The sequence below is a fragment of the Neofelis nebulosa genome, chromosome 5 (genome assembly GCF_028018385.1).
Source record: "Neofelis nebulosa isolate mNeoNeb1 chromosome 5, mNeoNeb1.pri, whole genome shotgun sequence".
In the NCBI taxonomy this organism is placed as follows: domain Eukaryota; kingdom Metazoa; phylum Chordata; class Mammalia; order Carnivora; family Felidae; genus Neofelis; species Neofelis nebulosa.
The window spans coordinates 48,089,613-48,233,791 of record NC_080786.1 but is presented as its reverse complement, the minus strand read 5'-3'; positions in this window follow the sequence as shown (position 1 = coordinate 48,233,791).

The window sequence follows — 144,179 nt, the reverse complement described above, 5'->3', positions numbered from 1 at the left end:
ACGAGCGTGCTCTTTCTCTCTTTTTCTCTCAAAGTAAAAAACCTACATAAAGGATAAACAAGTAACACTTGTCTATGGCTTAATGATAATACTAAGTGGACCCATCTGTGCATCCACCACCCATATGGAGATCCGGAGCACTACAAACACCCTAAAAATATCACCAAAGGTAATTGTTCTGATTTCTGTCACCAGAGGTTTGATTTGTCTGTTTGGGGCCTTTGTGTAATTGAAATTCTGCACGTCCTTGTGTTTACTTCTTTAGCTCAACATTTTATCTGTGACATGTAACCATGTTTTTCAATACTACATAGTGCTCCATTGGAGGAGTATACCAGAAACTTAGGTGTCCCATCTATTGATAGACTTGTGGGTGGTTTCTAATTTGTTGCCATAATGCTAATGTTGCTATAAATAGTCCTGTATGTGTCTTTTTTTTCCCTTTTCTTTTTTTCTATCTTTTTTTTTTTTTTTTTTTTAACTTGAGAGACCCACAGCGTGAGCAGGGGAGGGGCAGAGAGTGAAGAAGAGAGTGAATCCCAAGCAGGGTCAAAGCTGTCAGTGCAGAGCCTAATGTGGGGCTCGATCCCTCAACTGTGAGATCATGACCTGAGATGAAATTAAGAGTCAGATGCTTAACCGACTGAGCCACCCAGGCACCCCTTGTATGGGTCTTTTGATGTCCATATATACTCACTTCTGTTGGGTGTATGCCCGGAAGTGGAATCCTGAGCCATAAGATAGATATATTTTTATGTTTTTAAGATACTAACAAATACTTTCCAGAGGGGTTTTCCTAATTTACACTCACACCAACAATGTGTGCATTTCACTAATGAAGTCAGGAGAAAATATGTGTATGGCAACCAGAGTCAATCCTATGTTTTACCAAAGTAAATATGATAAAATGGAGGTTTGTATTGGGGCTGGAGATGTGGATTTGGGACATGTATGCTCTATGGATGGCACTGCGGGGTGGCGGTGGTGGGCGAACCTAAGAGCTTTAGGAAGTGCCTAAATTTAGGTGAAAGTGGGGAAGGGCCATGAGAAACAAATGTCAGACTTAGAGAAAAGAAATCTCAATGTTAAAGCCAACTGGAGAGGAAGATACGCAGGTAAAGGGAGGAGCCTACTTTATTATAGTATACAGAAAAGTGTTTGAAATGAAGGAATTGCTATTGGATTTGGAAATCTGGGTTGACCTTGAGGGAAACCCTTGGAGAGGGGGGAAGAGTGGATAAAAGTGCATTTGCAGTGGAATAAAGAGAAGGGGAAAGGAACTGGTGAATGTAGAGAGCTTTCCCAAGTTGTCGGTGCTAGAAAGATGGAGAGAATAAGGGGCTGGGCAGAAGGCACTGCATAACTAAAAATGATTAAATAGAAGGTATTTTAAGGAGTAGTCTAAGAGACTGGCTTGAAAAACTACAAGTTCGTTTTGGAGAGACTGGATTGGCTGATCAGTCTATTTTCCTTTGGGCTAGGGGAATCTTGATGGGGTAGGATAAAGGAAGAAATCTGACTCTTGGGAGAGTTTAATGTCTTTTTTTTTTTTTTTCTTTTTTTCCTGTTGGAGTATTTCGAAATACTGTGGGGGGAAAACTAACATTTGAAATTCAATGAAAATGTGGATTGGTTAGTGAGGAGGCAAAATGATTCAAATATTCCAAAGTCTTCCCTTTTTCAGAAGCCTAATTTTCTAATGTTTTTCACATTCTGTTATCTTAAGCCAGGGTTTCATAATAGTATTGACATTTTGGGATAGAATTCACTGTACAGAAGGGCTATCCTGCATATTGTGGGGTGTTTGGCAATGTCTCAGGCTCCTACCTGTAAGATGTCGGTGGCCCTCTCTACCCTCTGCCAAGACAACCAAAGGTCTCTCTGGACTGTGAAATGTCCCCTGGAGCAAAATTGTCCCCCTCATCCCTCCTAGGGAACCACTGGTATGGATCCTACTGTCCAGTGAGATGATTACACATTCTTCAAGTAAGTATTGGGGAGAGCAAGTAATCAGTCTCAGACAGTTGATAATGTGTAATACGCAGTGCCAAAGGAAGTATTTGAAAGGAAGAACACTGTTTATCCCACCTAACAGAATTTATTTCTTGCTGCAGTAGAGCTGTGGTTCTTCATTTCTGAGCAAAGCAAAGATAGGAACTTGTATAGTGTTTGTGAAACCATGTAGTTGCATAACTGGTAAATTTTGGAAGTTGAAAATATTCAAGGGTAAGTTGCTCCCAGCCAGCAATGTTGATGGACTTTTTTCAGAGGGGTGGTTGCTGAAGTATGTCACATTGACAGCTTGGGACTGGTTTGGAACTGGTTCAGGTGGTTACTTCTATAAAGTCCTTTCCAAGTAGGGTAGGCATTGCTTATGTTAAGCAGTATAATGTTCTAAAGTTTATGAAAAAACTTCGAAGTATGGAACAAATGTTTTATTTTTTGCGGCCACCAGGCTTTGGAAGACCATATTTAGGTAGCCTGATTAAATAGTGCCTCCCAAAGTTGTGTTTTTTATTTTAAGTGAGTATAAAAGTTTCATATTGGTGACCTTACTAAACTGTTGATTGGGTTACACACTATATAAAAATACTATAGAATGACGATTTCTAAAATAAGCATTTCCCCTTATTTTCTAGCCCAGCTCACCTAGTCTCGTCTGTTGGGGTGTGCGTCAGGGGGCAGGGCAGGTTAAGATTATTTTATAACAATATCCTTACTTGTTTCCACCTGCATGTCTTTTATTCCTATGCTTCCATATTTACCAAGAATCCTGCATTGCCCTCTGCTACCACTCCTCTACTTTCTCCCAATCTTTGGTGGAAGCTCAGCATACAGGATCCCATTTCGGTAAGGAAACCAAGTCTAACAAACGTAATTAAAGCAAAGGCCTAAGCCTAATTATTGGCCCACTGGGCAAGGGAAAATGGTTAGGAAGCAGCCTAGTGGACACCAAGGATGAGGCCCCTTCTGGCAGATACAAGTTCTAAAAGCAGTGAATCTCCTGTGGCTCCTGCTGACTGGTGAGACCGAGGCATGGTCAGGATGGAACTGGGACCAGCAGAGACCAAGCCTATAGGGTGAGGACACCTGTGAGTCCAGTTGACAACTGGAAAGGCCTACAAGGATCAGATCCAGTCTCAAATTCTCCAAAATCCATTCCTTAGTCACCCTGACTTTCACTGCTTTTGACCAAAGCATATTAAACTTGACAATTAGGACTTAGTGTCCTGCTGTGTTTTCTTAGATTGTCATTAGCTCAAGGTGCTCTAACAAAATACTAGAGAGACCTGATAAATTAAAAGAAATTTTGTTCTGGAGGCTGAGAAATCTAAGTCCAAGTACTATGTGGTTTGATTTCCAGTGAGGATTCTTTCTGGCTTGTGGATGGCCGCTGTTTATGTCCTTACATGGCCCAGAGTCAGAGTGAGTAGGCATGTAAGCTCTTTAGTGTCCTTGTTTAAAGGCACTAATCCCCTCATGAGGGCCCCACCTTCATGAACTCCTCTAAACTAATTTCTTCCCAAAGGCCTCCCCTTCAAGACTATCCTATTGGAGGTTAGTGCTTCAATATAGGCATTTTGGGGGATATAGTTTGTCCCATAGCAGACATTTTAAGATAGTTTTTAAATATATATATCCTTACTAAACATTTTGCTATAGTAAGCACAGTAGGTAAATTTTTCTGGTTAATTGATCTCTACATCCTATTTATATTAGGGATTTAAGATTTTAGAAGTGTGCTTTTCTATAATTTTGGGCATACTGCCTCAAATTTCTGCTAGATCAGACATGTCAGGTAATTCATGGTGTCCAAGTTAGCCTTTGGAGGGCGGAAGAAGGCAAGAAACAGTACCACTGAAAGCAGCCTTGTTCAAATGGCCAGGGGTGTAGCAAGGTTACCTTGAAGATTTGCTTGCAAATCAGTAATTAAAAGCAGATCCAGGGGTGCTGATTTTTAACTTAAAAGTCTTCTTTACTCAGGATCTAGCTCTATTCCTGGGAATGGATTCAAAAGCTGAAATAGGTAAAGAAAAACATCTACCAAACATCATTGTACTGGATTCATCCTGCTACATGGATAGCCAGCTGGAATTACTTCTTTCAGAAAACCCAGTTAAAATTTCCATTTGATTAGAAGGCAGGTAAACAGGGGGGTTATTTTGGACCTATAGACCAAAACATACCCTAAGGAAAGAAACCAAGCTCTGCCAAGACCCCTTTCTCTAATTTAAAAGACCATAAGTTTCCCTTTCTACCTGCTTGTCTGTTTCAGGATAAAAATACAAATTATCTTGTTTTACAGTGTGCACACTTCCTCCTGTAACAGGGCTCTGCTTTCCCTTTAAATGTGAACTATGGATTCTTGAACAAAAATCATAAAAATTCCATCAGATTAATACATAATTTCAGATTTTTCCCAAGGGCTTTTGCCTAACTTATTTTTATCAGCATGAAAACCTCCTGAGAATGTGGTGAGCTCTTTCTTCATGGAGATATAACAGCTGGGAGTCTGGAAGCATTTCCACTATCTACCACCCACAGAGCCTGATTTTTAAGTTGTTTTCCTCAATAGAACGAAACCAGCGATTTTCTTTTTCTTTCTGAGACCAGTGATTTCTAACCACAGTCACATCCAAGCTTCTTCAGGAGTTGTCAGCTATGTATCTAAATGTTCTGTTCCTGATGTTTCTTTTAAAAAATGCTGGAGTGTATTGTGCTAAGCAAAATAAGTCAGGCAGAGAAAGACCGATATCTTATAACTTGACTCACATGTGGAATTTAAGAAGCACAACAGATGAACCCAGGGGAAGGAAAAGAAAAATAAGACAAAAACAGGGAGACAAACCAGAAGAGACTCCTAAATAAAGAGAACAAACTGAGGGTTGCTAGACGGGTGGTGGAGGTGGGTGATGGGCATTGAGGGCACTTGTTGGGATTAGCCCTGGGTGTTGGTGTAAGTGATGAATCACTGAGTTCTACTGAAATCAATGCTAAACTGTATGTTAACCTGAATTTAAAATAAAAACCAAGTTACATTTTGAAACTTAGATCTATGGAAGTGTTGTGAAGAAAAGTAATGTTTCTATGTATGCTTCACTCAGCTTTCTGTAATGTTAACCATGGTACATCTATTAAAGCTACAAAAATAACCTTGATATAGTACTGCTAACTATGCCTCGTGTTTGGGTTGGCCTTCCCAGTTTTTCCACTGATAGGTTTTTATCTGTTCTGGGATCAAATCCAGGATGCTATCTTGCATTTAATCAGCCATCTCCTTAGTCTCCTTCAATCTGTAACAATTTCTCAATCTGTTTTTGACCTTGACACTTTGTTTTAAGCTCTTACCAAATGTACCTTTTCACACATGTGAGATATCTTATAACCGTTGGCTAGAATACTTTATCACACATATTTAAAAATGTTGCCTTTTTTGATATTCAAAAGAACCTTGACGGGTAGGAGCAAAATACTTGAATGAAAACATGAATTCCCAAGGAAGACTTGACATGTTGGTATAAATGCCTTTTTATTGGCTTTCCTACTTGTAATATCACAATAACCCAATCCAATGAAGGCTTCTCAAGCATTCTTAAACATTCAGAATAATCTGCTTAATGTGTGAGCTTCTTGTGTGATAATTGTATTGCATGTTCCACGAATGCATAAATGTTCTTAAGCATGACATTATAAGGTCTTTCATGGTCTGGCTCTCATTCATCCTTGAGATTTCCTGTCAAGTTCTGTGTTGAAGGCATCTTCTGAGATACCTCCTAATAACCCCCCTCTTTTTTATGTGTGTCCCTGTGTAATCCCTCTCGTTGAGTATAGGCTGAATTTATTGACCAGTTTCTAAGGAACAGCATATGAGAGAAGTAAAGATTGTTGTAAGAAAGGACTTTGTGGCTTCTGTCTTGAGAGCATTCTCATTCTCCTCTTTGAGAGAAGCCAGTCACCATTTGTGAGCGCCCCTAATGAGAGGCCTACCTGAGGAGGAGTTGATGTCTCTGGCCAAAAGCCAATGAGGACCTGAGCCAGGCCAATAGCCATGTGAGTTAGGTCTGGAACGGATCCTTCCCCAGCAAAGTCTGGAGGTGACTGCTGCCCTGGCCCACTGTTTGATCACAGTTTTAGAAGACCCTGTGCCAAAGGACCATGGTTGAGTCCTGCCTGAATTCCTAACTCCTGGACATCATGAGTTAATAAATTACTGTTTAAGCCACTGAGTTGTGGGGGTGATTTTTAATATACAACTAACACGTTCTATCCAATTACCTCATATCCTGGTGCCTACATGTTTAGTCAGTTATTTTGAGACCTGATGGTGACTAAGTCCATACTCAATGCAGCCAAACTGTATGCTAGGTGCCCAAATCAAAGACCCCAAAATGCAGTTGAAGGACTCTGCATTTAAGTAGAAAAAAATGTTGGCTACTAGTAAGTGCTGTAATTGAGGAATGAATGAATTTCTGTGAATTTAGAAGAGTAGCTCTATTTGACTTGAGAAGCAAATGAGTACGAAGAAATTTTTGAACTAGAGTTTGAAAGTAAGCAGGGTTTCATCGAATAGAAAAGACAGAGGAAAGAATGTGAACAAAAGTGTAGGTATACATACTGTTTAGGGGAAATGGCAAGTATGATCATGATTGGGGATAGAGGCATGTAGGATGAGCTCTGTAGTGAAAGACTGTTTTCCGTTTTCCTCCCTGCCTGTTGTGATACTCTTGTTCATCCCTCAAGACCAAGTTCAAATTTCCTTGTTTTCTTGAAACCATCTGACTATCCCTGTCTTAGTGATGTTTGCCCATTCAATTACTGCTGTCTCCTATTGTTCTTAAAGTGCTATGCTAGCAAACTCTTGGGAATGGTAAATAGTATCTTTTCTTATGTGTATCCAGAACATTGCTGAGCACATAAAATTTTGGTAAACCCTTATTGATTATTAAAGATGGTGTTTAACTTCTGTGTTCAAGTTAAAATGCTTAATCCAAATATACATACACAGGCAACAACTCGAAAGCATCGCTGAAATACATGCCTGCTGAGATGCTGAGAACGCAAATACAGGGAAATAATTAGTGAAATGTATACTGATATGTAGAAGCACAGACTCGAGGTCAGTAGGCAAATAGAGACTTGGGCATGGACAAAGCACAAGAAAATGTACAGACAAGGCCGAGTGCTGTGTAGATGGAAGGTGTAGCCTAACTGGAATAGAGTTTTGTTCAAGGAAGCTGTGTGAGAGGTGACTGGGTGGCATAGGTTAGCCTAACTGAGATGTAAGCCCTGCTCTGTGAAGCATAAACCAGTTTGATATTGGCCTAGGTGGACTGCCTCATATGTTGCAGAGAAGGGATTTATAGAATTGTGGCACCAAGGGTCCTTTATCCCTAACCAAAGTGTAAAATCTGAGGGATACATATCACTGTAACCTACTTGTGAACTCTACTTTTTTTAAAAAAATTTTTTAATGTTTTTTTTTAATATATGAAATTTTTTGTCAAATTGGTTTTCATACAACACCCAGTGCTCATCCCAAAAGGTGCCCTCCTCAATACCCATCACCCACCCTCCCCTCCCTCCCACCCCCCATCAACCCTCAGTTTGTTCTCAGTTTTTAACAGTCTCTTATGCTTTGGCTCTCTCCCACTCTAACCTTTTTTTTTTTTTTTTCTTCCCCTCCCCCATGGGTTTCTGTTAAGTTTCTCCGGATCCACATAAGAAAGAAACCATAATGTTTTTATTTATTTATTTATTTATTTATTTATTTATTTATTTATCTATTTTTAAAAAAATTTTTTTAACGCTTATTTTTAAGATAGAGAGACAGAGCATGAACAGGGGAGGGGCAGAGAGAGAGGGAGACACAGAATCTGAAACACGCTCCAGGCTCTGAGCTCTCAGCACAGAGCCTGACGCGGGGCTCGAACTCATAGATCTGGAGATCATGACCTGAGCCGAAGTCAGATGCTGAACCGACCAAGCCACCCAGGCGCCCCTGTTTTTATTTATTTTTGAGACAGAGCATGAGCGGGGCAGGGGCAGAGAGAGAGAGAGGGGGACAAAGAATCCAAAGCAGTCTCCAGACTCTGAGCTGTCAGCACAGAGTCTTACGAGGGTTTCGAATTTACTCACCAACTGCGAGCTTAAGACCTGAGCCGAAGTCGGATGCTTAACCGACTGCGCCACCCAGGTGCCCCTTGTGAACTCTATTAATACAGGGTTATAAACCCCTGCATGTCCCACAGAGTGGAGATTTCAAGGAATCATAAGATGTTCTACCTGAACTCCTAAATTAGTCTTAACAGGTACCTTGTGGCATCCATGTTTGTATTGCTTTCTTTCTTTCCCCGTGCCATTCACCTCCTCCCTAGAATGGAACCACCACACCTTCTCGCCCCGACCAGCCTGCTGTTGTACCACCCCTTCCATAGAGCATCAAGAAGGTTTCTGCTGGGAAAACTCTCCCTGCAATCTCTGATGGATGGAGCTCAACGCATTGGAGCTTCTGGCCATCTTTGTCATTATAATCCTAAGAGTCCTGTTCCCTGTGTCATAGATATGTGATGCCCTTGTGTTAAACGAAAAGAAAATAAGTACCTTCAATTCAACTTGTAGCTTTATACCCTACTTGCCCTTCCTGCCTCCCAGGGCTTGATCATGCATCCAACCAGGAGTAAGCAGATCAGGGAAGGGTGCTAGACCCCAAGAAAAATCTTAATGATAAACATGATGTTCCCTTTAGATTTTTCAATTCACTACCAAGGATGCATTACTTTATCAAGTGTATTGTGTCTGAACCTTTGCTTATTCAGGGACTCCATACTCCCTCATATATAGACTACTGGTGGGTTGACAAGATATTCTCAGGCATTTCTAAGATGGTGGGCATAACAGCTGGAGCTTAAGCCAGGACCACACCTATACCATACTTTTGTCTGAACAAGGGGTGGGAGAGTGGATAGAGTCAAGACAGGGACAGGATCAGGGAAAATAGGAGGGAGACTGTGTTGGGATGGAGAAGGGGAGAGACTATCTGAATGGATCTTTGTAGACATGGGTTTGTTGATTTTGTTTGGCATCATTTTGTTCACTCTTGGCATGTAGCTGTATAGATAGGACCATTCAAAAGTGGGAGTCAAGCAAGGGACAAAAATTGTTAAAATGTGGGTGTATAACTATGTTATGCAGTATGACTTAGACTAAGACAAACAGGAAGGTCATCTTGGAAATTATTGCTCGTCACTCCATGCCTGGATTATAGCCTGTTTTCTACTTGGCTGCTAAGAAACTGAGTAAGTTCTGTGCTATTAGGAGCTGTCATTCATCCTGCTTTAGAATGATTACCTTTCATCTTCGTTTCAAATGCTATATGTGCCTCTTCGGTCTTGGTGGTCTTCAGGTTTTATCTTACTTGAAATTTTTTCCTTCTACGTTGTACCTTTAGAAGTAGTCTATAAATAATAAAAATAAGTTAATGAAGAAATGTGTTGGCATTAATGGAAAGAAGAGGATGCATGATACTTGAAGCCTCTATAATGAGCTAGGAATTTTACAAGCACTGGGTTAAGAGATGTCACTGGCACCTTCATGCTGCTGGTAGTGGTGTGACTGGAAGTTGGAGAACAAGGTGAAGATGATACAGTAACTCTCAAACTTCAAATGGTGAGAACTGGGGCTAGGGCTCAGAGACTGCTGTTGAACTCTAAGGATGTGCCGTGTCTCCACACCCACTTTAAAGATCAATGACCAAAACTGGATAATGGGCTGAGTAATAAAGGGTCTAGTAAGGGTCTGTTGTTGTTAAAAGTTTTGGCAGATAGAGGAACAGGAAGAATAGTGTAATCAGAGGTACCCGACAGTACACGTGGCATGGATGTCTTTGTCATTAGCACAGAGTAGCAACTACATGTGCTAGGCGTTAGAACTTATTAGCGAGGGCTCTTGATGTTCAAAAACTTTCAAATAGCAAACAGGCATACTTAGGAAATTCTAGAGTGTGTAGCATAAAACTTAGAAAACCCAAATGCCTATAGGGTCCAGGAAATAACTCTAAATGAGTGAGGTGGACAAGGTATAATACAAAGGTCAGGGTTGGGGGGTGATCATGGCAACCTGCAAAGGATTTGATCCACCAAAGAAGGCAGCTTCTGTCAGCCCCAACTTAACATACTCTTATTACTCAAGATAAGCTAGAAGATCAGACTTTTAGTTAAAAAAGTGGGGGGGGGGGACTAATGAAATGTTGGCTTACAGTTGCAATACAACACATAGACCAAATGAAACACGTGTGTGACTGCATTAAATGTGTAGGCCATTGTTTTGTGGTCTTTGGAAGAAGATTGAGTCCTATCTCTCCAGGGATATGGAACACATACTGTTACTTACACAGAGTAGTCTGGTTGGGAAAATTGAAGAGGAAAGATGGCACTTGGTTAAGTAAGTACCTAACCATCTCTGGCTGAGATGAGATGAGAGTAAAATCTAATTTCTGGTAGGTTTAGAAGGGTGTTGTGGGGTTTTCTGAAGTAGACCCCTTCATCCTATGTGAATACAGAACCTCTAATAAAAAGATTTTTAGCAGAGGCCACTCCTCAGTCAATGCAGAACTGAGGCTATTGGTTGGTGTTGAGGAGTCTGGATTTACTGTAAAGGCATGAGTAAGCCTTTTGGTATAAGGCTAAAAAATGTGGCTTCTAAAGCTTTATTATGACAGCTAATCCCAAAGTGGATGAAATGTTCAGTAAAATACACATTATTTAATATTAACTGTATGTGAGAATGAAACATCTAAAAACCTTCCAAGCTTCCAAAGATTTACACATGAAATGTAAAGTTGGTTTGGGGTTTCAATCCTAGTTTTATTTTATGACCACAGTAAGAATACTTAGATGGTTACTATATACTTAAGGCATGCAGAAAATCCTCTGTACTTTTTATTTCAATTCTCTAAAATCCCTGAAACAGTTTTTTTTTTTTTTGGGGGGGGGGTGAATGGGTATTCTTATTATCCTATAGTTGATACTTCATTGATACTTCAGGATACTAGTAACTTGCTCAAGGTCACATACGTAAGTGGTATTGTCAGGTCCTAGAGCCCAACTGGTCTGATATTGGAGTGTGAGCTCCACTATGTAAACTTTGTCCATTTGATTTGACTATAACAACAGGTTTCTAATTTCCCCTGAGCTGTGAAAAAATGTGATATGTTACACATTTTTTATAAACTGTAAGACTATTGATGACTTAGTTGACATTTACCCAGCACCTGCTAGTTTCCTTGAAAGTTGCTAGGTGATTTTACTTTTGATGGCTGTAATCATTATTTAAAACTTTTTTAACATTTATTTATGTTTGAGAGACTGAGGTAGAGCACGGGTGGGGGAGGGGGCAGAGAGAGAGGGAGTCCAAGAATCCAAACTGGGCTCCAGGCTCGGAGTTGTCAGCACAGAGCCTGACACATGAACTGTGATTTCATGACTTGAACCAAGGTCAGATGCTTAACCGACTAAGTCACCCAGGCACCCCTATTTCTTTTTTAAATTATTCCTCCTATGAAATCCTACCTGTTAACTTGTTCCCACTGCCCTCATTCAAAAGGGAAGACCCCTTGCCCTATTCATTTTGTTCTAGTACAGTTTACATTTTTATGTGTGCCCACTTTAACCTAATTATATGGTTTCCCTCTGGGACTGGCTAGAGATAAAGATGAAAAGAGATGCAGCCCACCTGAGGCTCCTGTTCACTGAAGGATTATATTCCCCCTGTGCCATGAGCCCAAAGCTGGAGAACTTTGCTTCTAAACGGTGAAAACTTTTTTTCCTTTTAAAATAAAAATCATGGCCCACTGCTGAGCATATATCCAGAAACACTTAGTTAGTGAAAACCACAGGAAGAACTATTGTAGAATGTGAAAACTTTGTCCTAACAGAATTTCATCTGAAATGTTACATTCTTTGACTCTCCAGGGAGAGAAAGAAAGGAAACAGAAACAAATGAGAGAATAGGAATGGATATGAGGAGGAGTCCAACCAAGCAGTAGGTTGCCATACAGAAACACAGAGAATGGTTTCTACAAGTCCCATAAAAGCCTATCATAGGACCAGGAATCAGAGGAGCTGGACCTGAAGACAAGTACATCACATAATTTAAAAAAAAAAAAAAAGGATCAGTTTAAGAGAAAAGTAGGACAGCTGTTCTTCTCCCTTTCTAAATGGCTTGATACCTATGTTGGTCTGGCAAAGAAAATTGCTTCTTAGTATTGGTCAGTATACTGATAGCAGGTCACCAGAAAGCAAACTCCCCTCCCCTTCATCTTTCTCCTATCTTGAGGAAGGAAAATAGATACTAGAGAAAGGGTGGTGGTGGGGGGACAGGAATCAGCTGTAGCAGAAAAGAGCTATTTATTTTGAGCATTATTTTATGCTAGACTATCAAGTTATTGAGAAATGACTTTGGAAGATTTTTACTTGACTGGGAATAGTTCAGGGCATCAGACCCAGGAATCACTGGTCCATGATTACATCTCATAATTAATAAAAAGCGTTCAGCAAAATTTTAAACATGGTAGGTACTTGTTTATTGCTACGCTTTGAAGTTGAAGGACATCTTGGATGTGAAATGTATAGAAATCAAATAGGATATTCTGCTTGTCAAAGCTTACTTAGACATGAGGCACAGTGCTGGTACTAGAACTTAGATTATGTCTGTTCTTTAAAATATCTCAGTCTCTTACCATTGAACATAGAATTAAATCCAAACTCTTAGGACGACGATGCCCATGGCCCCATGTGATCTGGCCTCTACACTTCTCCAATTTCATCTCTATGGCTCTGCCTACTACTAGCTGCTTTCCAGCTGCCCTGACCTTCTTCAGGTGTTGTAAACACTCCAAGCCCTTTTCCACTTGAGGTTTTTTTCTACTCTGTTCATTTTGCCTGGACTATCTGTGTGGGGGGGACAGGGAGAGGGAGGGGGACAGGGAGGGATAGGTGGCTCCTTTATACCCTTGAAATATCAGCTTTATATCCTATTCTTGAAAGATCTTCCTTGATTCCCCTTCTTAAAATAGACTTGGCATCCACGCCTCAAATCTTGCTCTCATTGCTTTGCAACATCCTCCTTTTACTGCTTTCATAGAACTTGTCAGTCTATGTTCTCGTTTACCTTTCTTCTTTAGCTATATTCCAGGCTTCATGAGGGCAGAGACTTAGTCATTGTTAATTTTTTTTTAAATTTTTTTTTCAACGTTTTTTATTTATTTTTGGGACAGAGAGAGACAAAGCATGAACGGGGGAGGGGCAGAGAGAGAGAGGGAGACACAGAATCGGAAACAGGCTCCAGGCTCCAAGCCATCAGCCCAGAGCCTGACGCGGGGCTCGAACTCACGGACCGCGAGATCGTGACCTGGCTGAAGTCGGACGCTTAACCGACTGCGCCACCCAGGCGCCCCAGTCATTGTTAATTTTTATTCTTTGAAAGTTTGTTTGTTTATTAAGAGAGAAAGAGAGGAGAGAACCCCAAGCACTGACAGTGTGGAGCCTGATGTGGGACTTGAAGTCACGAATCATGAGATCATGACCTGAGCTGAAACCAAGAGTAAGACCCTTAACTGACTGAGCCACCCAGGCTCCCCTCTCAATTTCTATTAGATCCTCAAATGATTGGTACACTAGACATAGAATAACTTGCTAAGTGAATGAATGTGGGGAATGGAACCTCATTTTATGTCAAACATTGTGCTCAGTGTGATCTATATTTACGTAGTTAATGTGATAGTATATTTCCATCTCCCTAATAGAAAAAAGTGGGAACTTAGATCTTGTGTTGCAGAGGTCCTTAAAGAATGCCTAATCATTAGAGGGTGAGCTCATTGTATAATGGATCCCTGTTTTGTGTTCTTCCACTATGACCTGTTGAAATCTATAGCAGACTGAATTAGCCCTGTTCTTCATGCTTCCAGTGAATTGTACGTGTGTGTATGAATATATCTTTATAAAATAAACGTCTTTGGGAGCACAGACATGCTCTCTAGTCTCCATAGAAGTAAGAAATGCCCATTATGTCAACATTTGTAATCTTTTAATTATAGTTCCTTACATTAATATAGCCATTTCAGAAGGAGTTTTCAGGCATGTTAGCTCCTTACATTGCTTCTGGTCTCCAGTAGGCAAGCAGGGCAGGTGTTGTCGTTATTTTCCTGCCACAGATGCTGCTGCTCAGGTTATGTGCTATTAAATGGCTCGTCCAAGGTCTCCTGGCTGGGAGGTGATAAAGCGTCCTATTGGCCTCCATCTTTTATCTCAGAGCAGAATTCTGTTGTCCAAGAGCTCTGAAATAACTTCTCCTTGTTCTGCTTCTCCTTCTCCCCACCCCAATCATCTTTTTCTCTTCTTTGAGGATTTCCTGAAAGTCAGTGTTGTGACATAGAGTTTAAACAGAGGTGACAATGAAGGGGTTCTTGGTAAGGAAAACAAATGAGCAAACAGATTTATCCTCCTGCTTTCCATCTCTCTCCAATGTCCCCCTGCTACTATCCCCCCAAGACAGGGAGATGGTCTCCATGGAGCCCTTACTTCAGAGTACTGCTCCATAATAATTTAATGGTAACAGTGAAGAAAATATCCTTTTGATCATTTGACTAGATATGCTAATGAAGCACATCTCCAATTCTCTTTGAAATAAGTCCTTCATCTCTATCCCCACTAGCCCTAATTTCAGTTATTATCTTTTTTTTCTATTTTCCTGACTTGTCTGCTTCAGCCTAGCCCCTGTCCCTTCCATTCTATACTGCGAATAGCTTCCATTCTAGAGCACAGATGTAATTATAGTGATTTTACATGTGAGGAGAATGAGTGGCTCCTATATGATTATATCCTAACTCCACACACTGCAGTGTCATCTAAAGCTCTTGACAATGGATTACCTTGCTGTTCCAGCCTCCCCTCCTGCTATGTACTGTACTCTGATTTTTACAAGACTGGTCTGTGCTTGCCATGCAGTCTCCTACCTTTGGGCTTTTTTTGTGTTGTTCCTGCCTCCCGAAACTTCCTGTAGTCACTTTTGTATAAAGTTCAGCTCAACAATAACTTCACATTTGATGGTTGCCTGGACTCTCCTTTATTACTCCTATTTCCAAAAACATTTTTTCTTCTAGCCTTGCCTCCATGGCAGTTTGCTTAGACATCTATTAGAGCTACAGTTACAGAGCTGTTTTTAATATTGTGGGCATGGTCTGTGAACAGAATAGAAAGTTTAAGTAATAATGCTAGCTACTTGTCATTATATTCAGCATCTTTGCTTCACAGATGGGGTTTCATGGAGAGCAGGGACTATTTTCTTCCTCTTTGTGGCACTAGAACCTAGTATAGCACATGGCATGCATTCTATTATTAGATTAATGTTGGACTTCAGGGATTCTTCTAGGCACTTTATATAACATTTTTTTTTTTTTTTTTTACTGTAGTTCTCTGAGGTGACCATGCTGCTGCCATTTTGCAGGTGAGAAAACTGAGGTTCAAAGGAATGTTTTCATAGGGGCAGTATTTGAACTGATGTATGTGTCTGACTCCTAAACTGTCTTCTTCGTTATGAGATATCCTTCTATAAATTGATAAAATATGAAATATCCTCTACCTTTCAATATGTAAAAATAATCCACCTTGTATTCTATGAAAGTTATTAAAAGTGAGTGGGAATTAAAGTGACTGAACATCAAAGCCAGGAAAAGGAGACAGGAAAGAACTTTTGGGGGACTCATGGAATTAGGTGACGGATTATGTGGGACAAATCAGAATTTCATGTAGGCAAAATAAAGTCCATGATTTACTAAGATTGCTTTCTGCCACCCAAGTGAAAACTTCTCCTGAATAAGACTAATTGCTTAAAAATGGAAAAGATTGCAGTTGATAAAAGTATAAAATACTTTACAAATGCTCTAAGATGTAACCTGAGTCCTAATCTCCTTATAAGACTGGCAGAAAAGGCTAACTTCCCAGGCCTGACCTACTGTCTGTGGTTTTTATTCTTTACAACCCTCAAACCATGCAGTATTTGGCACATTGAACAGAGAAATCACGTAATCACAGCATTTTCCACTGAACATCTGCAGCACCCTTACTTGGCAATAGGAAGTGCCAGAAAATTGTTGTGGGGCCTTGGATGAGAGGTCATAAAAACCCCTAATAAATTCTCTTACATAGTGACATAGTTAGAGGGTTATTGCTATACTTCCAGGTTGGTTTAGAGACTTTCAGAATTTTTGATATTTTTAAAAGGAACAATACATTTCCTTTTTGCAAGAAGGACCTTTCCGACCAAGGAAGCTGCAGTGACAAACTTTTCCGGAGATGAGAGAATAGTGGGCACACACATGTTCACCAGTAATTTTAGAAAAATGAACGAGATGTTGGGGCAAATGCTATGTTCTCTACTTGAGAATGGTCATAAAGGGAACGGAAAAGGACTAGGTCTTTAAAGGAAGCAAATTAGTTGCAGGCAGCCTCAGACAAGTTGAAGAAACATCTGGAAAGTCTGATAATAGATTGACTTCCTGAAATGTGGATTGACTATGATGACTTCAGACAGGAAGCCTAAGTTTCTTATCGTAACATTGGAAAAAGACCTAAAATTATAAAGTAAAACTGTTTAACTGCATATAGAATTGTAATTCTCTAAAAGTGTTTTATAAAGTCATAGAGGTTTAAAATGCTTTCAGTATGCTCAACAGCTATCAAACATTTCCATGTCCTCTCCTTCAGAGGGAATATTTAAAGAAAAATATATGTACTTGTGTCTATTAAGTTCTACTATTATGATCTCTTCAAATTACCATATCTTGGAGGCAGTTTTAATAGCAATAACATTTCATTCCTCCAAACCTGAATTTTGATAGGGAAGTTTTGACTATGATAAAGTTGAAAGCACTGACAAGGAGAAATTAAGAACTAAGAAAGAAATGAACCATGTTTTTCCAGTGAATATGGCTATTGGCTTTCCAGGGCCTTAATGTAGGGCTATAAGAATAATTCTGAGGGATTAAAAAATGTATGTACATTTTTTTTCTTAGAGATTACATACACATGACAGTACTACATGTGACATGTGAGTATATATTATTTAGGGCATTCTCTCAGGAGATTAAGAAAAAGACTTTAGTACCATATTTGGTGATACTCTTAATTCCCTCATAGTTAATGAATTGCAGGGCCCTCGTATTTTAAATGACACCTCACATACTTAGCAAAGTATCTTCTTTGATTGAAGGATATTTTTAAGTGCCTAAATGTGAATATTTCTTGGGGCTTGATGTTTGCTATCTCTATACACGAAAGTTTAGCTGCTTTACAATTTCATGTTAAAAGAGTAAGAGTTACCCATTGCCTTTTCTTATTGGGCAGGGACACAGAGTCTGGCCCTTTGACCACAAGTTGCATATAATTAGGAAAAAGCCACCATTCTTTCACAGGAATTGAGTAACGAAGGATGCTTTTCTGTGAATGCAGAATATCCAATGTCCTTTCACATATGGCTTGTAAATACATGCCTTTGAATCTTGGAAAAAGTTGACACATTAATGTCTTACCAGCTACACTTTTACATAAAAATGAAACCTTCAGTTATTAATCACATGCAGATTTTCTTCTACATTTGTTCGATACATCTATTGTCCCATTTGTACTCTACCCGAACAAATTGGCCAGTCTTCCCTGATGGCCTCTACTTCCTGCTGTATGTGTCTGGACTCTGCTTCCTCTCCCTGTAGCATGCTTTCTCATTCTTGGGCTTCTCAGAGTCTTTCCCCTCTTTATAGGAGTGACCAGCTCTAATGTAACCTCCCACTTAACGCTATATTTATCCCCCATGCAATAATTTTTTGCCCTTTGAGTTAGCCTTTCTTTAGTACACTTAATTCAGAAAGTAAATTCTTTAGATTTTTAAAATTTAGAGAGAGAGAGTGCGCGAGCATGAGCAGGGGAGGGCAGAGAAGGAGAGAGAATCCCAAGTAGGTTCTGCACTGTCCACACAGAACCTGACACAGGGCTCGAACTAACAAATTGTGAGATCATGACCTGAGCAAATTTTATGAAGTGGTGTAGATTTCATGGCATTGATACTTTAGCCCATGAGGGGACTTATTTATCTGTTTAGGTACCAATATGTTTACAACATGTCCTTTGTTACTTGAAAACATAACAACTGTTTATTGTAAAATGTTTTAAATAATGCAGAAGCTTCTGGTGTAAAAAGGTGAAAGTTCATTCCTACTGGTACTCTTCATGGCTTACCACGTAAACAGTTGGGTTTTTTTTTCGTTTTTTTTTTTTTTTTTACCTGCTAGAGGGATATACAAAGTACTAGTATATATGTATGGATATTTCAAAGTAGCAGACCTGAGGTTTGAATTTAGGTGGTCTGGCTCCAAAGTCCATGCTCTTAGCAGCCACCTCTTTATATAGTTGTCTTTAAATTTGCTCCTGAATGTCTAGGTAGTTTTCATTCAAGTTTTAGTACCATTGTTCCAGAAACCCTCTGGTCCTCTCAATAAAATCCTGAAATGCTTTATCCAAAAAACTATTTGTCTTTTAGAGAATTCCACATTGTTTACCCAAGTTGTATAGTACATTTAAAAACTGTCTTGGGGCACCTGGGTGGCTCAGTTGGTTAAGCGGCCGACTTCAGCTCAGGTCATGATCTCATGGTCCGTGAGTTCGAGTCCCCCGTCAGGCTCTGTGCTGACAGCTCGGAGCCTGGAGCCTGTTTTGGATTCTGTGTCTCCCTCTCTATCTGACCTTCCCCCATTCATGCTCTGTCTCTCTCTGTCTCAAAAATGAATAAACATTAAAAATTTAAAAAACAAAACAAAAAAAACTGTCTTTAAGGAGAAAGAAATGTCTGTCTACAACCTGGGCCTTTCCCATGACCCCTGTACCCCGCCCCCACCCCCCTGCTACACCCCTTGCTGCCACATGAATCTCAGTCTTAATGCTGGAATTGCCACATTTGATATACTCCCCACCTCTGAGTCCCTTTTCCCCTCTAACTCCAGAGATAGAGTAAGGAGAGATGGGCTTGATTTACCATTGAATCCTTCAAGTGCACAAACTAAACTATGTGCATCTTCCTCTCCCTTCAGAGGGAGCAGAAGGTGGCAGAGCCCCACCAGCGGGGGCTTTTATTGGCATTGAGGACCCTCCCCCAAGGCAAACTTTGCTCTACAGGGCGTCTAATACCCTAAAACCCTAATGCATCTACAACCCTATGGTTACAAGATTGTAGTTTCAAGTGCATTTTGGGCACTTGTCGGCCAACCAGAGGACATTACAACTACCGAAAACAGTATTTCTGTGATAAGTGTTTTTGAGTCCAAATAACTGATCTTTGCGCAGAGCTTTGGAAATCGCCTATATCTGGAATACATATATAAATTACACGTACAAATTAGATGCCCAACTTCATTTTGTGAAAATTTTCATAGTTGAGGTAATGCCAGTGAACATGGAGCTTCATTTTCAAATAACCCAAACAGTATTTGTAGAGTAAATTCTTGAATACTGACTGATTTGTAGAAGGAACTGGAGGAAAGAGCTTTGCAGTCCAACAGTTCTAGAGAATACCAAATGATTCGGCTAGTAAAATAACTATATCCTAAGCAGCTGATGTCATGTCTGTTTCTCCATTTATAAAATGGAAACAATAGTAGTATTTGCCTCGTAGGATTCGTGAATGATTAAAGGAGTCAGTGTATAAGAACCAGTTAAGAGTGCCAAGCAAATATTAAACATGGTGATACTGATCATCATTAGCACTGACTGGTAATCCCCTAACCCTTATGATGGACAAATACACTCTATAGGATACTGAGACACCAGAGAGCAATCTCAGGCTACCCTAAAAGTGCATTAGGCAGCTAGGTCTAAACAACTAAATAATCTATAACCTTTTTTTAAGGGAATAAAGAAAACTGCCAAGTCTGCTCTTCTTGACTGCTACTGGGTATGGGGTTTCTTTTTTAAGGGTGGAAAAAATGTCCTAAAACTAGATTGTGGGGATGATTGCTGGTGATGTACTAAAACCATTGAATTGACACTTTAGGTGAGTGAGTTATATGGCACATAAACTATATCTCAGACTTTTAAAATCTGACATTTAAATTCCAATATCTAGAAAGAATTTTCCCTGTTAAAAAAGGCAAATCAGAATAACACAGAGGCTTTTCAAAAGTAATTTTCAGGGGCGCCTGGGTGGCGCAGTCGGTTAAGCGTCCGACTTCAGCCAGGTCACGATCTCGCGGTCCGTGAGTTCGAGCCCCGCGTCAGGCTCTGGGCTGATGGCTCGGAGCCTGGAGCCTGTTTCTGATTCTGTGTCTCCCTCTCTCTCTGCCCCTCCCCCGTTCATGCTCTGTCTCTCTCTGTCCCAAAAATAAAAATAAAAAAAAAAAAGTAATTTTCATTATTTGTGAAAACTTACATGCAAGACATAAGGTCCGGGCATAAAATTCTGGTACCAGTTTTCTGAATCAATTAAGCAACATGTGTCTGAATAATTGTAATATTACAGAGTTGACCAAGAAGCTCTCACCTTTGTGTTTCTAGTGGTCACAAGGTTAGGTTTCTCACCCAAGCACCAAGTTACATAGAAACTCCTTACCAGTCCTATCAGTCCTATTCTGAAGGAATAAAACAGTAAAATTGGATTCTTACCTGTAAGACCTTATTTACCAAGAAGTTTTGTCACATTTTTAAATACAGAATTTCCTCTACATCTTGTAAAAACTCCGTGAGAAGGTCTCCTCAACCCACAGTCAGGGAGATGAAACCAGGGATAATAAGCTGTTTTAGATCTGTTACTATGCCCCTATCTGAAGATACAATCCCTCCATAGTGGCTACAGGAAAAGCCCAACTTTATTTTTCTTATCAACGTATTTAGCTGGTAATGATTGGTGTTGACATAAGCCCAACTGAAAAGCTTAAGACGGATGACCTTCTTTTCACACTGGCTTCTCTGCAACTATGATCGCCGAAGCTCTATCTACTGCAACGAGATACTGTATGGGTTCTGTTTTCCACTTGGTGAGCTTGGTCTTCTGATGACAAAACTGTGGGAAAGCATACTACAAACTATCTATTTCCTGTTTTTAATCTTACATTTTTAGTGATTCTTCAGTTTCAAAGTATTCCAGAAACACATCACTTCCTGTTCTAAAAACAAAACCAAAAACAAAACAAAAAAACCCTATTGGAACATTAAAGTCAAGGATAATGGGGCCTAACAAAATAGTGAAAGAGTCCAATAGTGGCCCATTAAATTCAGTAAATAATTTCAGAATATCTCAAGTTATATAGCTAATGAGAAACAGGTTCAGTGTATGGCTATAAATGAAAATAACTGGATATATAAATAATACTATCCAGCCTTTTTAAATCAATGTAACGGTCTGATTTCCTTTCCTCCCCACTCCTCCCTTTCTGACATACCCTCCTCCAACAGATGAATTGAATCAAACAGTTTTGGGTCTGGACTTCTGCTCAGATCTTAATCTTGATTTCTTATTATCATAAGAGATGGGAGGCCAGTGCCAGCTAAAGAGACTCTTTCTAGGAAGAGAAAATGATCATGGTCACCAGGGCATTTTGGGTTGCTCATTTGGTTATTGATCCCCTTCCTTCAGCCATGGCTGCTGGTACTATGACTTCTGTTACCCTTTCCAAACAAGTCTACTTGAGACTAACACAGCCACTGTTGGGGAAAAGAAGCATGACTTTCCAGGTTCATTCCATGGGAAAACCACTTTTATTTTTTGAAATCCATACTTAATGTACATTATTATGGATTTTTAAATATTATTCATGGCCAACCCATGGCTCTGATTGCTGTGGTAATTCTTTGTCCAGTTTTCTTTTTATCCCCTAGAATTAATACTTACTGCTGATTTTGGTTGGTGGTTTAGCTTTCTTCTTACCTATACTCAAATCTTAATTTTCTATTAGTACTAAAAATTTGGTTCTACAAGATTCAGACACCAAGTAATCTTGTGTGTTCTTTATCTTATTCTAAAGTTGTCTGTTTCTGTCTTCCAATGAGGATTGATTGATCTGTAGACCTCCTGTCCACTAGAGATCTCTGTCTACCATCATCCTGTGAGTTCCCTCATCTCTCGGTTAGATTTCAGGTTTCCTGAATCTACTTTTACTTGGCTCTATTATTTTGATCTATCCTCTAGCTGCTTCCTAAAAAGGAAGATAAATTTTGACATAGTATGTCTGGAGTAATTCTCCTAATTGATCTTTTGTCTAGATACAGAATTCTATATTGGAAACATGACCTTCAGAGTTCTGAAGGCATTGCCCCATTTTCTTCTAAGTTCCATATTTAAGAACTCTGATGTTATTCTTAAACTTACTATATTGCATGTAACTTTTTTTTTCTTTGATCTATTATAGAAACTCCTAAGATCTTTCAGTTATCCCTGATACTTAAATAATTTTAAAAGTCACTTAAAAAATTGTTTTCTTTTTTTAAACTGGTAATTCACATCCTTTGGGTAGGGGGATGGAGGGAATTGTGTAATCTGAATTAATCTTACTGGTTTTATTTTGTTCACAGCCTCACTTAGTTGTTGTTCCTGTTGCCAGAACTGTGTTCCCATTTCTCACCTGTTGTGATCTTGTCTCCCCGTTCTGTTTGACCTTGCAGATCTATATATTTTAAAAATTCTTATATGTTATCATGGAGTTTTGGAAGAACATGGAAATAAATGCATGTGTCCAAACTACCATAGTTAATTCTACTGAATATAATCTTGAGGGTTCTAGCCTTAGTCTAGCTTTTCAAGATCTTCCAGACCATAGTACTGTCCTTTATCACACTGTTGGTATCACCAAGGTCTGTGGTATCTGCAAGTACAACTTCTTGGGAGTCCAGTATGACTATAGGTATTTAATGCATTTTCTAAGGTTCTTATCACAGCAGGTCATCAGCTCTGCTTTCCTAATTTGGCTGGCCTTTGTAAAACTCTGCCTAGTCAGTATACATGGCCTTTTGTCAGTTAGGACCAAAGATTCTGAGAAGTTTATCAAGATACTTAAAGCAAATGTGCACGTCCCTCCCCCCCCCCCCACTGTGTTTGTGTGTGTGTCCATAACAAAGAGTAGTTAATCATCTATCTATAACCGAAAGCATCTTCACTTATGGATTTTGAATAACAGTTTTGAGGCTAGGACCTTAACTGGTATGGCTAATCACAGTGTCAGTAGCTGATAACTTTGAATAGTCTATCATTGCCTCACACTTTTTAGAACCTTGCATTATCCATGCTGATAGTATCTACTTACTAGGGATTGCTGGTGACCCACAATGTGTACACAGGGTTCTGTATGGACCTTAGGTTTAACGGGAAGGAGGGTTAAATTAAATCAATTGGCTGGAAAATGTCAATATCCTGGAAAGAAAAAGGCTTCCTCACAAATTCAAAAAAGGCAAGATTGAAGGAGAATAATGCTTTGAATGTGATCACATTCTATTTAATTCAAATATCAAAAATTAAATTATATAAAAAGAGCTGTAAGTTAACATCTCTAGAAATTGTGTGTTTGCTACTTTCAAAGTCAAATATTTGAGTTTTAGTTTCTTTACCATAGTTTGACTTGATCCCAACCCTCATCTGTTACAAGGTTGATAATTGCAAGGTTTTTTTTTTTTTTTAAATCATCATTGTATATGCCATATCTCTGTCTACACTGTTAAGTGAAACTGTTTACAGGAAGGCACAACACCTAAAAATGGAATATCCTAACCGGTCACGCTTTTCATCTTTCACTTTCAAGTTACAAAGACACATAACCAAATTATATATTAAAAAGATGTAACAATTACTGTTTTTAAAAAATCTTTTAACATTTACTTACCCTTGAGAGACAGGGGGAGAGGCAGAGAAAGGGAGACACAGAATCTGAAGCAGCCTCCAGGATGTCAGCACAGAGATTGACGAACTCCCAAAACCATGAGATCATGACCTGAGTGGAGGTCGGATGCTTAACCAAATGAGCCACCCAGGCACCTCACAATTACCTTTTTTGAATACTCTACCCCATGACAAAAACTTAAGCCCCATCGAAGGTAGTTTGATTTTTAAATAACCATTTTGTGTTTTTGCTTTCATTCAAGAATTTGTTAAAAGTGACAAAGTTGATCTGGTTAAAGTAAAAGATGGAAGAATATTAGGAAAGGTTGATAATAGTCTTGCAGTAGTTAATAATGGTGCTTGGAGGTAAATTGTTTTACATCAACTCCAACACTAAATAGCTGTGAGTTTAATTACAACAATGCATAGTGCTCCTTTAGACTTGCTTAGTTTTGATATTCTTTGCTAAAATAGAGTCCCAGGAGATGGGCATGCCCACCAGCCAACTGCCATGCTGTCAGTTCCTAGGACAGCAGTTTGCCCTGCTGAGAATTAGTAGTTTCTCAGAGCAGAAACTCTGCCTTGGCTCATTACTTATCTTGATTTAAAACAGAAGACTGGACTCTCAGAAGCAGGTGTTGGTGTGTCTAAAGTCCAGTGCAGGGAAAACAAGAGACTCCTCAGTGTTTGCCCTGTGATCGTGATACGGCCATCACTGCTTTTATTTTAAGGATTTTCCTCCCCATTTTTTAATTTTTTATGTTTATTTTTGAGAGAGAGAGGGAAGGAGAAGGAGGAGGAGGAGGAGGAGGAAGAGGAAGAGGAAGAGGAGGAAGCAGCAAAAGAGAAAGAATGAGCTGGAGAGGGGCAGAGAGAGAAGGTGACAGACTCCAAAGCAGGCTCCAGTCTCTGAGCTGTCAGCACAGAGCCCAGTGTGGGGCTGGAACTCATAAACCATGAGATCATGATCTGGGCTGAAGTCAGAGGCTTAACCAACTGAGCCACCCAGGTGTACCCCCCCCCCCCCCATTTCTTAATAGTAGTGGTTCTTGAAAGAAAGGAAGAAATACTACACTTTTATGTAACCTCAAGAGAAGCATTAGGTACTTGGGCACGTGGAAGCATTATTAAAACAAAATGGTTCTAATTGTATAGCAACCTGTAATTACATGTTACAGTTAGGCCAAGGCAGTTCCAGTGTGATTCATTATTTCACTAATGCTGCTGCTTTTTTTTTTTTTTTTCCACCCCTCCTCTCTCCTCTCCCCCTGGGGAGATGGAGGGAAAAGAAATCCCAGCCAATTTTTCTTCTGAAACAATTGAAAAACGTTAAAAACTGTTAGAGCAAAAGCTTAAAGTGAGTTCTATTAACACTAGATTGGGCTAATATGAGCAGAAGTATTTGTGTAGCCTATATAATTATTACCGGCACTATAACTAATAACAGACATTCCCGTTAGCAATCAGAATGAGACAAATACGTACTTAATGCTGAAAGATCATGTAAACATAGATGCATTAAATGATCTGTCCCTCCAAAATTGTGTGCTATAATAACTGGCTTATGTTGGAAGGGCACAAGTGCCAGAAATAGCCCCAAGTTTCCAGAAATAGCCCCCCACCGCCCATTGGCTTTATACTTGTAAAAGCCCAAAGGCAGAGAATAAAGAGGTTTGGTTGATAAAGATTTGAGATATAATTCTGTCTTGGGAGAATGAGAAGGAGTGGAAGGGCATCAAGATTGTTGCCGGAGGGAGAAAAATGTAAACTGTTTTCAATTACATAAAACTGAAGGGGGCATATGACAGAGCTTAGCTTTGGAAAGGAATGTGATAGATGGAAAGCCTTATGAATACTAAAACAGTTGAATTCTTGCGTCCTCATCCTTTGAATGCAACGTGTTCAATAGTACACTTGGGTCACGTCTGCACTGACTGGGGTAAATCTTCGTGTGGTGTTATCTGACTGCTATTAAAATTTCCTACACAAAAATTTGCCGTAGGAACAGAGAAACTTCTACAGGGGTTTCAATGGCAGTTCATACAGTTGGAAAACATTGTGAAACATTCTTGTTTTTTTTCTTTTATGTCCTATAATTATTGCCTGTGTTTCCCAAAAGAAATTCTTAAAAGTCACAGATGAAGGAGCATTTCTGTCGGATGAAACTCCTAATACCAGAAATTTTTAAAAAAGGAATCAACATTCCTCGTATAGTAAAACTTCTTCTTTAACTTTTCCAAGTAGATGCAAAAACTGAAATATGAAGGTTTATAAAGACAGGGACAATTAGTTTAACCTTTTTAACATCTGCTATAAAATTCCCACCCAGTCACTGAATTACATATTTATTTATTTTGGGATACCTGATCACTTGACCGGTTATATTTAATCACAAAATTAAGATATCTAGTATATAGGGCATGAGGTGAAAGGTGAAAAGTGATTGCCATAAAGTGTACCATGGGAGGTGTGGGTTTTGCACTGCAGGTAGGAGAGATTCCTCACTATAAGTAATGGTGCTTGAGAAGCTGGGTTATATGAAAGAAGAAGATAGGCCAAGATTTAGTCAGCTGGATAGGATGCCAGAACCAAAGAGGACAGTCATCCTTATGTGACCATGTGATGTGGATTTGTGTTGAACCTTCAGGGTGTTGCCTCCTGTCTTACTAGATATTTCCAGCTGAATCTCAAAGCACTTGGCACTATTCAGTCACTGATGGTTTTTATATACAGTTAGATACTTCAATTAAAGAATGATCATCAAAATATTTAAAATTTAGTGTTTAATTTTTATTTGGAGAGCATGCACATGAGAGGGGGATAGGGGAAGAGGGAAGGGGGGAGGGAGGGAGAGAAAAAGAAGGAAGAGAGGGGAAGGGAGGGAATGGGAGGGGAAGAGGGGAGGAGGGGGAGGAGGAAGGGAGGGTGAAAGAAGGAAACTTAAGCAGCTTCCATGCCCAATGCAGAGGGCAACGTAGAGCACCTGCTGGGATCATGACCTGAGCTGAAATCAAGAGTTGAATGTTCAACTGACTAAGCCACCAAGGTACCCCCCCCAAAGCATTTATAACTTAGGTCTTAATATTGCTTACCAAATTCTTGTCAAGCTGTAATAGAGAATTCCCCAAAGAAAGGGGAACATCTGTGAAGACCTTATTAAGTCAACTAACATATGCTTATATGCTTTGGGTTCTTGTGATCCTTGTTTTCTGAAATCTACTCATTTCTGTAGCTGTTTATAGTAGAAAAGAAGAACTGGAAAAGGAGGTAGAGAAATATGAAAGCAGAGGAGAATCGAAAGGATGTGATATGAAATATTTAAAATATTAACAAAAAGTCAGCTTTCCTTTTTTATGGGAGATCCCACATTGGCCTTTCCACTCCTTAGTTCCAGAGCCCCCTCTCTAATCAGAGGTGCTTTTCTTGTGTACTCCTTTGCCACAGAAATCACTTTATATTTTGGAGATGTTCAAACCCAGTGTATTTTCTGTATCTGATTAAGGTGTGGTTTTAGATACTTCCTCCCAGGGGCTTTAGTGTTCTAGACTTGCAGCTTCAGTGGCTTGGGGTTCTGAGGACTTCAGTGAGTTTTAAGGATACAGCATGGCATGAAGCACCTTATGCTTGTCACTTGAGATTGCAATAACCTTTTATTGGCTTTACATCCTTACCTGTTGACAGGTTGGTGTATGAAAACCCATAACCCGAAGTCTCTATGCTCCCCCCAACCCAGAAGTAATAGTTTCTACTTTTTTCCTTGAAAATTTTATTATGACCTTAAAAAAAGAAAATGGCACTATTAAAAGCCTACATATGATATATGTAACCTTTGCTTTCCTAGGCTATTTATTGCTATATGGACTGTCATTCTCCTGTTACTTTTTTCAAGTTTTCCTACGGCAAGGTTTATAGATCTGCATGTGATTTGACAAGGAGGACAAGATTCTTTTTGGTTTTACTAGGTGGCAAGAAGTTTCTTAGGGTTAGGGTCCTGTTCTGTTCTTCTTCGTTGTCTTTTGGACCCTAACATGGAGCCTCACATCCAATGGTGCTCTACTGATGAATTTGAAATTGAAGTGTGAATGCATTTAACTAAAATTATACATAAACCTTGTAGATTATTGCCCACCTAGACCCTTTAGACATTTCATACCAATTTCTTCATTGTCTTGGGGCAGGATTAGTCTCTGGTGTGTGTGTGTGTGTGTGTGTGTGTGTGTGTGTGTGTGTGTCGCAGTCTTCTTGCAATATTGGTTAGTATTGAACTCGAACTGTGGTCACTACTCAAATACCTCATGTCTCCATTACAAAGGAGTTTTATCAGTTCGCCAACATGGAGAATGTCATCTAGTCTAGTTGGCCTACTTATTAAGAAGTCTCTTACACTTAGACTAGTTAGTCCAGATATTTTATCTTGGTTTTGCTTTAGAGGAAACCCAATTTGTATAATACTTGAGGTAACTTAAACGACTAGAACAGATGGTACTCAAACAGTGATCTTAACAAGTGAATACTTCAATGATACTTGGAGATTGTGGATAAGCTTCCCTGCATGCAAGACCCAATGAAGTATCATTTTATCACCTTACATGCTTCAGTTAGTATTCCCCAATTCAAATTTATCCTACAACATTGACAACAAGGATAATAAAGTTGAAAAATTAGTATTGTCTCTACTTTTTTCTTTCAGCCTCTCAACACCTTTAGAACTATCCATGTTGAGATACTATCTGCGAGTGGACAAGGAAGGCCTTTATAGTTAGATCTAGACTTGAAACTGAACCCATAACTTGTCTACCCAGGGAGACTTGGGAATCTGATTCACTTCTCTTAGATAATCCTCACCTGTAAAACAGAGACAATACCTAATTATAGGGCCATAGATATATAAAACTTGAGGTTTCCAGCACAGTGACTCTCAAGGTAAGTTCATTGAGGGCAATAGATTACCCCCTCCTCAAATATACATGGTTTTGATCTTAAGCGTTTAAAATTAATGCATGGGGGGAGAAAATGTAAAATCACTTCATATGATGATTATCTTTTTGAATTGACCAAAATGTTAAGCATAAGAGGTGATTTAGAGAAGTGTAAAGTAAAATGAAAATGAGAATTTTTTTTCATGGAAGATGATAAACCAATGGGGAAAAATCTCTGGGAATCAGAAGAGGTATCCGCCAGTTCTATTTCTGCCCCAAATGCAATATATCAAGCATGAAATTTCTCTCCTTGCCTTTTAACATTGTTCGTCATGCTAGCTCTTCCTGTGAGGCATTCTCAAAGTCATCTGTATTAGACACTATCGTTGCTTTCCTCTTCCTCCCTGTGTCTGAGTCATCAGTTTTTCTGCTTCCTGATTCATGGCTTTGTCATCTATTTCTTCCTTTTTATTCTTACTGCTAGACTCTAATCTGACCCTTAGGTTCTTTGCAAACAATTGCAATAGTAGCCTAACTCAGCTTCCTGTTCCATACCACCTCCCCCCAAAAAAACCACTCCAAATTTGTGCCTAGATTATTGAAATTAAGTATCTTTATTAATATCTGCAAAATTTTCTCTTACCTGATTAGGGTGGCCACATTATACAGTTCAAGAATATACCATGGACTACAATATAACTGGAAATGCATGGAGTTGTGCACTGTATAACCTATGTGGCCTTGTACTGAGGTCCATTACATAATATGTACAAATCCTTTCAACAATTCATGGACACTGATTCTCCCTGTTCATACAATAGGGTCCAGAGAATAAGAAAAGCCTAGGATTCAACATCCTTCATAAATTAGGTCAGACCTGCCTTCCCATCCCTATGTCCCAGTATTTTCTGGTAAGAATCTGCTGTGTCATCCAGAGTGGTTTTGCATGACTGTTACTCACAACAGACTACAGGGTACCTATGTAGTACCACTTGCAAAAGTAGGTCATGGGACTTCTTTCTAGGTATTCTTCCAGGTTGGGTTTTTCCCTAATGGAGAATTCTTAAATATTAGAGAGGTCCAAGAGAAAAAAAAATGTATGAATATTTAACTTTTACCTATAAAGAATTTGAATTGTAATAAACATTTATATCTAGGTATATAAAATCCAGGTATAAACCCATGTATTCACTAATCATTTTGTACTATGTTAAAACACTACTACATAGTGTCTTTGGTATGTCTTTTTAGGTTTCAAAATCTTTGAATAGAGTATATTGCTTTTCATATTGGCTGTATATATCTAGGAGTGCAAAAGCATAGCGAATATAACATTTGAGGATGTAAAATCTCACTGAAGATCATTATATGAAAAGTGAAAAAGCAAAATCGAAAAAGCAAAACAAAAATGATTAAAACTGATATGGATATCAAGTATTCATGGCATTTTATTCATTCAACAAATATTCAGTGTCTGCTACCTATTGGGAGCTTCTCTAGACACTGGCCATTGGGGGAAAGACCATTACTTTTTATTATCCAATTACTAATTATTGAGAAATAATTTTGCTGGAGGAGAGGAAAAAACACAGAAAATGGTTAAATACTTGCCATTTTAGGGAGGATTAAGAAAGATTTCTCAAAGTCCCTGGAAGTGATGGCTTCAATCCAGGAAGTAGAGCATTTTAGACAAAACAGCATGTACAAAGGCCTTAGGCAGGTGACACTCAAGGAAAGGGAGTGGGGGAACAAGTTACAAATTGGCCTTGGAGACCAGTCAAAATCCTTGAACTTTTTCTGACAAGGAAGGAACTAATGGGAATTCTGAAGAGAATAATGACCTTATGTGACCAGGATGTCATGATAGTTCCCAGAAGAGGGTGGTGGTGGTAACAAATACAGTAGCAATCAAGGTGGTGAGAAGTGGTCAGATTCTTAATACACTGTGGATGTCAAGTTGTTTGCTGCTGGATGTGGGAGGAGGAAGAGAAGTCAAGGAGTCATTCGGGCTTTTTGATAAGAGCAACTGGGAGAATGAAATTGCTATCGAATGAGATGAGAAGAGTTGTAGAAAGAGCATCTTGATGTGGAGGCAGAAAATCTTAAGTTCACTTGGGTGCATGACCTAGATAACCAAGTGGAAATAAGGGATAGGCAGCTGAATATATGGGTCTGAAAATCAATGGAGAGATTCAGTAAGGGATATGAACTTGGCAGTTGTCCTTGTGGCACTTCAACATCTAGAGATTAGGAAGTAGGAAGGAAGCAACAAAAGAAGACAAAGTGGGGCTCTAAGATTAAAATGACTAAAAATTTCATGGAGGGAGTGCTTACTATATCAAATGATCATTAAAATGAAATCAGGAATTAACCAATGACATTTGCTTCTATAGATGCTGTTTTGTCAATATAATTCTGAATCTTTCTAGATCTACTTAGCATTTTTGTTGTATGAGATTTCCTAATTTTAAATAGTAGCAAATATTAGACAACTATAATGCTAGTACTGTTCCAGGAAACCTCTGCTGATGTCTCTACTGCTATGAAGAGTTTCATGCAAAAGCACTTCGGTTGGCAGGCTGGTGACTGACGGTCTTGGAGGCAGAACGTTGTATATTTTATTGTTTTTATATTTTCCCCAGTTTTATGGAAATAGAGTTGGCATATAACATTGTATTTAAGGTGTGCAACATAAAAATACACAAAACATTGTTAACTATAGTCCCCTGCTGTACATTACATCCCAGAACTTATTAATATCACAGGTGGAAGCTTGTACCTTTTGAAATTCTTCACCCATTACCTTAATCCTTCCACCCCCTGTTTCTGGCAACCACCAATCTGTTTGGTGTCTAGAATGTTGTTTTTGTTTTCCAATTTCACATGCAAGTGAGATCCTACAGTATTTGTCTTCATCTATCAAACTTATTTTGACTTAGCATAATACCTTCATGTTGTTGGAAAGGCAGGATTGTTTTATAGTTGTATACAATTCCTATGTGTATGTATAGTCACACTTTTGTTATCCATTTATCTGTTGAAAATACTTAGGTGGTTTCCAGACCTTGGCATTCACAGGTAAGGCTGTTGGGAACCTGGGAGTACAGATTTTTTGAGATAGTGATTTTTGTTTCCTTGAGAGAAGTACCCACAAGTGGAACTACGGGAATATATGGTGGCTCTATTTTTAACCTTTTGAGGAACTGTTTTTCAGTGTTTCAAACTGATTTTGCTTAGGCTGCACAAATGTATGTCCCCACCAACAGTTCACAAGGGCTCCCTTTTCTCTCCATCCTCCTCAATAGTTGTCATTGCTTGTCTTTTTGAGAACAGCTCTTCTACTGGGTGTGAGATTGTATCTTGTGGTTTTGATGTGCATTTCCCTGATTAGTGATGTTTAACATCTTTTCACATACTTTTTGGCCATCTTTGTGTCTTGGGAAAGATGTCTATTGAGTTCTTTTGGCCGATTTTTAATTGGACCGTTTGTCTTTTTTTGCTATTTTGTGAGTTCTTTATATGTTACGTATTAACCCCTTATCAAATGACTTGTAAGTATTTTCTTGGGCTCTGTATGTTGCCTTGACTGTGCAGAAGCTTTTTAGTTTGATGTAATCCCACTCATTCATTTTTTTGTCTTGGGTTTTGTTGTCAATCCAAAAAATCTTTGCTCAAACTTAAGTTAAGGAGCTTACCCCTCTGTTTTCTTCTAGGAAATGGTTTATGGTTTTTTCAGGCCTTCATGTTCAAATTTTTCATCCTTTTTGAGTGTGTGTGTGTGTGTGTGTGTGTGTGTGTGTGTGTGTGTTTGTGTGTGTTTGGTAGAAGATAGTGGCTCAGTTTTATTTTATATTACTGTCTCTTTGATATTTTGTAAGGTTTTGACCCCTGTGCATTTTTAACTCTAGTAGGTGATAATAAACTTTTAAAAAATCAGTTCTGGGCCACAGAGCAGATCTTGGTTAAGTTTTTTTTTTTTTTAATTTTTTAATGTTTATTTTGAGTAAGAGACAGAGTGCAAGTGGGTGACGGGCAGAGGCGGGGTCGTGGGGGTGTGTGGGGAGACACAGAATTCGAGGCAGGCTCCGTGTGCTGAGCTGTCAACGAAGAGCTGGATGCGGGTCTCAAACTCACCAGCTGTGAGATCGTGATGTGAGCCGAAGTCGGACACTTAACCAACTGAGCCACCCAGGCACCCCAAAGTTTGTTACATTAATATTGTTTTTGAGGTCAGAATTCAGTGTTCTGATACCACTTTAATCCCTGACCATACTTGATTCAATCCCAATATACGTTCCTTACAATCAGAAAAAAGTAACACTAGATAATGAATTATTAATCTCTTTACTTGATTTATCCATGTAGTGCATGTCAAATTAAAAATTGTTTATTTTTGAGAGAGAGAGAGAGAGAGGGAGAGAGACAGACAGACACACACACACAGAATCTGAAGCAAGCTCCAGGCTCTGAGCTGTCAGCACAGAGCCCAACACGGGGCTTGAAACCACGAACTGTGAGATTATGACCTGAGCTGCAGATGGACGCTTGGCCGATGGAGCCACCCAGACACTCCGTATGTCAAATTTTTAATATTTTTATAGCCTTTATTCATTCATATAGTAGTATTCAGATAGTATCTTACACCCATGCAACATATGTCCTACGACAGATGGCCATATATACATTCAGGATTAATAAATGCTAACATTGCTACATGTGTTCAAGTTTTTACAGTTGATTAAAGACTGAAGATTTGGTTGGAGCTGGTCCTTATTGATCTCTCATACCTCCTTGACGCGGTGACTGCATGGTGGAAATCACTACTGTGTTTGTCTATTCATCTTGCTCAGTCTTCATACCGTACTCCAATAATGTGTCCATAGAATAGTTTTTATATATATCTTTAACTGCCCTTACTGTAACTTCTCATTCAACCTTACTTTTTAGAGTTCTGTCAATCGATGTGTAGGTTTCCTATATTCCTTTCACCTCTTATATAGTATTTAGTTGTATCATTACACTAACAATCCATGCTCCTATTAGTGACTCTTGAGGTTGTTGGTAATCTTTCCCCTGTTAAAAAGAACTGTGATCATGTAAGCATGACCACTTATAGGACCTGTATGAATATTTTCTGGGATGAGTAACTCTACATCAAATTCAATTGAAATGAACATTTAACTTGATGAAAAATTGCTTTTAAGGTAGTAAGAATTTACACTCTCCCATTAAATCATAAGTTCCTATTGTAAATTTATCATACTTGATATTGTCAGATTATTGCCAATTTGATAAATTGTGAAACGTTTTCTAATATTTTCTTAAAAATCTACCCAACAAGACAGATCTGTCATGTTTTAGTAATCTGAGTTTCTTTGTCAATGAATTGTATGTTAATCTTTGATATTTGAATTATTATCCATTTTGCTATGGTACTTCTGTTCTTGATAGCATTAATCTGTGTGTGTGTGTGTGTGTGTGTGTGTGTGTGTGTGTGTGTTTTATGCATTGCTGATATCTTTCCCCAATCTGTGGCTTATTTTTTAACTTTGTACATGGGACTTACAAATAAGATTTTAAAAATATTAAACTTTTTATATTTTTACCTCTTTATGCTTTTTGTGTCTTAAGTCCTTCATTTTACTGACAGTAAAAATATTCCATATTTATGTACACATGTGGAAAGAGAACTTTTAAAGCTTTATGCCTTGACTTGCTCCAGATTTTAAGTATGGTAAATTACTAAACTGCGTCATCCTTACCCTGTATGTATGTTGTCTCAGCATTGTAGGATATGCCAACCTTCACCCACTGGCTTATGTCAGTGCTTTCATATAGCAAATTCTATCTATATTGCTGTGAGCCTTTGGCAGTTCTCTGTTCAGTTCCATTGGTCCCCTTGTCTATTCCTGAACCAGTGGTTAACCCTGGTGTTGCAAGTCAACTCTCCTCATTCTTGTGCGTCAATATAGGCCTTGGTATTTGGGACCTTGTGTTTACTCAGTGAATTTTAGAATGAACCTATCAAGGTTCATGAAAATTACAGCTGATATATTGATATTGGATTATTGAATGTGAAAATTTTAAGAAAATTTCCATCCTTCTAGTGTCTTCTCAACATTTTATATATATGATTTTTTTTTAATCCTTTAGTAAAGTTTTATCCTTTTCTCTATGTCGATGTTATAGAGTTATTTATAGCTACTTTAGAAATGACTCTTACCCTAAAGTAGATGCATTTTTGGTTACATTTTCTATGTAACTTTTGCCAATGTATATATACTACATTGTATACAGTTTGCGTAACTAGAACATGCTTGTTAATTCTATTCAAAAATTCTATTTAAAAATTCTTTTGTCTTCCGATCTATCCATTGAAAGAGGGGTGTAAAACTTGATGATCAGAAGAGTTATCAATTTCTCTTACAAGTTCCCCCAGTTTTTGCTCTGTGAATTTTGGAGATGAACTATTCAGTACATATGTATTCAGGGTTTCTAAATAATGTCTGACTTAAACGGAAAATGACTCACTTTATACTATGAATGGGTTTGCCAAAAGATGTTCTTTTTCCTGATATGGGCCTTTGGTTTAGAATTTGGCAAGTATTTGTCATGTTTCAATTTTATCTACAAATTTGCAAAATATCAAGGCACACCAACATAAAGATTCATCAGAACATTTACCCATGCTGATGTAAAAATAAAATTGCCAATAGAGCTGAAGTCTTCTTGTGTCCACTTCTTACTGCTTCTCTCCTCTTCTCCCTGTGTGGCATTGTCCTGAATTTGTTCATATTTTCCTATTTCTCAGCACTTGCACTAGTATGTTTATATGTGCATACATAGATATACTTAAATAAAATACAAATAGAATGTGAAATATGTATGACTTCAATCATGAGGACTTGAAGAGACAAAACAGATTAACATAAGGGAAACAAAAATACAAAAACAGGGAGGGGGGCAAAACATAAGAGACTCTTAAATATGGAGAACACACAGAGGGTTTCTGGAGGGGCTGGGGAAGGGGGGATGGGTAAGAGGCATTAAGGAATCTACTCCTGAAATCATTGTTGCACTATATGCTAACTTGGATGTAAATTAAAAATTAAAAAAGTGAAATATGTATATATCTAGATGTCTGTATACCCCATCTACTTAAGTATTTATATGTAATTTATATACTATTTGCCTTCAGAAAATCCTGTACTTCCATAATGCATTTGTTTTCTTTGAACATATGTACAATATTTATAATGTTTTGTTTGGCTCCCTTCATTTTAATCTGGATAGTATCTTGGATGAATTTATCAATTTTTCTGATGCACAGGTTTCCATTTTTTTAATTGTAAACAGTGCGGTTATAAATCTATCTTCTCTGTATTCTTGTGTATATGTGAGAACATCTTTCAAGAATATATACTGAGGGAATTGCTGGGTCATAGGACTATATCAATTATATTCCTTCAAGGAGCATATAATTCCAGTTAATTCGCATCTTTGTTAACATTTGGTATTCTTAGGGTGCTTGGGCGGCTCAGTTGATTAAGCATCTAACTTGGGCTCAGGTTATGATCTCATGGTTGTCAAGTTCAAGTCCCACGTCAGGCTCTGTGCTGACAGCTCAGCCTGGAGCCTGCTTTAGATTCTGTGTCTTCCCCTCCTTATGCTCTTCGCCCGCTGTGTGCACTCGCACACGTGTGTTCTCTCTCTCTCTCTCAAATATTTTAAAAATTATATTCTCATAAAGTGAATTGGGGAAAGTCTCATTTTTCTATTCTTTGAAATTTGCATGAGTTTTTAACATATTTTTTATATATTTGTTAATACTCACCTGTAAAATCATCCAGTTTCTATTTTGGTACTTTTGATTGTTTTTAACTACTGATAGAAAGCACTTTTTTTTTTTTTTTTAAGAAAACACACTGTTCTATTTTTTCAGTTTGATTTGGGAATATAACTGCAGCAAATCTTAGATATTCTTTTCTCAGATTTATTGCCAAAGTATTTCTTTCACTCTTAGTGACTTCTAAAATTTCTACCATCTGTAGTCCTAGTACTTTAAGTTTTTATGCTTTACAGTTTCCTTAACTACTCTTTTTGGAGAATTAACTATTTTATTGTTTCAAAGAAGTAATTAGCTTTTGCAATACTAAATTTTGGGGTGTAGTTCACAGGGTTCTGCTTTTTCTTTATTGTCTTAGGATTTTTTCTGAAATTTAAACTGAAGTTATTGATATGACCATTTAGGGATACACATTTCCTACAACATGGTTCTCACTGTATTCCAAAAACTTTGTATAGGTTTATTTTTTAAAATTTTATTCCAGTATTCTTTAATTTCTCAAGGTTTTTATTCAAATTTCAGTTAACACTGCTTATAGCAGCATTACCTGCACTAGCCAAATTATGGAAACAGCCAAAGTGTCCATCAACTGAGGTGTGGATAAGGAATATGTGGTGTGTACGTGTGTGCGCACACACACACACACACACTGGAATATTACTCAGCCATGAGAAAAAATGAAATCTTGCCATTTGCAATGATGGAGCTAGACAGTATTATGCAAAGTAAAATAAGTCACAGAAAGACAAATGCCATGATTTCACTCATGCGTGGTATTTAAGAAACAAAACAAATGAGCAAAGGGGGGGAAAAGGGGCAAACCAAGATAGAGTCCTAACTATAGAGAACAAACTGATGATGACCAGAGGGGAGGTGGGTGAGGGATGAGGTAAATAGGTGATAGCAAAGAAGGGGAGGGCACTTGTGATGCGCTCTGGGTGTTTAATGGAAGTGTTGAAACACTATATTGTACGCTTGAAAAACTTTGTATAATTTTAACTCCTGTTTTATGTATGCTTTCCATTATGATTTGTGGATTCATTAGCTACTTAGAATTGTGTTGATAAAACTTAAAGTGGTCTGTCTTTATTTTGGTATGAATTTCTAACTTAATTGTGATTAGAGAATATGTTTTGTAGGTTAAAGATCAGTAAAAAGGTTTCTCTTGAGCACTATAGTCAGTTTTAGTAAAGGGTGTTCGGTGTGTTTGCAACGTATGTTTTTGTTTTTCTGTAGAGGTCTACATATATTCATGAAATCAACCTTATTAATCCTCATCAATTTTGTGTCTACTTAAGATGTCAATTTAGAGTGATATATTGAAAGATTCCACTATAATGGGGGATTTGTCAATATATCTTTATATTTTGAGGTATAAAAGATACTGAGATTATTTGTGCATACAGCATTATATTTTTAAATCAATATACATTTATAAGTTAGACATACAATGTTTAACAGGAATCAAACATTTAGTATAGTTGGTCTTATCACTCATAATTTTTGCCTTAAAGTCATTTTTGTCTCATGTAATTTTGCCAAGAGCTATTTTCATCATTGCTGTTAATAGTTGCTTGACGTATCATTTCCTATTGTATTTTCTCTTAAACATCTTTACTGAAGTATAACTGACATTCAATAAACCACACATATTTAAAGTGTGTAATTTGGTTGGTTTGACATACATAAATACTATGAAACCATCCCTGCAATCAAGACAATAAGCATATTCATTGATTCCCCAAAGTTTCCTAATGTCCTTTTTCATATTTTTTTCTCCATTGTATCTTATATTTTATTGGGGTCTCTTGTGAATGGTACAGAGTCAAGTTTTGTATTCTATACAATCTGATAAATTTCTCTTTTAATAGGCTGAGATTATTTCTCCTAAACTACTCCTTTCCCAAAGTACAGTTTCTATATTCTAGTATGTTGGTACAGATCTCCTTAAGTTTTCGTTTATATGAAATTGGAGTTACTTTGTTCTCCTTCTTGGAAGACAAGTTTGTAGGACACACAATTCTAGATTGATTATTCTTTTGTCCATTTTGAAAATGGCTTTGTTGGGGTTCCTGGGTGGCTCAGTTGGTTAAGCATCCAACTCTTGATTTTGGCTCAGGTCATGATCTCAAAGTGGTGAGATCTAGCCCCATGTCGGCCCTGAGCTGACAGTGTGGAACCGGCTTGAGATGCTCTTGCTTCCTCTCTCTGCTCCCCCCATATATGTGTGTGTGCTCTTTCCCTCTCAAAAATATACTTAGAAAAATGACTTCATTCTTTCACTGTTGCAGATGAAATGGCCAATTGTCCTCTTGTCCTTGTTCTCTTTATTTCTGCCACAGTTCCTATTTATACCAGACCTTGTTACTTGATTCTTTTACCCACTCAAATCACTAGATCTGTGGTTCAACCATTCTCCCTTCATCTATAATGTGATATTTGCTCCACACTTTTTTCCTTTGAAAAGTTCAATTTATGATTTCTAAAAGATGTTACTTTGCAAGTCTGCTTAGACATTTTTAATGTCTGCTTAGTTTTTTTATTACTCTGTCAAGTTTCATAAAGCAGGGCACCTGGGTGGCTTGGTTGGTTGAGCATCTGACTTCAGTTCACACCGTGAGATCATGGTTCGATTTGTGAGTTCGAGCCCTGCATTGGGCTCTCTGCTGTCAGCACAGAGCTTGCTTCAGATTCTCTGTGTCCCTCTTTTCTTTGCCCCTTCCCTGCTCACACTCTGTCTCTCAAAAATAAAAACATGAAGAAAAAATTTCATAAATATTTTTCATATTCAGTATCCCAAAAACTTAAATTTCCAATAGCTGAAGATGACATATGTCAATTCTTGTTTGGCTGACTTTTCCTCAGTGGCTTATTTTTCTGTAAATTAGCCGAACTTGGAATTTTTAGACTCCATTGAGAACACTTTGCTCCAATGAGGGTTTTTCTATTTGTCTTTGCAATGTTTCTTACAGCTAAAAATATATTGAAGTATCCTAAATTCATATTAATAAGTGAAGGAGGTAAATCTGAAAAGGCCACATACTTCATAATTGCAACTACATGATGATGTGGAAAAGGAAAAAATACGGAAACCACAAAAAGATGAGTGGTTACCAGAGGTTGGACAGGGATGAATGTGCAGAGTAGAGGTTTTTGAAGGCAGTGAATATACTCTGATACTATAATGGATACATGTGGTTATATATTTGTCCAAAACCCATGGAATGTAGAACCCCAACAGTGAACCCTGAGGTAAACTATGGACTTTGAGTGAGGATATGTATTAATGTAGGTTCATTGGTTTAAAAAAAATTCCGGTGAGTGATCTTGATAATGGGGGGACTATACATGTAGGCTGGCAGAGTGCATATGGGGAATTCCTGTAATTCCTCTCAATTTTGCTGTGAACCTAATACTGATCTAAAATAAAAAGTCTTAAAAAAAATCAATGACCTTTGCTCTTCCTAAGCATTTTAAAAGTGGTATTCTCTTGTATTCTAGCATTTCCTGTTGCTAATGAGTAGTCTGCTTTCAGTCTGTTTCATTCGTGGAGGTAATCTCCTTTTTCTCTTTGGTCTCTTACTTTTCTATTAGACTTTTAGAATTTTTTTTGCAATGTATCTAGACAGGAATTTTTTTGCTCTGAATTTATTGGGCTTCATTAACATGAAGCCTACTTTTTTCATAGTATTGGTAACTTCTCCATTAGTCATAGTCTTTAACTTTCTCTTTTTAAAATTCCTATTGGATGCAACTCAGACCTTTTCATTCTATCCTCTAAATATCTTAGCAACTTTCACTTTTCAACTTTATAGAACATTGTGATTGTTTCATCATATTACTCCTCCAGTCTAGGTCTCCAACAATGAAAGTAACATCAGTGCATCTACTTTTTCAAAGAAAAGGAAATACAGTTTTCCTTTATAAAGAGTACAGAGATTTATAGACTTAGAAATTTTAAGACTTACAAATCTATAGAAACACATTTTAGCATATATTTTTGTAAAACAGAATTCTCTTCATAAACATTATGACATAAAAATTGGTCCTTCATGTCATCAAGTATTTTGGGTCACTGTTAACATTTTTCAAATTAAATTTTTAGTTTTTATTTTTTGAAATAGGGTTAAAGTAAGCTCCATAAATGCAATTAGTTGATAGATCCCATAAGTCTCCATCTATACATGTCACTTTCTCTCTTTCTGATGAACTTTGGTCATTGTTTGTTCCTAAGGAGTTTCGTAAATACTTGATTTGATTGTATCTTCATGGTGTCATTTAACATGTTCCCTGTATGTCCTGTACATTGCAATTAGATTTTACATACTGTCAAATGAAAAATTCCATTATTGGAGAGGCAAGTTTATTTCACAGATGGTGATTTAGAATTTCATCAGCTAGAATGCCTGGTCTAATTTTCATAACTTTTAGTAGGTATTCAAAATCATTTCTTGATATTAGTTCACTGGAAGTTGCCAAACATTATGGTTCTAACATTCTTAATTTTTTATTGAGCAAGATATTTCTATAAAAAGAACCTTGGTTTCATCAGCTCTTTGATTACCCTGAGGTATATTTGGAATAGGAAAGGCACTTTATTATTATCTTTTAAATTGTTAGAGGGAGAGAAAGAAAGAGAAAGAGCATGAGTAGGGGTAGAGGCAAAGAGAGAAGGAGACACAGAATCCAAAACAGTCTTCAGGCTCTGAGCTGTCAGCACAGACCCTTGATGTGGGGCTTGAACTCATGAACCACGAGATAATGACCTGAGCTGAGGTTAGATGCTTAACAGACTGAGCCACCCAGGAGCCCCTAGGAAAGGGAATTTAAATGCTTGATTCTTTGCTTTAATCATTTAGAGAAATGGTAATTAAGTTTATTCCTTTTCCTCTACAGTTGACAAATGTGGTCTGTTTTTCTCTGTAGTGTTTGTTAAAGAGAATTCTTAATGCTCCAATTTTTCAGTCTTTGGCCAATAGAAGACTAGTCAAAATCAGTCTGAGAGCTTTCTTGGTCACTGCCCACCTCTATTTTGTCCCATAAGTGTAGTAGTTCTTAACCTTTCATCATGTCCTCACTTCTCTGAAATTTCAGGTTCATCTTTTAATTTTTCTTCCCAACTCTAGAATCAGCTAATTCTTCAAGAGGCTGTTTCCTTTATTTAGAGATCCCAATCTGAGTGCTAAGTATATTCAGTGTATTGTTTTGTTTTCCTTGAGCAGAGCTAGGAAGTGTGTATTCTCAAAATGCATGAAGTATTCTAGTAAGGTAAATTCAAATTAGGACCATTCATGGTTTTCACATAAACTCAGTGATCTTATGTGTCCTTCCCTTTTCTTGTAGTGAAAACCCTGATCTTCAGAACAGCTGCTTTGTTCAACTCCTGTACAACAAACATTCTTAGTCTTGATATTGCTCTTCTATCACCAACAAAGTGAGTTTTGAAAACAGTATAACTTATTTTCAGTTCTTTGGGTTCTTAGATCATATGCCTTTAGAGATACACAGATTGTGATTGAAAGTCACCTGGGGCACCTGGGTGACTCAGTTGGTTAAGTGTCCAACTTTGGCTCAGGTCATGATTTCATAGTTTGTGAGTTAAAGCCCTGCATCGGGCTCTGTGCTGACAGCTCAGAGCCTGGATCCTGCTTCGGATTGTGTGTGTCCCTCTCTCTCTGCCCCTCCCCAACTCTGACTCTGACTCTGACTCTCCCTCTCAAAAATAAACATTAAAAAATTAAAAAAACATAAAGTTACTTGAAAAGATTTTATGTATAGTTATGCTACCAGTAGGATACACGTTTATGATCAGTTATTTCATTTTACTTTTTAGAAATCCCTTTGCTACATATTTATTTTCTGGTTCTTCAAATTTTCTCATGACCACCTATTAGTAATCCTGTATATCTCCTGTTTTTTAGGTCCACCATTTGTTCTGGTATGGTCCCTTCTCAATTCCTGCTTGGATACTTATTCCATATGGGTCTTGTAGTTGTTAGTGGTTTCTTCCTGTCTTCCAGAATTTTTGTTTTGGTCTTAGGTTTTTGATTTTTTTTTTTTGAGGAAGTTATATTATTAATAGTGCTGTATGTATTTTCTGGGTTTTAGGCTTGAGTTACCTAGCTCCTGTTGGATTTTTGTTGTTCTGGCATAGGGGGAGGAGTTTGAGATGAAAAAAAAATGCCATGGGTTGGTATATATGCAGTTTCCCTAGCTCTATTGAGGCTGACAGGTCAATGACACTCAGGAATAAGGATATTGAGATCCATATCTTGGATTCTGAATGCCGTTCTCCATGTATTGGTTTGTTAGGATTTTAAACCCACTTGTTTATGAATTAAGGGAAGTTTTAAAGGTGAATTTGTTGACATTATGCGTGTTGGGAGTGTTGTCACTGACATCTGTTTTTGATAAGCACTCAGTAGCTCAACCGGTAGGGGAGCCACTGGGGACTTAGCCATAAGAACATCTAGAAGAGTGGCTATAACATAATTGATTTTAAATACCAGGAATTTGTGAGGACTTTCCGAGAATGATCAATCTAGGCACAGCTACTCCTTACTGATCTAAATAGCTTTCTGCATTTTTTTGAGATACTTGATTCTGCTGTGGCCAGGCTACTCTTGGATGGCAATGGTGTTAAACCATTCAGCAGTCTCAGGAAGAGAAACAACATCTGTTCCTTCTTTGGCAAGACCGCTTCGCATAAGCAGTGGTGCAAACCATGTCATGGTCCCTGGAATAATAACCTTCAGAGCAGCACATCTTGACTGCCAACACCAGTGCCATTGCCTGCTAGCTACATGCCTGAGCAGCGAGGGACCTAAGCCAGCAGCTGATACCAAGCTTTCAGTTGGAAGGACTAACATGATCGAGAACTAGCTCGAACAAAGGTGCACCTCAACTAAATTTGGACTCTTTCTTTTCTCCTTGGCCTGGAACAATACTGCAATTAATCCATCATTGGCTTGAAGTATATTATTTAATAGCTTATTAAGAGACCTCCTGTATGCTATTGGCTTGTGAAAGATAATTATAAATTACAATTTCCACAGTGAACCTGTATTAAATTGGCAAAGATAATCGATGTATCAGAGTGTAATTCTCCATGAATGAAATAGTCTCCAATAAAAGCAACCAGGGGTTCTGGAAGTGGTACGTTACAAGCCTGGCTTATGTGATGGAAGTCATCAAAGATGGGGGAAGAGTGCAAAAACACAGTAACCAATCTACAAGATGGCTAAATACAAAATAAAGTGAGAAATCTATATTATATCATCTATAGAATAATAAGTCTATACTGATAAATAACTGAATGAATAAATGGGAGAGGGGAATGGGCAGTTCTTCCTTGCAGAAGAATTCTAATTCATGTAGGAGGAATGGGAAGAATAGAAAGCCACCACTAGAACAAAGTAATAATCGTGGCAGAAAACCTACACAATGGATGCTAAAAGTTAATGGCTAAGAAATAGTTTGAGGAGAAGCAGTATGATGGCCTAGTCCCAAAGGATCTCCCTCAAGATATGTATTAATTAGCAAGGGAAAAGTAGTAACCTTGCAATGCATAAATGGATAAACAACAACTTGACCAATTGAAGTCAATATCTGTAATAAGATAAATTGACATCATGTACCTTTTGATCCTTTTACAAGAAAAGTATAACTTCTGTGGTACTAACAGAAGTGATTAAACTTAATATGTGAGACAACGCACAAATGAAAATTGAGAGACATTTTTTAAATTGACCAATATTAAGTAGTATCAAGGTTATAGAAAGGAAGGGCTGCAGAATGGTCACAGACTGGAGGAGAATTAGGAAATGTGAAAACTAAGTGTGAAGTGGTATCATAGACTGGATTCTGGAACAGAAGGACAGTAGTGGAAAAGGTGCAAAAAAATTGAGTAAAACCTATATTTTTGTTAATGATATTCTAATGTTAACTTGATAGTTTCTGTGACTCTACTATGGTTAGGCAATATGTAACATTAGAAGAAGCTAACTGAGGGCTTATGGGAATTCTGTGTACTCTTTTTATACCTTTTGTGGGTCCAAAATTTCTTAAGACCATTCTAGAGGCACCTGGGTGGCTTAGCTGGTTGAGTGTCCAGCTTCGGCTCAGGCCATGATCTCACAGTTCGTGGGTTCGAGCCCTGCATCAGGCTCTGTGCTGACAACTCAGAGCCTGGAGCCTGCTTAGGTCTGCGTGTCTCCCTCTCTCTCTCTGCTCCTTCCCCCACTCATGCTCTCTCTTTCTCCTTCAAAAATAAATAAAAACACTTAACAAAATTAAAAAAAAAGGCTATTCTATGCCACTGCCATAACCACAGTCAACTTGTCATAATTTGCACTTGGTATTTGGGTAAGTAGCATTTAGTACTTAATTACTAACTTTGCATTTTCCTGATTTTGTTTGGTTTTTTTTTAAGCTACCCATTGAGTTTTTAGATTTTTATCTGTTTCTGTGTCTTTTTTTGTTATTCACTATTTTATATAAAGTCCTTTTAGATACTTATTTTTAGTAATGGTGCTAATATCCTATTAAATCAGATTCTCTTTCATGGTGTTTGATCTCCTCCTATGCTTTGTAATCCCAGGGTATTTTAAGTTCACACCCCCTTCCAAATTCACGAATCAATTTTTTTCCCCAACAGTGGTGAATAGACGGACTTTGATTTTTTTTTTTTTTTTTTTTTGTCCTGGGTCCCGGAGGGTACAGTGGTCCCAGTTTAATTTCCCAGCTTCATGTTCCAGGCTCCTGACTTACACTTCTTGTGCCCCTACTTCTCTCCCGGGGTCCTTGTCCAGTGAAGTTTCATAATTCTCTCTATGGGACTGGAGGGATTTCTGTTTGAGCTCTTCCACCTTCCATGACCTGAGACCCAGTTTGATGTCTGTGCGTGGGCACTGGAAACCCAGGCCCGGGCCACCCAAGCCAAAATCAAGAACTAAAATCCCTGTGGCCGGCCATGCCTTCAGCTATAGATTCAAGTGTTCTGGCTTTAATATCTTCATTTATAGGAGTGCCTGGGTGGCTCAGTCGGTTAAGCGGCCGACTTTGTCTCAGGTCATGATCTTATGGTTTGTGAGTTCGAGCCCCGTGTCGGGCTCTGGGCTGACAGCTCCGAGCCTGGAGCCTGCTTCGGATTCTGTGTCTCTGCCTCTCTCTGCCCCTCCCCTGTTCATGCTCTGTCTCTCCCTGTCTCAAAAGTAAATAAAACGTTAAAAAATTTTTTTTCTTCATTTGTGATACTGGGGAGCAGGGGTGGGGGGGTTGGTCCTTTATTTTGAGCTTGGTACCTGCTTGCTCTTAAATAGGCTTTTTTTTTTTTTTTCAGAATTTTTGTGTTTAGAACTAAAGATAGGCTTGTCCAACCATCCTTGTCTCTTGTATTGACAGTTTTTTAGCTTATTTTTTAAAGCTGTTCACCTGTGTTCCCTGAAAAACATAAACGAATTTTAACATTCCTGCAATTTAAGAAAAAAATAATTCAATGTTTTCTTTAACTATGAAATGGTTGCTCCTTTACTTGTATGTAAGTAATAATTTATGTGAACATGTCTCTGATGCCGAAATAAAATGTAACTTTGGGGGAATTCTTCCCAATAATGAAGATTATTTTAGCAGAGTGTTTTTAATTTATTTTGTAATTTTAATTTATTTTTAATCTTTTCTTTATTTTTGAGAGAGACAGTGTGAGCAGGGGTGGGGCAGAGAGAGAGAGGGAGACACAGAATCCAAAGCAGGCTCCAGGCTCTGAGCTGTCAGCACAGAGACTGATGCGGGGCTGGAACTTAGCAACCATGAGACCATGACCTGAGCCACCCAGGCACTTCTAGCAGAGAGTTTTTAGTTGGAAGTAAGATGAATTCAAATGTTCTGTGGTCTCCATACTCTGGATGTCCCTTTATCTAACTTGGAGGCACGAGAGAATGTTGGATTCCTCTTGGTGAAAAATAAAACTTTCCCTCTAATATCATACATTCACCTTTTTTTTTTTAAAAAAAAACAATGGGACACAATCAAGCTTTTTTCTACTTCCATACAAGTCAGGAAATAGATTTACTCTGTAGCAAATCATTATAGATGACATTTATGTTTGTAAATACACTTTCATAGGGCTTTCTTCTAGTAAAATGACATGTGTATGTTGGGTTTGAATACTTAGGACAGTTAATGCACATGCAAATACCTCTGGGTGGTCATAATCTTGTTCACCACATTCTTGAGAGGAAAAACAAGCTTATAGTTTCTACTAAGTGCTCGTGAGACGCTGATGCCTTGACAAAGCTGAAAATTAGTACCAAATTCCTGGATCACCAGCTCACCATGTGAATCTGCCTGGGTGGCACCAGATAAAGAGACTTCGTGGCACATACTTGATTGGGAGGCTAATGATACCAGTTTGCTTGGTGGGCAGACCAACACGTGTGCCGGGCATAAGGGAAATGAGCAATGCATTTTCAAAACTTAACCATGATTTTTGAACATACTTGTCTTGGAAACTTTTCTTTCTTAACAATGGAAAAAGGCATGTCTGTCAGATACTTTGTGCCAAAGAAACCCAGCTTTAGAATAAAGGTAGCCAATAGAAAAAGATGGGACTATCACAGAATTCCAGTAATAGGGGCTGAAATTAGATCCTCTGTCCCATGAGAGGCTAAATAACGATCAGAGGGTTTCAGATCTGGGGAATAGGCAGGTACTTTCAGAGTTAAAAGAATACTCTAACACTTAAATAATTTAAGTTTATTTAAGAAAACCTCCTCTTATATCCAAATTAATAGGCTATCTTTACATTTGAAGCAAGTTAAAAACACAAATAGCAAAAGAAATCGAATATCTTAACTACATACGAATAATTTTGAAAAGTACCTTTATTCACTGTTAATTGAAAAAACAAATTTGAATGTAGGCTGTCTTTTCTTGGGTATTATATTATCTAAACCCCTTTTAGTTAAGTTTGGGCTCAAGGGAAGTATGCCTTGAGGATGGTAAAAAGTGAGAAATAATGTGGAATGTTCTATATGCGGAAAACCTGAATTCTTAAAATTATGTAATAAAGAAGCTACCACTGTCCTTTCCACTGTGCAGATGAGGAAACCGAGGCACAGAGAGATCTAAGTAAGTCTTGAAGTAAGTAGTAGGATCAGGATGTAGCTCCCCGGAATGAGAGTCACATTGTCAGAGTTAGGGAAGGTGTACAGGATTGATAAGGTAATAGTGACCTGGATTCCCAAGTGGTTGAAAGTAGTGGATTTTAGCCAGGGATTTTCATAGCTAATTATAAAAGTGATACCACATCAAACAAACTTTCATTCCTCCATTAGCAGGCTCCCCCTTTTCTATTTACATTTCTGGAAATTATTTAAACATTTTTTTTTTTAACATTTTTGAGACCGCACGAGCGGGGGAGGGGCAGAGAGAGAGAGAGAGAGAGAGAGAGACTCTGAAGCAGGCTCCAGGCTCTGAGCTATCAGCGCAGAGCCTCATGAGGGTCTTGAACCCCCAAACCGTGAGATCATGACCTGAGCTGAAGTTGGGCGCTTAACCAACTGAGCCACCTAGGTGCCTCAAATTTCTGGGAGTTATTTTAATAGAATGTAAACAAGGCTCACTATCTCATTACCAGCACGTAGAGTCAGTTTCTATTGTGGAAAACTGCTTTGATTTCAGAACTGGGTCATTTAAAACTGTGGCCCTTTATGGAAAATACATAGTTGTGTAATCAACTGATTCTCTATATCCCTAAACTTTCTGTACAAAGCTCTGATTGCTTTTGGTGGGGGGTAGGGGGTGGGAGGGGGAACAAAAACAACTTCTTCTGTGTAAATTTTCTTACCCTAAAAAGAACGAACATTGATTTTCTGAATTCACTACTAAATATGGTTCAATCCAAGAAACTCTGGCTAGGTATTATCTCTGTGACAAAAGCAATTACAGGGTTGTCTCTTTTTTTTTTTCTTCAGTTGCCACATTAGATAATAGCTATAGTCTAGTGTTTGATTTTAGAGGCATAGCATGGATCACCAAGTCTCATTTCCTTAATAGCTATATTTGTGTAATTGTTCATCTTTTCCTTAAATATGGAGTTGAAATCTGTTTTTCAATCACTTTTATTCCATGGAGTTTTGCTCCTAGTATCATCAGATTCAGTCTGGCCTTTTTTTAACCTGAAGGGCTATTTGGATATTCTCAATCAACTGTCAGGTAGCGTCTGCTAATTACTTGTTTTCAAGCAAAACATCCCTAGTTTCTTCAATCACTGTTAAAAATACGGTTTTCTTGCTTGTCAACTCCTTACTTGTCAATCCAGCCTACTTTGCCAATTCCTCAGTGAAGTGCTTCCCAGATAAAATAGAATTCTTCAGATTTGGTCTGACCAGCCAGAGTGCAGAGTGTTCTGGATGTTTTCTTCTTCTAATGGATTTCACTAAACTGGGAGAACCCTGAACAGACCATCTTTGTAAGAAAAACATACCAAAGAAGGGACCACATAGACTAGATGTGGATCTGACTTGTATAAAAAAGTATTTTTTTTCTACTAGTCAAGCCAATATGAAGAAAGGTATCTTCTAAGCACTATTCACATAGCTTTGCTTTTCTCTGCATGGAATGTTCTGTCTCCTGCAACTACTTGGCAAATGGCTGATCATCTTTTTAGCTCATCCTTTGTGAGGAATTCTTATCTGCCCTTGCTTAAGTGACTCTGTCCAAAACTGATGTCACAGCTGATGGGACAAAAACACCTAACTTAATGGTGTGCATGGTGTTGTCCAGCTCAAAAAGCTGAGTGGGGCCTACCAGGCATTCTCTTTGGGGGATGTGTGAAACAGACTGGACCTGTAGCTACAGGAGCAGGCAGGTCATAGCTTGTGGCTACGCTGGCCCTCTTGTTCCATGCAAGCTGAGGTCCTGGGGATGACCCTCTATAAAGAAAATAGAGCAGGTATGTAGGCATAAACAGACCCCATAAGTAAGAGACCACGCCTCTGGAGATACTGTCCAGCTTCCTGTGGCCTTCTGGTTGCTACCATTTCTAATCCATGACCACATTTCAGTAAATCCTACTTGGCTTGAGGTAAAGTGAGGGACTCATCACTGTTTAAGGCAAGAGCCCTTGCAGAAGCATTTTCCACATGGAATTACCACTTTCAGTCTGTGCTGTCCCACTATACATAGCTTTACAATAATACCTGCCACCCTTCTCCCTACTAGATGATGAAGCTTCTTGAGAACTAACATAGTCTTACCACCTATCTCTTGGTATAATAAGTCTTTACTGTGTGTATTTGTTAGTATATGAAATACTATTGGTCAGACTGTAGATGCTAGGTTATAATTTTCTACTTGAAATATAGGTTAAATTTTTGAGTGTTTTGTATTTGAATAAAGATTGTAAGTTTTTTTTCTGGAATGCAGTTAAGGTATTGGGAAAGAGTTTGATCTTCTTGGGACTTAGATTTAAAACTCATTATGTGGGACCAGAGCAATACCTAAGTGAGTGAGGGTAATTATTCTTTTTTAATAAAACAAAACAATCCGAGTCCCATTGCCCATACACCTACAGGATTTTTCCAGCATGGCTATGGTCACAGTCAGGATTTTGGCCCCTTGTAGGTACTGCTCACCGTTTCCTCTAATCCTTTCAGAGGATTCTTTTCCTGGCTTCAGTAGTTTCTTCCTATGTGTGTGCTAACAGTTCTCTATTGAATACTACAAAGGGACCCTCTGCAGATCTTGAGTTCTCAATCTGTGCTCCTCTCTCTTAAATGTCTCATCCTGCAAAGTTAAGCTGCCTTTCTCTCCTCTGACTGTGGGCACTGTCTTAGCAGGAAGAGCAGCAGGTTCTACTTGGCTTCCCCTTTGTCAACTCAGTGGCCTGGAAACTGGCTCAAGACCGTGCTGGAGCCATCTTTACTTCCTATTGCCTCCTGTGTCTCAGAGCTTACTGTCCTTCATTTCCTTAGGTCCAGTGTCTTAAACATTTTTTTAAGGTGTATTTTGTCTTGAGGTAAGATGGTAAACCACCTGTTCTATCTTGGCTGGAAATGGAAGTTTTATAACTTGTTGACTTATTTATTTGGGAAAGTTTGATAAATACTGCAGTGAGCATACTTGGTTATGTTTTGTCCAGTTGCAAGATTTTCCTTGATTAGTACCCCAAGGAGATATATATCATTCTCTTATTGTAAAGCAGATCCTTTGTGCTGTAAGCGTCTCTGACATCAGCATAACGTGTTAAATCTTTGGTTTCATTGCTGCTCAAATCAAGGCTGAAGTTAAATGCAATGAGTTAATAATGGATTAAGATGTTATCACATTTTCTGTAGAGGAAATCCATTCCAGTGAACCATTTGAGTAAAAATAGTTTCCCAAGAGGAACTTAACTCTGGAAAGATAATGATCTGTTGTAGATGCCTGTAATTTACAATTATGTTTGGTTAGCTTCTGAACTGTGAATATGGGAAGTGTTGCAAGACTTAGGATATGTTGGTTGATATGTGATTCATGCAATTCATTTCTGAAGCTCAGGGGAGCCAAACCTATTCAAGGGAGGGAGTGTGGGCCTGCATGTAAGAAAGTCCTTCAAATAGAAGCATGCATGGCTCTGTGAGCATGAAGCTACGTGAGAAATACTACTAACGTTGTCATCAGAGATGGTAACGTACTTAGATTTTCATTAAAAATAAGGGAAATGGAGAAATAATTTTACCTCTGTCTAGAAGAGCATCCTCTTATTTTCTGAAACCATGAAGGAAAATAAGGAAAGAAGTCTATCTTCTTGCCAGGTGTTTATGCCTAGAGAATAGACAGTTCCTAAAATAACGATCCCTCTGCCACCAAGTAGAGCAGAGAAGCAAATCAGAGTCTTTGGACCTTGGGGGGAGTACCTAGGATCTCTGCTATGGGAAAAGTCCCTACCACTAAACTGGCATTGTAGAGCTTCCCTGTCTTCTTGCATTCTGGACTAAAAGGTTGCTGATACTGCAGGTAGTTATGCATAAAGGGTGTGGTTTCTCCAAGCTGCCCTACAGAGGACTGATCTCAGGCCATTCAGTGAGAGAAGAGCCCGGTGATTGGCAAATGATAAATAAAAACTATTTAGGGAGGAGGTAAGCAGAACTTTTCATCACAAATTACCGAATGGCTCCTGAGGATGAGGATACAGGGTGGTTCTGTCAGTTGTCAACCTCTGCCTCCTCTCACTCTGCTGTATCCTATCCCAGATCTTTGCTCTGGGATTGGAGATGCTATGGCCTTTGTTCTAGGGATCAGTTAAAAAAAATGCATATAGTATATATGATTTCTCTCATTAGCTATAAAATTAAAAACCACCTGTTGGTTCTAAAATGCTACCGAGTTAAATGTCCTTGATTTCTGGGGCTCAGAAATGAAATTTGAACCATTTTTAATATAAACAGCAGTTACAGAAGAGTAGATTAAAGGCTCCAGCATAGCCTACAGGCAGTAATGTGTGCACTTAGATTCTGGGACCCAGGCCACCCACCCTTGGACCTGAAAAATAGCCTTTTCCATGGACTCCAGAGGCCTGAAGAATGGCAGGGGCTAAGAGTGTAAGCTACAGGGATGGCTGATGTCTAAGGGGTTTTTCTGACCAGTTTATACCTTGGGCCCAGAGAAATCTGGTTCTGGGCAGCAAAGTAAGGTGTAAGGATTACAAATTGAGGATAAGGTAGTGGGCAGACCGTTGGCTCCATCAGATTAGTGACCTTGCAAGACTGGCAATGTCTTGTATGAATATGTTTTCCTGAAGGTAGTGCTGGTCATCCCAATCTGTCTAGGAGCTCTGTATGGTGTTCACAGACTCAGGTGCACAGTGGATCGGTGGTCCATATCTTCCATCTTTTGCCTGAAGCATGGGGCATGAGTTTTGAATACAGTGGGCTCTGGGCTCTTAATGTGATGCTGGCCAACACCTTGCTATGATGCCCTGTTTTCACTGTTCAGTCTCCAGGCCTGTTGTATTTAAATCTGAACCTCTCATTGCCTGCCTGGTTGAACTTGCAACCTTGAGGTACCCACTCCAGCTCACTTTAATTCTAAACCCCAAGACACTCCTTGGGATGGCACTGTTCTCTTAACCTGAACTTACTGTCCTGCCACAGCTATCTTTTTTTTGTTGTTGTTTTTCTAAATCCACTGACAACTGTCATCTATGAATTCAGAATGTTTTATTTACACAATAATTCAGAAGGGACTAATGCTCACTTCAGCATAGGGCTGGTTTTGCTTATTTGAAGTCAGAACCAATAACCCTAATGGTTCTGATGAGCTGTGAATATTCCTCTGAACTTGGTCAGGTTAAATTGAAAATACTTGTGGAGAAAACATACTTGTATGTGAGTATGTGTGTGTATATGTAGAAAGAGATCTAGAGCAACATAGAGAAAAATACAATAAAAACTAAAACATAATAAAATACTGATGAAAATTTTCATAATGAAAGGAAAATTAATGGGCAGCACAAAATGTAGTGGGCCCATTCTGAAGAAGCAGCTGGTACTTTAATTTCATAAAGAATAATGTCCAAAATAGGAGAGGATTTTTTTCCTTGGTCCAGTCAAGGAGAACACATGATGGAGGAACCTGAATTAGAACACTTGTAATATAGGAGACTTCTTCCTTATCAGTGATGACAGAATTTGAAAGGTATTATGATGGAATTAGGTCTTTATCTCTTTTTTTTTTTTAATTTTTTTTTTCAACGTTTTTAATTTATTTTTGGGACAGAGAGAGAGACAGAGCATGAACGGGGGAGGGGCAGAGAGAGAGGGAGACACAGAATCGGAAACAGGCTCCAGGCTCCGAACCATCAGCCCAGAGCCCGACGCGGGGCTCGAACTCACGGACAGCGAGATCGCGACCTGGCTGAAGTCAGACGCTTAACCGACTGCGCCACCCAGGCGCCCCGGTCTTTATCTCTTGACACACCTACTATATTCTGTTTGTCCTAGTCTGTGTTTGATGTAAGCAAACTTTACCTATCTGTGGTGGGCTGAGTGGGTGGGTACAGTGGGTGTTACTGTTGGTTCCAAAATTTAAGGAGTGCGTGGGTGTTCTCTTCAAGTTCACTAACTTGGTCCTTCAGTATTGTTGAGAGCCTACCACATGCAAGAAGCTAGGCTGCAGCAGTCTCAACTTACTTTCTCACATAGACAGACCTTTTACTTGGAATAACCTTTCATGTACCTTCCTGAAAAGAAAACTACATTTAAAGCCTTGGTAGTAACAGGTAAACCTGGGGTGAGAATTCAGGCTGTAGCCTGGGGTCCAATAACGTACCTAATTCCCCAAATTATATCTGAAGTTGAAGACCCAGAGAAACTGAATGGTTTACCGGCTGCCACCCAATGATGGAATCCTTTGTATCCACAAAAGGAGAAATATTATAGTAACAAATGAAAACAAAAAAGACCAGCACCGTGAACTAAAGCATTTGGAATCACCATTCTAGGTAATATTTGTAGGGTATCTTCGGTCATAAGAACTATGCTGGGCCAAGACCCTACCTAAAATAAGATGTTTTCCCAGCTGGGGTGCAAGTACACTGCTATTTTGTGAAGTGTAATGGTGAATTTAAACATATTTTTAATATGTTAGATTTAAAGAAAATGGCAGGTACGGAAGAGCTGAACCAAACAACATCCGTAGTCCATGAAGTAAGCTTACACTGTCTATATTCATTGAGCTTCAATGGCAAAGCTAGCATAGCATAGTGGTTTTTTTTTTCCTGCTAAACAATAAACGTATCTACACAGATCCACCTCTGTAAGATGAAAACCCTTATCTCCTCTAATCAAATCGGTTTCCTATTGCAAAGAGAAAAGGGAACAAGAAAATAAAAATCAATAAAACTAATCCTGCCATTGTATCTGTAAACAAGTATGTTCAAATAGGAATTCTTTCAGCTATAACTGCTTGTAACTCTGATCATTTCATTGTGATCATATTCTTCTGTATCTAATACAAGTCTTATTATCTCAGCTCTTTTCCAGTCCTACCAATGGATAACCCTAAGCAAATGGATGTTCTCGTTCTAATTCTTGATCTATAACCGAAGACAGGTAGAAACACACAAAAATGTCATTTTTAAAAATCAAGATAGAGTGAACAATAAACTTATCTCATGTTGGGCTTTGACCCGTAACAGCAGAATTATTTGTTCAGGGCATTAATAATAGAATTTGAGTTGTGAAGTATTAGCATTTTATTACCTATAATCTTCCATAGGGGATAGAAACTGCTAATTTATGTGGGCTAATGAATTTTCCATTGTTACTAATAATTTAAAAATTGCATAAGAAGTATTTTCATTTGACAATATGTAACTGAAAAGAATGCTAAAGTACTATGCTGTTCATCAAAAATGCCAGGAGAAGCGTTAATTTCTATTGGACCAATTTTCAGAAACTTCCGCAGGTGTTATTACTGAGTGTTGTTGATGCTTTTGTTCCATGTGTGTTCAGGTGCTACTGCTCTCCCCCCAACAGGAAGTGATTTAATCTCCTTATGAGACATACTATAGTTGAACTTTTTTCTATTAACTCAAGAATTAATTTTTTAAAAGATTTTTTTGATGTTTATTTTGAGAGAGCACAGAGTGGGCTGGGGTGAGTGTGGGCAGAGAGAAAGGGGGAGAGATAGAATCCCAAGCAGGTTCTATGCTGTCAGTGCAGAGGCCCAATAGGGGCTCTCTCCCAAACCTTGAGATAGTGAACTGAGCGGAAATCAAGAGTCAGACCTTTAACCAACTGAGCCACCCAGTGTCTCAAGAATTAAGTTTTTACATTTAGTTGATACGGACACTTAGGCTCAGCTTTCTAAATCACAGAGTTTACAATTTTATATAGTGTTTTGGATTGTACAAATTCTGCTACCTTAGTCCTTCAGCATTGAGAACTTGGCATAGGATCCTTTGACAGAGCAATAATGTTTCATATTGTAATGTCTAAAAGTTGTATAAAATTAGACTGTTTTTGACAACATAAAGGTGTCTACCAGAAGCTTAATTCTGGCTATGGATGTCCTTGAACTCTGTGAAACTGAACAGCAGTTGTTATTTTAATGACTCTGGTGTTTGACTTCCATTTTAATATAGCCATATTTCTGAACTTGACTATAGAAAAATCTCTCCACAAATTCTGCCTCAAAGAAACCTCTCCATTGACTAATAGGTAGGATTAGGGTATTCCCCTATGAGTTTAGATACAGGAAAGATCACAGTAGGTGGAGTATTTGATTTAGCTTTGAAGGCCTAGTACAAGGTCATAGATGCATCATACCTATATAAATCATAAGGGCAATGGCCCGATTGAAACTAGCCCCTTTAAATCGTAAGGCTACATAGCCACTCCATACCAGAGACCTGTGAAAGCCCATACAAAATCTACCAATGCCAGTTAGATCATTGATACATTATGTAACGGTTACTAGACAACAAGGGAAGACTGAAACAATAAAATGGCTTTAATGGGTAATTGACTAATAAATGAACATGTAGATAATTATAATCTAAGAGGGACTGTGCTGAGTTGTCTGTGACCAAATGTGTGCAACATTTCTGTTTCTGCCTAATCATTTTGTAAATCTTATCTACAGGTTTATTCCAACTAAAAATTTGAACCGTAAGGAATATTCTATAGGCAGGATTCTTGAACCTCCATATTAATGGCATGTGGGACAGAGGACTGTTCTTTGCTGGGGAATTTTCTCAACATAGTAGGATGCTTGGCCATCCTTGGTCTCTAACTACCAGATGCCAATTGCTCCTTCCCCCTCCCTACCCAGACTGAAGTTGTAATGATGAAAAATGTGTTCAGACGTTGCTCAGTGTCACTAAGAAGTAAATTTTTCCTGGTTGAGAACCAGTGCTATAGAGCTAAGAAGTGAAAAAAAGTCCTTTCTCTCATCTCCTTCTCTTTCAGTCCTCTTGGAAGATACTATCTCATGATTACTTGGCATTCTACATAGTTACTTTAAAATGCTTCTATTAAATACAACTACATTTTACTGAGGGCTCAGGAACCAAAATTTCCCTCTTAAGACTTTTTTTTTTTTAATTAAAATATCGTCCCAACTGACTTTAGAGTATACTACCCCAATAGTGTTCTGTACAATAATGGTAATAGCAATCTGTATGGAGGGAAAATAGATGTCTGCTCAAATTAACTGGTTGAATTCAAAATAGGGACATTAGATGGGATGCATGAGTGGAAGAGGGATAAATGGAACTAAAAATTCTTTAACATCTTTTGGAATACAGTGTGAACAGCTATTCATCACTTGTTTTTTTCTTGAGCTTTTAATACATGTATAAGATAGGAATGTGTTTATTGGAGGTAACTGATAACAACTTTTGTTTAAAGTCAAAGGCAGCATCAGTTTGGGGCCAACTCCATGCAGCAGTAGTATGGAGAATCCCTGTCCCATGGCTTACCTCTGTTTTCTTGCATGCATGGTGTTGGTGTCTTTTCCTGATAGCCTTTCTCATACTTTTGAGATAACTGTAAGTTGGAGGTCTTCAGTTCTTTCAACTTTAGACCCAGGAGGGAAGAAGAGAGGGCATCTGCATCTGAGGGTGGAATCTATCTTACCCACAATTCTTGAACCATAACGGATGAGAAGGAATTAATAGTACTTAGTTGGCTGGAAGAAAGTTAAATGATTTTTGAGTACAAAAATAACATTTTCTATTCTCACTAAAAAATAAGGCCAGGGGCGCCTGGGTGGCGCAGTCGGTTAAGCGGCCGACTTCAGCCAGGTCACGATCTCGCGTCTGTGAGTTCGAGCCCCGCGTCGGGCTCTGTGCTGACAGCTCGGAGCCTGGAGCCTGTTTCCAATTCTGTGTCTCCCTCTCTCTCTGCCCTTCCCCCGTTCATGCTCTGTGTCTCTCTGTCCCAAAAATAAATAAAAAACATTGAAAAAAAATAAATAAATAATAAGGCCATTTATAGGAGAGATCATTTCTTAGACTTCATCTTACTCCCTTGAACTTCCATAAGGCTTTGTACTCAACCAACCTACAATGCAGAATTTGTAGGTTAAAAAGAGCTTAGAAATCCTATACCTTATTCTCACAAAGAGATAAAAGCATTTTTTATGTTTAAAACAAGGTGCAACTTTTAACAGAATTTCTAGGGAATAAGAGTGCCAGGGGAGAAAGAGGCTATCCTATTTTAAAGTAGTAATCATTCAAATGACTTCCCTGAGGTCGTAGATAGTAAGATGATAAAACTTCCAGTTATTCACACAATATCTTGAAGAGAAGGCAGATAGTTTGTAGGCAGGGGAAGAGAACACACCTATTACTATGGATTTCTTTCAGTAACAAAGTTGACTTTACAGATATAATAAAAACATAAAGGGAAGCTCAATGAATCTCTGGATTCTAAGATACAGAACAAAATAATCTAGGTATTTACAATCAGATTAAATAAGTTTATTTACCTCGTGTACTTGGAAATTTGTTTTGATAAGAAAATTAAGCTTAGGAAATGGGAAGTCTAATGTCATGTCTAATTAGATACATTTAGAAGCTACATTGTTTTGATAGCACCTTAGGGGGGATTTCAAAAAAACAAAACACTTCATCAACAAGAGTCATGGTTTTGATCAATACCATGCTTCATTCATCTCAAAGAAGGATAGCATGGTGACCCCATTGTGCTTTCTAATGGCACATCTCCATATGTGAGAAATGTAATTGTCATTTCACAAAACACAGAGCACATTATGTTAGATGAGGTCTTCTGTTCTTAAATCTTGGCAAAAGCAAGAGCATTTTTATTTGTACAACAAATGGGTTTAGTTTGAAAAGAATTTTTTTCTAGTGCAATGAAGACAAGATTTAAAGTAATACTGAAAGCTGTAAGTTTTTTATTTATGGAGAAATTGCGTAATTCTAAATTATGTAAATATGTTCAGATGCACTGTATGCATATATCCAAATGTGATTCATTGAAAACAATATGCTTAATTTTTTTTTTGCCAACTCACACGATGAATCTGATCTTGTAATGTTTCAAAAAGATTTCTTGTACAAGTTGGAGATGATTACATGTTTATAACTTAAAGCAGCAAATACTGATTTAGCATAAACAATTTAAAGAATAAAACCACAATCAGAAACGTTAGTAGGAAACATTATAGAAGCACCTTTGGCATACTTTAAAGAGGTCTGATTTGTTGTTGTTGTTGTTGTTGTTGTTGTTGTTGTTGGATGAAGGCTATTCAGCTATGTTTGGCAGCAGGCATTAGTTAATCATCTGGGAATCCTTGCTTACAAGATAATTGCTATGCTGAGTTTGAGTTTATATAGTTGGGTGATGTTGGTAGCCACAAAAAAAAAAAAAAAGTCACCAGTTCATTGAGCATTTACCTTTTAGAGAGAATTGTTGACTTGGAGTGTTGAGTTGTTTGGGGAAATGTTCTGGCAGTTAGCCAGACATTTGTAATTTTTTTAATGATCTTCCTGTATACGTTTTATATTTAAACAAGCCTGAATAAAGGGTAGGTTAGTTATTGAGATTTCTGATATTTAGGAACAAGTTGCAAGGTATTTGGTCTCCCTGGTCCTTGACTTTTTTTTTTTTTTAACTACAAAATAAAAACAGGAATAGATACTTACAGAATTGTTTGGGGGATTATGTGAGAGAAAGGATATGAAAGAGTTGAGCATACAGCCTGGGACCCTAGAGGCTCAATGCATGTTTGATCTTTTACATCCACAGTACTCTTGTTTTCTTAGGTGACTTCCAACTTCTGGCTCTCTCTTGTTCCTCCCCAGCCTAAACCTACAACCATGCAAAATGACCTCTTACTGGAGGTACCTGTGGTTTTGCCTTAGACCAAAGATTTCAATGAAAAGTGTTATATTTTCTGGGTAGACTTTGTAGGCATTATATTCCCAAGACAGCTGGGAATATGGGGGGGGGGGGATGGGGAGAGGATGCTGTCATTATACTGTAATATACCTAGAGCCAGAGAACAAACATCTTGTGATATGACTCTCCTGAAACCAACTTCCCTCACATACCTATCTTCTCCACTGCCTTCATAGGAATGAATATCTTTAAGTTCAGTAGATGATGTAAAGGTGAATATTTATGGTAAAGGCACCAGTAAAGTGTTAATTTAGGCTATTTCCTGAAGGAAAGTAACTCTAATTGTGCATCAGTTTCCCAAAGAAGGATGATGTGGATAAAGATTCAAAAGTATAGGGTAGGATACATAACTCTGACAATGATAATTGAATTTCTGCTAATCCTAATGTTTTGAGGGTTTTTTCAATATTTTATTTAAATTATCGGGGCATCTGGGTGGCTTATTGGTTAAGCCTCAGACTTGATCTCGGCTCAGATCATGATTTCACAGTCTGCGATCCAGCCTCCTGTTGTCCAGCTGACAACACACAGGCTGCTTGGAATTGTCTCCCTCTCTTTATGGCTCTCCCTGGCTTGCTTGCACACATGTGTGAGCTTTCCTTTCTCTCTCTGTCTCTCAAGATAAATGCACTTTAAAAAACAAATTCTAGTTAACATACAATGTGTTTTCAGAAGGAGAGTTTAGTGATTCATCATTTACATATAACCCCCAGTGCTCAATACACGTGCCCTCCTTAATACCCAACACCTATTTCGTCCATCCCCCGACCACTTCCCCCAATCAACCCTCAGTTCTATTTAAAAAAAAAAAATTATTACGTTTCTTTATTTTTGAGAGGCAGAGAGAGATGGAGCAAGAGCGGGGAAGGGGCAGAAAGAGAGGGAGACACAGAATCCGAAGCAGGCTCGTAGGCTCCAGGCTCTGAGCTGTCAGCCCAGAGCCCGACATGGGGCTCGAACCCACGAACCGCGAGATCATGACCTGAGCCGAAGTCGGACACTCAACCGACTGAGCCATCCAGGCACCCCAGTTAGTTCTATTTTTAAGAGTCTTTTATGGGCTGGAGCGCCTAGGTAGCTCCATTGGTTAAGCATCCGACTTGGGCCCAGGTCATGAGCTCGTGGTTCGTGGGTTCGAGCCCTGTGTTGGGCTCTGTGCTGACAGCTAAGAGCCTGGAGCCTATTTCAGATTCTGTGTATCCCTCTCTCTGCACCCCCCTCCCTTGCTCGTGCTCTGTTCCCCTCTGTCTCTGAACAATAAATAAATGTTAAAAAAATAAATATTAAAAAAAATCTCTTATGGGGTACCTGGGTGGCTCAGTCAGTTAAGCATCCAAATCTTGATATCTGCTCAAGTCATGACCTCTGTCATGAGACTGAGACCCATTTCAGGCTTGTGCACTGGGTGCAGAGCCTGCTTGGGATTCTCTCTACCTCTCTCTCTGCCCCTCCCCTACACTCTTTAAATAAATAAACATTAAAAAAAGTTTCCTATGGTTTGTTTCCCTCTCTTCCTCCCCCTTCCCTATGTTCACCTGTTTGGTTAAAGTCCACATATGACTGAAATTCTATAGCATTTTTCTTTCTCTGCTTGAATTACTTCACTTAGCATAATATACTCTACCTGTATCCACATCCTTGCAAAAGGCAAAGTTTCATTCTTTTTGATGGCTGAGTAATATTTGCGTGTGTGTGTGTATCTACACACACACACACACACACACACACACCATCTTTATCCACTCATCAATCAGTGGACATTTGGGCTTTTCCCATGTTGGGCTATTGTTGATAGTGCTGCTATAAACATCAAGATACATGTACCCCCTTTGAATCTGTGTTTTTGTATCCTGATAGCACAATTGTTGGATTGTAGGGTAGGTCTATCTTTATCTTTTTGAGGAACCTCCATAGTATTCTCCAGAGTGGCTGCACCGGTTTGCATTCCCACCAACAGTACAAGAGTGTCCCCCTTTCTCTTCATCCTTGCCAACCTTTGTTGTTTCCTGTGTTGTTAATTTTAGCCATTCTGATAGGTGTGAGGTATCTCACTGTGGTCTTGATTTGTATTTCCCTCATCATGAGTCATGTTGAGAGTCTTTTCACTTGTCTGTTAGCCATCCAGGTATTGTTGGAAAAATGTCTATTCATGTCTTCTGCCAATTTCTTCATTGTATTTGTTTTTTGGGGTGTTAAGTTTGATCAGCTTTTTATAGATTTCAGACACTAACACTTTATCAGACATGTCAAACAAATCCTAATGTTTTATAAATATTTTCTGTTACTAATATGGATATTTGTAGCCTTCTCTAATAGAACTACAACAGTGACCAGAACAGTGGCTAATTAAAAATTGTTTGATGGTAGGCAAGGAAAAAACCCTGCTATTTACCATTTGAAAATAACCTTTGTATGCAGATTCAAATGGAATAGTTACAGCTACTTGCCATAGTTTTAGTAAGTAAGTAATCATGAACTTTAGCAAGAAATAGTCAATAAACTAATGGCATATTGAATTTTCAGTTGTCACAGAAATCTGGAACCAAGTAGTATTAAAAACAAATTATTTAATATAATGGTATACTTTTAAGGGTTTCAAAATGGAAATATGTGAAAGTATTTGAATTCAAAGTATTTCTTAGATACAAAAGGCTATTGTTTGCAGCAAATTTAGTAACAAGCTTGATCTAATAACTAAAAGTAATTTTTCCCCCATACCATTGACAATTCCGTCTCTGTTTAGTGGATAAAGTCAATGAAAGCAAAATCAGAAATCTTACATACAACCTGACAGAAGAAAGCTCCATACATAGTGCTTCCATAAAAGGCAGAGCTAAAAAGAATCTTAAAAAAAAATCTTCCTCCTCACTTATATCTAGGACCCTGGAGGCATCAACAGAAAGAAGTTAATATTTTCCCAATTCAATGTGACCCTAGAGGCCCAAGCAGAGTTTTACTTGCGGTTATTTTTGTATTTCTAACCTTTTACGAAGAGAGAATTGGACTTCTAATAACTTAAAAGTAAACATACAGAAAACTGAAAATCTGAGGCTGTTACATAGAACTCTTTGATACAATGGACTACCAAATTAAAAATATATATATATAGAAACCAAAGGAAACAAGATATAAAGACTTAAAGTAGAACACTGGCAAACTCTAATAAGGAGAAGAAATAAGGCCACCAGAGAGACTAATATTGAAACACTATATTTTCAGATAATAGAAAGGAAGCAATGTCTCCCTCTGGGATTTCATAAAATGGGATTCTGCCCTACTGTTTGTGGGCAATGAAGGTAAAACAGAAGTGAAGGTATAAATAAATGTTCAAGGGTTTTTCTGATAGGAAGTATTCTCTCAAAAGGATAAAAAGCTATGGAAGAAAATATATAAGAAAAGTTCCCTACAGACTCTCTAAGGGGTTATTTCTAGTCCCATAGGGAAATAGGTAAGCATGGTGAATGTAAAGTTGAACATCTTGAGATTCTAGGAAGAAGAAGACTAAGACAAATAGCTAAATCCTTTCCTCCCTCATCATCTGCTGGCAGCTGTGAATGAATTGGAGGTGGGGGCAAGGCTTAAGCCTGGGATATCAGGTAAGAAACTGTTAGGACAGTCCAGACAAGAGTTAATGAACACGTTGATTGTGGTTTTGTGAATGCAGTGAAAGAAAGTGAGGGACGGATTACGTGGCTATTTAGAAAGTTAAAGCCTTTGGGGCACCTGGGTGGCTCAGTCACTTAAGCATCTGACTCTTGATTTCGAACAGCTCAGGTCATGATTTCATGGCCCAGGGCCTACTTTGGATTCTCTGTCTTGCCCTCTCTCTGTCCCTCCCCTGCTCGTGTTCGTTTGTTCATATTCATTCATTCATTCATTCATTCATTCATTCATTCATTCATTCTCTCTCTCTCTCTCTCTCTCTCTCTCTCAAAAGAAAGTTTAAAAAGGTTTGGGGCGCCTGGGTGGCGCAGTCGGTTAAGCGTCCGACTTCAGCCAGGTCACGATCTCGCGGTCGGTGAGTTCGAGCCCCGCGTCAGGCTCTGGGCTGATGGCTCGGAGCCTGTTTCCGATTCTGTGTCTCCCTCTCTCTCTGCCCCTCCCCTGTTCATGCTCTGTCTCTCTCTGTCCCAAAAATAAAAAAATAAAAAAAAAAAAAGAAAAGAAAAAAAAAAGAAAGTTTAAAAAGGTTTAAACACAAACAAAAGTTTAAAACAAAACGAAAAAAACGTTAAAGCCTTTGGATTTGGGTTTGCTAAGTAAATGGAGAGGGAAAAGGAAAAGAAAACTCCCTGGAAGAATCGAGCATGACACCCAGGTCTCTGGTTTGAAGAGGAAGAGATTCTAACTTAAGCAAAGTGACTGAATACTCAGCATTTTGTGTGCATTGTCGACCCACTCCCTTTGTGAAGTGAAAGCCAGAAATGCTGGGGATATTTTCTTAATTTCTTTGGCTTGTGTGATGCCTCCTCAGTGGATAGGGCCTTTCCTAGGGCTCACGAATGTCCACATTGTTTGAAGCAAGAGACAGGGACATCCAGGGCAAAGTGAGGGATGAATAGGTGGAACATAGGATTTTTGGAGCAGCGTAACTTCTCTGTATGATATTATAATAGTGGATACATGTTACATATTTGTCCAGACACACAGAATGTACAACCCTAACAGTGAACCCTGATGTAAAAGTGATAAGCTTGGGGTAATGATGTGACAATGCTGGTTCATCAATTTTCACAGATGTACCACTCTGAGAGAAAATGTTCATAATGGGGGAGGCTATGCATTTGTGGGGACAGGAGTCTATGAGAAATCTCTGTCTTCTCAATTTTGCTATGAACCTGAAACTACTCTAAAAAGAGTCTTTTTTTTTTTTTTTTTTTTTAAAGGCAGCAGTTAGAGTCAATACAAAGTGAATAACCACAATTTAGAACCAGGTGAGATGGTCGGGGTTGGTGCAAAGTGGAAAATAAATTGTGACCTGTGTTGACATACTACAATGATTTAGGCAGCACACAATTTTGTTTAGGGATCAGAAAAAATAGTACAGAGACATTTTAGAAAAAGAATCCCAGGGAGAAACTGACTGGCATTATTCTTGATTCTTTTTATCTCAGTATAAATACAAGATCTGCAATAGTTCCATGGAGGAAGCTCCAATTCCTGTGTCATAGAGAAACTCAAGAACACAGACACTATTATTTTGCAGGATTTTTAGGTTTTCTTTTTTCTTTAAGGCTCTTTCTTACTCCCGATAATGTATTACATATAGGCTGGAACGTCAACATGAGGAACATGTTTTCTGTTTTCAATCCCTACAGAATAATCTCTAGGAATTGAAAAATAATTCATTCCAACACATTTTTAATTGAACACCTGTTAGGTTCCAGACCCTGTTCTAGGCGGTAGGGATATACAAGTAAAGAAAAATTCCAGCTTTATGGAGTTTTCACTCTTCCTTGACTTGAATATAAATAAACCTATTTCCAGCTGAGATCACAGTACAAGGAGCTAAGAAGATTGACAAAGGAGAAGGGGCTAGAGAGGAAGGTGGCTGCTCTTTTCCACAGAGTGGTCAGGAGACTTCAGTGAATGAAGGACTCATGTGCATATTGGGAGGAAACTGGCTTCAGGCAAAGTGGCGGGGGGGGATAATTGCATGGTTGAGGAGAAGCAAGGAGGCCAGAATAGTTGACATAGGGAGGTGGGAGGTATCCGGTGGTCAGATCATTCATTCAGTACCTTGTAGGCTGTATTAGTTATCTGCTGCCATATAGAAAATCACACTAAAACCTAGTGTCTTAAAACAGTAATATTTCTGTTTTAATACAATAATAATTCTCACAATTCTGTGGGTTCACCGGGTGATTGTTCTGCTGGACTTGCTGGGGTCTCTTGTAAGTGGACATCACCTGGAAGCTTAGTTAGAGCTTAGGCTCTAGAATGTCCTCCCTCCCTTGTCTGAGGTCATGGCCATTATCTGAGGTCACTGTCATTTTCGTGTTGGCTTTCTTCACATAGTGGTAGAAGTATTCCAGGAAGACGAGAGTAGGAACTTTAGGTCTCTTGAGATCTAGGTTCAGAGTTTGCTCACCATCCCCTCTGACACATTTCAATAATCAAAGGAAGCCATAAACCCAGTCCAGATTCAGAGGGCAGGGAGAGATTTGACCCCTTGATGAGATTAGTAGTAAAGAATCTGTGAGGCCATTTAAAAACAACCTCACAGGCTGTAGGGAAGGATTAGAATTGCATGGTAAGAGTCAGAAGAAGTGATGGGAAGATTTTGAGTGGAGAAGTTATGTGCATGGATCTCTTTTTCAAAGATCAATCTGGCTTCTGTATGAAGAACAAACAAGACATCAGTTAAGAGGCTAACACCAAATGGTATCTTCTCTAGCATCCATAAAACCTATAGAACGATGTTGACAGCTTTTAATAGTGGTGATGGTCCTAATCCATGAGTTCCCTCATGGTTCAGCTTGCTGCAAAGTAGTATTAAATCTGAACAGATAATAAAACTTCCTTTCCCAGAAAAGGACCATGACCTGACATGTGCTATCTGTTCACTTTCAATTATTTTTAGTTAAATTTAGTTTTCAAATTAAAAAATCAGGAGCTTTCACCTAAATCTACATTCCTGGCTTCTCTTGAAAAATTTAAGTTGTCAAAAAACTGGATTTTTCACAGCCTTTTCCACCAAGCCTACCTCAGTCATTCCAGTCCTGCTTGAACTTTGACCCTTTATTGCAACCTCCGGGTCACACAGACTTAATGGCAGAGGTGAGGCCAGAAACTCTAATCCCTGTGTTCATTCTGGTTCATTCTTTGCCTTTGCAATTCTAGTTTTACTACTAGACCAAAAAAATAACTACTAAAATCTTGTTTGTCCAATAGGGTAAAGAAGTTTATAGATATCGCATCTTAAAAGGGTGGCAAATGGCTTTATGAAAAAAAAAACACCTATAAATCACTGGAAAGACAGGCATTTCAGAATGAGGATCATGGGGGATTATCAGATGACAATGAAAGGACAGAATTTCCTCCCCACTGAGGTACGTGGTGAGGGTGACTCCAACTGAAGACAAGCCATCAAGAATCTTTGCATCATCCTGTCTTGTGCTTTCTGACTTAAGATTCCCCCCTCCTTAGCAAGCATCACATCTTTTAACTTCTTATGAATATAGTATATAAAAAAAGACACATTATGTGTGCAGAGATGGGTTAGGCATACAGTGGAATAAGATTCCTGCTGCAAAGCAACAATTTAAAACAAAAGTTGTCCATGTAGAACCTTCCCTAGCTTCATTGTTAACTTTAAAATGTAATTTTGGGGAAACAGTCAAAATTCCAAGATATGGTTTCACATGTTATCCTTAGATATATTTACGTGGAATGCTTGCCACCTTTTTAAAACTTTATTTTGAATTAAATGTGCACCGGTGCCACTCTGCATGTCACAAGATGGTTTGTGATTAGCAATTTCATTTCTTTGAGGCTTGTGTTAAAGAATTCAGAGAGCTATGTCATGCATCATGGAAAGGGGATGTGCAAAATAGCACATCTCTTCAACTGTAACTGAGGTAATTAATTGCCTATTTCTGTACAGTAGCACAGATCCACACACCTACACACTCAGCAGAACGTCTTTAGGTTTCTCCAGAAAATCACTAATTAGCACTTGAGCTATTTAAACCATATTATTCACTAAAAAGAATAGTATCATAAGAGGTAGTCGATACTTAGTCCAACAGAAATGTTTCAGTTCCTATCCCTGTAAATGTTAGAATAAAAATACTGTCTATTTTTGATTGCCTTTCGATAAATGAAAGGACTAATAGTTTGTGACTATCTGTTTCAGGATGTCTAAGATGTCTTTGGACAATACATGCACATATATGTGTGTGTGTATGTTTGTATATGTGCGTGTGTATATATATATATATGTATGTATATATATATATATGTATATATATATATATATATATATATACATATATATATATGCATGTATGTATATGTATATATGTAAGTATATTTTTTGCCTCTTACTTGGCTTACAATCAAACCATGATGCCCTGGAGACCTTACCCATAGCTTCCCTTACCTATAGTCCTTGCCCTGCTAAATATGAAGCTTATAGTATTCTTCTGTACTCTGTTATTTGGCTGTTTTTCTAAGGTATTGGCTATTGAATCAGTTGATGTGTGATAAATAGAAACATCTCTTGACCGTAAATCCTCCGGTAACTCCCAGACTATCGCTGAGGGCATAGAAAGTGCCAAGGTGTATAAAAAGGTTAATGTGATGAAATTCCTTCAAAGGAGGATACTTGTATTTCTCTAGGTTACTAAAGCAGACTCCTCCTAACCCAGGTTTTAAAATTGGCCTCTACTTGATCTGCTCTAGCCAGACTAGTCCCCCACCAAGCATTCCTTCAGCTTTCCCTGCTTTCTTAGAGTTTGGAATTCAGGTAGTCTATCTTCTCTACTCAAATTTTACTCACCTTTTAAAACTTGGCTTCTGTCTCTCCTACCTTCTTGATAAGATCTGCCTCTGGACAATTGAGCTTATCTCTGAGGTGTCCGTTCCATGCCCTGAGCAAAGCACTGGGGCTCCAAAGAGGGCAACTCTTGGCTCCCACCCTCAGGGAGCTGGCTGTCCGGTAAGAGAGACTGTGGTCACACTGTGTGTCTAAGGCTTCGACAGACCCCTGAGGGTGATGTGCTCTCGAGGAGAGGTGCTATGACCACAAAGTTGAAGTGAACTGAGAAGATGCTGTGGATGATCCGAGGATGCCAGAGGAAGGTGGCATGTAGGGATGCTCTGGATGAGATGCAGGATGAGGCAAGGCTTTGGGTAAAATGAGAATGAGATGCCCTTGGACGAGTACAGATCCTAAAATGGGAGGAAAAAACATGGTGAGAGATACAGCCAGATTGGTGAGCAGGAAGAAAACTGTCAGGATCCCACTGTGCGATATTCAGGAGTTTGAGTTTTACCCTGAGTTACCGGAGAGCACAGAGGTGACAGAACTCAATCTCTAAGGTGTCTTCCTGCTCTGAAATTCTGTAACTTTTTTTTTTCTTTACCTCAATGCTTATACTTAAAACATTTGCTGAAAACTAACTTGTTTAGCAGAGGATTCTTCTTTATATCTAGATTATATCTTCTATAACAGACTGTATATAACAGATGATTACAAATTGCTTATGAGTATTCTTTTTTCTTTGAAAAGTTTTGTCTGGGAGCCAAAAACTGTATCTCTTTCATTCCTGCAGCACCTAGTACTATAAATACTTATTGAATGAGTGACTCAAAGCTATGGAAGGAGTCCCCAGCCTGAGTCTGTTATCTTCCTTTCAGTAGTACCAAGATTTAAGAAGCTGCGTTAAGACACATGTTGCTTCATTTTTTGCTGCACAAATACTGACTGAAAGCCTGTGAGGTACCAGTACCAAGTCCTACAACACTGAACATGACAGTTGAAGTGTCTGTACTCTTGGGTTTTATATTCTACCTTATTTCTTGCCTTTCTGCCCTTAGCTCTGTGATTAAAAAGGTTCAAGGAAATTAGAAAATACTTGTACATCGATCATTAGAAATAGTTTGAAAGGACCTGGAATTGTACTTGAGATTTAATGTCTCTTTATAGGACTTGTTCTTACTGCTGCAAAGATTTTTGGTATAGTGGAAGGAGCATGAAATGCCATGGCAGACTGTGTTTGAATTTTCATTCTGCCATTAGTAGGTATGTGGTCTTTACAGTCTACCTTTTCTAAATCAGTTCATCCATCTGAAAAACTGAGCTCAGTAGGTTAACACATGACATTTGTTGGATGTGTAGCAGGTGTTAGTTTCTCATTCTATTTTCTAGAAGTATGTTGACTTTATCCTGGAAGTGGAGTGATGAGAAGAAATTTTAGTTAGGCCAGTGGAGGCCCTCTTGGCTTCAGATGTTGAGGTGCTCCAGTAACCTACACCACACTGCAGCCCTTACACCAAACTGCACAACAATGAGAAAATGTCAGCATGATCTGTCAGAGCAAATGGATGGCAAAAATAGACATTTTCTCTTACCTGCTGTGAGTTTTAAATGCCTTATATGAGCCCTGAAAGGAAGGTATTAGTCATCTCCATTTCACAGGTGAGAAAAACTGAGGCTCAGAGAAGCTAATTTGCCACAAGTCACACCGAGGCTGAGAACTGACTCAAAGTACATTCAACATCAAAGGTCCAAAGCTTCTCCAAGAACCACAGCATATTGACACTATGAATTATGAAAAAGTAAAGTGCTGTTGTTGTTTGAGTCTACTGCTTGGTTGTAAGAGATAAAAGGCAGAGACCTCTTTCCTAAAGTCTAAGAATATTAGAAAGAAATTGTGCCCCAACAGTCCTGCTCAGAAGCACAAATCCTCACATTGTTTGTGTAGTTTAAATTCTGATGAAGAAAACTTTTTGAACATTTGGGCTGAAGGGCATTGAGCAGGACAGTGAAATGTTAGTTGGGACATTGGATATATTTCTCTAGAAACAAAAATGTAATTGACTTGTGATACTGTATGTTCCAAATATTGTCCATTTTCATGTTTTTAAATATAATACATAAAGGGTAACATATGTAGGTTCCAGCTACTGTTTTTCATAATTGTCTCTCCTGATCCCAACTGCTGATGATAAAAGCTGAGATTCACACTCTTTTTAAAAATATTTTAATGTTTATTTAGAGAGCAAGCGCGTGGGATAGGGACAGAGAAAGGAGAGAGAGAATCCCAAGCAGGCTCCCCACTGCCAGCACAGAGCCCAGTGCGGGACTTGAACTCACAAACCATGAAATGGTGACTTGAACCAAAATCAACAGACATTTAACCAACTCAGCCACCCACGTACCCCTGAGCTTCTCACTCTTTGCAAAATGTATAAGGTAAATGATACTGGAATTTAGGGTGCCGTTAGTTCTCCAAGAGTCTTGCTCATTTCCTAGTGATGCCTCTACTTTCCTTGTCCAGACCCCTACCCATATCTGAGATTCCTAGTTCTACCATATTTCTCCGTATAAATTCATGATCTCAAATCCCACTCAGGTGTCCCCTCTGCTCACAGTGCCACCTTCTGCTGTAGTCCGGTGCAGAATTGACCTGAATGAAAGTAATGTATCTTAAATTAATTCATTCTTTGAATAATAAACAGATTATTTGCAACCAAAAGAGAAAAAATACCATGGAAGAGTGAGAACTGGTGCATCAGGCATACTATGAGAGTCAGGTATGATTAAAAGTAAAAGTATGTTTGAGTGGGTAGTGAGATATTCTATGAGAAAATTCTGTATTAAAAAGAGATGAGGTAAAAACTATTGAGTTAGTTTTACTAGCTTTGTGTGTGAGGAAGGAGAGGTGAATAAAATAGATTTGAAAGGATCTGCAAAGTGTGCATCAGTAATCTTGTTTTCAAATCTAAAATATACATTGTTTAATGTTTATTTATTTTGAGAGAGAGAGAGAATACGAGCAGCAGAGGGGCAGAGAGAGGGACACACAAAATCTGAAACAGGCTCCAAGCTCCAAGCTGTCAGCACAGAGCCTGATGCGGGCTCGAACTCACAAACCAGGAGACCATGACCTGAGCCAGAGTCAATAGTCAGATGCTTAACCAACTGAGCCACCCAGGTGCCCCTGAAATATACATTTTTAATAGCTGTTAAATGTAAAACTTTCTGTAATATCAATATTATCTTGACTGTAAAATGTGAAACTTCTCACATGTTCCAGGTGACTTCTGTCTCCTAGGTAGCATGGAGAAGTATGCAGATCCCACAGCAGATCACCTTCTACATATCGGCCCGCTGCCCCATTTCTCCTTACCCCAGTACCTCTGACAGATAGAATTTTGCATATTACAAACTTTAGTTACATCCAGATATCACTGTCCTCTTGTCTCCTAACTGCCTACATCACCTGGTTAGTTGGGGCCCCATTACTACAGAGTGTTCAGTAGATTCCAGAGAGTAAGAAACATGATCTTGAAGTCATCACCAGAACTCCAGGGCAATTTTATAGAGGTGGTAGCAGCCTTAAATGCCACAAAAAATGCTTTGCCACAGCTGTGCTGGAAGCCAGGAAAATAACTGAGCCATCACTCTGTTAACATAGGAAAGGCATCACTGTTCATGGGCTCACCCAACTCTGCCTTTCACTTAAGATTTCTATGAGTTCAAATACTTAAGAATGTAGGAAAAAATAAAAGAAAACCCCAGAAAACTAAACACGTTGCTAGTGTTCTAGAGTCTTCTAAACTGCATAGCATACAAGGCACACTGTCTCCAGTGCACTTTTCTGTTCATCGCTGCCTCCAATTCTGCTCGGCATCACATAAAGTATGTGGGGAAGCCCTGGCTCTCTGTAAGCTTTGACAGGCAGCCATTCACAGGGCCTCCCCTGAGGACTCTGGCTTCTGGATGCAGAAAAGAGTTTTCTGTCAGCAGGATTCATTTACATTCTAACTGACAAGGTTTTGGTCTCCGTATCTTTGTTTTATGCCATCATGTCTGTTCAAATTAACACTAAGCTCAGTTGTACTCCTTTGACCAAGGGTCACATTCTCATCTGGTGACTTACTCTGGATGCATTACAACAAAGGCCATGACTGTCATTGAGCTGTCTTTTACAAGAGAATATCAGAATCTCCTTAGGTATAAAATTAGTCCACTGATGTGTGTTTGTGAGCATTAACTTCACTCCATTTACAGCCTTATCTACATTTCTTCTTCTTCTTCTTCTTTTTTTTTTTTGTTAGATTGAAAACTCTATACAAGAGTATGGGCCCATTAGGATGTGAATGAATAACTGGTTTCTCTAAAACACCATTCTTGGCATAGTGATCTAGTTTATCCTATCCTATAGGACTTAGGAATCCCTGTGGCCCTGTGGTTTCAATTCCGATGGTTTTGATTCTGCCTTGTGGGCTAATGACTATATATTATTCCCTTCTAGTATTGTAATTTGTGCCAGCATATCAGGGGTGAGTCTGGGCATATGAGGCCAGATATGTGTGTAGACAATTCCTGGGGCCACTATAGTGAGGAATGGGGTAGATGGCTATGTAAGTAAACCAATGGTCTATATGTAACTTGATCCACTTGAAGAAAGCCAAATCATCTGCAAATTAACAGAAGAAAATTCTCATGTTACGCATCTTTGATTTGTAATTTAAAAACTTGGGCCATAGTAACCTTTTAGAATTTTAAACTGTAAAAATTTTTTCATTTGCTAAGTGTCATATTAAAATCATTCAACTATTTTTGAGAACTTTATCTTTAGATTTAATAATACCTTGGACTGAGACATGTTGTCATACTGGCCAAATTTGCAAATGTTATGTTTCCTTTTAAAATGGCCATTTACTTTCCATGTATGGGTCGATCTCTTTGTCAATTAGGATGGATATGGATGTAATGCTGTATATCATGTCTAGAGCGAAGTTTGATTCAGAAAGAACTTGTTTTGTTGAGGGCCATCATAGTAAATGAGTCTTTGAGCCAAAATTTGACAAATCTTTAAACTTATATCAAAGAGAACCATTTAATCAACACATTTGCATTGTTACTATGGCCAAAAAAAGAAAAAAAAAACTTTTTTGTTTTTTTGGACAAGCTAGGCAACATACCTCAACATCTTTTGAGTTGGGTATAGCCTTGATCCTCCATAAATGATGTACAGAAGTGTTATGTTCCATTTGTGTGCTATGGAGAAGCGGCTAAGCTTTCCCTTGCTTTCCTCTTCTAGCAAATGGCTGCATGTGATTAAGCCCTAAAGTTTGTAGAGCCACAAAACGGAAAGAATTTGGTTGTCGATGATCGGGGGAGAACCATCTTTGCCAACCAGCTATAGCATCTTGGACTACTAGATGAAAGAGAAATAATTTTCTGTTGGAACTATTATATTTGAGTGTGTCCCATATGTCCGGAATTTACATATATGTTATTTAATTTTCAGGTAGGGTTGTGATGACCTAAATATTATTATTCCAAATTTTTGGATGACTGGAGATTACCAATGGTTATGAGACAACTAAAAATCAGCACTGGAATCTTCCTGTGGTTGAGAACAATTTTAGAATATTCTCAAACCTTTGGGAATTAGGAATTTTTCTATAATCAGAATCCTTTTTAATCTTGTTGAAAACTTTCATGAACTGACTGGATTTTGCTTGACCAAGTGAATTCCTTTAGCAGAAATGAATAAAATAAAAAATCTCCAGTCACCATTATTAGGAAGTTCTTATTTTATGTAGGTTTCAAACAAACTTCTTTATATTCCACAGAATCTTCAAGATGTTTAAGGGTGTCCATCAGAGGCATATGTTGACTAGATTTCTTTTGTTCTGGCCATAACCAAACTATAGAACTATGAAACTACCAGGTTTAGTCAAGTTTGGTGAGCTATGAGAATTTTGTTTTTTCTACAACTCATCAGGGAGGTTGGTCATCTTTAGTCTACTGAAACATTTAAGGAGACCTGTTTTTATTTTATTTTATTTATTTATTTTTCCTTTTTTTTGCAATATTTGAAATTTATTGTCAAATTGGTTTCCATACAACACCCAGTGCTCATCCCAAAAGGTGCCCTCCTCAATACCCATCACCCACCCTCCCCTCCCTCCCGCCCCCATCAACCCTTAGTTTATTCTCAGTTTTTAAGAGTCTCTTATGCTTTGGCTCTCTCTCCCACTCTAACCTCTTTTTTTTTTTTTTTCTTCCCTTCCCCCATGGGTTTCTGTTAAGTTTCTCAGGATCCACATAAGAGTGAAAACATATGGTATCTGTCTTTCTCTGTATGGCTTATTTCACTTAGCATCACACTCTCCAGTTCCATCCACGTTGCTACAAAGGGCCATATTTCATTCTTTCTCATTGCCACGTAGTACTCCATTGCCATTGTGTATATAAACCACAATTTCTTTATTCATTCATCAGTTGATGGACATTTGGGCTCTTTCCATACTTTGGCTATTGTTGAGAGTGCTGCTATAAACATTGGGGTACAAGTGCCCCTATGCATCAGTACTCCTGTATCCCTTGGGGAAATTCCTAGCAGTGCTATTGCTGGGTCATAGGATAGATCTTAAGGAGACCTGTTTTTAAAGAGTTGTTTGAAGCACATGCTAGTTTGCCATATATTACATGTCCTAGAGACTGCTTCAGTATTTGCCTACCTAATGACCATTTTCTTCTGGTAACAACACACTTTTGCTGTGGGGAAAAATCTCCCTCTTCCTCTCTCAGTGCATGTATTTATGTGAGCTGCCCTTCCCTGGTACCCCACCCTCTATAGGCCTCATGAGCACGTGCTTAAGGGCTCATGCTTTATCTGGCTGTTGAGTGTTTTCCTTCTCACTGACTGTGGTGACTGGTACAGAAAGAGGCAAGGATCTTGGTTGATCCAACAGTATGCAATCTGGGACTTTTGTTGGCACTATTGGGAAGATGTCTTCTTTATGCCAGGCTGTAAGCCCATAGCTTCTGCGGGCTGCCATGTGAAATGTTGGCCTGTAAGGGAGTGGTTGGTATGGAGGAGAAGGGAAGGAAGGTGAGTAAAGGGATATTGGGTCCTGATGGCAACATTTGCCCCTTGCCTGAAACTGAGCCATTCCTGGACCAGGCAGAGTGCCTTACCATTGCGAATTGGGTTCTTGTTACTTGTTTCATGAACATACATAAAGACTGAATGCAAGATAAGTAAATGATATATAAATCATCCCGTTTCATATGCCACAGTCTTTTTCCTACATGCTTATCATAAATATTTCAATTCCTGCCAAGTAACTTACCCAAAGGAGACAGATTTACAAGAGCTAGAAATAGTCCAACAGGATTTTAGAGAGGTTTTTTTAATTACCAATTCGTGACTCTGTTCATATCTAATTATCAGGGAGTTCTTCTGTAGAGCCTTTTTTTTTTTTTTTGTAATCCCTGATTTTACCTGCACTTGAAAAGTCTACATAAGACATCACATGTGCATAACCCATAATTCTACAACCATTGATTTGGGTAGTGAAACACATAAATCTTTGTGTAAAAAGGCAGAGATTATAAAAGATTTTTGCCAGGAAAGGTTGACAGTAAGTTCACAGAGAAGTATGTACTCAAATTAAAATTGTATTTTTGAATATGTCTGGATAGATTCCAACATTTGACACATCACTGAAGAAATGAAAAGGAAACCAATCCTTTCTGGGTGTTTCAAAATGCTTAATAGTTTTAAGCCAACTTCATTTTATTCAAACAATGATGTGGACTTCAGGCATGAATTTGATTTTTTTTTAAATCATTTCAGGGCCTTAGAAGAAAACCATATAGAAATCAGCATTGCCATTGTATATTTTTCATTCTGTAAGTAAAAGTAAGTGAAAAGTATTTAAGACAATATTTTTGTAAGTTTAATTGTTGGGAGCATCTAATACTTGTGAAAACTGGCATTAAATAACACTTGTAAAATCTGTTTTAGGGTAATACTAATCAAATGTGAGAAACTTTTGTAGGACTTAAAAGATTAGGGATGGAAGATAGGAAGTGAAGTTTACATTTAAAAATGCAAAATAATAAAATTTTATTTAGAGAAAATCCAGTTTCCTAACTATGATTCTGCATCTTAGGATAGCCACCGTCTGATGGAATATCTTTAAGTTAAAGTGGCCAAAACTTTATTTTCTGTATACACGAACTTCCAAGTTAAATATTAGTATACAACTCATAAATTTCTACAACAGAAGATTTTGGAATTACACACATATTTTAGGTCAATCCGTAAAAAGTCAGATATATAGCTGATTTAATCAAGCCTTAAGTTAGCAAGGAGTTAAAATCCACTCAAAATAAACTCTGCCATTGAAGCTTAATAGTATATTCAGACCCAGCTAAAGATAGAATTGTTGAACTGAAGAATAGATAGGACTAGAGAGTCCTGAATGCAACACAGGAGAGCGAGCTATGATACCACAAAATACAGAGATCAAGTAAGATCTAATATATTTAAACAGAACTTAAGGAAAAGTGAGACAAATAAGATATTTGAAAATGTAATACATGAGGGTATTCTACAATGGATGAAAAATACTAATCAAAAGATTTAAAAATACCAGTAAGTCCCTAGAAATATTAAAAAAAAAAAAGTCTATACCAAGACAATGTAGTAAAAGTGGCAAAACAAAGAACTTCAAAGTGGCCTGAAGAAAGGGTATTATGAAAGCTTACCCCTAAGATATCTCTGCCCTATGATCTTCCAGCCAATGTGCTGACACTTTGTAATTTCTAAGGTTGACTATTTTCAGGTAATTGTAATAATACTCTAGGACAACATAGACCAAGTCTAGGCTTCCTTCATGGGATAATCTGTCAGATATTTAAAGACAATTATCACTTACAATATTTTTTTTTCCATCTTCAGATTCTGTAATTATCTTACAAATGGCAGAAATTTAAGGGTTTACATTAATCTGTCGCTGTCTTTAAGCTGAATATTCTGTTGTTAAAGCACCCAGTACACAACACAAGTGAACACCAGTTTCTTGGCAAGGTCTGGTCAGGGCAAAGGTCAGAGGGAAGAGCATCTTCTTTGCTCATACCACTCTATTTCTATAAAGTCACCTTGAAAAGTTGGCTGTTTTGTGATAACCACATCATACTTGTTGTACTTATCACACTTGGGTCAAAGACAATTAAAGATTCTAAGTACTTTCCAGATAGGGTACTAAGTCACACCTTCTAGACTTGAGAGTTACCTTGGGGAAACAAGTGAAACTTGAGATTGTCAGTTTCCTGAAACAAATGAAATAATTACTTTGACAAGAATGTAGCTCAGTGTCTGGCTTACGGAAAGCTAGCGCGCGCTCTCTCTCCTATATATATACATGTGTGTGTACATATACATATATATATATATACACATATATATATATATATACATATATATGTATATGTATGTAAATATATGTATATATTTCTATTTTTACTTTATATTTTAATTTTTTTTTAATTTTAACGTTTATTTATTTTTGAGACAGAGAGAGACAGAGCATGAACAGGGAAGGGGCAGAGAGAGAGGGAGACACAGAACCAGAAGCAGGCTCCAGGCTCTGAGCCATCAGCCCAGAGCCTGACGCGGGGCTCGAACTCACGGACCGCGAGATCGTGACCTGAGCTGAAGTCGGATGCTCAAGCGACTGAGCCACCCAGGCGCCCCTATTTTTACTTTTTAAAGTTTTCAGCTTATTTTGGAAGAGAGTGAGCCTAAGCAGAGGGAGGGGCAGAGATAGAGGGGGAGAGAAAGGAAATCCCAAACTGGCTCTGTATGGTCAGTATGGAGCCTGACACAGGGGGCTTGACCTCAGGAAACATGAGATCAGGACCCAAGCTGAAACCAAGAGTTGGATGCTTAACTGATGGAGCCACCCAGGTGCCCCCAAATTACTCAGCATATAGGCATTATTACTGATTATATTTATGGTCCTGTCATTGTGCATTCTGCAGAGTGACTGTCATAATGCCATTTCACTACCATGTGATAGGTTGTATCATCTTAACATGGGGGAAGTAGAACTCATAATGGCTAAAGGAATATACCCAGTAAAAGATCTGGATTGACAGTCACCACCATATACCTTTTAACATCTTTTCTGATACAATCCATTTGCTATTCCTTTTGGCTTCGTAGTGAATTTATTTCATAACAAGTGCAAAATTCTTGTCCAAGTTAGCAGGTAAAATTACCTTTACAATCCCCCAAATCAGTAGTCAGAACCAAGTTATTTAGACCCTTTCCCCATATCTTCCATTCTGCTTCTACACATTGCAACAAATCCTTCTGGGTTTAAGCATGTCATACTGCTGTAAGTGAGGGGATGTCAACACATAAGCACAGCTGAACTTGAGCAAGGCATCTGCCAGAAATATGTCACAGTGTTGTCATTGATAACTAGAATAATTTAAAATCTGTGGGATCAAGCTTACTAGATGATAATTCAGTTTACTATTCTCCAAGAGGTGTTACTGGATTTTTTTAAAGATCAGCACTTTCAAAAGAAGCAAAATCTGAGGCAATATCATGGCCAAAGATACATCTTTTAAATAGGTAGGTCACCGTCACTCAAAAGGCACGAGTCTTTCTTAAAACAACTAGTTAAAGCTGTATACATATATCAAACCAAAGAGAAGATAAAATTTTAGAATTCATGTTTTTAGTATGTCTCAGACTTGGTGTTATGGAAAGAGATCATTTGAATTTTTACTTGGTTTTAATATTAAGATGGTTTGATAGGTTGTGATGTTTAGCTTATTAACTATCAAAAAGGAGATTCTGTAATTAATACGTATTCTTCAATATCACCTAAAGTTTTGAGCAGATTGTCACTGTTGCAAAACACGTCCTTTTATAATGTTCATTTTCAAAATTCAACTGGTAATCAGACTAAAAAAAATTGTCCAGGGGCGCCTGGGTGGTTCAGTGGGTTAAGCATCCAACTTCAGCTCAGGTCATGATCTCATGGTTTGTGAGTTTGAGCCCCACGATGGGCTCTGTGCTTACTGTTCAGAGTCCTGGAGCCTGCTTCGGATTCTGTGTCTCCCTCTCTCTGCCCCTCCCCTGCTCGCACACTCTCAATCTCCATTCCCCGCCCCCCCCCCCAAAATAAATATTAAAAAAATAAAAAATAAACATTGTCCATATATTAAATATTCCCATTTGTGTGGTAACATCCTGGAATAGGTATATAAATGTCACCCAAGCAACTGTCTTTGCAGGGAATTAATGAAAGAGGGAAATCTTGGTGATAGAGGGGCTTATTTTACAATCAGAAAAATGGGATGCTTTCTGAAGTGACTTAGCATTATTAAATATTTCTAGGTGAAGAACAGTGAGGGAAGAAGCAAAGGAGTGAGAGATAGGAAGAGATGTTTGTGAGTTAGAACTTCTCTCTTACGAGGAAGTAAGGCAAGAATAGTCATTGTTACTACCCCTTTAGTTTCCATTGGGACCAAATAAATGCGTGTAAGGCATTCAGAGTAGAATAGAAAAATCATTGGAACATTCATCCATGGAAGAGCAGCAAGGTGATGCTGCACCAGAAATCCTTTTTACATAAGGGTGACTGGTCATCCTAGTTCTGTTTCACCTCATGAAGAATCTGTAGATAAATGTTACATTCTAGAAAAGGTTTAATTTATGTAATTTGTGGCCTTTCATAATAATGAGTCACATATAAATAGGTTTGAATATGATTTATCTCCATTTAAATAAATGAGATCCATGAATTTAACCTTTAGTTTGTACCTAGACAATGCTGATGTTTTTTCTGAGGACCCAAATTTTTCATTTGTCCTTTAAGTTACAATATAATATAAAGCTTCCGTTATCATTTAGAGTTGTTGGATGCCTCAAGTTTTCCCTTGCTTGCCTTCTGCTTGATATCGGTCTCCTAATACACCTTTGCAAAACCCCAGTTCAACTCTGACACTTAAACATACATCCAATCTTGAAACTCATTTCCTTCTCAACTTGGCAGCAGGAAAGCCTGGGGTGAGAAACGGATGAAAAGGGCACTGAAAAATACCACTTAGATGATTTGCCAGTTTGCGATGATTACCTATAAACCAGCCTTTGAAATGTCAGATTCCTCTATTTTCTTGTAGCTTCCCTTAAAACTTTAGAGAATGACATGATAGTTACCTGCCAAATTTAGAAAACACTGCTGTAAATTCAAAACAATATCTTTTTCTACCAACAGGTAATCTTCAAAGATTATTTTTACTGGGAAAATACAATTTTTATTACTCCTTCTTAAACCACAGTTATGAAGTATATGAAAGTTTGCCAAAGGAAAGGAATGGAGAAGTTGTCATCTGGAAAAAGCAGTTTTCCTGTCTAAATGTTAAACATTATTGATACAAATAATAATCACCTTGCACATGATGCCAAGAAACAAAATCAAAATTTGTGTAGCTCATTCCTTTGCATCCTGAGAGGGTGGGCTTTGAATATGCAGTTAAATTATACTTTAGAAGACTTGCTCAACAAAAGTTTTTCAGACTAAGAATGTATTCTGTTTTGTAATACACAAAGAATTACCTTTGATATCAAGAATAGACTTCAAGATTCTTACACAAAACATTCTGGAAAGATGGATAGTTCCTTGCTTTTCTGAACAGACCATACAACTTCATTTTGAGTTTCCTGTACTCTTTGGAATTACTTAAAAAAAATTAAGTTCTTAAGACCCATAACAATCACCTCTCCTTTTTCAGTAGATGAGAAATGAGAATTATTGTTCAGCCTGGCATTCATGTAGACATATCTGCGCTGTTGTAGACAGGAGAAAAAGTTCCTATCAAAGTTCATTGAAATCTCCTTTAAAATCATCTGCACTTGGCAACAATGCGGTACTATGAGAAGATCTGCAACAACATTTGAAGCATGTATGTACTAAGGGAGGAAAAAGGCTTAAATATTATGCTAGTAATAAGACTTATAAACCAATTTTAATATTGAATTTCATCTTAATTGTTAGAGCCTCAAAAATGAGTCTGGCTACTTGGCCCTTGATTTTAATAAGTCATTAATTAAACTGTCATACTATATTCTTCTTCTCTTCCATTGGTCAAATGGTGAAACTGGAGGAAGATGTGTAGTTATCAGAATGATTTCCAGTCTATTTTCACTTAATCACCTCTGCTGCTCTATAAATCTGATGGCTGTGGCAGGTTAGTTGTTAAAATCTGATGTCTGAATTATTATGAAATCTTCTTACTCAGATATTGAATTAATAATGTTTTTCCAGAAGTAATATACTCAAAATTGGACTATCTAGAATGGAAATAGAGTTGATAATTAAGAATTTTAAAGAATTTGCCAATAAACTAATCACAGGTTTAGCGGTTAAGTTTAATTGAAGTAGTATGTAACAGGTGGCCTTATCATTGATTTCTGCATTTATGACCAGAAAATTAGTGGACGTTATTAAATGATTCTTCTATTGATGAGTTTATTCAACACATGTGAAGGAAAAACTGAAATTAAGATACATTTTTGAGCATTGCTGGGAGTCAGAGGACCAGGATGGTACTTGTTTTTCAGACACTTACTGCCTCTGTAACCCTTTGCAAGTTTTGTTGTTGGTGGTGGTGAATGCCTGTCCATGCTGACGCTTATCCCAAACACCTTTGCTCCAGATCAGCTGTAGTTATGTTGACATGGGTTAGAACAGTCCAAATGAAGGGAACTTCAAATGTTCAAAGAGTAAAATGTCTGGGACAGTAGAGCAAAGGGTCTAAGATCTTAAGCTCCAGAAACAGGCCATGATTCAAATACCAAGGTGCCTTCTTTCAAACTAAGTGAACTGAGTCTGGGGGTCTTGGAGCCTCGGCTTTCTCTTGTTTGGGAGGAGGTATGGTGATACTAAAAACAAAAATGAGTAACAGATACCGGTGCTTATTATGTGCCAGGCACTATGCTAGATTCTTCATCCATTAAAGTACTTACCCTAGAGGTCTGTTGGGAAGTGTTAAATGAGATAATGAACCTGGAACACAGAGGAGGCACTTGATAAATAGTTAACCTTTTCTACCACGATAATGTTTTAGCTGGTGCTATGGCTCTTCCTCCTCCTTCTTTTCTTCTTCCTCCAGACAATAGGTCTAACTGGAAATAGCCTTCTCAATAGGGTTGCCGGATAAAGTACCAGGTACCCAGTAAATAAAATTTGAGATAAACAAGTAGCTTTTTCGTGTAAGTATTGAATGGGATATACTGCTACTCTATTGCATGTTCGCATAGGACATGAAAAATTTATCTGAAATTCAAATTGAGCTGATGAACTTTTACTTTCTTTTGCTAATCTGGCACCCCTACTTCTCAAATGTGTGTGTAACTTGTCTCAGTGGTGGAAGATTGAGGACTGTTAACATAATTTAGTCATCAGCTGTTTAAAAATACATACCAGAACATTGCCTAAGTTTGGGAGGGCAGTGGCATCCGCTGAATCCCCAGGGAAGAGATGGGGAGTGTATCTCATTGGGTTATGACTGTTTTATGTACAACATATTTCCTGGGTGAATAGAACACCTTTTCAAGGATATAGACTCTATTCCTGGCTATCTGGGTCACTACTTCCATGCAGTAGTTTTATGTGGATGACTATGCATGAATCGGGAACAATAAGAAATAATTATTAAAAATACATTGAAGGATTTAAACAACTGTTCTGAATTCATTAAGCATTTCAGAGAAATTCTCAACTTTTTATGTGGAATCCAAATTTTTACCAAACAGAATCTTGTGATTATAAAATGCATCTAAGGAAACTTAAGTCTTCTGCTAATTTCTAACCTCATAAAGAGGTAATGCTGAAAGATAAACTTTAATGTTTTTTTAAACCTTTTGAGTTTTTTTGTCTACTCTCCATATTTTTCTAAATTATAATTCATGTATTGCAAAAATTGTTATATTCTTATAGCACAGCAGAAGACTACACATGAGGAAAGGGTGCTGATTTTCAAAATTGAGACACATTTCTACCCTTTCTTCCATGTCACACAATAATCTAAAGATAAGGCATTCCTCACACACTATTTGGAAGTTATTCTCCCAAATGCCAGAGTTGAAAATTAACATGATGTACTTTTATCTATAAAATCATCATTTTGAGCATTAATATCAGTCTAGGTAAGCACTTTTGAACATTGCCATGGTATTGCTGTTTTAATATTTCATTAATTTGTCAACTAGTTGTAAACCAAATGAACACTTTTTCTAAATAATGATAAGCTTAAAAAAAATGACAAACTGGGGCGCCTGGGTGGCGCAGTCGGTTAAGCGTCCGACTTCAGCCAGGTCACGATCTCGTGGTCGGTGAGTTCGAGCCCCGCGTCAGGCTCTGGGCTGATGGCTCGGAGCCTGGAGCCTGTTTCCGATTCTGTGTCTCCCTCTCTCTCTGCCCCTCCCCCGTTCATGCTCTGTCTCTCTCTGTCCCAAAAATAAATAAAAAAACGTTGAAAAAAAAATGACAAACTTTTATATACTTCTTAAAGCTCTTGATAATAAAACATTTATCATTACAATCCCATGCTTCCCTTTTGGAAATTAGTAACATTTATGGCATTCTCAAATCAATTCCATCTTTATTCATTTGCATTAATGAGAGCACAATCACGAAGTGAATTAGGTTGGCCTCTCATGACACTCTCCCACATATCTACGACTTTGTTTCTTCTCCTTGACACTTTCTCAAACATTGGTGGGAGGAATGAGCAAATGAATATTGAAGCAATCAGATGGCCACTGTAGAGACCATAAGTTTCAGGGTGACTGGCAGTGCATAGTATTTACTCCTGTGCTAAGACAACTGTCTAGGATGGACTGAGGGAAAGAGTAAAATATTCATCACTGGAACCTCTTTTGTCACCTCTAAGAACTGGCTGGGGGAAAGCATTTTCTAAACAGTATAGGTTCTGTTTAGATTTCTAAAAGAAATTTCTTTGCTGCTATGTGAAGAAATCTCATAGCAATAATTATTATCATCTGTTTGATATTTTATATTTCATAAGAACTTCTACCAAACATTTTGGGGGAATTATTAGCCAAAGAGCAAGAAAAACACCCTCTCCCTGTGAGACTCTGAATTAATAAAAGGTTTCATTTGCTTTGTTTTTACATTTGTTTTAAATAAGGTAGGAAATGAGAGATTTAGAATCTCAAGGGACATAGAGCAGTGAAAAATGTCTTATTTTATGTCTTTTTAAAATTTTTCTGAAGATGATAAAAATGAGACACTTACCCTCAGCCCTCTGCTGATGTTGTTGTTTCTATTTCAAAGAAAGAAGAGTGAAAAGTCCCTTGTCTCCTTCTCCCTTATTGGGGAAGAGTAGAAGGATAGAACAATAAGATTCAGCCATCGATGTAATCTCTATGACACCTTGTCACAATTTCCAAGGTATAGGGTGGCAAAATATTTCTTCTATCCCAGGAAACTGATAGTGATTATATTAAAAATTGGCTTATTTAGGAGGCACTTAAAGATGCTGTCTGTTACTCTTTAAAAAGAAAATGCTTGAAAGAGTACCATGTTTAATTTCCCGAGACAGGAAGTTAAAACTGTTAATGGAGCATCTCAAACTTCATGAATTACGAATTGCATTTTAACAAGATTCCAGGTAATTTAAACTTTGAGAAGTACTATGTTAGCACAAGCTGTATTATATTAAAGCCTTGCAACAAACCCATGAGGCAGATTATTGCTGTTATCCTTAGTGTGGTTTTAAGGGAAACTGAGGTATTAAGATGTTACTCAAGATAATCTGAAATTCATCAGGAATATAGCCTTTAGTAGTAATACAAAGAATAATACAACAATTAAGAAAAAAGCAGTAGCAGCATAATACACAAGTGGCTAAGGTTCCTGGCCCTGGAGTCAGACTTCCTGGGTTCAAATACTCACCAAGTATAAAATCTTAAAGTTGCTCAATATATGTGTCTTGTTTTCTCAATAGTAAAGTGGGGGTTTTGAAAGCACCCACCTCATGGTGTTGGGGGGGGATTAAATGAATAAATAAATTGTTTAGAACCATGCCCAGCATGTAGTACAAACTCTATATGTTAGACAGTAGTGACAGTAGGAATCATAATAATTGTAATAGTAACATGTTTTCCAGAGCTTACATATGTTTCATCAGATTCCTCTAAATAACCTGACTGTCCTCCCTATACTGTGGTGGAGGGGCTAAGAGACAGTGTGGCCTGAAGTCACACAGCTAGTGAATAGGATGCTGGCATTGAAACCTCAGGACCATAATGCTACTCGAGGAGTGCCTTAAATATAGGTCTTTTTAATGTAAGCTGTTTTTCCACCAACCTGTCTTCTCGCCAGTCATAAATGAGAAGAGCGCTTTTAGATGACCAAGGACTTATTAATATTATTTGATTCAGAATGTAATTAGCAGAACTTTAGATCTGCCTCTCTGTTTTGCTCCAGCTCCTATTCCTTTCCTCTTTGCTCTGGCCCTAGAGAACAGTCATTCTTTGCTTCCCTCAGGTTTCAAATCAGCATCAAAACAATATTAGAAGGTAATCGAATCCTGGACTTAGAGTTCCAGCTTCCCTAGGATTCTTCCTAACAAATCGCCTTGTAGCATGTCCCTTTCAGAGCTTTTTGAGGGAAATTTGCATTTTGAGAGAGAACTCCTGAAGATGAAAAGCTTTAACTTAGGAATGACCACCTACTGATAGAGCACGGCCCTTTTGTACCTGATATCCCCTTGGATAAAACACAATTAAAGAGGAATAAAGTTTTTCTGGAGAGCCTGTGATCTCAGCCTGTAGGCAAATGGTGCCCCAGATAATAGCACACCTGCAAAAGGCTTTACAAAGCAGGGAAGTGGAACATAATAACCTACACATCTTGGGAGGTGGCGATTCTGATTATTTGAACCTCGCTGGTGGTTTTCATAACTAAATATTCACAAATTCTCTGTGATGGCCTATTAAGTTGAAAATGCCACCTATACCTGTACATGATTGAATGTGGATGGACTTAAGCATGATGTGAGCGTATGGTTAGGCAGGCAACATAGATACTACTTGCTACCTTAAAGAAAAGGTAGTCTGAATTGACAAGAAGCAATACTCTGGGAGCCCAATACTGTCCCAGAATGGTTGTACAATTTTAGGAAATCTGGAATTATTGGCATAATGGAAACATACATACATATAAGTACCTTTTCTAATGTTTCATAATACGATGGAATTAGAGGTCTGGGGAAGTGATACATTTGGTTGGTCTTAACAAGTACATGTATAAAAGAGGCTTGGATATGTTCGAAGACTCACTTAAAAATTTATAGAGTATTAGTGAAGTACAAGCTTTTTGTTATGTTAGATTGAGGTCTTTGACCAGACTGAAATTCTAAGTCCTTGAATAAGATGGAAACATTATCTGTTGAATCTTGAAAATGAAAGCCATCTACTGTCTGGATACTTTTTTGTTTGAAAGGATGAGGAATGGAATTAGGCTAGAGGTCTTCGTTTTATAACTATCTCTTTTTAGAGCGTCAGAGGTTTCTCTCTCTTGGGTAAGGCAAAAGAGATACTATAGGTTGGTTAATGAGATGTATTGGCCTAAAATCAAAGAAATGAGTATGTGTGTGCCTTTAGGGGCCAATGTTCCAGAAAGGAATACTCCCCAAAAGGTCTAGAAGATTTGCAAAAATACATGGCAACAAAAGAAAAAACAGCTCCTAACAAACCTGGTTAAAAAGAAAAAGAGATATTGGATCCAAGAGAATATGTAGTTAATTGATGATTCATTTTCACACAGTAGCTCAAAACTTGGAATAATGGAAAATCATGACTGGTTTTTCATTTGCTTTATCTCCACACATTTTCTAATTTCTTTTGTGGAGCGAGTGGGAAGTGATATAGAGGTGGCTATTGGAGGGGTCAAGGACAGGCCACCCCAAGATGGGCCACGTTGGCATGAAGATTATTTTGAGTTAAAAGGCAATTGAAATCTGGCAGATTCAGGAAAAGTTTGAGCTCCCACTCAACTGCCTAAAATGAATTTAGATAGTTCCTTCCTGGAACAGGTCCTCCATCACCATAGATAAACTATATTATGTGATTTGAACTAGGTATGATAGGAACCTAGCAAGACCTGCTTGGTTCTATGCTGCTTGGTTCAAAGTCTTCTATGTCCCATTGTTTCTGAGTGGCCCAGCAAACACTTGTTTACCAAGCATACACTCTTTTTGCATTTTCCCATGAACTGCATTCCTTCTCTTTGAAGTCTCAAACCCCTATTACCCCTTTCTCCTCAGGTGTGGATTCCCTCCAAGTTCACTATTATATTTGATTTTATCCTGTTACTTGGTTTCATGTCAATTTTTTTTTTTTTTTTGTATTACTTTGAGGGAAGGAGAGTGAGAGACAGACAGACAGAGGATCAGGAGCAGGCTCTGCACTGTGGAGAAAGTTCAATTTGGGATTCAAACACATGAACCTTGAGACCATGACCTGAGCTGAAGTCAGACCTTTAACTGAGCCACCCAGGTGCCTGTTTCATATCTGTTTGATTCTTAGTCTGGCTATAGAAGGACCTTAATAGGGGCAAGAAGTTCTTATTCCTCAACACTGTAGTTACTAACTTTTAATGAGTTTGGAGTCTGTTCAACCAAATAGCTCTTTCTCACTCAAAAATGCTAGAAGGTTGTAAAGGGGATATTTGTGACTGAAAAATGACTTAACACAAATACAGAGAAATCTTAAACAGGTAAGAAATAAAATGGTAATTCACTGAACCACGGTTTATTCAAGTCTGTTTTGTCCAGTGTATGACTCAACAACGTTTAAATAATACTTCTTGAGTAAAACGTATTTAATCCCTTAAAACTGCTTTTTTTTTTTTTTTTTTTTTTGGTGTTGCAACTGTATAACACTTAGCATACTTATTAATGATCAGGAGAACATCATAAAAAACGCCATTTACAAAAGTCAAAATATACCAGCACTTTAAAAACAGAAATAGTCTGGGAATATTTAGCTCCTCAAAATTTCATACTACCTTTGTAATTAAAAAAACAAAACACTAAAATTGACCAAATTATATCACAGGATCAGGGTCATGATCTCGGGGTCATGGCATTGAGCCCTGCCTCAGGCACTGTGCTGAGCATGGAGCCTGCTCAAGAAACTCTCTCTCTCTCCCCCTCCACCCCCTTCCCCTGTTGGCTTTACTCACACAGTTTTGCTCTCTAAAAAAACCAAGAAAACAACAGCAGCAACAACAACAAAAAAAAACACTACAGACTTGGAGTGCAGGAGTGAATGAAGGATGAAAGTGTCAAACTGTCAGAATCTTAGGAAACTCAAGGGAGGATACATTGAAGTAATAAGGATGATTTCATGTACCTTTTATGTTAATGACAAAGACACTCAGTATATTGGGAGACCTACAGAAAAATTAACAAGGAAGACAAAATGAGAAGAATTTGGCCAAGATATATTTGAAATATTCATGGCAGTAGACAATAGATTCTTAAACTGGATTCCTAGTACAACTCAGTAAACTCCATTTAATTATCCCTCTTTTAAAGTAAGCCCAACTGTAAACCCCACTATATTCATGGCTTAAATTAAGAATGCTTATGTACTAGTGTAACAGGGAAATATTTCCATAAATACTCTATTGCTTAAAATAGTTCCAGAACTATGGTAACACTATAAAAATAACATTTAGGCCCACTTCTCAGCAAGGAACATTCTAAAACAGTTAAATGTAAGACAATCTACCTTAAAAAGTTAAAGAAGAGAGTACCACTTGTAGCAACTGGGGTTTGCTTGAAACCAAAGCAAAAAAAAAAAAGTATATAATTTAAAATCTTCATGTACTTTGGTTTTATACAGAAAAGTATAGCCTTTTATAGGGGAGTTGAATTTGGTGAATGTGAATAAAGTTTTTAATGCGTGTGTGTGCGTGTGTGTGTGTGTGTAAAACCTGCTTGTTTCTGATGTCAGAACTATGACATCCATGCAATAGTCACTAGTTACAGTAAGAAATGAGAGGTCCTATAAAGGCAAGCTACATACCAAATCACAAGACTTACTACTGAAAAATACATAAATATAAAATACTTCAGTTTTTATATCGATTACATTTTAAGTTGGTAATGTTTTGGATGTATTGGATTAAATAACCTATTAGTTTCATCAGTATCCTTTAACTTTTCAGTGTAGCTACTAAAACGGTCGAAATTAATATAGGTGGCTCAACATTCTATTTCTGCTATGTAATGCTAACTTAGACCATAGAAATTCTTAAATAAGAAACTGTTGGTTGCAAGGTTAGCTATTTGGACAGTTTTGTCCCCCTCTGAGAAACAATGCTAGATAAGTTTATGGGGTTCCTAAGAAAGTTGGGAAAACCTGCTTAGCCTTTATTGTACCGGAAGCATAATACTTCATATCACTACCATAGAACAACAATTGATCAAGTTATTTATGTAAGAGCAAAAAAAAAAAATTAATTTTAGGTGGGACAGCAGTGGCACTCATTCCTGGGTTGGAAGTGTTTGGGCCATGGTGTTGTATGTAAATGTGTGTGTCTGTGGTCACACGTGTGTTAGGCATGACTAGAAGAGTAATACATGAATAGATGGTGGCATCTGGATTAATAAGAGAAGGTAGTTTCTACCTCTCCGTGGAACTGATAAGAAAACAAGTCTTGATACTTCTATTTCGCGAACACAAGTCTAAGATGGAAGTGATGGGTAGATCCTATAGGATAAGATTGGGCAGAATTGTACTAGATCTCTCCCTCTTAATTTTTAAAAATGTAGGAGTGCTTCATACGTTTATAATTAAGCATGAATTGCTGGCTTGATGAGGAATTACTTAGAAACCATTTTTAAGTTAGCAATTATCTACTTAAGTTCTTTGGCATAATGAACACCGAGAAGCAAAATTTCAGGGAATTAGAAAATGCTAATTGGCCTGAATGGAAAAATGTTACACATAAGAAATTTACATTTCTCTGATTATCTGTATGCACAGTAATTAAAGTTTATTGAAAATCTCTAATCCAGCGGGAAAGCTTAAATCAGTAGTTCTCAGGGTTTAATGTGCATCAGAAATATCTGGGGAGTTTGTTAAAACATTGGCTACTGGGTCCCATGTCCAGTTTCTGACTCATAGGTCTGGCATGGGGCCTGAGAACTTGTATTACTAAATTTCTCAGGTGCTGCTCTGGGTATGGCAACCACATTTTGAGAACTACTAGGCTCATATTTTTTCACAGTGATCGAAAAGCATATCAGTAAAAAGTTTCCCTTTATGTTCACCAAGTTTTACAAAAACCCATAAAAGATAATGGAAAAAAATTACATAAACAAACACCCATTCTAAAACTAAACATTATTACCTTAAAAGCATTGTTGCTTAAGGAATTCATCTCTCAAAACAATGTGTATGTAGTTTTTTGTTAACAATCAGCTTGTTGTCTTTAAAAGCTGCTGCTTATTTCCAACAGAAAAAGGATGCCAAAATAATTCTTACTGCATTACATGAACAAAATTAGTTTTAAACATCCTATGTTGAGAAAATACACAATTTTATCATCGTGTGAAAGGAATTAAATTTCCTAAAGCAAAAAAAATGCAATTTATATTAATGCCATTTTCTCAGTTCATAACCAAGACTAATGATACTTTGCTTCAGGACTTCATCACCACTTTATTGCTTGAAACTGAGGTTTTTGTGTTAGCTTAATAGTTCTAAGGTAAAATCACTTAAATCTCTAAAACACATGAAGAAAATAAACCTGTCATTTTCAAAAATCGAATTCATGAAAGTTACAGTGTTGTGCATTTTTACATGCATTCCCGCTGAATAACTTTTTTAGAAAACGATACTGCGAAGCCATTTTGCATTCTGTATATGTTAGCCGAAATATCATTTTGACAATCATTCCATTTACATCTACTTCCAGTGCTCAATATTTAGTACTTAACTGTTTCACTTCACAGCTGTTAACATCTATGCTGCCAACATCTAAACTCACTCTTCTTATTCCAATTACTCTATGATCTGAACTTAATCCATTTGCTCGTAATTATTTCCTCAATATAAACCTTTGTGAACTTGGTTTACAGACCTCGAAATCTGCCTTGTGTTTTCTTACCTCTGAGCCTCAGTATGAAATTTCCTTCTTTTGCCGCTTGTCATACACATCCTAACTCACCTTCCTCCACAAAGTCTTTCCTTAATAAATTTGGTCCCCTTGAACACCCAATATCGGACATGTACTATTAGCTAATTTTGCCTGTGTTAATAAATAACTACCGTTTGTGTTATTACTATTTACCAAAGCCTAAAATGAGTCATGGGTCTAGCATACTCATCCAAAGGATGTGTAGATACTGTTGCCATACCCGTGTTGATCTTGAAAAATCAAGCTCAGAGAGGTGAAGTAGCTTGCCCAGTCAAGTACCTATTAAGTAGTAGAGCTGAGTTTTTGCTCCAGATCTCCATATCTTGTAAAGTCAAGTAGTACATGTAACCAATCACCATCTGACATTACATGGCAGCTTCCAAATTAAATATGGGCTATTAAATTTTTTTTAATGTGCAAGGATTATTTAAGTATACAGAAAAGCATATATACAATTACTTGTGCTTCGGTTGGAATTAAGCCAATTAAAGTTTTATATTTAAGAGGTATATAATTCTTAAATCTTAAAGCTCAAACAACTAAGTCTCTTATTTTTATGAACCTAATAATTTTGTGTTGCAACTTACTTCGGTAAATACCAAATTAGTAAACTGGGTAGATGAAATTTTCTGAGATAACATTTACAATGAAGTTTAATTAAATTTCCTTAGCCATTTCAAATTATAGTACCAGATGAATCTGACTTTTTTTAAGACCTTCCAACAACGGGATAGATTGGTACATCTATACAGCTATATTCTTCCAAGCATGTAAGCAACTCTTAGAAATCTAATGAAGAAAACTTCAAAATTCAGTAATTCATATCCTCCTGAATGTGTATCTAAACATGTATGTACTTAAGCCCCTGCCCCAACTAGTCATTTATCGGTTCATTTTTTTTTCATCATTACATATTTTTACACTTGAAGGAGTTAACAAGATTATGTATGGAGGTAGCCACTTAGCAAAATAAAAAGGAGGTTTGGCAGGCAGAGTGGCCATCTTGGCAGGACTGAGACCACTTGATTGAAGATTCAGAACCATGATGGATTCAGTGATGCTTTAAAAGTATGGACTGGAAACAGGGTGGGGGAGTCTTTCAGGATTGTTTGACCTGAGCTGGCACTAATGGAGCTGGATCTCTTATTTTGGAAGTACAAATGTTCAAATTCCCTGTGCTTCATTTTTTTGTTTTTGTCATCTAGTATATTACTGACTATCCTCATCTATTCACTGAACCATGTCTTTTATAGATTTTATTAAGAAATTTGAGTTGAGGTTGTACACTACCCAACCACATTGTCATTTTTTTTTTAAATTTTGAGATAGGGAGAGAGCATGCAAGCGAGTGCCGGGGGAGGGGCAGAAAGCAAGGGAAAAACAAAATTCCAAATGGGCTCCATGCCATTGCCATCAGTGCAGAGCCTGAAGAGGGGCTCAGTCTCACGAACCATGAGATCATGACCTGAGCTGAAATCAAGAGTTGGATACTTAACTGAGTCAGCCAGGCACCCCCACATTGTAATTTTTAAAATCCATGTTATGTGAGATTCTTTACCCTGAAGGGATTTGCATCCTAGGTGTTTCTTTACAGGTGTTTAGAAACTCATTTGTGCCTTTTCTTTAGCATATCTCCTAGTACTTGTCATGATCTTACACAAAATTATTGCTCAGATTATCACAGTTCAACTGTGAAAATCCCTTTAACTCCTTCATTGCTTTATGTTAGAAAATGTCCTGGAACTATTCTTATTTTCATCCCAGGGAGCTATGCAATCTGCTTTTCTCCAAGGAGCTCTGATTGTAGTTAAGATTAGCATTAGAGGCCAATATTTGGGTGCTAAAGTTGAGTACCCAGTGAGGGCTGTTGGTAGACTCTAGATGCCAAGGATACTCCATGTCAGTAACAGCTAAAGAAAGTAAATATTTTGGGGTGACTGGGTGGCTCAGTCGGTTAAGCATCCAATTTCAGCTCAGGTCATGACCTCAACGGTTTGTGAATTTGATCTCCGCCTTGGGTTCTATGCTGAGAGCTCAGAGCCTGGAGCCTGCTTTGGATTCTGTGTCTCCCCCTCTCTCTGCCCCTCCCATGCTCATGCTCTGTCTCTCAATAATAAATAAACGTTAAAAAATTAAAGAAGGTAAATAACTTATAATTTGAGTCTACATCAGCTTTACTAAGCTTTAGTCAAATCATGTTTTAAATTATTCACATTTATTTTTCCTCTTTTTTGAGCTAGTCGTCTCTGTTCTTTTACCAACTTGAACATATTATGCTACTTAAATGACACATCTGAAGCTACATATTGATTATAAATGTTCTCTAGCCCCTCTTTGAAGTGTACTGAGATCATTAACATCTCACTGTGGCTGCAGTCACTGTTTTCTCTCTTAGAACTTTTGTGTGTCTCAAATGCCATTCTGTTGGCATTACATTGACAAGATAATTAAAATGGGATTTGTAAGTCATTTGTTCTTACAACTTATTTCCCAAACAGTTTTATAAATGGTTAGATTCCAAATATTCCATAAAGGTCTACTTAACCCATCTTGTAGCTTTGAAGCCATGAGACTGTGTCCTGAGCCACTGGGTTGGAGGGAAGAGATGGAAGAGAAAGTTTTATTTCCCTTCTTCCAGATATAGAAATGGTCTTGAACACAATTCTGAAAATCCAATAATGCTTTGGGTGTTATTCAGTCTTTAATCACTTACTCATTTAACAAGTATTCTTTTATATCTGTTAGACACTATGAAATTGGGGACAGAAGAATTGAGAAGTACTACTCTTTACTCTCAAAATTCCAGAATTGTCAATGAGGCATAATTCTGACCAGCTGATGTCCTTAATCAGGTGAGAAGGACAGACACAGTGCACATGCCCAAAATGTGGTGCTAGACAGAAGTACTGATGTTCCGTCTAAGATAATTGCCAAAAAACAAAGAGGTGGGAGTGCAGATCCCTGTATGTGGGGTCATTGTAGCAAGAAGTAGTTCTTCTCCCCTACTCAAGCTATCTACGTGCATAAAACTATTATTGGACTCTCTATTCCACTGTCATCTTTTTTTTTTTAATTCTTTTGCCTTTATTGCATTGTCTTAAATTTTACAGTGTTCTGTTTTAGTATCTGGTAGTGCAAGCTCTTCACTTCATTCTTTTATGGGCATATCTTGAATATTCTTGATTTTTTTTCTTTACATTTTAAAAATTAGTTTGTAATGTTACCATACTACAACGTTGGAATTTTTTTATTGGACTTGCCTCTCTAGATCTACTGGCAGAGAATTGGTTTCCCAACAATACAGAATCTTTCTATCTAGGTGATTCTCAAAATGGTTAAGCATTCAGTCATAGACGTCAACACATCTATTCATGACAGAACAATTAGAGTTGATACTGCCTGTATGGAACTGGCATTAAGGCATACTGAATGAATGTTTATCCTTGTTACTTTCCATAGGCAATGAATTTTTACTGTCCTTGAAAATAGCTTCTCTGTGTGCACAAGATTACTTAGATTTTTGCATTGATTTTTCCATTTATTAAAAACTCAGTTCTTTATTCTGTAGCTACATCTTGTAAATATGATTCTATTTCTATACCTAGGAAATACCTAAGACACTTTTGATTAATGTGTGGCTCTTCTATAAACTTAACCAAGTCATATAAACATTCTAAGTCTAGTATATAGACTTTATATATTTTATGTAAGTATTTTTATAGGTTAACAATAAAAAACATGCCTAGTACTTCAGTAATTCATACAAATCTAATAAATAGGATTCTTTTGTTTGATACAATGTTACATATACTCATTTCAAATTAAAACCATGAGTCTTAATCAACTGCTCATTAACACAATTGGATTAGAATCAGTATTGACTTGCTTACTCTAATAGACTGGATTTTCTTTAAAGGCAAAAATATCTCATTATCAAATACACAAAAATAATATTAAAAAATTAAGATAATAGCTTTAATTACTTAAATTTGTTAATTTTGAATTATTCAGGGGTTAAAAAGGACTTAAAACCATAGGGAAATTGGTTGAGATTACACCATAACCAGTGATAAAGATTATTTTCTCATATCTTCCCTGTTTGTTGCATCAAGATAACAGAAACCTCATAAAAGCCAGGTAGGAAGATCATCTGTTTGTATTCCTTGGAAGGCTTTATGTAATATTAAAATTATCTGAGTTTTTTTTTCTTTAGAATACTTGGGAGAAGTCACTTGTACAACTTCCTACACCTAGTACCGTCTTTCTAGGAAGATAATAAATTACTGAGTCACTTCCTCTAATCTTTTTAAAAAGAATTCAATTAGGATTTGCTGCATCTTTAATTCTTTACAATTTAATATTGACAATTGCTTCTCTCTTCCTTAGTCAATATTTCCAGTTGATGATAACTATCAATTGTTTTCAAACTACCCATGGTTCAATTTGTTGTCCACTTCTTTTTCTATTTCAATGACTTCTGATACTACTTTAAAAAAAATTAATGTTTACTTATTTTTGAGAGAGAGACAGAGACAGAGCGTGAATAGAGGAAGGGCAGAGAGAGAGAGGGAGACACAGAATCCAAAGCATGCTCCAGGCTCTGAGCCTTCAGCACAGAACCCAACGTGGTGCTCAGACCCACAGACTGCAAGATCATGACCTGACTCAGCTGCTTAACCAACTGAGCCACCCAGGTGTGCTGTGATACTACTTTTATACTTTGTGGTTATTCTTTTTTTCAATTTTCTAAGTTATATGCTTAGGTCATTAAATTTTAGTCTTTGTCTTTTGCAAACATATAAGCCTTGTTAACCATGAAAATAGCCAGTTATTTTCCCAGCAAAAGAGGTTTATTTGGGAATAGAAGAGGGACTGCAACTTGGGACATGCAAGCTATGGCAAACCACAGCTTCAGGTTGGTCTGGAGAACAAAGGAGAGAATGTTATTTTATGGAGAAAAAGGTAGAAATTTGAAGGGCTGTTTTGAATAGAAGTCTTTTGGAGTAAACTGGGAGTTTGAAATATGGTGGCTTTTCTTTGGCTGAGTTATGACAGTCTTTCATTGGCTGGAGTGTTGCAGGGCAAGGAGAAAAAAATCTACCTTCCTTCTGAGTGGGTTGTAGAGGTGTAGGGTTCTTCCTATTAGGAATTCAGGTTATGTCTCTTCCTGGTGAGTCTGCAAAGGGCTGCAACAAGGGGTACGTTGTGAGAACTTTGTCTTCTGGCCTCCTGACTCCATTAAAATTTTTTTTAATGTTTGTTTATTTTTGAGAGAGAGGGAGACACAGAGTGTGAGCAGGGGAGGGGCGGAGAAAGAGGGAGACACAGAATCTGAAGTAGGCTCCAGGCTCTGAGTTGTCAGCACATAGCGTAAGGCAGAGATCAAATTCACAAACCATTGAGATCATGACCTGAGCAGAAGTCAGACGCTCAGCCAACTGAGCCACCCAGGCTCCCCTCCTGACTCCATTTTTAATGAGGTTTCCTTGATTCAGTTTCACAGCCTTTACAGCTTTACTTTCTGAATACATATGTTTAGTTTTAATCCCACAGATTCTGAAATTATTTATCATTATCCCATATTAAAAATTATCTTTTTTGATACATGGATTATTTGGAAATATATAGGTCTATACCTGTTCTCTGTGACTCACATTCCATCTGTACTCCTCTATGCTTAGAGAACATGGTCCGTATTCTTCTTTAATTCTTTAAAATATATTGGCAAATGGGGCATCTGGGTGGCTCAGCTGGTTAAGCGACTGACTCATGATTTCAGCACCGGTCATGATCTCAGGGTACGTGAGATTGAGCCCTGTCAGCACGGAGCCTGCTTGGGCTTCTCTCCCTTGCTCATGTGCATGTGTGCACAAGCTCACGTGCTCTCCCTCTCAAACTTGGTAAAAAAAAAATGACAACTATTTTATAGCCTACTACATAGTCCCTTTTCATAGGTATTCCATACCTGATTGAAAATGTTTATACTCTATTATTGGAAACAAAATTCTGCATGTGTTCACTAGAATAGAACTGTAAAAGATGATAAGTTCCTTTTTTTGGAGACAGAAAGTAGAAAGCTTTTTATTTATCCTGACTGTAAGCATTAGGTTTCTGAGTAAGAGATGGATTACTTACTCACATAGCAAACTTTGTGCTAATTCTCCAATGCCTCATTTCCCTTTTGGGGCAATATGGTGAGTGTACATATCACCTTATATATTAAAGTAGGGGCTCTTTAGAAGAGAATTGGAAAATTATGAATCTTGGGGCTTGTATAGGGACTAGTGTAGAGGTGGTTTTCCTCCCCTGCTGAAGGGGGAGAGAAACCTTTCCTCTCTGGGAAAGGAAATGGGGGAGGTCCCCAGGTTGTTAGAACCCTTTGCAATGTGAACAAATAAATAGCTCCAGGAAAGAGAAATAGGGAAATATCCAGGAAATATTTCTCAATCTTCAAGGCTTGTATTTCTATTCATTCTTTAAGGCTTGTTTTCTATTTCTTTAACCCAAGTTGCAAGTCATGTTTACTCAACGACTCTGACCATGCAGAAATAGGGGAATATTACTTTCCCACCACAGAAACCCTGCCCTCTCTTGATACCTGCCCTGGAAACCTGAACTTAGGTGGGAAACTAGCCCCAGTTGCAAGTTGCTGGTTATTGTTCAAAAGGCATGCCTTGGGGACTCAGCCATAATCAGCTTGAGGATTTCAAATGGATTCCTTACCCCCACTACTCCACAACATGTCCTCCTTTTAGCCTCTACTCTGCTCAAGAGGACTGGAAGGGATGACACGGAATGGTGTTTAGGCACTCCCTCTACATTTTGGAAGCAGGAAGTCAGCGCTCTCTTGACTGTACTTCGACCTACACCATTCCCTGCTAAAATACAGTAAAATTTTAGGTAGTAAGTAGAACCTTGAAAAATAAAAACAAAGTTCAGTGATTGAACTGACGTTACACAAAGCTAAAATAAATGAACTGCTTAAATGTTTGAATTGATAAAGGGTGATGTTACATTAGCATTTCTTTTAATGACATCTTTTTAATGTGTTTTTTCCCCTCTGTAGATAAGACAATAAGCACAAACTCAATAGAAACTGAATTCAAAGGCATAAAGTTAGACATTAAGAACAGGAAGATTCAGTGAATAATGACCAAGACCATGAAGCTACAAATTAGTGAATAAAAATAAATTCTCTCTGAAAACAATAAGCAACCAAACACCATTTTATTACATTGACAAAGTGGCACTTCTTTCCTAATATGCATTTCATGATAAACACATAAATACACCAAAAAACTCCAATTTCATAGCATTCCAAGCAACACAGGTATAACTCTAAGAGATCCACACAACTGGATTTTTTAAATCCCATTTTATATGATTTTTAAAAACAAAGACAATTTGGGTGTTTGTAAAGTTTTAATTTTTTCTATTATGTATTCATGGAACAAATATTTAAAATAAACAGTTTAACATCAAGATTTTTAATTATACTGGAGAAGCAGCAGCTTAACTGTATTTTTCTCTTGGAAATTAGGCAATCAAACAGCACTTCTGTTGAAAGGTTTAATTGGTTGTTAGTAATATATAGACAATCCATTCACTTGAGTTATAGGTCACGTATGCCTGATGTATTTTGGTCAGACTTATGTGTTCAGACCTAATACTGGATTTTGGTAAAAGGCCTGGATGCTTTCTCGAATGTTTTATCTGAAGGATAACATTTTTCTCGAAACCTGATAAAACTTGTTATTACTGTTTTTATGTGTATTAAATTTGAGTTTATACCCAGCAGATCCCTAAGCAGATATGTACAACTGAGGCATTAGGCAATAGGTCAGTCTATATGTATTTGAGAATGACATCAGTAAGAACTCGATGATGCTTTAGATTAATATGCTTTATGAAAATTCTGTAAAATTTGTGGAACATATTTCTCATTTTTTTTGGCAGCCACAACAGAATCTTCTTTGACTTCCCTTTTTATTTCCATTAGATTATGTGAAGTGAAAATAATTCATCACCGTGTGTTACACTTCAAGGGAAGATCTGTGACTGATAGGTGACAGAATAGATACTAATGCATTCCACCTTGGTTTGGTTGATGTAATGATGTTTTAATTAGTATATAATATACAATCATGTCCTTTATATATATTCAAAAATATATACATATTTAAGCTATTAATACATGCTTGGCAAAACAATCTTTCCAGAGTCATTGGACTAAATTAGTGTTCTTCAGACTTATAGCCTACATGAGAATCATCTAGAGGGCTTGTATAGATTGCTTACAGAATGTTAGTTTAGCCAAATTTTACGTGAGAAAGGGACAGTAAATATACCTGTGTAAAATTTTGGAGTCATGTGTGTAAAATGGAAATTAGATGCTAATGAAAATCTAAGATTACATATGCTAGGGAGTCAGAATTTACTCTCTAAGGTGTAGTAATTATACCTATCTAGTAGTAGTTGGTGTGTTTTCCCATTGACGTGTGTTTTTACTTGAGAAGCATGCACCTGTCACTGTCGTTAAACTCTGATGAATCTTGAGAAGTGTTTTCCTTCCATTCCATTTTGATTGACTTGGCACCCATAGGAACATGTGGAAATGATTTGGAATTGATGAACTGATTGCTCTGTCAGTGAACTCCTCCCTGATTGGCCTCATTGTTTCAAATCTTTTTCTATATATTTGTCTTTAGCAATGATGTGTCCTTTAGATATATCTGATAAAGTTCTTCTTATCCTCTTATTCTTTAGAGGGAAAAGGATGGAAGATTAAATACATAGAGGAGTTTTCAAAATATTAAGACAATTTTTAAAACTATCAGTACCAATTGTCCTTTTAAAAAGATAATTAGCTTTATAAAAGTGTGCCGTCCTTTGCTTATAACAGGTTAGATACAATGTGATGGAAAGAGCTAAACAAGATTAATGAGAAAAAATTGAAAACAATGAATTGCAAAATCTTTCGTTTGTATATACATGTAATCTATATTGACTTCAGCTTAAAATTACTCTAGTAGTGACGTGATTAGAAATATTTCTGGAAGAAGCAGTTAAGAAAGCCTGTCAATTAGCAAGAACATCAACCCAAGAATAGTGATCTCAGGGGAAAAACATCCCTTCCTTAACATCAGATAAAGTGATAACCTCAGAAATAGAATGGGAGTAAGGTATAAGGAATCAGGATAGATAGGAAACATTTCTTGGAGAGAGGTTTGTTGGATTTTGTCATGGTGAGGCTGTGAAAAATGTACATCTGAGATTATGTCAATTTACAAAGATCTGGCAAGGATAATTTAGTCCTTGTTTGCTCTGGTGGCAATATGGCAGAGCTTCCCAACTTGGGTACCTTGACACACTTCAGTGCCTCAGTGGTTACAGATGTGTCAGCATAGTGATCTCTTCAGCCTTAGCAGTGCTTGTGTAGATGTGGGACAGCTGACCTCAAAAGCTGTCTCCATTCTTGAGCTGGCCCTGCCATAACCTCAAGCTGCCTAAATTATTACCATTTTCTATGTCTGATACACACAGACGCACGCACACACACACACACACACACACACACACACACACACACGCATACATACATTGAAAAAGTAGATAAGGATGTGAGGGCAAACTGGCTGTGGCATCTGTTGAGGGAGCTGATCTGGCTGGCTAGGCATGTGTTCCCTTCCTCCCTCACCACTCTACGTGCATCCCTCCTGCAGCTATGACCTTCACTGATGCAAGAAGTCTGTTCTGTTAAGGGTCTGTCAGTGGCTGTGCTCCCTGCTACAATTTCCAAACAAGCTCCCAACGTCCATTTATAGGATAATGTAGGGTAGTCAAGCTTCCCAAACTCCAGACATCCCTAAATGAGGTGCTGTATGTGGCAGTCTTAGTTTCTTAAAAAAAAAATGTAAGTAAGGTGACTACTTGAGTTCCGTTTTCTTGAAGTCAAGCCAGTCTACTTGCTGTCTCCTGCCATGCTAATTAATTTCTAGTTTTGTGGCTTACATGTCTGGACTGTCCTCCTCTCTCCAAACTACTATGCACAGAGTATTTCTTAAATAAGATCTAAGAAATGTGAACCATACAGAAAAAAAGACTTTAAGTGAATGAAATAACTTAAAACTTCTGTTCAATGAAAGACACTAAGAACAAAGTAAAAATACATGCCTTAGGCTGGGAAAAATCCATGAGAAGAAAAACTAATAAAAAAAATGGACACAGGAAAGGAACAGTTCACATAACAGGTAACTGAGAAGCATCTAAAAGGTGCTTAACTTTAAACAAATTAAAACAATAGTGAGATTTCAGTTCACAGTATACAATTGGCAAAATTGATACAGTTACCAAAAGTAACTGAGGATGTGAAGAAATAGAAAGTTTTCTATATCAGTACAAACAGATTCGAGGATGATTTGACAGCTGGTAAAGTTGAAGAGGAAGACAATAACAGTTTCACCTTTAGATATCTATTCTTGAGAACATTTATACCTGTGCAAAAAGATGTTCATTTAGCAAAAATCATAAACAACTGGACTATTTAAGCAGAGAAATGAATTAACCTAAAACTCTTAGGCCTTTAAAGTGTTTGAAATTCAAGTGTATCAACATACATAAATACCAAAACAGAAGGAAATGGGAAAAAACACAATTATATGTACTGCATGATACTACTTATGCAAAGTTTTGAAACTCCCAAAATACATAGATTTTGTAGTAAAGTAAAACACATGAGATCCAAGGGCATAATCATGTATGGGAATGATACACAGTAGCTTTGCAATACTGTTTACCTCTGAGGAGGGAGGGTGGGGGGAAGAGAGACCTGGGTATTAGCTGAAAGTATAACCTATCATCTTTAAAAAAAAAAAAAAAAAAAAAAAAAAAACTAAAAATACTCAAAGTAAATATTTAATCTCCTTGAGCATTTTACTGATACTGTATTCTACAGTTGTCTGTATGTTTACAATGTTTCGATTAAACATTTTTTAAAAGATAGTAATCTAAAACTAGGCTTAATTTTAGTTGATTATAGATACAGATATGTATGAACACAGATCTCTACATAGATACATACCTGTTTTTAGGCAGACATCTGTAGATATCTTTGTATATCTCTGAGGCTTGGTAATTTCCTTTTTTTGATGTAGGTGTTTTTTTAGATTAACTTCACCATGAAAGTATATATCCTTTAAGGGTTGAGGGTGTGATTTCTAGTTCTCTTCTTTCCTCTTCAGTGAGCATTGAAGTGCAATAGGCATCTTGTATGTATGTAATAAATGTTAACTGTACAAAATGTACTAATTAAACTGGAAATCCTCATATGCTAAACAAAAGAGTAACAGGTTTGCCACCTTGCCAGTTCCCAAATGTGTTAATGTAAAGTTTCTTTAACTTTCTCTTTTTAATGTTCTTTCTCTTCTTTCCTAAACCACTGTCTCTTTCTGTCCCTCAAACATCCATCCAAATCCATCAAAATCAAGTAAATCAGGGTTTCATTAAAAACCTCTCTGTTCCACCCTCCAGCTTAATAAATAAAAATTCTTGGGATGAGCATAGAGGAAACCTGTAAATGTTGGTTTTGACCCAGAAGCATGTCAGATCCCTGTTTAGATGTTTTTGCCAGAAGGAGTAGGTAGGAAAAAAGAAAAACAAAACAAAACACCCTGAATTAAGCACCTCATTATTTAGGTGTAGAAGCTAAACAACTTGAAAAACTATCTAAGAAAAATAATTTTTGAGAAAAATGACTAGAGACAGTCACAGTTGTCTGCCTGGAATTGACATCTTGCTGGTAAACTTTAAAATCTTCCAATTTATAATCCATCAATGTTTAGAGTTCTATACTTTAAGTAGTTGATGCATTGTTTTCTGTGAAGCAGGTCAAAGACTTTTGGGAGAGTAAGAATCAATTTGAGAATCTTAAGGTGTTGCTATACCCTAGCTCCAGAAAAAGAGACACAAATATACGAATTTTCATATAACTTTAGGGAGGCTATAGACCAGCTGAAGCTTATCGCTGGAACCCTTAAGATTCCACAGACTCCAGGTTAACATACTTGTCCTAAACAATTTGAGTAAGTGCTTGTTTAAAACTAATCTAAATATATATCTTCTTACTGGAGAAGTACGTAGAAGATTTAAATAAATTGTTTTTCATTTACTGGAAAAGATTAAATGATACTATCATTTCTGCAGATTGTCCTGTAGTTGTAAATTATACAGGTTCCTAGAAACAAAATTCTACAGATAATTGTACAAAATTTATACTCTTTCAACTAGATTTCTGATCTTTAAAACTTTTCTATTTACTTATTAAGACAATTATGCCCAAGTAGAAACACAGTGCACTGAATTATTTTAGGCTCATTGCCTGATTTTACTTAGACTTGGGATACATAATGATTAGCGATATTGAATTTGAATGAAGCCAATGCAGAGGAAAATAACTGGTTTTTACTAATAAAGCCACTATTTCCTTGGCGGGGTCCCTAATTAATGCAACTATATTGTAGTAAAAGCAAATGACCCTTCTAAGCTCAGACTTAAGCATCATTGTACCCTCTTCCTGCTCGTCATCTTCTGGAGAACATCTTTGTTTGGTCTCTGGCTCCTCCTAGCTCCCTTGTCTATAGAAGGGTACCCCCTAAACTCCTTTTCTGTTTTCTATGTGCCTTTCTGGCTTCCCTTCCACTGAGATGCAGGTCTTTGACTCCTGGTCACTTACTTAATGTAGTCTATGGATCAGTTCTCCTGATTTACTACTTCTAATCAAGGGCTCTGGACCAGTGAATGACTGAGATTTATATACATATATACATATACATGTATATATGTATAAATCTAGAACCTTGTGCTTCTACATGTAGTACAAATGATTTAAAAGCCTGGATCTTATGGTATTACAATAAACACAGCAACATTAAAATAAAAATCAAGAAATTAAGTGTGGAAAAGGGATATGGACCATATGGCTGGTATCTATAAGTAACTGAGGTCTATATAAAAGAGACCATGAAGGGGCAGAAGGAAACTGGTGCTGCAATGGGTATAAAAACTTGAGTTGCTGTTTACCACTTTTTTCTATACTTTGAGCATTAGTATTTACATGATCATGTCTTCCCATAGAAGTTGTCACCTATCAATGATACTGGTGATTATTATTATTTATTCAATACTTCTATGTTAAGTGGGTTTAGGTCCTTATTTAATCTTCACCTTAATTCTATGAGATAAGTAACTATAAAACTGCCACTTATCTATGTTTCATGGTCAGAGAATCTATCCATGTTGCCATGTTGAAACTAAGGTTTGAACTCACCAGAGTTCACACTCGTATTTGCTATACTCTGTTATCTCTCTCATGGGAAATCAGTTCCAATAGTCGCATCTCCACTCCCTTTTTCTATTCTCCATACGGTTTGACTTCTGACAAAATCTTACCCATCTTATGGATTTGAATTCCATCTATACCTTGACAATCCCAAGATCACTTCTCCAGCCTGGATCCCCCTCGTCCTTGAGCTCTAGACTGCTGACTGCTGTACTAATAATTCCGATTGGATTTCTAATAGACATTTCAAATTGATGATCTAAAAACAAAAAACAAGCTCTGTTCCCCCCCCCCCCCCCCGCCCCAACCAGCGGCTTCTGCAGATTTTCTTGTCGGATAAAATGGCGAATCTGTTAATTGATCAGGCCAAAAATGTTAGAATCATCCTTGACGAAGTCTTTTTATATACCCCCAAATAGTACTTGCAAATATATCTAGAATTTGACCACTTCTACACCACCATTGGTACCCCTGCTGGTCCCAGCCACTCTGGTCGTCTGCTTGGCTGATTATAATGGCCTCCTAATCCATGTCTCTGCTCTCAGTTTTGCCCAAATATGCTATTCAGGGAGAATCTTTTAAAACAAGTCCAATCACTGCTATTTAAAAATGCCTCTAAAACAAAATGCACAGGCATTCCATTTCTCTCCGACTTGGACCCTGGCATCATGGGCTCTCATTTACTCATTCCACTTGGCTTTCCTATACTTGAGGCTTGCTTAGATCTCAGAGCTTTAGCATTTCGTTCTTCTATCTTGAGTAATCTTGCTCCAAAGTACAGTCTTTCTCCAAATATCTGTATGGCTAGTTTTTCTTCTTCCTTTACAACTCTGTTCAAATGTCAGATTTTTCCTAACACATTCAAATATCAAACCCTCTCCTCAAACTCAGACACCCCCTTCTCCTTAACCTGCTTTATTTTTCTCTATAGAATAAAATACTCATATATATATATATATATATATATATATATATATATATATGAAATGTATTTATATATTAAAATGTAAACTCCATGGTGGTGGAGGTTTTCTTTGGCACACCTTCAAATCCCCAGCTCCCAGAGCCATGTCTGGCAATAAGATTTGTTGAATTAATGAATTTAAACTTCCACCTACCTCACGAGATGGCCCATATTACTGACTTCCCAGGAGTATGTTTGTGTATATTTTTATTAACCACAAAAAGTGATTCACCATGGAAAGCAATTCTTCAGATGAAAACAAGAAATTCAGATAAATACATGAAATGACTGTTATTTTTGACCAAAGATTAATAATTAATAATTAGAATAAAGTGTGGAAAAATTGAAGCACACTATACTTTTTAAAAATTCAGCAATGTTTCTATCAGTCACTGATAATTCTACCTGCTGCCATTGTCACACTGATGCTCTGGGCTGCCCAGGCCTCTTGCTTTCCTGCCATGATGACGGATGCTTCAGGTGGCAGCAGTCTGACACTGCTCTGCAAAGAAATCTCTATTTCAGCTTCTCCCAGAGTTTCCTTTCCTATATGGTAAAAAGGGCCTCCGAAAGAATATTAAAGGGAATAGAGAAAAGCAAGTACAAATGATACACACTCCTTAATGCTCAGAAATAGCTTTCCCTATCACCCAATCTGTGGTAAGGGACAACCAGATACATTTTTCATTTATTGAGTATTAAGTCATTTTTAGGTCCCCAAATTTTACAGTTGCGAGGAGGGAGTGGAAGTTGTTCAATCAATATGAGAAATAATACCTGCAAAGTTACATCCTCTTGGGTAAAAAAAGTGTAATAACGGTAAGAGATCATACTGCTAATACTTACCTTAGAAATTTGAGTAACTCTTTAAAAGAATATTGACGGGCGCCTGGGGGGCGCAGTCGGTTAAGCGTCCGACTTCAGCCAGGTCACGATCTCGCGGTCCGTGAGTTCGAGCCCCGCGTCAGGCTCTGGGCTGATGGCTCGGAGCCTGGAGCCTGTTTCCCATTCTGTGTCTCCCTCTCTCTCTGCCCCTCCCCCGTTCATGCTCTGTCTCTCTCTGTCCCAAAAATAAATAAAAAATGTTGAAAAAAAAAAATTAAAAGGCCAAGAAGAGGGGCGCCTGGGTGGCGCAGTCGGTTGAGCGTCCGACTTCAGCCAGGTCACGATCTCGCGGTCCGTGAGTTCGAGCCCCGCGTCAGGCTCTGGGCTGATGGCTCGGAGCCTGGAGCCTGTTTCCGATTCTGTGTCTCCCTCTCTCTCTGCCGCTCCCCCGTTCATGCTCTGTCTCTCTCTGTCCCAAAAATAAATTAAAAAAAAATGTTGAAAAAAAAATTAAAAAAAAAAAAAAAAAAAAAAAAAAGAATATTGACTCCTCACCATACACCGAGGCTTGTTCTAGGCATAAGATCAACTTCCTGCCTCGTGGAGCCAACAATTTAGCAGGGAAGACAAAAAACAGTTATCTCAATAATGGATTCAATTTGAAATAAATCACATTAAGACGTGCAGGGATAAATACTAGCTTTACCAGTAAATTATGTTGTCAAACTTGTTGAATATATAATTCTGAATGAAAAGTGGGTTGGAATAACCTGTAACTTAAAATTGACAATAAACAGATACTCAAATATGGTCCATATTAAATGCATTAAATCACTTCTTAGATCAATAACAGACTTAGGAAATATCAACACAAAGCACAAGGCGAAATCTATACACACTGTGCTATTAGAAAAGCACATCATGATTATAAACATTGCTTCCTCAGAGGGCCCTTTTTCACCAAATTTCTAAAGCTTTTTCCTTCCATTATTTTCTATCACAGCACTCAATTCCAATCCAGATGCTAATCACTATCTATTCTATCATAAATATATATTTATATATATGTATATGTGTATATATATTCATAAATATATATGATACGATTTATATATGATATCTTATATATGATATCTGATATGATACATGATATATATGATAAATTATTTATATATGATAAATAGAAATATATATGTTATATATATATGTATATATATATAAAATTTGCTATCAATTTTTTGTATTGCTTACCTATTGATTATCTCTTCCTGTATTAGTGTCCACTTCTCAAAGGCCGGAGGATTGGTCTCTTGTTTTCCTTTGTATTTTCTTCAATCCTGAAGAACAGGGTGTGGCATGTAGTTGTTGTTTAATATTTTTTTCAATAGGAAAATTATAATAAAACATAAAGCAAGCCATCCTGTTATATTCCGACTATGTATATATATATTGCTGTGTGTGTATCAAACATTGAATGCCCAGTTCAAGGAATTTTTGTTCCTATAAAACAGTGTACAAAAAATTCATAAGCATCTACCAGAGTTAAATGGCTGTCTTCCACACTTAAACACTCCAGTAGATTAATCAGTACCTTTACAGCACCTGTTGGTGGAAGTAACTGTGTTTAAATAGTGCATAAGACAAATAAAATCTCCCGTACAAAATTATATCCAGTTTTTAAAAGCAACATTTATACTTATCAAAATTTTTTTGCATTGCAAAAGCAGCTTGAAGCTGACCAGTGAGCCTCAATACTAGAAATACATATGAGGAAAGATCCACTTAAAAATTCTTCAATAATGCTCACTGACGTTAGATTCTTACTCTGGGTGTTCACATTAAACAAGGCCATGGGCACTCCTGACCTTCTGTGCTTGAGTAAATGGCAGGCTCAGAAGAATGAGCCTTCACAGGTGTGCTCTTGATAAAGTATCGTCACGCTACATGCAGCCACACAGCTGTTAGCCCAGGATCCAAAAACTATGCCAAGTACACATGGCATACGGTTTTGTGATGTTACCTTGATAAATTAAGGGAAGGTGTAGGGTGGAGAGATTACTGATACTTTACAAGAAAATACCAATTTTAAGTACCTTTAATAGAATGAATATAGCTTATAAGCTCAATTTGGATTGTTTAACTAGGAATTCTTTCTTCCCAGAAATACTGGGTAAAACCTTACATAGGAAGATTTTCTAGTTTACCTTTAAAGAAGTAGACACACACTCATGTTATAAAACAAGATTATATTCATGTAAGTTTCCTGGATCACCCCTATTCTATAAAGTTTATAGCAATAAAATGTAGCTGTGCCATTTCCTAATGTCAAAGATGTAATCATGTTCTAAAGCATTGGTATGATTTTGTGACCATTTTCCTGAAAGCAAACCTTTGTGTTACAAAACAAAACAAAACAAAAAATAAAACAAACAAACACTGGGTGAGCCTGGGTGGCTCACTTGGTTAAGCATCTGACTTTGGCTCAGGTCATGATCATGATCTCATGGTTTGTGAGTTCAAGACCCACATGGGGTTTCTGCTGTCAGTACAGAGCCTGCTTAGGATCCTCTGTCCTCCTCTCTCTCTCTGCTCCTTCCCCCCCACTCAAAAATGAATAAACATTAAAAAAAACTAAACATCTTAGAAAAATATTCATAGCAGCTTTTTCATGAAAGCAACTCAGTTCAAATATTCATCATCTGTAGAACAGATGAGTAAATTACGATTTATTCAAAGAATTTGGATACTCTGCATCAGTAACAATGAAGCACAGCTCATCCATAAATTTTGAAGAAAAAGCCACAGAAAATGATGTATTAAAAAATCATATGGATGAAGTACAAAAATATATAAAACTAAATCATCTATCACCTAGAAATACATAAACATGTGACAATACTATTTTTAAAAAAAAGCAAGAAAATGAGTAGCACATATTAGGTTAGTGGTTCCAGAGGAGGATAAAAGGGGATTTAAATCAGGAAGGGGCAAGAAGAAGGGTTCTCTGACTCTAGAAATGTCTTATTTCTTAAGCTCAATGATAAATATGTAGATGTTTATTCCATTACTATCCTTTAAACTGTACCTCTATTTTATGCTCCTTGGAATATGTGTTGTAACTCAAAATAAGAAGTAGATAAGAAAAAAGAACTCTAGTGAGAGTAATATGAACCATAAAAAATACGACACTGTGTGTAAACTTTAAGCATGAACAGAAGTGGCGTTAGTCCCTGTTTATCTTTGTGGTATAATACAAGTGAACAGTTAACAAACAAGTGAGAATGATTTTTTGGAACATACTGTTTCATAGATGTGTCCTTTGATAGTTATGTCGTTTGTTAATCTTTCATCTTTGCTAGGTTTTTTAGCAGGCTAGCCTGTGAACAGAAAGGAGAGGATGTGGTTTTAAACTCCTCTATAACTGCAGCAGTATGTAAGTTTTCAGTTTTCATTCCATTTATTTTTTAAAAAAACATGTAAGATGGGGTGCCTGGGTGGCTCAGTCGGTTGAGTCTCTGACTTATGCTCGGATCATGATCTCACAGTTCATGAGTTCGAGTCCTGTGTTGAGCTCTGTGCTGACAGCTCAGAGCCTGGAGCTTGCTTCAGATTGCGTGTCTCTCTCTCTTTCTGCCCCTCCCCTGCTCATGCTCTGTCTCTTTCTGTCTCAAAAATAAATAAAACATTAAAAAATATTTTTAAAAACATGTAAGTTACTACCAATGTGTATACATCACTTGAATCATAGACTTGCATAATTTTGTCCCAGCATCAGATTAAGATGAACAGATTTTAGCCTGTATGTTAAGCTCTATAACTTGAGAATGGAAAACAATGTAGCTATTTCTTACATCACTTAGCATATCTTTTCACTATACTGAGTAAATGTTTCTAAATTATTCATAATTAAAATGTAGTTAATTTTTTATCTGTTCTGTTAGCATTTAAAGTAGACTTACTTTCATGGCTTGCAGGAATCTCTGTAACCTTTACATACATAGCCATTTTTCACTCAGCAGAAAGTATCCTGTGGATAATAAAGCTCTAGAAATGAGCTTGGGAAATCACAGGATGATATATGGACAACATATCTAATATATATAGCACAGCAACTTACACATAATAGGTTATAAATAAATAACAGTGGAGTCGAATGTATTTGAAATTTACACCTAAATAAGCACAAGTTTTGTTTAAATTCTGGATGAACTTAGAAAAATTTCAGAAATGCATATAAAGCTTGAAATGGTTTTCTACAAAAGTTTCTATTTTTCTTAAAAAAAATCTCAGGAATTTTAAGATTACAAAAATTTAAAAAGACCTGCCCTCACTAATAATTAAATGTCAAATATAGAAAAGTAAAATGAAGAATTAAAATCCTTTCTTAGGGACTCTGGAGTTGAAAAATTTGGATTTTAGTCCCAGCTATTTTGTCTTCTTGGGCAAGATAGGTTTTTTAATATTTTACTTTTTACCTTTGATTGGGGCAGAAAATAAGGGGGATGATTTTCAAACTGTCCATAAAGTAGACTGATGGTATGACCAATGAGTTGAGTTAAAAAAAAAAAAAAACAAAAAACAAAAACACCAGGATTTAGTTCTTGCTCCATCATTTATTAGATGTAGGTTACTGATTTAAGTTTTTAGTTTTCTATGAAAAACTTAAATATTGGGAGATTTAGGTGAAATATATAGAAGTTGTGGTTTTTTTTTTTAACTAAAATTCTGTATAGGTATGGGCTGAAACTTTAAGAACCTCAGCTACATTTCTCACCCACTTGTGGTCCAGACCACCAACACAGATCACTTTTCATGCTGATACTATAAACGTGAGATGAGGCTTTTATGCAAGACACTGACTACAGGTGACTTAATAACTATATGCTCTCAAGATGCCTAAATCTTGTGAGTTTGAGTTTTGCCATTTTATATTTATTACTTGGCTGTTGCTTGCTGTCTTATGTGTACTTTTAAAATATTAATAGCTCTTTCCCGACTTCTTGATGTTGCTTTACTCTCACAGTTTAGCTTACTTCATTGCATCCACAGGGGCTCCTACCCTGAAATTAGGAAACAAGAAATACTGATCAGGATTTAATCAGGTAGAGAGTATGGTATATCCATTGAAATTCCTCCATTTCACATTCCTCCTTGCATGTTGCAAGTGAATAAAATGCTTGTGCCTGCTACAGTTGGAATGATATATAGCTATCTGCTTAATTTGAGATTAATTTTAGCTTAACTCTTAACTCTCAAACGGTGGACACAATCCTACAAAAACTAAAATCTGTGATCCCAAAGAATTACCACTCTCTGCCTGATACCCCAGTTGCAGTGTTTTCCATAACACAACTTACTTTAAAGCTCACATGTCCAATTGTTGATGTCTCTTTTCTCATAAAAGCTCATCAACCTAGAACATCCTGTCTTTTACATACCATTCCCAGAGTATTTTTTTATGTCCAGTTAGCTGTACCTACCCTTTAACATAGTCAGGGACACTCCCATATATTGGTAGTGGGGAAATAAATATGTACAGGCAGGTATAATTTTCAGGAGAGTAGTTGATCAGTGAAGTCTGGCCTCTGCCTCCCTTTCAGTTTCCATCTCCTACCAACTACCCATGTTTGCTAGACCTCTTGCCTTTTTTTTTTTCTTATTCAAACAGGTAGACTTTATTTTTCTTTATATATATATATATATATATATATATATATATATATATATATATACACACACACATGTACACACATACACGTATGTACATACATACACGTATGTACATACATGTATACATATACATATATGTATGTGTGTATATATGTGTGTATATATATATGTGTGTATATACGTATGCATATATATAATTATATATAATTTGTCAAATTGGTTTCCATACAACACCCAATGCTCATCCCAACAGGTACCCTCCTCAATGCCCATCATCCACTTTCCCCTCTCCCTCACTCCCCATCAACCCTCAATTTGTGCTCAGTATTTAAGAGTCTCTTATGGTTTGCCTCCTTCCCCCTCTGTAACTTTTTTTCCCTCCCCTTCCCCTCTCTCATGGACTTCTGTTAAGTTTCTCTGGATCCACATATGAGTGAAAACATGATATCAGTCTTTTTCTGCCTGACTTATTTCACTTTGCATAATATTCTCTGGTTCCATCCACATTGCTACAAATGGCCAGATTTCATTTTTTCTCATTGTCAAGTAGTATTCCATTGCATATATAAACCACATCTTCTTTATTCATTCGTTAGTTGATGGACATTTAGGTTCTTTCCATATTTTGGCTATTGTTGAAAGTGCTGCTATAAATATTGGGCTACACATGCCCCTATGCATCAGCACTCTTGCATCCCTTGGGTACATTCCTAGCAGTGCTATTGCTGGGTCATAGGGGAGATCAATTTTTAATTTTTTGAGGAACCTCCACACTGTTTTCCAGAGTGGCTGCACCAGTTTGCACTCCCACTAACAGTGTAAGAGGGTTCCCATTTCTCCACATCCTCTCCAGCATCTATAGTCTCCTGATTTGTTCATTTTAGCCCCTCTGACTGGCGTGAGGTGATATCTGAGTGTGGTTTTGATTTGTATTTCCCTGATAAGGAGTGACGTTGAGCATCTTTTCACGTGCCTGTTGGCCATCTGGATGTCTTCTTTAGAGAAGTGTCTATTCATGTCTTCTGCCCATTTCTTCACTGGATTATTTTTTGGGTGTGGAGTTTGGTGAGTTCTTTATAGATTTTGGATACTAGCCCTTTGATATGTCATTTGCAAATATCTTTTCCCGTTCCATTGGTTGCCTTTTAGTTTTGTTGGTTATTTCCTTTGTTGTTTCCTCCTTCATGAGGTCCCAATAGTTCATTTTTGCTTTTAATTCCCTTGCCTTTGGAGATGTGTCAAGTAAGAAATTGCTGTGGCTGAGGTCAGAGAGGTTTTTTCCTGCTTTCTCCTCTAGGGTTTTGATGGTTTCCTGTCTCACATTCAGGTCCTTCATCCATTTTGAGTTTATTTTTGTGAATGGTGTAAGAAAGTGGTCTAGTTTAATTCTTCTTCATGTTGCTGTCTGGTTGTCCCCACGCCATTTGTTAAAGATACTTTTTTCCATTGGATATTCTTTCCTGTTTTGTCAAAGATTAGTTGGCCATTCAATTGTGGGTCAAATTCTGGAGTCTGTATTCTATTCCATTGGTCTGTGTGTCTGTTTTTGTGCCAATACCATACTGTCTTGATGATTTCAGCTTTGTAGTAGAGGCTAAAGTCTGGGATTGTGATGCTTCCCGCTTTGGTCTTCTTCAATATTACTTTGGCTATTCGGGGTCTTATGTGGTTCCATACAAATTTTAGGATTGCTTGTTCTAGCTTCAAGAAGAATCCTGGTGCATCTTTGATTGGGATTGCATTGAATGTGTAGATAGCTTTGGTAGTATTGACATTTTAACAATATTCTTCCAATCCATGAGCATGGAATGTTTTTCCATTTCTTTGTATCTTCTTGAATTTCCTTCATAAGCTTTCTATAGTTTTCAGCATACAGATCTTGTACATCTTTGGTTAGGTTTATTCCTAGGTATTTTATGCTTCTTGGTGCAATTGTGAATGGGATCAGTTTCTTTATTTGTCTTTCTGTTGCTTCATTATTGGTGTATAAGAATGCAACTGACTTCTGCACATTAATTTTGTATCCTGTAACTTTGCTGAATTCATGTATCAGTTCTAGAATACTTTTGGTGGAGTCTGTTGGGTTTTCCATCTAGAGTATCATGTCATCTACAAAACATGAAAGCTTGACTTCATCTTTGCCAATTTGATGCCTTTGATTTTCTTTTGTTGTCTAATTTCTGATGCTAGAACTCCCAACACTATATTAAACAACAGTAGTGAGAGTGGACACCCCATTGTGTTCCTGATCTCAGGGGGAAAGCTCTCAGTTTTTCCCCATTGAGAATGATATTAGCTGTGGGCTTTTCATAAATGGCTTTTATGATGTTTAAGTATGTTCCTTCTATACCGACTTTCTCAAGGGTTTTTATTAAGAAAGGAGGCTAAATTTTGTCAAAAGCTTATGCTGCATCAATTGACAGGATCATATGGTTATTATCTTTTCTTTTATTAATGTGATGTATCACATTGATTGATTTGCAAATATTGAACCAGCCTTCAGCCCAGGAATGAATCCCACTTGATCATGGTGAATAATTCTTTTTATATGCTGTTGAGTTCTATTTGCTAGAATCTTGTTGAGAATTTTTGCATCCATATTCATCAGGGATATTGGCCTGTAGTTCTCTTTTTTTGCTGGGTCTCTGTTTGGGAATCAAAGTAATGCTGGCTTCATAGAATGAGTCTGGAGGTTTTCCTTCCCTTTCTATTTTTTGGAACAGCTTGAAAAGGATAGGTATTATCTCTGCTTTAAATGTCTGGTAGAATTCCCCAGGGAAGCCATCTGGTCCTAGACTCTTATCTGTTGGGAGATTTTTGATAACTGATTCAATTTCTTCACTGGTTATAGGTCTGTTTAAGTTTTCTATTTCTTCCTGTTTGAGTTTTGGAAGTGGGTGGGTACATAGGAATTTGTCCATTTCTTCCAGATTGTCCAGTTTGTTGGCATATAATTTTTCATAGTATTCCCTGATAATTGCTTGTATCTCTGAGGGATTGGTTATAATAATTCCATTTTCATTCATGATTTTATCTATTTGGTTCCTCTCCCTTTTCTTTTTGAGAAGCCTGGCTAGAGGTTTATCAATTTTTTTTTTCAAAAAACCAACTCTTGGTTTCATTGATCTGCTCTACAGGGGTTTTTTTTTGTTTTTTTTTTTAGATTCTATATTGTTTATTTCTGCTAATCTTTATTATTTCTCTTCTTCTGCTGGGTTTGGGGTGTCTTTGCTCTTCTGCTTCTATTTCCTTTAGGTGTGCTGTTAGATTTTGTATTTGGGATTTTTCTTGTTTCTTGAGATAGGCCTGGATTGCAATGTATTTTCCTCTCAGGACTGCCTTCGCTGCATCCCAAAGCACTTGGATTGTATTTTCATTTTCATTTGTTTCCATATATGTTTTAATTTTTTCCCTAATTGCCTGGTTGACCCATTCATTCTTAAGTAGGGTGTTCTTAACCTCCATGCTTTTGGAGGTTTTCCAGACTTTTCCTTTGGTTGATTTCAAGTTTCATAGCATTGTGATCTGAAAGTGTGCATGGTATGATCTCAATTCTTGTATACTTATGAAGGGCTGTTTTGTGACCCAGTATGTGATCTATCTTGGATAGATCACAAGTTCCATGTGCACTTGAGAAGAAAGTATATTCTGTTACTTTGGGATGCAGAGTTCTAAATATACCTGTCAAGTCCATCTGATCCAATGTATCATTCAGGGCTTGTGTTTCTTTATTTTTTCTCTGTCTAGATGTTCTATCCATTGTTGTAAGTGGGGTATTAAAGTCCCCTGCAATTACCACATTCTTATCAATAAGGTTGCTAATGTTTGTGATTGTTTTATATATTTTGGGGCTCCTGTATTTGGCGTATAGACATTTATAATTGTTAGCTCTTGCTGATGGATAGGCCCTGTAATTATTATATAATGCCCTTCTTCATCTCTTGTTACAGCCTTTAATTTAAAGTCTAGTTTGTCTGATATAAGTATGGTTACTCCAGCTTTCTTTTGACTTCCAGTAGCATGATAAATAGTTCTCCATCCCCTCACTTTCAATCTGAAGGTGTCCTCAGGTCTAAAATGAGTCTCTTGTAGATAACAAATAGATGGGTCTTGTTTTTTTATCCATTCTGATAACCTATGTCTTTTATTTAGACCATTTAGTCCATTTACATTCAGTGTTATTATAGAAAGATATGGGTTTACAGTCATTGTGATGTCTGTGGGTTTCATGCTTGTAGTGATGTCTCTGGTACTTTGTGGTCCTTGGAACATTTCACTCACAGAATCCCCCTTAGGATCTCTTGTAGGGCTGGTTTAGTGGTGATGAATTCTTTCAGTTTTTGTTTGGGAAGACCTTTGTCTCTCCTTCTGTTTTGAATGATGGACGTGCCGCTTGGCTGCATATTTTTTTCTGTTCATCACATTGAAGATTTCCTGCCATTCCTTTCTGGCCTGCCAAGTTTCAGTAGATATGTCTGCTACCACCCTCTGTGTCTGCCTTGGTATGTTAAGGTCCATTTATCCCTAGCTGCTTTCAGAATTCTTTTTACCATTGTATTTTGCCAGTTTCACTATGATATGTTGTGCAGAAGATTGACTGAAATTACATCTGAAGGGAGTTCTCTATGCCTCTTGGATTTCATTGCCTGTTTCCTTCCCCAGCTTGGGGAAGTTCTCAGCTATGATTTGTTCAAGTACACCTTCAGCCCCTTTCTCTCCTTCTTCTGGAATTCCTATGATACAGATACTGTTCCATTTGATTGCATCACTTAGTTCCCTAATTCTCCCCTTGTACTCCTGGATTTGTCTCTTTCTCTGTTTGTCAACTTCCTCTTTTTCCATAATTTTATCTTCTAATTCACCTATTCTCCCTTCTGCCTCTTCAGTCCATGCTGTGGCTGCCTCCATTTTATTTTTCACCTCATTTTTAACATTTTTTTAATTCATCATGACTATTTTTTGTCCCTTGATCTCTGTAGCAATAGGTACTCTGCTGCCCTCTATGCTTTTTTCAATCCCAGCAATTAATTTTATGCCTATCATTCTAAATTCTTGTTCGGTTATATTGCTTAAATCAGTTTTGATCAATTTGCTAGCTATTGATACTTCCTGGAATTTCTTTTGAGAAGAATTTTTGTTTGATCCTTGTGGCTACTTTTCTGTCCCTTATGCATTTTAAAAGCTTGTTGTGTGCTCTGCACCTGTGAGCACTGGTATATTAAAGGAGGGTCATACAGTGTCCAGGGCCTGGAGCTTCAGGAGGTGTTTTTTTGGAGATTGTTACTTATTCTTTGTTGTGTGACTTTGGTTATTTTATTACCCTACTCATAGTGATAGTTTAGACCCTCCACCAGGTGTGCTTTGATTTGTTCCTTGGAATAGCCCTAGAGTTAATCCAGGCAATCCTGCATTGCTTATCAGTAGTAGCTGTCCACAGGGTCTGAGCTGCTCTGGTGGATATGCAGTTTCTCAGTGCAAAGGGGCGTGGTTTGGTGTAACCTGGACCCACTTCCACTATGGGCCCCAGGACTGATCCCTGAGGCCCTACCTTGGTGGTGGTGGGGGGGAGGAAGGGGAATCGTGATCCCCCAGTCTCCTCTCCATGGCTGGACCTGGTGGACTCTGTGTGAGTCATCCTCACTGTGCCGCAGGCACAGATGGGGTGGTCCTTCTTGCTCCGCCAACTCCCCTGACCCTGCACTTGGCTAGGATTCAAAGACCTGATCCGTGTGCTATGGCAATGGGGAAGCGCCTCTCAGTGCAGCCTGATATGTGGTCCCAGCTGGCTTTGTCTATGCCACCACATTCAGGGAGGACTGACTTCTGTTGCAAACTGAGAGCCATCACCCTTGCTGGGAGTCCCCAGGGTGGCAAACGCAGGCAGGCTTTGTCTTTTTCCACAGCACCCCAGGGAGACGGCAGCCTTTTCCTCCTCCAGACTGTGTCCTTGGCCCAGTCATTGCACCTGGGATTGGTGGGCATAGGCAGGTTCTGTACTGTCATGCAGCCCTCTGGGGAGGGAGTCAGTTTTTCCAACTGTGGACTGAACCCCTGATCTACCACCACACCCAGGCTCCTCTCCTCCCCAGGTGCATGAACAGGGAGCCAGCTCCAGTGCAAAGAAAGCCCCACAGTCTTAGAGATCAGATCCCTCTCAGTCTCAGGTCTTTCTCCTGTCCAGATAGAGTCCTACACTTGACTAGCTGCTCTTTCTCTTCCCTTTGTCTCTCTGAAGAATGGGGTTCCTCCCCTCCGTGCCCATGCAGCCGTTTTTTATCTCCCCCAGTTCTCAGTTACCCACCTATCTTATTTCTAGCTTCCCCATTTTCTTCCTAGTATATTCAGTCTCTTTTCCTCCCAAGTTCTGGTGTTCAAAGTACTTTTTGGCTTCTGCACTTCTTTGTTTGAGAGTTGTGGGAAGTATGGATCCCCCTACTTCTCGGCCTTGTTGGCCCTTCCTCTATTTTCCTTTCTTCGTCTTTGTACTTGCTGTTCTGCTTGGCTGGCCCATTTTTTTTTTTTTAAGTAAACTAGGGTTCTCCACAAAAATAGTACACACACATACACACACACATATTTTCATGCAATTTTTTCAGAATTTACGTGTGTGTGTGTATAGATCTATAGATAGATGAAAGACATTTATTGTAAGGAATTGGCTTACATGATCTTAGAGGATAAGTCCCAAGATATGCACTTGGCAAGCTGGACACCCATGACAGCTGATGGGTAATTCAGGTCTTAGTCTCAAGGCCTGAGAACCAGGAGAGCCAGTGGTGTGAATTCCAGTTGAAAAGCTAGTGGGTTCAAGACCCTAGAAAAACCAATGTTCAGTTCGAGTTTAAAGGCAGGAAAAGACTGATGTCCCTGCTCAAACAGCATAAGGAGTTCCCTCTTAGCCTTTTCATTCTATGAGAACTTCAGATGACTGGATGAGGCCCACCCACATTAAGGAGTGCCATCTGCTTTACTCAGCAACTGAAAGCTTGTGTGATATTTTTTTGTACCATTCACATTCAATTTTTTCTAATTGAAACGTAAGTGACACATAGCTGACATAACTTTGTATTAGTTTTAGGTGTGCAGTCGAATGATCTGATATATATATATGCATGCATGTGATCACCACAGTAAGTTTAATTATCATCCATTACCACACATGGTTACAATTTTTTTTCTTGTGAAGAGAACTTAAGATCTATTCTCCTAGCAACTTTCAAGTATACAACATAGTATCCTCAACTGTAGTAATCATGCTGTATGTAATGTTACTAGGATTTATAACTAGAAGTTAGAATCTAACTGAAATGTTAATCTATCCAGAAACACGCTTCTAGACACACCTAGAATAGTGTTGAACCAAGTGTCTGGGCATCCTAGGGCCTAGTCAGGTTGACACCTAAGTTTAACCATCCTAACACCTCAGGTAAACACCTCTTCCATGAAACCCTTTATGTCTCTCCAGCCCCATGCAGCCATTGCTTTCCCTTGAGATGCTTAGGAGAACATTATCCTGCTTTGTATCCTTCAGAACCCTTACTATCTGAAATTATTCTGTTTAAAAATAAAGTGTATTGATGTAGAAAATGCTAATGATGCACAATGCTAAGTAGTAAAAAGGATACAAAATTGTTCCTAAAATATTCAAAATGGTAAATGGTAATCATGTATTTATAGAAGCAGAGAAGACTGAAAAAATATATCAGTATTTTATTTTTATGGTGGACTTCTGGATGATTTTTGTTTTTATACATTTTTCTGTATTTTCCATTTATATTCTAATCAACTATTAAAAATAAGTTATTTTTAAAGATATTTCATTCATGTCTCATTTGTGTCTTTAAAATGACCTCTCATATGTGTATTTATATACAGTACCACTTAGCAAGCACCTAATAAGCGGTTAATCACCAGGTGAAAAAAATATGGGAAGTAATCTAGATTTTTTTTTGGATAACTGTTTTTTTTAAATAAGATTTAAAAGGCACAATTATAGTATCATATTTAATACTCAACATGCAATTCTGAGTATATTATATGGAATTGAAAATTACAATTACATGAATCATTAAAATATTTACAAAGATGTCTAACAATTCTTTTGCTCTGTTAAACGTACATGTTTTACTAAGTACTGTTCTCCAAAATTTTATAAGCAAAGAAGTATTTTAAAATAGTAATCAATTGGTATAATCATAGTTAATAATTGAGCGAATAAAAAATAAGGATAGTAAAATTAATAGAAAAACCTACAACCTACAAAGATAATAAAAATCTATAAATAGGAATATCAAAATATGGATGAGTCAAGACTCCCAAAATTAATTTCAAGATGATTTCTAAATCAGTTGAAAGCTTAAAACCTTCTCATACCTAAATAATGCATAGTGTATTTTAGGCCACAAAAATGATCCTTTGATTTTCAAGACACTTAATTATGAATCCAAGTATTTCAATTTTGTTCAACAAACAGAAAAATGATTACTTTTAGATATTGTTCCTCTAAGTGACCTATTGGCATTTCTAATTTAAATTTTAGTCCAGCTGATTTCCAGATCTTCTAGACCTGTAATTTCTGGCTGATGGCCTAGAGCAAATAGAAGAGGGCCAACATATATTAGTGGAGTATCTCAAAGTGTTCCATTCATTTCCCAACCTTAAGGCAGGTGTTCAGCCTGGCCTCCACTGTGCTCAGCAAGTAATGGGCAGAGAGGAGAAATCAATGTGATCCACCTTGAGAGAGGCCAAAAGTGTTGAGATAGAGAAAGAAAAATGTCCAAACTGACAAGCCAACAGGAAGAGAGAGACAGGAGCTGGTGCTGGTTGAAAGAGAACTGAGGAGAGGAGAGAGAGGAGGCTGGGCACCTGTTAAGCAACCTAAGAGACAGAGAAGATGGTGAAAAGGGATTTTATGACAATTGGTTCTGTGACATGAATGATCTCCTGGGGTATTTTCCAAGAGAATTCAATGAAAGTTTGAGTTGCTTACCATGTAGTATTTAGAATGTTACATTTTGCTTCTTTGAATGTGATACTGTGTAGGAGATGGGCTAAAAAGACCACCTTTGTGGGACAGGATGAAAGCTATGATCTCCATTTCACACAAACTTGTATTAAGAGTTTTATAGTTTAAAAAAAAAGAGTTGTATAGTTTAAGCACTAGGCTAATAATCTAGCATACAAATAACATCATAAAATACTATCGTCTTTACATGTAAACACAGCTTAAATCTGATCACTTTGCATCCCTTCTAGGTGGCCACAAAGCCTTGACCATTCTCCTTGATACCCACTTGATCTACTATAAAAGAGCCAAAGTGCTTCTTTTAAAATGTAAACCGTATGACATCATTTCTCCGACCATAACCCTCCAGTGCTTGTCATCCAACTCCGTAAAATCCTCACCAAGATTCCATGTGCTGCTTCCTTGAGACTTCACTGACCTCTCTAGTGTTGGCTTTCACAATGAACTCTTGTCTAAAACAGGTCCCTGCCCCCATCATTCTCTCAATCCATACTTTTTTCTTCATAATATTTATCAGTAGCTGAAGTTAGATCTTACCTTTATGTATTTAAATCTTACCTATATCCCCTTCTAGCATGTGAGCTCCATAAAGTTGGGAACTTTGGTCTGCACTCACCTATAGCCACACTGCCAGACCAGTGTTTTTTATATATGAAGTTGAATGGATGAATGACAGATGAATGCATTTCTAAGAAAACTTCCTGTCCACAGAAGTTGACAATGCCTACCATGTGCTAGGTACTGGGATGGTTACCAGGAATATAAAAATGAGGTAGAAATGACCCTCAGAGTGCTTAGTGTTAGAAAAGCCAGAAATTACATAAAAGGCTAAATAATCACAACTGATTACATGTGTAAGCTAGTAAAAATCCAAGAAAAAACAATTTACATTGAACCTAAATTAAGCTCTCCCTTGAAATTTCAAGGCTATATTTAAACAAAGCAGATTGATGTTTCTGTAACATTTGCCATTTTTCTCTTTGGTGTTCTCTTTTAGGAAGGAAAAGAATATAGAGTGGTGAGATCGGGGCAAAAAGGGGTTAGAATCCTATAGTGTGTGAGAAGTTGAGGCGGGAAGTTTGTGAAAGCAGAGAAGCAGAGCACGAGAAAAGAGGACTTATGGTGTGTGGATGGGTAGCTTCTCAATTGACCATTTCTATATGCTCCATGGAAACACAGTTCAAGGACATTGGTTTATGCAGTCCCCTACTGTTACCCCCCAAAATGATTGTGGTCTGAAATGCTCTAATGACCCCAAAATAATGATTTTATAATGTATAACATCTTATTATTTATCAAGTGACTTGGAAGGTTTAACAGTCTTGATGAAGATAAATCATTCTCACATAACTTTTAAAATGTCAAACTTTCACACACAAACATTTATATATTTTTATGTAACTACTGTTCCTCAGAACATCCCTCCTTCTCCTCATATTTTATTCTGAATAGAGAAATCTGGGATTGGCCTCATCAGACACACTTCTCCCCTACTTTGCCTATTACCAGATGGTTTATAAAAATATAACCAATTCTCAGAATATTTTTTTTCTATTTAATGTTTAAAATTTTAAACCTGTTTCTTTTTTTTTTTTTAAAGATATTTAATGAGGTTTTGGTAAGAACTTTATAACTGAGAACTCTTAAGTGAAAGTTGAAATTAGAAAGATAAACATACTTGAGAAAAATAATACTTTATATAATATGCATTGTGGATTTTTGCGTTGTTGTTTAAGTGCTTTATCTAATTATGACAACTCATTCTAGGTAAATTACAGCCATTAAATGTTTCTTTGACAGTGTCTGAGCCCTGCTCTTGATCTGTTTCTGGTTCTGTTGAAAAGCTCAGCTAGAAACTCTTTTGATCAGTGTCTTCCTGTCATTACTAGAGTCTTGCTGCCATCCTGCAACCTCTTCTAAATTTACTTTCCCTTTATCCTCTTTCTTTCTATAACAGCTTACCTTACCTGTGCATCTCCACTTTCTGGAAGTTGCTTATGCTTTGCATATCTAACCACTCTCTGGCAAGTCTCCTGCATGTGGTCACAGCACACTTGTGCATTTCCTCATCCGGTTAGACTCTTATCATCCTGAAACTCCCTCCTTACCATTAAAGCCATATGCATCTGTGACCCCTACCATGAAACCTCCAAAAACATCACTAGTCAGGGAGGTCTCACTTTCTGCCCAGGATCAGGGAGAGTTTTGTCTTTTTCTAATGTAGTTTCCTCCTGGATGCCATTAAAAACACAATTACTATGCATTTATTAAGAATTTACCATGTGCCATGCTCTATTCTGTCTCTTTTCATCCTCATGATAATCCTCTGAAGGAAGTACTATTATCAGCATTTACAAATTGTTTTTCAGTAATTGTGGCTAGAACGGACCAGCGTAAAATTACCCCAAGTATCTTGGTTAATTGACTTCAGAAACCAACTGAAAAGGCTTCGCATTTTTTACACTTTTGTGCTTATTTTTTAAATTTCAACTTTAAAATTTTTCAGATATATTTTTTAAGAAATGTAAAGATTCAAAATGACCTCCCCCCAAATTTGTGGCTTCTCTTTATTTAACATGTTATTCTATAGCAAAGTAAGTTCTCCTTAATTTAGAAGGTGTACATTTCAAAAAAAAAATAGTACTAGTTTTAACTTATTGAAGCAAACGACTAAAAAAGTAAATTTAAATACATATGTAGGGGTGTCTGAGTGGCTCAGTCAGTTGAGCATCTGACTTCGGCTCAGGTAGTGATCTCACAGTTCATGGGTTTGAGCCCCACATTGGGCTCTGTGCTGACAGCTCAGAGCCTGGAGCCTGATTTGGATTCTGTGTCTTCTCCTCTCTCTGTCCCTCCCCCATTCATGCTCTGTCTCTGTCTTTCAGAAATAAATAAATGTAAAAAAGTAAAAAAAAATACATATGTTAGGCATCTGTACAGCCTGATTCATTGGTATGCAAATAACAAATGGTTTTTACTTATAAGGAAAAAATATAAAATCAACTGAATCACCTGTAGGAAGCCTAGCCTGGGTGTGTGAATCCAACAGTGGGATTGGGGGAATGGCTGAAAGTTTAAAAATTAATCCTTTTAATGTTGTACTAAAAGCTTTAGCCTTAATTAACTAGAACTGAGTTTTCACTACAGCAGTGTTTAAGATTACAATTATAATAAAAACAACCAAAATGAAATTGCATGTAAGTAAAAATGTTTTGATATAGTAACTGCTATTATTTTCTCTGTATTTTAATTGCCTTTCCTCTTTCAAACAGTAATAAGCAGTAAGGATATGCAGCACTTACTTTCCTCTGGGAAGGGATGACTTAGCAAAAGCAGCAGGTGAAGCAAATTCTTGACTTTTGAAACTAAAAAACCAAGGACCGGCCATAAAATAATCTAGAAGGATGTATGATCAGTTCAAGCCTGTTGTTACTATCCCTAAGATTAAATCAAGTTTGCTAAATGAGAGGGAAAACAGGGAGTTAGATGTTGGTCAGCAAGCATACTGCTTCTTGTCCCCCATTTTTGGACAGATGCAGGTCTGGTGATGTAGAAGGTAATAGAAGCTTTGCATGGTTTGAGCTCTTGGTTTCATCAACCTAACACATGTCAGGGTAAGGGTCAGCCTGGTGGCATTGCCTTAAACTTAGCCAAACAGAATTGGAGGAGAAATGGCTTTGGAGTGTCCAGCAGAATAGCCTGAAGCAGCCTGAGGAGTTGCTGTGCAGCCCAGGGTGGTGGGAAGAATAGCAGAATCTTTTCCTACATGGTCAGGAGTAACACCGATACAGTGTTAGCAACCAGCAAGGACAAGGAGGGGGCAGATGTGATGTCTGTGGAACAGTTGCCTATTATGGGTGGAGAAGGGTCATGTTTATACCCCTTGTTTGGGAGAACTGGGCTGCCCATTGGTAAAATTTCTGGTTCTGTACATTTTCCCAGGAAGCCAGTTCATTCTTTCTCACTTATTAACTCCTGCCACCAGCACTGCCCTCTTTAAATGTTCCCAGAATTCTAATTCTGTGGAGAGTTAACCAAAGGTATCTCAAGATTCCAGACACCACAGAGACCCTGAAGGTTTCAGAGAGCTATTCGTAGCTGAATGAAGGTACACACCTTGTGTTCTGCCACAGAGAATGTTAGAAACCAACACACTGAAAAAGTAAAATTACATTAAGTTAAAAATCGGGTTTTATATGCCAAATCATGACATACTGGCATATCCAACTGACTGTGTTACTTACACCTAGTGAGGAGTAGATGGATGACAAAACTGCAAATGTGTCTGAACATGAGCAAGATGCTCAGGGGGCACCGGCTGTCTCGGTTGAGTGTTTGACTTTGGCCCAGGTCATGATTCCGCACTTTGTGGGATCGAGCATTGCGTGGGGCTCTGTGCTAATAGCTTGGAGCCTGGAGCCTGCTTCAGATTCTGTGTCTCCCTCTCTCTATGCCCCTCCCCCACTTGTGCCATGTATCTATCTCCCAAAAATAAATAAACATTAAAAATATTATTTAAAAGATGCTCAGTATGCTGATGACATCATATGTGTAGAAGATATCATGAAGAAATTGATTTTATTGAATCTACCCATTTTAAAGAAATAAAAGTCTTAATATCTTTCAAGTGGTTCACAAGAACTGGGACTGATAGATGCTATGTCAGTTGCCTTAAAATGTCATTTGGAAGTCAACGAAGAGTTATAAATCCTAGAAGGTAGACCTCCCTGATGTCTTAGGCCAGTTACAAGTCACGTGCAGCCATTTGGTTCTTGGTGTTTTGTTTCTAGTGCTGTGCCTACAAACTACCTAGAATAGATTTAAAGTAAAGAAATGGACAAGCAAATAGTCTAAGAAATTGAGATGAATACATCTATATAGATGACAAACACCTTAGTTACATAAAGGAATATTATTGAATTTAAAATTCACACACGTGTGTAGCCTAGCACTACGGCATATTGATGCAGCTATAATAAGAGATAAGCTAATACTTGTGAAACTTAAGACTAAAAGGGACAGGAAAAATCAATGAAGAGTTGCAAAACAGTATGATAAATGTTTTCTACAAGTGTGCTCCATAAAGGGAGGGAAGGATATCATGATCAGATACACATGTTCAAAAACACCCTATAATTGATGTAGTATTGAGCTTGAAGGGAGACTAACCATTGCCACAGGTAGGACTGTAGGAATTTAAACTTGCACACATGAGAGACTTTGGTAGTGGTGGTGGTGAAGGGAAGAGGCTAGGTGTGAGAATGAGTCCATAAGTAGCAATGACTGACCCTGGTTATTAGCTTGAAATGGAGGAGTCCAAGAAAATACGTAGAATTTTGGCATGGGCCACTGGGCAGTGTGGAGGAAGATAATAAGGTTTCTTTCAGAGATGTTGGATACAAGTCTGCAGGATATCCCAATGCAGCTGTCCAGGAGAAAGTCATATATATGGGTTTAGAATTCAGCTTGATGTTTTGGTCAATAGGTAATAATTTGGGAGCATTTTGTAGTTCAAGGTTGGGATGTGAATTTAATTATTTTCTGTGGACTAAGTATAGAATAAGTGTATTCCAGGGTTTGGATCCTGGGCATCAGAACCAGAACTCCCTTGTTCTCAACCCAGCTCCAAGACTTCCTAGGAACATTTCTGAACCCATCTGTGGATTATTTTTGTCATCTGTAAAATGGAGACTGCTATGATACCTACCAAACAGCTTGGCTTAGAGAATTAAGTGATTGGATACATGTAAAATTCTTAGTGCTTAATAAATGTTGACTATTAATGTTGAACAGCATGAAATTGCCATTTTGAAAGTCAAATAGTCAAATATTAACAATTTTATATTTAATTTTATATCTGTCAGAGCCCAAATCTAGTATATTTCGGCTTCCGTAATTTAGTCCCATTTGAAGTAACTCCATTTAATCTACCTTTAATGATGTAAACAGGTACCACAATCATCTGGGACTATGATTGGCTAAATGATGTAATTCTTAGAGTAAAATTTAAAACTTCTGTCTGACTTTGCCTATAATCTCCAAATTTATTTCAATGGTAGAAGCAGAATGGTGTCTTATTTATTTCCACTAAGAAATAACAACCAAAAAACTTGACAACCGTTACTGAAATAAATGTTTTGTCCAAACACAGTTGTATAGTGAAGATAATCATTAGTATCAGCACCTTTGGAAAGGATTCAGATATGCTGTCACTGTTGAGGGGCCAGGAACCCAATTTACCAACTAATCTCTGGGACTTAGAAAGCTAAATTATTATGGAATTGCAATTCAGGTCTTTATTCACCCACTTACCATCTGCTTCCTTGAGGCCACATTCTAAGTAATTGAATCAAAAGATGAAAAACATGAACCCAACATAAAAGATCAAGCTGTCTTGAAGCAGTATGCATTGCAATATTATATTAAAGAGTGAAAGTGAATTTGTGTCCTGGTAGTATTTCTATAAATCTGAATATTGTGATGAAGTCATCCCAAATCCCTTGTGTAATAAAACACTGAGGCTTGAGGTTCTATTCATAGGAGAGATCATATAAAATCAAAATTGGGAAGCTAATCCAAGTCCTCTGTGTCATCAGATACGTGTTGGAATTCTAGCTCAAAGGGCCGACAAATTCTGAAATGTGTTTAAAATACCACAAGGGGTGCTTGGGTAGCTCAGTCCATTAAGTGTCCACCTTCAGCTCAGGTCATGATCTTAAGCCTTATGAGTTCGAGCCCTGTGTCAGGCTTTATGCTGACAGCTCAGAGCCTGGAGCCTGCTTTGGATTCTGTCTCTCCTTCTCTGTCTACCCCTCCCCCGACTCATGCTCTGTCTCTGTCTCAAAAATAAACATTAAAAAAAACAAGCAAACAAACAAAAATACCGCAGAAAAGACCTGTGTGGTCAGGCTGGATTTTAAGGGAAGGGGGTTGCAAAATATTTGCACACAACATGAAAAGTAAATGTTAGAATACGTGTTTAATCCTTAAAGATGGTTGACTTCTGAAAAGGAATCAAAGATAGGTGCTATTTGGCAGTGAATATAACAAAAGAATGTTTTGGAAAAATAACATTTTCCTACTGACTCCTCTTCGGAGGATTTGATAATTCTGATCCCTCCTATTCTTCATGTCTTAATAGTCTTTAATGAATGCTACTTTTCCCTTTAAAGGCAGGGGCTTCATTATATTTATCATGTGACTTGGAATTTTTGTGATTTTTGTTAAATTATCTAGCCTTTTAATTTTTAAAAATGTTTATTTTTGAGAGAGAGCATGTGCACGTGTGTGAGGTGGGGATGGGCAGAGAAAGAAAGAGAGAGAGAATCCCCAAGCTGACGCCCAGAGCTGGATGTGATAAGGGGCTTGATCCCACAACCTTGATTCAAGTTACGTCTGAAGGGAGTTCTCTGTGCCTCTTGGATTTCAATGCCTTTTTCCTTCCCCAGTTCAGGGAAGTTCTCAGCTATAATTTCTTCAAGTACCCCTTCAGCACCTTTCCCTCTCTCTTCCTCCTCTGGGATACCAATTATGCGTATATTATTTCTTTTTAGTGTATCACTTAGTTCTCTAATTTTCCCCTCATACTCCTGGATTTTTTTATCTCTCTTTCTTTCAGCTTCCTCTTTCTCCATAACTTTATCTTCTAGTTCACCTATTCTCTCCTCTGCCTCTTCAATCCGAGCCGTCGTGGTTTCCATTTTGTTTTGCATTTCGTTTAAAGCGTTTTTCAGCTCCTCGTGACTGTGCCTTAGTCCCTTGATCTCTGTAGCAAGAGATTCTCTGCTGTCCTGTATACTGTTTTCAAGCCCAGCGATTAATTTTATGACTATTATTCTAAATTCACTTTCTGTTATATTATTTAAATCCTTTTTGATCAGTTCATTAGCTGTTGTTATTTCCTGGAGATTCTTCTGAGGGGAATTCTTCCGTTTGGTCATTTTGGATAGTCCCTGGAGCGGTGAGGACCTGCAGGGCACTTCCCCCGTGCTGTGGTGTATAACTGGAGTTGGTGGGCGGGGCCGCAGTCCGACCTGATGTCTGCCCCCAGCCCACCGCTGGGGCCACAGTCAGACTGGTGTGTGCCTTCTCTTCCCCTCTCCTAGGGGCGGGATTCACTGTGGGGTGGTGTGGCCCGTTTGGTCTACTTGCACACTGCCAGGCTTGTGGTGCTGGGGAGCTGGCGTATTAGCTGGGGTGGTTAGGCAAGGTGCACGGGGGCGGGAGGGGCAGGCTTAGCTCGCTTCTCCTTAGGTGATCCACTTCAGGAGGCGCCCTGTGGCAGCGGGAGGGAGTCAGATCCACTGCCGGAGGTTTGGCTCCGCAGAAGCACAGAGTTGGGTGTTTGCGCGGAGCGAGCAAGTTCCCTGGCAGGAACTGGTTCTCTTTGGGATTTTGGCTGGGGGATGGGCGGGGGAGATGGTGCTGGCGAGCGCCTTTGTTCCCCACCAAGCTGAGCTCTGCCGTCCGGGGGCTCAGCAGCTCTCCCTCCCTTTGTCCTCCAGCCTTCCCGCTTTCTGAGCAGAGCTGTTAACTTCTGACCTCCCAGACGCTAAGTCGCGCTTGCTGTCGGAACACAGTCCGTCCGGCCCCTCCGCTTTTGCCAGCCCGACTCGGGGGCTCTGCTTGGCCGGCGAGCCGCCCCTCCGCCCCGGCTCCCTCCCGCCAGTCCGTGGAGCGCGCACCGCCTCGCCGCCCTTCCTACCCTCTTCCGTGGGCCTCTCGTCTGCGCTTGGCTCCGGAGACTCCGTTCTGCTAATCCTCTGGCGGTTTTCTGGGTTATTTAGGCAGGTATAGGTGGAATCTAAGTGATCAGCAGGACGCGCGGTGAGCCCAGCGTCCTCCTACGCCGCCATCTTCCGGAACTCTCTTTGATCCCACAACCTTGAGATCATGACCTCAGCAGAAATCAAGATTTGGGACGCTGAACAAGTTGAGCCACAGAGGAGCTTCTCTAGCCGTCTTTATAAAAGCAAAGTACAGAAATCTAGAATTAAAAAGTAAATGCTGAACTGAAAAAAATCTTGTTCATAAGAGGAAAAAATACCATTCTTTATTCTACTAGTGCCAGGTAATGATTAAAATGTCAATTGGAAAGGGGCTTCTGGGTGGCTCAGTCAATTAAGCATCTGGCTTCAGCTCAGGTCATGATCTCACGACTGTGAGTTCGAGCCCCATGTAGGGCTCTGTGCTGACAGCTCAGAGCCTGGAGCCTGCTTCAGATTCTGTGTCTCCCTCTCTCTCTCTCTGCCCCTCCTCTGCTCGTGCTCTCTCTTTCCTTCAAAAATAAATAAAACAAAAAATAAAATTTTAAATGTCAATTGCAAAGTAATTCTATGAATTCTCGGACGTGAGTTATAATTGTCAGTGTTTTACTACTATAGCAAGGTTTAGCTACATGTACTTATGGATTTCATTTGTATTATAAATATCCCTGTTATGTATTTAAAAATGTTTACAGAAAAGTAGACTTTTAAAGCTTTTGTACGGTCAGTTTTAATTTATATAGCTCTTTATGAGCAGTTAATGGCTGCTTCTCTGATTTAACTGGGGTGAAGTCTAATAACGACTCTTTCTCCTCCCTCAATAAGAAAGGATAGCTACAGAAACTCTGTAGCAAATATCACACTTAACAGAGAAAGTTTTGATTCATTACTATTAAAGTTAAGAACTAGAACAGGAGGACTGCTATGAACACTGTTATTTAATATTGTGCTGAAGGTCAAAGACAATGTAATAGCCCAAAGAGAGCAAATACAAGAAATATAAAATTTATCCATTATGATTAGCCTTGGTAGCATATACAGAAAGACCTCAATACCTTTAGAAAGGTGGTTTCTCTCACTTAAAAAAATAAAAGAAAAAAATCAGAGATAGTCAGGGGTAGTCAATCAGGACCAGGGTAGCAGTTTTACAGAGATCAGAGATCCAGACTCTCTCTTTTCACTCCTCCAATGTTGCATATTGCTTTGTAATCCAAGGTGTAATTCCTGAAGTCCCAGCCATCATGAAGGAAAAAGTGGAAAAAAGTGCTCACCTCTTCCCATTTAAGGAGGCTTCCCTGAAGTCCACAGAAGGCTTTGCTTTAAATCTCAATGGTCAGAACAAAGTCGCGTCTGCACATTTAGTTGCAAAATTGCCTGGGAAATGTCTTTTAGAAGAGTGACAATGTACCCAGATGAAAATTGTGATTAGGATTATGACAGAGAAGGGAGAGCAAAGAGAAGGGAGGCAGAGAAGGGAAGCAAATGTTCCATTCCTTCTCAACGTTAGGATTGTCTACATAGAGAATTGCAAAGGTACTCTAGTGTATTTCCAAATGAAGAAGAAACTTCTTCAAGGTTGCTATATATAGGGTCAACATGTGGTCAATTGCTGTATAAGCAGTTAGAAGAACAGCAAAACCAGATATCATTCACAAAGACAAATTATACTACATATAGAAATAGCTATTGAGATAGATAATTTTGTGGAAAATTACAAATATTGAAGAATTAAAAATAGCTTAAAATGGTGATATATTTTCATGAATAAGAAAATTCACCATTATAGGGGCGCCTGGGTGGCGCAGTCGGTTAAGCGTCCGACTTCAGCCAGGTCACTATCTCGAGGTCCGTGAGTTCGAGCCCCGCGTCAGGCTCTGGGCTGATGGCTTGGAGCCTGGAGCCTGTTTCCGATTCTGTGTCTCCCTCTCTCTCTGCCCCTCCCCCGTTCATGCTCTGTCTCTCTCTGTCCCAAAAATTTAAAAAAAAAAAAAAAAAAGTTGAAAAAAAAAAAAAAGAAAATTCACCATTATAAAGAAACCTATTCCCACTAAATTTATCTATCAATTTGAAACACATTCAGTAAAAGTCTCAACAGTGTTTCCAGTGTTTCATGAAAATTGAAATGGTCTTAAAATTCATTTGGGAGAATGAATGGTAAAGAATATCCAAGAAAAATTTGCAGAAAATAGAGTATTTGCCTAACAGATATCAGGAATTACTGTGATATTAAACCCTGGTATAAGTTATACGTGGAATATTAATAGTGAATAGCAGCCTAGAAACAGACCTTTATACAAACTGAATGCTGGAAATACAACATAGCTAATGTTACAAATCAGTTAAAAAATGATGCTGGGGCAAATGATGATCCAAACAGAAGAAGAAAAGCTGTTCTATAAACTATACATAAAGTGGATTAAAAATATAAAATTAAAAACAAACCCTAAAGTTATAGAAAAAAATTTAGGAGACCATCCTTCGTATACCAGGACATGGAAAAACTTATTAATGACCCACAAAGCATTAGCCAGGAAGAAAAACTGATAAATTGGACTACGCTGAATTTTTAAAACTTAAGTATAAAAGAAAATCACACAATTAAAAGATGAGCAATAGAGCAGAAGACACTAATGGTGAACATTAATAACTACAAATCTATAGGAAAATGGGCATCAACCTAGTAGAAAAATGTATTTGAACAGGTTGTGAACAATTGGCCAAAGAGAATTCTATAAAAACATGTTTTTTCCCCCCTGCTAATCAAGAAAGGGCAAATGAAATGATGCTAGCATTTCAAACCCATCAGAATTTGGCCAAAAATTAAATATTTTTCTGGTTATTAGTAAAACCATGAGGAAGAAGACTTCTGTTGAGAGGTACGTCTGTGCAAACATTTCAGTCCTCTGACAATAGTTAAAAAAAAAAAAAAGTGAGCTTATTCCATAACCCGCTTCTGGATATGTGTATATCTGGATATAAATCTGTGTCTAAGTGCACACTCTACAGATAATCTCGTGTGTGTGTGCACATGAAAACCTCTGCAATGATTGATTGAACAATTTTTCATAAAAATGAAAACATACTAATGTCTATCATTGGAAGACTAGTTAAATAAATGATTGCATATTCCACGTTTATGAAATCAAGTTCTTGGTTGTAATTGTCAAAATGAGTGAAACAGATGTAATATGTGGTCACGTTAAATTTAGAAAACAATTAAAAATAAGTCACAGGTAGTATATAGTACATACATATAAATACATATAAAAATAAGTACGCATAAATAAAATTGGCTGAGGTTTTGAAAACCTACCTAACAGTTCTATACTGTCTTTATAGATAGGTACGTGACAAAATTTAAAGGGTTCTAAAGTTAGGCAGACCTAGGTGTAAATTGCCACTTCTTTCACATACTTATGCGACCTTATACAAGTTAATCTTTGTTGTGCAAGCTTTCCCATTTGTAAAATGGAGTGGGAGCCTATACTTGAGATGAAATTGTGTAACCCAAGTGAAGTGTTTGGCACAGTTGCCTGCTGCATAGCGAAACTGAATGCATGGAAGCTGTCATTACTTGCTGCTGTACGTGTGTTTGAGGTCATTATAGTATCCAAGAATGATCTAGCCTGGGTCCTAACTCAAAAAGCTTTTCCATGGGGGCTTTTCCAACACTTGAGGTGAAGTCAGAAAGAGTAGAATTGTTTGAACATGCAAACCCAAGTAAATAATCAACTGAAATCTGTATTTCAACATATCAGGTGATTACACAGCATAATTCCTTTCCTGCAAACATATCCTTTCAGAAGGAATTTTTAGTCATTTTATTTGGGGTAAAAAGAAACGCTAGGAGAATTTGTCACAACTGCTGACACTGATAAAGGCCCTGTGTTCAAATATAGTCATATTAAGGATTAGGTCTTCAACAGAAAAATTTAGGGGTGGACACAATTCACTCCCTAACAGATTATAAACTGAGCCAGGGAATGTCTGTTTTTGCACCCTATTATACATTGGGTATTTTGCATTCCATAGATAAACAGCACCACCCCCCCATTAGCCCCATTTTAAAGATGAGAAACCTGGACTCTGATTAATGAATTTGCTCAAGTTTCAAACAGAGAATTAAACTCAAGCCTGTCTGATTCTAAAAACTCTAAGGGGAGCCTGGGTGCCTCAGTCAGTTGAGGATCCAACTCTTGATCTCTGCTCAGGTCATAATCCCAGGGTGGTGGGATCAAGCCCCATGTCATGGAACTTGGTTAAGATTCATTCTCATAGTCATTCATTCATTCATTCTCTCTCTCCACATACACACACACACACACACACACACACACACACACACACACACCTGTTCTCTCCACCACTCCTCTTTGTTGTGCGCTCTCTCTCAAATAGAAAAAAATTAGTGAAAAAACAAGTAACTTCAAGAAGCAGAATTTATCTCTGTTCCCTGCCACACATCTTCCATCTCTAACAAGGTGACCAACTACAGCATCAGTTTAAAATTTTCCCTGATAATTTGCTGAACTGAATAAATACAAAGATAATAATAGTTCAGTAAAATTTCACAAGGGTTTAAAACCTCACAAGTCAGTAAAAAAAATGGCAGGTATTTATAAAATGGTTCTAAACCATTTAAACATAGAAAACTTGAGCTTGTTCAGAGAAAGTGTTTAATAGGAAACTTCTTTTTACAGAAATACAGTTGAAAGAGGCAGGGATAAAAGTATAAACGTGAAGGTGCCTGTGGATCTCAGTAAGCAAAGAACATCCAGACTAGAGGCTGAATTGATGTTTTTACCTTGCAAAGCAAACACTGTATTTCTCTTGGATGAAAGCTTGGGAGTAGCCTGGATAGGGCATCTGAACATGTAGGAAAATAGAATGAATACAGTTTGGATTCTGATTTGCTCCTGCAGATTAGAGACCTGAGGTTGTACTTCCCAGTGATTTTTCTGCTCCTGCAGAGGCTTGAGACATTCTATAGGCCTGTCTAAATCCAACAAGGCCAAGTTGAACTCAAAAGACTGTGAATCCTTTAGGGCAGAAACCATACCACTCATCTTTGTTTCTCTAAAGCCTAGGTTAATTCAAGGCATCAAGTGAGTGCTCAACAAATGAATGAGTGGATAAATAGGCCCCTAATCCAAGTTTATTTCATCTTCCAAACTTTTAGACTACTTATCTTTCAGTGCAACTATATATCCAGAGGACTTTGCATCCATGCAGCTAGGCCACTCAATGATTTTTAACTCTGTGCTCCTTTTTTCACACCCCACAGCCAGTTTGTCACATCTAAGTCCTTTTCTCTTCCTTTGATTTTCGCTGATTCAGTCTTCTCCTACCCAAGACGATTGCAATAGGGCCATATATAATTTTTCTGTTTTTTAAAATACTTTAATGCTCCTTTATTTTAGAGAGAGAGAGAGAAAGAGAGAGAGGAGAGAGAGAGGGAGAGAGAGAGAACAAGTGGGGGAGGGACAGAGAGAGAGGAAGGCACAGAATCTGAAGCAGGTGTCAGGCCCTTTAAGCTGTCAGCACAGAGCCCAACGCAGAGCTTGAACTCAAAAACCGTGAGATCATGACCTGAGCCAAAGTTGGACGCTTAACCGACTGAGCCACCCAGGCACCCCCATATGAATTTTTCAATCTCTATTCTCTCTATACTCATTCAACCTCCACACTAATAGAAGGGACTTTTTAATTTTATTTTTTAAAGATTCCCAATGGCATCCAATGTCTATAGGTAAGACTCATTTCTAGCATGGGTATACTACAGACACATTAGCTTCCTCTCAGCACAATATTGTACTTTTCCATAGAACTTTGCCTTTGCACATGCTGGTTCTATTTCTTTACCTAGCAAACTCCTCCCAGTCATTAAAGCTCAAAAGTAGCTCCTCTGTGAAGCCTTTCCTGTTTCACCAGACACAGCTTTTTCTCGTCTTCACAAGACTTTGTATATACTTGTTTTTTAGGGGTGATCACACTGTAAATTGGTGATTTTTTTCCTTACAGTTTTATTGAGATATGATTAACATACAGCACTATAGAAGCTGAAGCTACAAAGCATAATGACTTGACTTACACGTATTGCATAATGGGTACCACAATAAACTTAATTAACATTTATCATCCCTTAGATACAAAAATTTTTATCTTTGTGATGAAAACTTCTAGGATTTACAGTCTTAGTGGCTTTCAAATATACTGTATAACAGTGTTAACAATAGTCTTCATGTTGTATATTCGATCCCTACCATTCATTTATTTTACCGTTGAAAGTTTGTACCTTTTGACCATCTTTGTCCAATTTCCCTTCCCCATCTCAGGCCTCTGATAACCACCAATAATCTGTTCTCTGTATCTGTAAGTTTGTTTTTTTCATGACACATGTAAGTGAGATCATACAGTATTTGTCTCTGCCTTATTTCACTTAGCATAATGCATTCAAGATTCATGAATGTCAACACACATGACAGAATTTCCTTTTTTATGGATGAATAATTTTCCATTGTATATGTATTCACACACAGACACACACACACCCCATATTTTCTTTATCCATTCAAATGTAAATGGACACTTAGGGAGTTTGCATGCCTTGGCTATTGTAAATAACACTGGAATGAACATGAGAGTGCAGATAGCTCTTTGCCGTAATGATTTTCTTTTCTTTGGGTGTATACCCAGGAGTGGATTTGCTGGATCATATAGTAGCTCTAGTTTCAATTTTTTGAGTCTCCTCCTACAGTTTTCCATAATGGCTATACCAATTTATAGTATAATCAACAGTGTACAGGAGTTTGCTTTATGGACAAGTCCACTTATTTATTTTTTTATTGCTTATGCTTTAAGTGTCATATCCAAAAACTCATTGTCAAGACTTATGTCAAGCAGTTTTTCCCCCCCCCCCTATGTTTTCTTCTAGGAATTTTATGGTTTCAGCTCTTAAATTTAAGTCTTTGATCCTTTTCAAGTTACTTTTTAGGAGTGGTGGAAGATTGGGTCCAGTTTCGTTCTTTTACATATGAATATCTGATTTTCCCAGCCCCATTTTTTTGACCAGACTCTTTTCTTTGTTAAGTATTCTTCACTCTCTTATCAAATAACAATTGACCATACATGTGTGGGCTTATTTCTAGGTTTCCAATTCTGATCCTTTGACTAGATATTTGTTTTTATGTCAGTACCCTACTGTTTTGATTACTATTCCTTTATAATATAGCTAGAATCAGGAAGTATGATGCCTCTGCTTTTTTTCTTCTTTTTCAGGATTGCTTTGTCAATTTAGAATATATTATGGTTCTGTATAAATTTTAGTCTTGTTTTTCTACAAGCTTAAAATTTCTGTTGGAAATACAAATTTTAAAAATTGTAACTTTTCATTGTAAAAATGCCCTTGGAATTTTGATAAAGATCGTTTTGAATTTCTAGATGGCTTTGGGTAGTATGGACATTTCAACAATATTAATTCTTCTAATCTGGGAGCATGGAGTAAAACCTTTCCATTTGATTTCTAGTCTTCCTTGATTTCTTGGATTAATACCTTGTAGTTTTCAGTGTAAATACCTTTTACCTCATCAGTTAAATTTATTCCTAGATATTTTTTTTTGTTTTGTTTTGAAGCTATTGTAATGGGATCATTTTTTTCTTTTTCAGATAGCTTGTTTGGTGTACAGAAACGTTATTTATTTTTGTATGTTAGTTTTGTATCCTGATGCTTTACTGAATGAGTTGATTACATATTATGTTATTTTTTTGGTTGAATCTTTAATTTTCCATACATAAAATCATATCATCTGCAAATGGAAACAATTTTACTCCTTCCTATCCAGTTCCAATTTTTTTTTCTTCCTTGATTACTCTGAGTCTTCCAATACCATGTTGAATAACCATGAGGAGAAGGGCACCTTTGACTTGTTCTTGATCTTAGAGGAAAAGCTTTTAACCTTCTACCATTGAGTATGATGATAGCTGTTAGCTGAACATATATGGGCTTTATAATGCTGAGGTACATTTCTTCTTTACCTAATTTGTTGAGAGTTTTGTTTTGTTTTGTTTTACCATGAATGGATGTTGAATTTCATCAGCTGCTTTTTCTGCATCTATTGAAATAATCATATGACTTTCTCTCTTTTAATATAGTACATCACATTTATCGATTTATAAATGTTGAACCATCCTTGCATTGCAGAGGTAAGTCCTACTCGATCATAGTGAATGATCCTTTTAATGTGCTACTGAAATCAGTTTGCTAGTATTTTATTGAGAATTTTTGTATCTATGTGCCTTAGAGATATTGGCCTTTAGTTTTATTGTAGTGTTCTTATCTGGCTTTAGTATCAGTGTAATTCTAGTTACCTAAAATAAGTTCAAAAGCATTGCCTTTTCTCTTTTTGGAAGAATTTGAGAAAGATTGCTATTAATTCTTCCTTAACTGTTTGGTAGAATTCACCAATGAAGCTCATCTGGTTCTGGGCTTTTCTTCATTGGGAGATTTTTGATTACTGATTCAATCTCCCTTCTAATAATTGGTCTCTTCATATTTTCTCTGTCTTCCTGATTCAGTCTTGGTAGATTATGTTTCCAAAGTTTTATCCATTTATTCTAGACTGTCCAGTGTATTGGCATATAATTGTTCATAATTAGCTATTGTGATTGTTTTGTATTTCTGTGGTGTCATTTGTAATGTCTCCTCTTTATAGTTTTGTGGATTTTTGTCTTCTCTCTCATTTCTCTTGGATCATCTAGATAAAGTCTTATAATTTTTATCCTTTTAAAGAACCAACTTATAGTTTTGTTAATATTTTTATTTTGTTGCTGCTTTCATATATTTATGCCATAATGTTTATTATTTATTTCCTTCTACTAACTTTGGGATGGCCCTCTTTTTCTAGTTTCTGAGATAAAAAGTTAGGTCATTTGATATCTTTCCACTTTCTTGATGTGTAGGTTTATTTAGCTATAAAATTTCCTCTTACAACTGCTTTTGCTGCATCCCGTAAGTCTTGGTATGTTGTTGCCATATTTGTCTCAAGATACTTTTTAAATTTCTTTTTTAATTTATTTTTTGATCCATTGGTGGTTCAGAAACTGGCTATTTTTTAATAGTTAACAACCGTGGAAGACATTGACATAGTAGATTAGATGGCTTGGTGGGTTTATTGCTTTTCAATTGAATATGAATATTGATTTGACCAATAGATTATGGTAGAAGGAACACTGTACCAGCTTGGGGCCTGATCATTAAGGGAATGGCAGCTTCTAGTTTGGCCTCTTGGAGGCTCAAATTGCCCTATAAGATGTTTGACTACCCTAAGACTAGTCTGTTATGAGAGTTAAAACTAGCATATAGAGAGGCTGCGTAGAGAAAAACTGAGGCCCTAAGTGCATCAGTTTCACTTATTTGAGGCACACCAGCTGAAGTCCCAGACATGACAACCCATTTACTTTGTCGTGCCTCAATTCCTGACCCACAAAATCATGAGTTTATTAAATGTTGGTGGTTTTATGCCACTAAATTTTTGGATGGTTTGTTATGTAACAATAGATAACTAAAACAACCTTCAACATTTATGGGTATTTTCTTAGTTCTCCTACTTCATCAGTTGCTATGATGTCATACTTTCCCATTGTTTAAACACTGAGGCCTCAGACCTCTAACCATTTGTTACCTGCACTCATTTCCTGGAAAAGTTTCCTTCAGTCTTAAAGCTTTAAATGTCCTCCTTACACTATGTTTCTCTAACCTCTATCTATAGCTGTTACAGTATACTCAGTAGTGTCCTTGATATCTCCGTTTTAATATAGGCATCTCAAACTTAGCACATTCAAATTCAAGTCCTGACCTTCTTCAGCAACACAGTATTTTGACTAGTGTTTGCCATCTGGGTGTATGGTACACAGATGCAATAAATCTCTTAAATCAACATCATAGAGGTTACCTTTGATTTCTCTTTTTCTCCCAAATCTCATGTCATACCATCAGTAAACACTGTTGATTCTACCTTAAAAACATACTCCAAGATGAGTGATACTGTAAAACAAGGATGAGGACATAGATGTTCCTGCTCTCAACCTGCCAGTGGCTTTTCATCATGCTTATAGAAAAATCTACCATAACCTTTACCATAACCCTAAATAATCTAGTTCAAGTTGACTTCTCCAACCTCACAGCCTTTTCATTTCCTCCCTTATTCACTTTGTCTACACATTGGCCTTCTTGTTGGGCTCAGGCATCCTAACAGGATTCCTACCTAAGGGCTGGAACTCTTTTTCTTGTGTTTTCCCATGGCTATCTCCTGAAATCCATTCAAGTCTTGGTGAAAATGTCACATCCTGAGAAGGTTGTCTCTGTCAGCCACAACTTCAGTAGGAACCCCACTCTCCCTTGAAGTTGCTTTAATTTTTCATCATCGCACTTTTTACCACCTGCAGCTACATGTTGCCAACATTTATTTATTTGCTTGTTTATGCCAACACCATTATTCTGTAAACCCTTTGATGCCAGGTACTTTATCTTGTTCACTCTTATACCCCCGACACTGGAACAGTGCCTGGGGACACTACACATTAATTGACTGATAAGCTCCTTAAGATTAGAGACTATTTTATTCATCTTTAAATTCTTCCACCCACTGCCATGAATAGTTCTTGATACAAATTAGATAGTCCAAGAATATTTGTGAGCATGTTGAAATTAAGTCTGGATGTGATTCATAACAACTTCTGAAGCAGTCTTCTTTTGATTCAAGTCTTTAATCAGGTAGTTTGTGAAAATAAATTTCCATAATTTCTGGGTAGCAAAGGTTCTGGTTTCCATCTTCCAAAGTGTCCAGCAAATCTGAATGTTTGTTCTGTTGCTGACAGGCTCCTCGAGTAAGGTGTACTTTATTTGTTTTCATATTGTGATATTTGACTATCTTTGATTACTTTTTTGTAGTCGTTTGGGAAGATACATGAGCCATGCATGCAAGTATTCTGAGTGAATCATTTCTTACATTTGAGATACAAATCTGAGTTAAAATAGAACGATGAGGGAAAGTGTATTCTCTTGAGACACACTTTGAGCATCTCATCTAATTGGTAAGGCAAAAGCAAGGCACATTCACGTATTCCAGACTACATAATGTACTGGAGAAAAGTATATTTTAAAAATGAAAAAAAAAATTTGAACTTCTCAAACACAGCAGGGCTTCTTCATGCCTCTTTTGAGCCATATGTATATTTTTAACTTCTTTCCAGATGAAATAAAATCTTCTTTTCTAGGCATTTCTTAGTACTCTAGAGACCTGGGGATGCTCTTGATAGGCCTGTGATAGCAGAAACACATGAGCATGTCTGGGTCATTACTTTTCACTGATAGAGTTGTCCGTTTAACCACTCTATCTCCTCTTTTGTATTTTAAACACTGCAGAAATAGGAATGCTAATTTGTCACACACCCCTTTTGTGTGCTTCCTTTATTTTGCCAACTAAATTATTCAATCAGTTTTGCATAGGGTTTGTTAATCCTCCCATGTATGTATGTCTTAATTTTTTTCCTGTGAGAGGTAAAAATATGGTGTGCTGTATTTCTAAATAAAGCGCCTTTTTGGCTGTTCATTGTGCCCTTTCCCTGAGGTATATAATTGGCTTCTTCAATCATAGATCTCAAAATATACCCCACCTACTGAGTCAGGAAAATGTAGCATTGCTAAGTTTAAATGTAACAATTCTATGCATTCGAATAAAATATTACACTGAGAAGATATATTATCTTAGTCTGCCAGAAAGCCACTTTAGTGTTTCAGACAACAAATTGCTCATGGTACATTTTCTACTACAACATATTCCAGAACTGAATAAAAATAAAAGGTACGATTCTGACTGCTATCACTAACAATTTGCTTCTTTTTATGGCACATTTTAGATTTTCTTAATGTGGGTGATTTAATTTCACAAAGAACGTTTCATCTCAGTGTCTGGGTGTACCTTACCTATCATGTTTCTGCGGTTATGAAAATGAACAGATGCCAAGCATAAAGGCTCATATTTTTGAATCCATGAATTATACTGAACTATGACTAGCTGCTCTCTGAAGCAGTGTTGCTTCGTGTTAAGGGCAGGTATCCTGGAACTAGATTGTTCAGAGGCACATCTCCACTCTGCCACCTACTAGGTTTGGGTAAATTATGTAACTACCTTGTACCTCAGTTTCCTCTGTGAAATGGACATGATAGCACTAAATTTATGGAAATGTGTTGAGCTTTACAAAAATAGGTGTACTAGGTAAGTAATAACTAGTTTTATTTCTAAAACCTAATTTTCGGGGTGCCAGGGTGGCTCAGTCAGTTGAGTGTCTGACTTTGGCTCAGGTCATGATCTCATGTTTGTGAGTTTGAGACCTGCATTGGGCTCTGTGCTGACAGCTCAGAGCTTGGAGCTCGGATTCCTTCTCTCCCTCTCTCTCTGCCCCTCCCCTGCTTATGTTCTGTCTCATGCTCTCTCTCTCAAAAATAAACAAACACTAAAAAATTGAAAAATAGTTTTCCATCCAAAATATAATATTAGATCCTTACTGTGTATCCGAGATTGTATCAGGCACTCAGGGATACAACTGTGGTCGTGATAGACATGGTCTGCCTACTTTCTAGAAAATCTGATTGAATTTTAAAACTGTATAAAAGGTACAAAACCTTTGTGGATCCCTAACCACTTCTTAGAACTACAACTGCTACCATCCTGTTCCATCATCTCTTGCCTCCAAACTGACCCTGTGCTTCTACCTTTGACCCTACAATCTACTCTCATTGTAGCAGCCAGAAGAACCCCTTCAAACAGTGAGTCTGATCATGTCCTCTCAGCAGAGGCTCCCTTTTCACACAGGGTGGAAACTGAATTCCTTAAGTGGGTTTGCAAGGTCTAGCAGGACCTGCCCATTCTTCTCTGATTTCTTCTTCATATTTCACTTACTCTGTCCCCACCCTAGTGGTCTCTGTGCTGCGTCTCAGCTACCCCAGACATTCACCTCAGGGCCTGTGCACTGGGTGATCAATCTGCCTGAGACCCTCTTCCTCTAAAAGCCATAGACTAATATCCTAACACCTTCAAATTTTTGCAAAAATACCTTCTTAATGAAGCCTACCCTGACTGCTCTTTCTCTTTTCCCGTAATACTTAGCATCTTCGAGCCTAAAATATAGTTTATATATTTGTTATATTTTCTGCCTCCCCATTCTCTCACCAGATTGTAAGCTTCACAAAAGAAGGGATTTGTTTTGTTTACAGACATATCCCAACAACACAGAACAATGCACTCAGTAAATATTTGTTTAAATCAACTTTTTCAAATATGCTAAGTCAGACTGCTGAAACTCAATGATAGGTTCTTTTCAAAATAAACGGGCAGGAAGAAAGAAGGAAGAAAGGAACTTTATACCTTTATTCTAGAGTCTACTCATCTAGATATGCTTTTTAAGCCTATATATCTTTTAAATATCTTTCAAGTTGCTATTTATCTAGTGTGGGATGATGTCATACTTTGGAAACAATGTGAATATGGTAAATGAATAAATTGGTTAAAATAATATTTTTAGAAAGGAAGCAAGGGAGGAAGGAAAGATGTGACTCAAATAATGAGACCAGTTGACTTGAGTCACTGGTGAGTTGGCAATTTCAATGCTCTGGACAATGGAATCAGGACACTCACTGGCTAACCTCACATGAAGATTACTTTGAGCACTAACACTTACTTTCATATGTAAGACTCAATATTTTCCAAAATCAATAAATGTTACTTATCCATAATAAAAACCAATGTATAATTCTGTCATGCAAATTTACCAACTCAAAGTTAATACTAAACGTTTTAAGGCTCTCACATTTGGATTGGAGCCCAAAGAGATGCAGTGTAATACAGCAGAAAAAAGCATGCATTTAAAGCCATGTGGACCTGAGGTCATTTCCCACTTACCTCCTTATACTGTATGATGTTGGATAATGACTTTAAGTTCTCTGAGTAATATGACCACAAAAATTCCCATCCCACCATAAAAATCACTGGCAGAATGAAAAGAAATAAAGTGAATATAGTAACAAGCAATCACGGTCAGCTCAGGAAACTCCTAAGTAAGCCATTAATACCTACCAGGTATTGGGTAGAGGACTTGACTCACATCATCACAGTTAGCCCTTATAATAAGCCCACCAGATAGCAGTATTTTTTTTCCCCTGTCTTGTGGATAGGGAAATCAGAGCTTAGGGAGGCTGAGGGAAACAAGGGCTCATTCACTT